This window comes from Natator depressus, chromosome 1 (genome assembly GCF_965152275.1).
Source record: "Natator depressus isolate rNatDep1 chromosome 1, rNatDep2.hap1, whole genome shotgun sequence".
Classification (NCBI taxonomy): domain Eukaryota; kingdom Metazoa; phylum Chordata; order Testudines; family Cheloniidae; genus Natator; species Natator depressus.
Genome location: NC_134234.1, coordinates 155,576,319 through 155,704,675, shown reverse-complemented (window position 1 = coordinate 155,704,675; position 128,357 = coordinate 155,576,319). Strand labels below are relative to the sequence as shown.

The window sequence follows — 128,357 nt, the reverse complement described above, 5'->3', positions numbered from 1 at the left end:
ATCAACGTCTTGTTTGCATTTTTGTTTCTGGCACAATGCTTAATCTTTTTGGGTTGTTTTGGGTGTTTTTTAATTCTTTAACCTTTGAGCAATTGTTCTTGAACTCATGCTTTTCTCCTGTTTTTTTGCATTTTTGGCCCTGGTTCAGCAAAGCGCTTAGGCACATGCTTAAGTGCCATTGACTTGAACAAGACTTCACAAATGCTTAAGCTAAGCACTTACTTATGCACTTTGTTGCAAATAAAGGTCCCTACTCAGCAAAGAATTGGCCTCAATCCAATAGATTTATGCATGTGCCAAAGTCCGTGTTTGTGATCCATGCCAGACAACGGTCTCTGTCCTGCAAAGATTTACGTAAATACTTAACTTCACACATTGTGAACAGATCCATTAAAATCAAGGGGACCACACACACTGCATAAAGATAAACAGATGCCTAAGTCTTTGCAGGATTCAGGTCTTAGTTGCCAAAACCGTTTTACTCCTAAACTCCGCCATTTGCAAGTAGTTGTTTTTAAAGCTTTGTCACTCCAGCTAAAGTCTTATGTTAAAGTGCTTCTAATTGTATTAGTTGATAACAGAATTATACTGGTAAGATATTTAGTGTATTCCAATTTAAGTTTTCCTTCTTAGGAGCTGACATTATTCATTTCATTTTTTTTATTTTTTTGCAATATAAGAGCCCACATGTGAGTCAATGAACGTGTCACAGTCAGGACTAAGAGCCCTCCCTCCCACTGACTGCACTGGTGAATTAGAGCTCTCTGCTACTCACATTGTGTCCTTTTATGGTTCAGAAGTTTAGATTCTTTTGAATTTACACAATCCTTGCAGTTCACTTAACTGATGTGGGATTTTCTTCAGTGTTGTGATATTCTCTTGAAGGAGCTCTTTAGCTCTTTATTTGGGGTCCAGTGGGAGAATCCTCATGTGTAAATCAGAAAAAAACCACTAAAATGCTAGCCAACAAATTAAATGTCCAAGATATCTTGCGGAATAATAAACCCGGTGAAGCATTAATGATGTTTTCTAAGGTGCTAGGAAATTCATTACTTTCTGTGCCAGGAAAAAAATTTGTCGTCATATGGAATTCCCTGGCCATTAAGGCCAAAGGGTTTTGTCTGTAACAGGAATTCTGCCTAAGAACAGCAGGATCAGGCTTCAAATTTCCAAAGGGCCCTCAGTCTAACCTCTAAATATGTGTTCACAGCTTGCATGTGTAAACATTTTCTGGTGCAGATAATTAAATTTGAAGGCCTAACTCCCATACCTAATTTGCCCATGGGCAAAGAATTTGGCCACTTCTCTTTTATAATCAGTCCTAAAAATCCTTGCATTCTGAACAAACAGTGCATTTTGTTAGCTTCTGGTGTGGATACTCATTCACCGGGGGGTGAACAAATCTGGTGACAAATGTGTATAGGAATGCAGAAGTGCAGTAATCAAAGTAGGGTTAGTATCTGAATGTGAAGTGTTTCAGTTTTAAATATTGATTATTTGCAGATTAAAATATTTTTTCATAGCACATATTGAATAAAGATGGATTCTGTATTTCAATTTAAAATGTGGATCGCTTTTTGCCTCTTTTATATCTTAATAAGGAAATTGTCCATTTCCTGCCTGTGAGAGTAGAGAGTAGCCCTTTCTTGCAGGAGTAGTGGAGCTAGTTTATTAAGGAAAACAAACTAGAATCTTTCTTCCAGACACAGTGGCTTTCTCACCTGAAAGTGGAATTAGACACCTTGGAGCAGGATGCAATGACCAATGTGACAATTAGAGAGATGATGTGGGTGAGGTAATAGCTTTTATTAGACCAATTTCTATCTGTGAGAGACATTAAGCCTTCCTCTCCGTCCTGTGTGAAAGCAGGCACTCAGGAAAGGAGACGGGCCCAGCACTTCTTATACTAGTTACCTTAGAGTGCCATTTAAACTCCATGTCTATTATGTTCCATCTGTTCTTGGATTTATAGTCCATATATGTAAACAATGAATATTCCTTTGTCTTCCCTCTTTACTCTGCTCTATCTTTTTTCTCCTTTTCCCTCCTCTCTGTTCCCAGCCCTCTCAAGAATTTCATGGTCTTGATCAACTTCGTGTTTAATGTTGTGTGACTCTCCTAGAGATATAATGGGATTTAAAGCACTTCTGCATGGGGGAAAATGCTAGGAGCTGAAAGCAAGTTTCCAGTTAAGGAAGCTTTGCAAAATTACATCAGAAGAAAGATTTTCATGTGTCTAAAATACTTCTAAAGAAAATATGCAGGGGGACCCTGAAATCTAGTACCTTTTTATGGGGAGGTGAAGGGAAGAGGAGCAAGAGATGAAGAAATTAACAAGTATGAAAAAAAAATTCACTTTGATGTACAAAAAACTGGAAGCCCTGAGGTGGGTTAGAAAACTATAAAGGCCCATATAGTACAGAGCAATTTCAAATGGCTTTGATAAGTGCAGTCTGTAGCTGTGGCACTCCGCCTTACAGAGCTAGAGAGCTACTTCAGCGTCACAGAGATATAGAGCCATAGCAAAATAGATGGAGAGAAATGTTAAGTCCATCTGTCTGGGTGTTTGTAGGCAGACACACACAGGTTTGGCCTCCAGCAGTCCACATACTTGTCACTGCAGTGCAGACATGAAGCTGGTGTCCTGGAATGCAAAATGTATTGGGAGTAATCCCACCTTTGAGAATTCCTGAACCACTTCCTTCTCTGGTGAGGTTCCAAGTGGGACAGCTTCTAAAAACTATTGGCATAGTCCACTATTACTAGAATTAATGTACGTCTTTCTTTATTGGATCAAAAGACTCATCCTAATATTCCCAAAAGGCCACTTCTCATTGGAACCAAGGGAACTAGAAGAGGCTGGTAGCTTTCTGAGCCACCTTCTGGCTCTCTGGACAGGAGGCACAAAAACTTGCCATCTCATGATGGGCCATCAAGACTGCAACCAATCTCTGTAGAGTCTTCTCCCTTCCCATGTGGCCAGCAGAGGGTATGATATGGACAAGCCATAGAACTTCCCTTTGAACTAGTTTCGAGAATAATGTAAGATATCCGAACTCTTTCATTTTTGGATAAATTGGTCCACTCCATAAAACAACTCATTTCTCAACTCAAAATGAGGAAACAAGGTGGCCAGTCTTTCACGAGTTACCACCCTATTTATCATCCATCACTGGTGGTGTGCCTCCCGGAGTTCTTCTCGTTCCCGTTCTGCCACTAGATTAAATTGTTCCCTGATAATGTCTGGTTCCAGGGTAGCAATTGATCCATATAGTAACCTGGTCTCAGAGGCCTTGAAAGTAAAAGCTGCTCCCTTATTTAGATTGTAAACCTTCAGTTTAGGGACTTTCTTTTACTATGTGTTTGTACAGTGCTTAGCACAATGAGGCCCTGATCCTAACTGGAACCTTTAGGCACAACCCAAATGAAAATAATAAAGAATATCTAACCATGCCTTGTAACTGGTTTGGCTGGTCCTTCTTCCTTCCAGCTCTCTTTGCACTTAGCCATCCGAGAGTGCATTGCCTCACATCCTGCTTTTGCTGCTCCGTGCCCATGCCCTGGAGAAACTCTAGCCTCTCTGGAGCACTATGGGATAGCCGCCTACATTTTCCCAGAATGGATTAATACAAACAAGGTAGGTGCAGGCGTACAAACATGGTTGTGATGGCAGTAAAGCTGCTCCAGGGACACAAATTGAACCATGTTGCCTGTAACCAGTGAAGGTGACTATGTCCTTCTCCCACCATGCTAAAACGTGACTTGATAACACAACTTCAGACATTTTAGCCTGCATGTTGTCAGGGCTTTTTGGTCATGCAAAGCTAACTCGATTGAGCTAACCCTATTGGAAAAAACATACCCATTTAGCCAATCAAGCAAGGGTCTAGTAATTTACAAAACCAGGGTTCAAACCTCTAGTGAGGACAAAGGTAAAGGAAGTACAGTAACTCCTCACTTAAAGTTGTCCCAGTTAATGTTGTTTCATTGTTACGTTGCTGATCAATTGAGATCATGCTCGTTTAAAGTTGTGCAATGCACCCTTATAATGTCGTTTGGCAGCCACCTGCTTTGTCCACTGCTTGCAGGAAGAGCAGCCCGGTGGAGCTAAATGGTGGGGGCTTGGAACCAGGGTGGACCAGCAGCCCCCCATCAGCTCCCTTTTCCCCTAAGTTCCCTGTGCCACAGCCTCCCAGCAGGCTACCAATTGCCGGCAGTTCAGCTGTCCCTCCCCGCACTGCCATGTGCTGCTCCTGCCCTCTGCCTTGGAGCTGCTCCCTGGAGCCTCCTGCTTGCTGAGCGTGGGGGGGAGAGGTGGGGAAGGAAAGAGGGGGGCTAATGTGAAAGTGTCCCCCACCCCCCTGCTCCTGCACTCTGCTTACCCCATCTTCCATAGAACAGGGGGAACACACGACAGGGCTCAGGATGGAGGGAGCTTCCTGGCAGCAGCTGCTGTCTCAGCTTGCTGATCAACTTAAAAAGGCAGTGTACTTAGAGTGGTGTCAGCTACTTAAAGGGGCAATGTTCATCTCTCTCTCTCACGCACACACACACACACAGGGTGTGTATCTCTGTCTGCCATGCTGTCTCCCCTCCCTCCATTCATGCTGCCTTGTAGAATGTGAGGCTACATTAACAATGTGTTAACCCTTGAGGGCTCAACCAATTGCTAGTTCACCACCTCAACCAAGCTTCACAATCATCATCGCTGTGTACCAGTATTAAATGGTTTGTTTAAAATTTATTGTGTGTGTATGTATGTATAATACAGTCTTTTGTCTGGTGAAAAAAATTTCCCTGGAACCTAACCTCTCCCCCCCACACACACACACCCTATTTACATTAATTCTTATGGGGAGATTGGATTCGCTTAACATCGTTTCGCTTAAAGTTGCATTTTTCAGGAACATAACTACAATGTTAAGTGAGGAGTTACTGTAACGTAAATCTACTGAAAGTGCCCTGGGAGAAGCACTGTATTAAAACAGATGGAACCTTTAGCTCCTAAGATTTCTTTTCTCATTCCAGTGCTTATATTCCTATATAATACGAGTGGCAAATGTGATGTGCACGCAGGCTTATGGAGAGGCTACAGTGCTTTGAGTTTGGCAACAGAATACAAAGATGAAAGAAACACAGCAGAAATGTAAACTTCTGTACCTCATTACAGTCCATCTTCTAGATAGCCAAATTACTGTAAATACATTCCAGTGTCAGTCTTTCCTTTTTCATCTAATTGAAATAAAATTAGAAAGAATAATAACTCTGGAACTTTGCTTATCAAATCATGAGGGCCTGAATAGAAGCCATAATAGCATTAACCATCCATTGTTTGTGTATACCTCTTGGGATGTAAGTCTCTTTAACTCTGGCAGATGCTGCTGTAAATTCCCTGGAAATACCCATCTCTGTTGCCTGAAAAAGTGGAGTTTTATTTTTAATGGCATTTCACCTTCAAATACTAAAGAGACCACGCGGAAGATTTTTTTGTCTTCAGCTTCCTGCAAGGGGTACGTGTGGCATTTTAAAGAACAAAACAAAAAACTCCTCTTGTGGTGGTTCTTGCATCTCAATAAAGGAATTTCAGATAGGATTCCTCCTTATACTTGTAAAAGTTATTCCATATGCTGAGTGTATATGTCCGAGGTACAAAGACTTTAGAACAATATCGGGGATGTCTAATTTATATTTATGCTGATGTCCTATTAATTCAGACTTTCTCAGTGACCTCTTAATAGATTTAAACTTACGATTCCATTTAGCCATCACCACTCATAGGTTCCTGCAGTGGTCAATACACAGGATTGCTAATGTTAAAAGTGACAAGGAGGGTTGAGGTAATATCTTTTATTGGACCAACTTGTGTTGGTGGAAGAGCTCAAAAGCTTGTCTCTCTCACCAACAGAAGTTGGTCCAATATAAGATATTACCTCACCCATCTTGTCTCTCTAATATCCTGGGACCAACATGGCTACGATGACACTGCAGACATCTATGTTATAAGTGTTGTTCAAAGTCAGATTGACCTAGTATATTACAGAAGTCAATGGACGTTCAGAGTTGTTGGATATTTTCAAACCTGGGTCTGATTTTAGGAAGATCAGTTTTAGTCAAACACAAGTTATTGGGCTCAATACAGAGAGAGCTGGGTGAAATTCTTTGGCCTGTGTTATACAGGATATCAGACCAGATGATCTAATGGTCTCTTCTGTCCTTACAATCCAAGAATTATGATTTCCTTACCTCTGAACTATGACTTTTTCAGCTTTTGGGGGGAGTCTGGTTTTTGGGGGGTGTTTTTAAAACTTTTGAAATAGAAATCACTTGCATTATCTGTCTTCTCTAATTACAGGTGAGACTGTCAAAGTTACTTTATGAATTTAGAAACACATCTCTCCTTAATTTCAATGGGAATTGTGCATCATGCAACTAGGGTGACCAGACAGCAAATGCGAAAAATCGGGATGGGGGTGGGGGGGTAATAGGAACCTATATAAGAAAAAGACCCAAAAATCGGGACTGTCCCTATAAAATTGGGACATCTGGTCACCCTATCTGCAACGCTGAATTAAAATTTTGTGTATCCTCTTGATTGGGGGCTGGTTCAAATGTTTTTATGCTTTACTCTCAAGGGCTGTAGATGTATTATAATATACATTTCTCTTCAGAATTTAATTGCCTATATAGATGTAAAGAATTGAGCATTTCCCCTGTTCATTTCCCTTGTTATGGCTAATTTTCCGGGTGGAGTAATGTTGGAAATATATCTCCCTACAAGCAGAGAATTACTTGCCATTCGGGGAATATTCTATTGCACATGCCCCTCTGTGCCACCGGAGACTAGGCTCTCTTTCTACTGCCGTAAGCTTTTTGTTCATTCAAAGACTATAAACACCACAGCCAAACTTTTCTCAGACATGTTGCATATGAACGGTCTGTCACCTGTTTGAAAACCGTGCTGTGAGAATCTGTAGCAAGCTGTTCCTGAAGCTGTAGATTGCTATATATTCCTTTACCATGTTTTTATTTACTTTCTTCATCTGCCTGTTCCACTTTTTAGGTATAAGCAGGGTAGGGTAGGACTTTTTCCACTGCTTTTACAAAAGGGGCTTAGCCATGTTTCCTTCATTTCCATGAGTGATCCAGAAGCTTACTCCATCTTTAAGGCAACTCTGCACTACAGTGGGCTTATATAGGTTCCTGTGGAAGCACACAATGCTGTATTTGACAGCTTTCTTCTCTGTTTACATAGCACAAGCTTCCCTTGATGGAAAAACATATTGTAATTAAATCGTTGTTGCTGGGGTTTGTTTTTCGTTTCCTTGTATCGCAGTAGTGCCTAGAGGCCAGGGTTCCATTAAGATAGGCACTGTATGCACATGTATGCACACAAAATGAAAACAGTCCCTGCCACAGGAGCATACAGTCTAAGTACATCACTGCTGTAAACGACACAACTCAGATGCATCTTGCAGGTCCAGAAGACTTTTATTTTAAATTCCTGAATGACTTTTGAAATCGTGAATGACCTTGTGTTCACCTGTCCTTGGGTTCACCGGTAAAGAAATATTTTGGTAATCAAATCCATGGGGGGAAATGTAGCATTTAAACAGGGCCATTTTAATGCTTTATTTCCTGTTTTCTTATCATGCTTACTATATTTTCTAATAAAAGGACACCTCAAAGAAAAAATTGAAAGTGAGAATCATTTTGTGTCATTTTCTGTTATCAGAGGCAACGTTCTTTTCCAATTCTGGCAATGTTTATGATGTTTTCCCAACATTAAGTGATGATTATGGTTTTGGATACACCAGAAGACAGGCCTCTTGTGGCATACAAATGAATGCATTTGATGATGTGACGTAAATGCTTCAAAAGCTAGGGCCTGGGCTAGATTCAAGGTTTTAGAGATTGATTTGATTATGACATGATTGTTTTATTTTTTTAATAACATTTTAATTATATTATTTTAACTAGTTTTAGTTACACATGTACAAAAAGAAGATAGGAAATGTCAGGGCTATAGCACTGTTTAGCAATAGAAAACACCACATATGCTATTTGAAGAACACTCGGCCAAGATTTTTTTAAAATGTGTGTCTACATTTAAGCTGCTAAATCAGTATGTATATTTCAAAAATGTGGCCTGTTTTGAAAAGTGCAGAGCACCTAGCAGCTCTCATTAAAAGGTGAATTTATCGGCTAACCCTACAGTGTGTGTGTGTGTGTGTGTGTGTGTGTGTGTGTGTGTGTGTGCGTGCGCATGCGCACACACGAGTGGGACAGGGCACCTGTGCTAGAATTGGGGTATGGACTCAAAATCTTCACTGGGAAAACAGAATTAAAACTGCAGTCTGATAGATTCAGTGAATCTGTTTCAAAATAAGGGAAAGAACAGATGTAGCAAAATGACAAACTGGTATATGAATGCTCCTATTTTCAGTGTTATGATACAAAGAGTCAATTCTTTAAACAGGGAACAAATGGCCAATTTAAAGTACAGTCAACTTTTTTCAAAAGGTTTGGTTTTCTTCTGAATGACCAGCCAAAACATTGATATTAATTCTGCTGTAGAACATGAAAAATTATTTTTGGTCTAACAGTCATCATTTCATTGCATGTGAATGGGATGTGAGGTTTTAATTTAATAAATAAGGCTGATTCTGAATCTATTATTAAATCTCTCTAATTTATATGACAGGTAAGAACTGAACTTTGCAAGTTATCCTGTAACAGAATATGTATACTTGGGTCTTATATGATTAGTTATATGTATTAATACAGCTGGGATTAAAGTTAGCAGCTCACAATTAGAAAGTTCTTTACAACTACTTCCCTGCCTCGCTTTCCTTTGCCCTCAGCTCCACAAGGTTATGCATAATGACGTAATAACAATTTTAAAGTATATCTCAGTGGAGAGAGGGTCAGACCACAGAGAATTTTTATTAAGATTCATATCCTTTTATCTTGAACAGAACAAAGAACTCAGATGATGTAGAGGGATCTATGAGGGTCCTGTGCACTGGGATGAACTACCCTACTTAGGGTTTGGGTTTGGGTTTTGGTTCAGTGCTGAACAGGTTTTTACATTCTTCTTAGTTCTACTAGCTATATTGAAATACCACTGAGTTTCTTTGTACTGGCCTCTCTGTATGAGTGCAAAGCAATTTGGATGGTGAACATAGAATGATCGTTTTATTTTCCTTTCCTTTTTGGTTGGCTGGTTTTTAAAAAAATCTTTGCTGTTATCCAAGTCAAGGTACTTTGAAGTGGGTATTGACTGCAGATTTGAGGAACTATTATTTTGCGGGGGCGGAAGGGGCGGGAATCTCAATCTAAAATCCTAAATGATGGTTAATTCTGAAAGCGGAATTAATTTCTTGCATAGATGAGGAAATCGAATACGCTGGCTAGCTCTCCTCAAAACACCATCTGCACATTACTGTTTGAAATAAGCCTGTGGATAGAAAGGTTATGAATGATGTCATTGTTATCATTAAAAGCAGAGCTCCTGTGTTTGACTAATCAAAATCCTCTTGTAGAACACCAAAATAATCCACTTGTTAGAGCAACACCAACATTTTGTGCCTCTGTAACCTCATAAAGGAATTTATTTTTAAGTACCTATTTGCTCCCAGGGAATATTGTTTAAGAGTTTTAATCCAAACCCTTAAAAGCATTCTAGCAGTTAAAATGAATGCATGGCAGCTTTTATGCTTTCATCTATACACATGTATAAATATCAACAACTAAGTTGGATTTTGTGGTTATCTAAAATTTTCCTAGGCATGACTGAAACTGTGTGCAGCCATGTGAGTCCCAGGATATCGGAGAGAAGGTGAGTGAAGTAATATCTTCTATTGGACCCGAAGAAGAGCTCTTTGTGGCTTGAAAGCTCGTCTCTGTCTCCAACAGGAATTGTCCCAGTAAAAGATATTACCTCACCCACCTTGTCTTTCAGAAGAATGACTGCCTGTAATTTATCATAGTGTTACTCATTTTTGGTATGAGGCAAAAATGTACAGGATCAAACGAGCAGTCAGGAACTGCATGGTTTACAAGCAACTTTTAATATTCTATGACATATGAACCTAATGTCAAGCAAGGCTATCCAAATGATCACATCATGGATTTCAGTCACTTGTCATCCAGCATCAAATTCTGAGTCTGTTTCAAAGTATCGTTCAGGCATCCTAGCTCCCCACTAGATCTTCTATTCTCAGTAGCAATGCTGTGGCTGACAGAGTCCCAGTTTGAATTTGTGGTGGTCAAGGTCAGGATGTTCTCACAGGAAGACCCATGATGATGGATTTGGCTTCTGCAGGGGATTGGATTGAGTCTGGATCTCATCACCTTTCAACTATGATGCTGACTGCAGACCCACTTGATTATGCTGGCAGCCCCTCAAGCAATCTCATATAATGAGAAACCCAGCACAGATGGAATCGATCCACAGCACCTAAGCTAAGTAAGAAATTGACTTCAAAGGAATGAAAAGAGTACTACATTTTAGAGGTAACAATGTATCTTAATCTTACCAGATGGTCTGATAACAGAGTGAGTGTGCTGTAGACATGGCTACAAATAATACTTAGCCAGGAAAATTTTTGTAAATGTAGACCCAAAGATTTACTATTCATGATCTGATGTAACACAGCATATCAGGAATATGCATTTTTATAAAGCCATCACCTTCTTTTGCACTGGACCCCGTGTCTCCAATTAGTGGAGAGTAGTTGATTTAAATGTGAGAGAGTTTTTAAAATGGATCATATATTTGCAGGAATTTGTAAAACACACAAATAAATAAAAACACCAAGACCAGTTCTGAGAAGCAGATCATCAGCAAGAGGCTTCTATGTGAAGAAAACTTTTTAAAAAGGCCAATTTTGCTCACTTTCCTCATGCGCATAATCCCATTGGAATGGGACGTGTGCAGAAAGCAAGAAGAATTTGGATCAAGATCACAGATTTAATTCATGAAAACAAACGGATATATTGTACTTGGTCCTTCCAGCAAAGACAAGGCTCAACTGTCATTGACATCAAAGAAAGCCGAACTTGGTCTCACTGGGACTTGACACAAGGGGGCGTGGGAGTCCCAGGAACTGACCAATTACAAAGGAGGGAGGCTGCAGCTAAGAAAGTGAGTGCATATCAGGAATATCTTGGTTTAAGCATCTAAACTTTGCAAGAGGTAGGAATGGATGAGCTGGTTTTCTCCGAATTTAATAATCTATTGCAATAGCACAGGCTTGAAAATTGACCTCTAAATCAGGTGTTATTGGGTGTCTGTTTGACTTAGAAGAGACTGTGAAAACGAAAGAGGGAAGAGGGGAAACTAATAGGGCAAAGGTGGAAAATGGAGCTGAGAGTGTGGGGTGAAAGGAGCAGAGGAAAAATTCGAATGGAAAAATAAAATAGTGTGAAAGTCTTTTATACAGGCCACCCACTTGTTGTTTGCCTAACTTTGCTATGTATCTGTGTTACCAACTCTCTCAATTGTGTCACTAGTCTTGCAATATTTACTGTCTGACTTCGAGCCTCCGTCACAGAAGTCATGTGGTTGTTACATGAGATTCTCTGCTTTCATTTATAAAACAAAATAAAAAATCTATCCTTCATGCTTGCAAAGAAATGCTTGACAATGTGGCCTGAGGGCAACCTAAAGGCGAAGAAACCTGACGGCAAAGAAAAAGAGCCCAAATTTATTACTTTTTTAAACTCTTTTTTTTTTTTAAGCCAGTCATGATTTTTATTTATTTATTTATTTACTTATTTAGTTTGGTCCCTGTGTCCTGGTTTTTTTGTAAGTTGTAAATTACAAGAAAAGATGGTTAATTAACTCAGGCCAATTTGGGGAACCCAAAAGAGAGTTTGAGAGGCTTACGAAAAATTGAACTCCATGAGGCTCACCTGTCCCTGATTTAGCACTATTTTCATCTGCTTCAGACATCTTTTAGCACTCCACGGAAGCAAGTGAGAAGCCCTCAGTGCTGATCCGACCTGTTGTGGATCTAATTTGATCTTCTTCACTTGCTAAAATATTCTCCCCCTCCGTGTACTGTCATATCAGCGAGTATATCTCCACACATTCTGATATGTTGATTCTCTGACTCTTTGTATTGAAAAAGCATACGTATCTCTGCATGTTAGTGGAAGCAGTGCAGAATCATATGCATACAGAACAAAAATGTGATTGTTATGTATTATAAAGGAATACGTTTTTGTTTCATACAGTGAATTATGTAAGCTAACTTCACCTGTACTGATGTAGCAAACTTCAGGTAGCTGATTCTGATCTCACCTATTGTACGTGTGTGTAAATCAGAAGTAACTTCTCTTTGCTAGGTTTCAGAGTAGCAACCATGTTAGTCTGTATTCGCAAAAAGAAAAGGAGTACTTGTGGCACCTTAGAGACTAACCCATTTATTTGAGCATAAGCTTTCGTGAGCTACGTCGGCTGAATGCATCTGATGAAGTGAGCTGTAGCTCACGAAAGCTTATGCTCAAATAAATGGGTTAGTCTCTAAGATGCCACAAGTACTCCTTTTCTTTTTGCGAATACAGACTAACACAGCTGCTACTCTGAAACCTGTCCTTTTCTTTTCTCTTTGCTAGTTGAATTGTACTGGCGCGAGACAACTGAAAGTGAGATCACAAGCCCTGGAAGTGTCTAACGTGCTGTAAAACAAAGAATTTAGTTTTGTATATCACATCCATTTTAATTTTTTCCAATATGTCTAGACATAGCACACAAAAAAAGTCTGCAAGCAATGGATAATCTTAATAAAAAAAAAATTAAGGAAATTAGTTAAGGAAGTGGATTGGACTGAAAAACTTGAGGATCTAAAGGCAGAGGAGGCCTAGAATTACTTCAAGTCAAAGTTGCAGAAACTATCAGAAGCCTGCATCCCAAGAAAGGGGAAAAAATTCATAGGCAGGAGTTGTAGACCAAGCTGGATGAGCAAGCATCTCAGAGAGGTGATTAAGAAAAAGCAGAAATCCTACAAGGAGTGGAAGATGAGAGGGATTAGCAAGGAAAGCTACCTTATTGAGGTCAGAACATGTAGGGATAAAGTGAGAGAGGCCAAAAGCCATGGAGAGTTGGACCTTGCAAAGGGAATTAAAACCAATAGTAAAAGGTTCTATAGCCGTATAAATAAGAAGAAAACAAAGGAAGAAGAAGTGGGACCACTTTACACTGAGGATGGAGTGGAGGTTAAGGATAATCTAGGCATGGCCCAATATCAAAAAAAATACTTTGCCTCAGTCTTTAATGAAGCTAATGAGGAGCTTAGGGATAATGGTAGGACGACAAATGGGAAGGAGGATATGAAGGTAGATATTACCACATCCAAGGTAGAAGCCAAATTCGAACAGCTTAATGGGACTAAATCGTGGGGCCCGGAAAATCTTCATCCAAGAATATTAAAGGAACTGGCACATGAAATTGCAAGCCCATTGGCAAGAATTTTTAATGAATCTGTAAACTCAGGGGTTGTACCGTATGACTGGAGAATTGCTAACATAGTTCCTATTTTTAAGAAAGATTAAAAAAAGCGATCCGGGTAACTACAGGCCTGTTAGTTTGACATCTGTAGTATGCAAGGTCTTGGAAAAAATTTTGAAGGAGAAAGTAGTTAAGGACATTGAGGTCAGTGGTAATTGGGACAAAATACAACATGGTTTTACAAAAGGTAGATCGTGTCAAACCAACCTGATCTTCTTCTTTGAGAAGGTAACAGATTTTTTAGACAAAGGAAACACAGTGGATCTAATTTACCTCAGTTTCAGTAAGGCATTTGTTATGGTTCCACATGGAGAATTATTAGCTAAATTGGAAAAGATGGGGCTCAATATGAAAATTGAAAGGTGGATAAGGAATTGGTTAAAGGGGAGACTACAATGGGTCACACTGAAAGGTGAACTGTCAGGCTGGAAGGAGGTTACTAGTGGAGTTCCTCAAGGATCGGTTTTGGGACCAATCTTATTTAATCTTTTTATTACTGACCTTGGCACAAAAAGTGGGAATGTGATAATAAAGTTTGCAGATGACACAAAGCTGGGAGGTATTGCCAATCTAGAGAAGGACCAGGATATCATACAGGAAGATCTGGATGACCTTGTAAACTGGAGTAATAGGATGAAATTTAATAGTGAAAAGTGCAAGGTCATGCATTTAGGGATTAGTAACAAGAATTTTTGTTATAAACTGAGGACGCATCACTTGGAAGTAACAGAGGAGGAGAAAGACCTCGGAATATTGGTTGATCACAGGATGACTATGAGCTGCCAATGTGATATGGCTGTGAAAAAAGCTAATGCGGTCTTGGGATGCATCAGGCGAGGTATATCCAGTAGAGCTAAGGAGATGTTAGTACCGTTATACAAGGCACTGGTGAGACCTCATCTGGAATACTGTGTGCAGTTCTGGTGTCCCATGTTTAAGAAGGATGAATTCAAACTGGAACAGGTACAGAGAATGATCTACTAGGCTACTAGGATGATCCGAGGAAAGGAAAACCTGTCCTATGAAAGGAGACTCAAAGAGTTCGGCTTGTTTAGCGTAACCAAAAGAAGGCTGAGAGGAGATATGATTGCTATCTATAAATATATCAGAGGGATAAATACCACGGAGGGAGAAGAATTATTTAAGCGCAGTACTAATGGGGACATAAGAACAAATGGATATAAACTGGCCATCAGGAAGTTTAGACTTGAAATTAGATGAAGGTTTCTAACCATCAGAGGAGTGAAGTTCTGGAACAGCCTTCCAATGGAAGCAGTGGGGTTAAAAGACATATCTAGCTTCAAGACTAAGCTTGATAAGTGTATGGAGATGATATGATGGGATAGCCTAATTTTGGCAATTAATTGATCTTCGACTATTAGCGGTAGATGTGCCCAATGGCCTGTGATGGGATGTTAGATGGGGTGGGATCTGAGTTACTACAGAGAATTCTTTCCTGGGTGTCTGGCTGGTGAGTCTTGCCCACATGCTCAGGGTTTAGCTGATCGCCATATTTGGGATTGGGAAGGAATTTCCCTCCAGGGCAGATTGGCAGAGGCCCTGGGGGTTTTTCACCTTCCTCTGCAGCGTGGGGCACAGGTCACTCGCTGGAGGATTCTCTGCACTTTGCAGTCTTTAAAGCATGATCTGAGGACTTCAATAGCTCAGACATAGGTTAGGGTTTTGTTACAGGAGTGGATGGGTGAGATTGTGTGACCCGCGTTGTGCAGGAGGTCAGACTAGATGATCATAATGGTCCCTTCTGACCTTAAAATCTATGATTCTATGAAATACAAAAGGATGACATAGCTGCAGCAATAATCTTGCCTCTAGATTCTTGTCCCCTTTTGAAATGAATGCAAACCCTGATGGATAAAGGAACTGTGCATAATTCCTTTTGGGGAGGGAAGCAATTATATAGAACTACTGTCCTTATAATTGTTCTGCAAAATGAGCATGTGAGAGAAAAATATATACAATATTACCAAAATAAAACAATATTATCCAAAACATTTAAGACTTCATACATCCAGCATGTCTGAGATTTTTTTTTTTTAATTTTTGACACTATATCAGGTCTGTGGATCCTTTCATCCTGATATAAAAGTCCATTGAATCTTCCATCCCAAGTTCACAATAATGATTTGCCCACAGTATTCCAGAGCCAATATTATTATGAAAATATCAGTGCCTCTTTTCACTCTAAGTATCTCTCAACTTTTGCAGACTCCTTTTATTGTGATATCCAGTCCCTGTATCTGAATTATCTTACTTTCCTGGAGGATATAAAATAATACATGATTTTCCCTAAATAGAACCTGATACTTGTCTGTCTCCTATTTTGAGGCATATACGCTTGCCTAGAGCTCAGCTTCCTTGCCAAGAGGGTCAGCCAGTTTTAGTCTAGTGGACGGACTTTACTTTTCCATTTCTTGGCTATCATCTCTTTGAGTGATCCAGCAGGCGTCTCTAGACACAGTTAATTTTATTTTTTGCCCACCAGTTATTTAAGTTTTCAGCTATGTCTGTAAATTCTTCCATAACCTTGAGAAAATAAGTCCAGACAGATTTTAAGGTTGGGCTTTCCCAGAAACTCTGGATGTGGGAGCCAGTATTCTGACTACAGCCCCAACAGCTCATTAGAACATTTATACTTCTTCTTGTAGAAGAGTGCACAATGTCCGATGTGCAAGATTGTGAGGTGCTCAGATACTGTGGCAAAGAGGGCAATATAAGTAGGAATGGATTGTTGAAGTAAGAGGGGCACAGGATTAATGAAGGAGATCGGTAGAAAAGGGAAAGGAGGGAGAAAGGAGTGTGATAAGCAGGAACAGTGAGACTGTGCTGTTGAAGGGTTACAGTGGTAAGGGAGGTGGGATGAGAGAAGGGGGACAAAAAACAGTGACAACACAACAAATGGGGTGGGAAGTTTGTTGTCATTCTGCAATATTGGAGGCTGCCAGCAGATGGTGCCATGGCTTGGGCACATTAAATTTAAGAAAGAACTTTCTACAGGAACACTCAAAAGAGAGTCAGAAGGAAAACTGCTTAGAGATGAGAAATAGCTAAAGCCAGTTTGTGCCAGGGCCCCTTAATATAACCAGCGTAAGCAGGGTCTGAATGAGCTCTCTGCTGAGATGTAGTGATGAGCTATGGAAGAAAACTTCAGGAGCTGATCTCGTTTGCATGGGCATGCCTACCCTGCCGAGGTGCTCAGCATGATGGGATTGCTTGCCCAAATGATGGCTTTTGCCTGGTGTTGGATCCCCAGTCTTCTTGTTATTGGGGCAGGAGTAATAAAGGGTTGTTGTTCTTGTTGTGTGAATTAAGGGCAGCAAAACTGTGCTTAACATAGCCTGAGTGAGGGATTCATCCTCAACAAAATGACACTTGCTAGGCAGGGGACATGGGTTCCAACTTCCAGTGAGTGGGGAGAGGGTGGGAACAGGTATTTGTACCTGGTGGTGTGGGCCCTAGACAGTATTTGACCCTTCCTCTCTTCCCTGTGTAATAACATAGCTGATTAAGACTCAATTGGGAGTCTTGTTACACACCGCAGAGCTGAAATCACTGATATCTAGGTCTAAGCACTAGACCTGGGTCTCTGATACAAGAGGCTGCCCAGTGTGCACCAGCAATGAGGCTCCCCCACTAACAGCCAGCTGAAATCAGCGAGAGCTGCGTTAAGCAGTGAGACCTGAAGACATCCTGGTGGATTGGTGATCGGGTGGCCGGCAGAGAAGACCAGAGTGGAGCCCTGCAGAGAGGTGTGGTAACGGATTGCAGGGTGGCCAGTGAACAGGAGCAGAGCACCGGTCGGCCAGCAGGGCAGCAGGAGAAGAGGAACAGCAAGCGAGTGCCTCGCAGCGGAGCGAGTAAGGTGCCTTCTTACTCCCCCGCCTCCCTGCACACCTCCACCCAGGTGGGAGGTGAACTGTGCAGAAGCACCTCTCAACTCTGGGTCTGCCCTGACCAAGGGCAACAACAGTGAGTGGGGTGCAGAGAAGGTACAGGACTTTTGGTTGCTGGACTGAAGAACCTGAGGGAGAAGGACACAGCCTAATTTACTTGTCAAGGGTGGTGGGTCTTTTGCTCATGGTTTAGGTTTATGAATCCTGTTTGCGATGTTTTCCCAAATGAATGCTGGGTTACTTCCCTCCTTTTATTAAAAGTTTCTTTGCTACACTCAGACTCTGTGCTTGGGAGAGGGGAAATATTGCCTCTTAGAGGTGCTGGGGGGGGGGGTATAATTGTCCCAGGTCACTGGGGTGGGGACTTGATCTGGTTTCATGTTGTACTGTTGAAAAGGAACTCCTAGATACTGAATCCAGCCCTTGTTGCTGCCAACTCTGACTAGCAGAGTAGAGGCATTAACCTCAGTGTCCTGGCCAACCCCAGCTTCGATTACACACTTTCCTCTTTAGTTTCAGTTGGGTACAGTATTATTAACTTCCTCTCCTAAACTGTTCTCTAGAGCTTCGGTGTGCCATAAAACAGCTGCTGTTTTCCACTTCACTGGTCTTGGTGTGTATTTCAGCTTAAAATTATCAAGTGCTCTGGGATCCTTTTGGGATGACAGATGGTATATTATAGCATGCTTTTATATTAGTGATAATAAGCTCTAAATGCAATAGCATAAACTCTGCTAAATAGTACAAGAGTAGACGTGCTCTACAATAAAATCTTCCACCCACACACCATATCTGAAACCCTCAGCTTTGACCCCAATCTTGCAAACTCTTATTAGTGAGCAGAGTGCTTACCGCAGTGAGTAGTCCCATTGTAGTCAATGTAGTTGATGCGACTACTTGCAGCACTACACCCTCTAGCAAGTATTTGCAAAATTGGGCCCATAGACTTTGCTGGGACTTATCACACAAGAACGTAAGAATGGCCCTACTGGGTCAGACCAAAAGGCACTGCCAGGTCTGCCCCAGAGGGAATGAACAGAATAGATAATCATCAAGTGATCCATCCCCTGTCACTCTCTCCCAGCTTCTGGCAAACAGAGGCTAGGGACACCATCGCTGCCCATCCTGGCTAATAGCCATTGATGGACCTATCCTCCATGAACTTATCCAGTTCTTTTTTGAACACTGTTATGGTCTTGGCCTTCACAACATCCTTTGGCAAGGAGTTCCACAGGTTGACTGTGCGTTGTGTGAAGAAATATTTCCTTTTGTTTTAAACCTGCTGCCTATTAATTTCATTTGGTGACCCCTTGTCCTTGTGTTATGAGAAGTAGTAAACAACAATTCCTTATCTACTTTCTTGACAACAGTCATGATTTTATAGACCTCAATCATATCTCCCCTTAGCCATCTCTTTTCCAAGCTGAAAAGTCCCAGTTTTATTAATTTCTCCTAATATGGAAGCTGTTCTATACCCCTAATCATTTTTGTTGCCCTTTTCTGAACCTTTTCCAATTCCAATATATCTTTTTTGAGATGGGGTGACCACATCTGCACACAATATTCAAGATGTGGGAGTACCATGGATTTATATAGAGGCAACATGATATTTTCTGTACTATTCTCTATCCCTTTCTTAATTATTCTCATCATTCTGTTCACTTTTTTGACTGCCACTGCACCTTGAGTGGATGTTTTCAGAGAACTATCCACAATGACTCCAAGATCTCTTTCTTGAGTGGTAACAGCTAATTTAGACCCCATCATTTTATATGTATAGTTGGGATTATGCTTTCCAATTTGCATTACTTTGCATTTATCAACATTAAATTTCATCTGCCATTTTGTTGCCCAGTCACCCAGTTTTGAGAGATCCTTTTGTAGCTCTTCGCAGTCTGCCTGGGTCTTAACTCTCTTTAGTAATTTTGTATCATCAGCAAATTTTGCCACCTCACTGTTTCCTCCTTTTTCCAGATCATTTATGAATATGTTGAATAGGACTGGTCCCAGAACGGACCCCTGGGAGACACCTCTATTTACCTCTCTTCATTCTGAAAACTGACCATTTACACCTACCCTTTGTTTCCTATCTTTTAACCAGTTACCAATCCATGAGAGCACCTTCCCTTTTATCCCATGGCTGCTTACTTTCCATAAGAGCCTTTGGTGAGGGACCTTGTCAAAGGCTTTCTGAAAATCTAAGTACACTATATCCACTGGATCCCCTTGGTCCACATCCACATGACCCCCTCAAACAATTCTAGTAGATTGTTGAGGCATGATTTCCCATTACTAAAACCATGTTGACTGTTCCTCAATAAATTATGTTCGTCTTTATGTCTGACAATATGGTTCATTATTATAGTTTCAATCAGTACTGAAGTCAGGCTTACAGGCCTGTAATTGCCAGTATCACCTCTGGAGCCCTTTTTAAAAATTGGCGTCACATTAGCTATCCTCCAGTCATCTGGTACAGAAGCTTATGTAAATGATAGGTTACAGACTACAGTTAGTAGTTCTGAAGAAACTCAAATGTGAAATTTCAGAACTCTTGGGTGAATACCATCTGGTCCTGATGACTTATTGCTGTTTAATTTATCAATTTGTTCCAAAACGTCCAATGACACCTCAATCTGGGACAGTTCCTCAGATCTGTCACCTAAAAAGAATGGCTCAGGTTTGGGAATCTCCCTCACATCCTCAGCTGTGAAGACCGATTAAAAGAATTCATTTAGTTTCTCCGTAATGACCTTATAGTCCTTGAGTGCTCCTTTAGCACCTCAATCATCCAGTGGCCCCACTGTTTGTTTAGCAGGCGTCCTGCTTCTGATGTACTTAAAAAAAAAATTGCTATTACTTTTTGAGTCTTTGGCTAACTGTTCCTCAAGTTCTTTTGTGGCCTTCCGAATTGTATTTTTACACTTCATTTGCCCGTGTTTATGCTCCTTTCTATTTTCCTCATTAGGATTTAACTTCCACTTTTTAAAGGATGCCTTTTTGCCTCTCACTGCTTCTTTTACTTTGTTGTTTAGCCACAGTGGCTCCTTTTTGGTTCTCTTACTGTGTTTTTTAATTTGGGGGTATACATTTAAGTTGAGCCTCTATTATGGTGTCTTTAAAAAGTTTCCACACAGCTTGCAGAGATTTCACTTTTGGCACCGAACCTTTTAATTTCTGTTTAGCTAACCTCCTCATTTTTATGTAGTTCCACTTTCTGAAATTAAATGCTACAGTGTTGGGCCACTATGGTGTTTTTCCTGCCACGGGGATATTAAATTTAATTCTATTATGGTCACTATTACCAAGCGGTCCAGCTACATTCACCTCTTGGACCAGATCCTGTGCTCCACTTAGGACTAAATCCTCTGGTGGGTTCCAGGACTAGCTGCTCCAAGAAGCAGTCATTTAAGGTGTCAAGAAACTTTATCTCTGCATCCCATCCTGAGGTGACATGTACCCAGTCAATATGGGGATAATTGAGTTTTTTATGTTAATAGCCTCTCTAATCTGCCTAAGCATTTCACAGTCACAATCACCATCCTGGTCAGGTGGTCGGTAATATATCCCTACCACTGTATTCTTATTATTAGAGCACGGTATTTCTATCCATAGAGAGTCTATGGTACAGTTTGATTCATTTACGATTATTACTTCATTAGATTCTACACTTTCTTTCATATACAATGCCACTCTCCCACCAGCACGACCTGTTCTGTCCTTCCGATATATTTTGTACCCTGGTATTACTGTATCCCATCGATTATGCTCATTCCACCAAGTTTCTGTGATGCCTATTATATCAATATCCTCATTTAATACAAGGCACTCTAGTTCACCCATCTTATTATTTAGACTTCTAGCATTGGTATATCAGCACTTTAAAAACTTGTCTCCTTTCAGCTGTCTGCCATTACACAATGTAATTGAATGGGACTCTTTTTTATTTGACTGTTTCTCATCAGACCTGCCTGTATTTTATCATCTTCCACCCTCTCCTCCTTACTTGGACAGAGAGATTCTCTATTAATAGATCCTCCCTTAAGGGATGTCCGAACCATGTGCTCCTCTGCAGCTGTCAGCTTTCCCCCAGCCCTTAACATTAAAAAGGTCGTAGAGTAGTTTTTAAACTAAGTGCCAGCAATCTGGTTCCATTTTGGTTTAGGTGGAGACCATCCTTCCTATATAGGCTCCCCCTTTCCCAAAAGTTTCCCCAGTTCCTAATAAATCTAAACCCCTCCTCCCTGTACCATCGTCTCAGCCACGCATTGAGACTCTGCAGTTCTGCCTGTCTGTGGAACTGGGAGCATCTCCGAGAATGCTACCATGGAGGTCCTGGACTTCAATTTCTTACGTAGCAGCCTAAATTTGGCCTCCAGGACCTCTCTGCTATCCGTCCCTATGTCATTGGTACCTACGTGTACCACGACCACCGGCTCCTCCCCAGCACTACACATAAGTCTATCTAGATGTCCTGAGAGATCCGCAACTTTGCACCAAAACAACAAGGAGTCCAGTGGCACCTTAAAGACTAACAGATTTATTTGAGCATAAGCTTTCATGGGTAAAAACCCCACTTCTTCAGATGCATGGAGTAAAAGTTACAGATGCAGGCATTATTATATTGACACGTGAAGAGAAGGGAGTTACCTCACAAGTGCAGAACCAGTGCTGACAGGGCCAGTTCGATCAGGGTGGATGTAGTCTACTCCCAACGGTAGATAAGGAGGTGTCAATTCCAGGAGAGGCAAAGCTGCTTCTGTAACTTTGCACCAGGCAGGCAAGTCACCATGTGGTTCTCCCAGTCATTGCAAACCCAGCTATCTATGTTTCTAATGCTCGACTCGCCCATTACTAATACCTGTCTCTTCCTAATAACTGGAGTTCCCTCCCCGGAGAAGTATCCTCAGTGTGAGAGGATACCACAACATCATCTGGAAGGAGGGTCCCAACTATGGGATTGTTTCCCTCTGCTCCAGTTAGATTCTCTCATGTGCAAGAACCCATTAATTGGCATCTGCCAGTCTTTGGTATGCTAGTGAAGTGGTAGTTCTAAAGGACAATGAAATGGTATTCAGGCATTACAGCTTTTAAATGATCATTATGTATTTATTTATGTTACAGTAGCATCTAGGAGCCCTGATCAAGAATCGGGGCCCCATTGTGCTAGGCTTTGGAAAGGGCAAGTATCAATACAGATAGTCAAAGCTCCAGAGAGCTAGCAAACTACAAGGTAGACAGCATACAACATGGAGTGGAGGTGGGGGATTTGGTAACAATACCACAGTTTACCATGAAAGGAGAACTCTCAGAATTTCACTTGCCAAACTAATGCCAGATGGTAGCAATTTGTAAGCATCACAACAGAGGCAGGTTTTAAAGAAGGATTTAAAGGAGCGCTGCACATTTTAACGGGTATTTTTTCCCCCACACAGGGAGGGCTGGCTGGGGGGAACACACAAAGTTGCATAAGGGGGAAGCAGATGGAGGCGGGTATCACTGGTGGAGCAAAGGAGAGGGTTGATGTCTCAGGAAGTGGGTAGATCTGATCAATGGTGGGGGATTAAGTGATGAAGCACCTTCAAGGCCAAGACGAGGGGTTTGTGATGGAACAGGGAGAGCTAGTGGAGAGGGGGACAAAGAGGAGGCTGAGGAGGCCTAAGCAGGGAGCCGGGAAGATGATCCTGGCAGCAGCACTTTGAATGGATTTTGGGCAGGGAGGGGGAAATGTGGCTGGTGCCAATAGTAGAGGTGCCAAAGGATGAGGGCTTGAACAAGCACCTTGGCAACCTGCACAGACAGGCGCAATGATATCTTAGAAATGTTCTGTGATCATTGATTAAGCAGGATGTAATCAGCATCAAATGTGATTGTTTCCAGTGCTGGCTAGGGGGGAAATGGCAAAGGAATAAAAGAAATGGGAGGAGAGAAAGTATTAAGGGCTAGTCTACATGGGAAAGTTGTACTGGTACAAGCTAAGGTGTGAATTTAAGGGGGTTTAAGCTAAACCAAAAAAAACCACTCTTATTTCAGAATAAGAGTATCTACACGGGTGTGTGTGTGTGTGTGTGTGATGCCCAATATAACCATCCCAGTATAATATGTAAAACTTTCCTGTGAAAACAAGCCCTAAAACAGATTTTTGGGGGGTGGAAATCTAGGAGTGAGGGTGGAGAAACTGAGCGGGGAAAAACCCTAAAAAAGAGGTGAGTGAGAAAAATAGATTCAGAGAGAGATAACTGGGGGGGGGGGGGGCGGAGGGGAAGGACAGTCAGAAGAAAATTTTTGAGCTTCAGGGGCAGAGGAAATGAAGCATTAGAATAAATGAAAGAGTTAAAAACTGTGGAAGAGTAAAGCAGTAAGACAAGGCCCTGAGGGGAGCCGGTGAAAGTCAGACCTGAGAGAGGCTTATAGCAGAAGCTCAGAAATTGGGGAAAAGGATGCAGGTGAGGCAGAGGAAGCAAAATGGGAGGCAGAGATACAAAATAGACTAGAAAAATGTGTTTGATTTCTTTTTAATAACCTCCCTGTACTTTAGCCAGAGGGGTGGCTACATGACCTAATCCCAAGAAATATTTTAGCTTCCTGAAACGGTTGGTTCAAATCATGCTAAGACCAGTGTCTGGCCCTTCATGCTTCTGAGGCAGATAATTACATTTCCATTTCCACTGGTCTGTGTGTCTCTTTCAGATGAAGCTTTAAAAACTGCCATCCTGTCTTTCCTGTATAAACACTAGAGAACCCACAGTGCTTTCCGTAAGTACAGGGGTTTCCCCTTGGTGGCTTTGATGAAAGCCTCCTTTGCATCCCCTGCCAGGATTGCTGGCACAGCTCTAGTGCACTGGATGGTTGAACCCAGTGTCACACAGGTCTGAGGTCCGCACTAGAAAATTAAGTTGGCTCAACTATGTTGCTCAGGGGTGTGAAAAATCCACACCCCTGAGCAGCATAGTTAAGCTGACCTAACACCCAGTGCAGACTGTTCTAAATTGATGAAGAATCCTTCCATCAACTGAGCTACCGCCTCTCAAGGAGGTGGATTACCTATGCCGATGGGAGAACCCCTCCTGTCGGCATGTGGAGTGTCCACACTCAAGCACTGCAGTGGTGCCACTGTAGCATTTTAAACGTAGACAAGCCCAAAGTCTTATTCTCAAAATTACTTCTAATTGTCTGGGATAGGAATGCAGTCACATGGATTTAAAACTGGCTGGAGGACAAAACACTGGTAAATGTAAAGTAGGGAATAAGATGCATGAGCAGGGAGCTGGATTAGATGGCTTTAGCGGTTCTTTAATTCTAGATCCACAAGAAAAGGGCAATGGTACATGGCAATCCATCAAGTTGGAAGAGAGATCTATCGGGGTACGAAAGGGATTGGTGTTGGGTCCAGTCACGCTTATCATAGATTCCAAGGCCAAGATGGACCATGGTGGTCCTCTAGTCTGATCTCCTCACATCTTCATTAATGATCATGAAGAGAGAGTAAACAGCATGCTAAGGAAATTCACCAATGATGCCATGTCTGTGTGAAGACTGAGAGAGCCAAAATATGGGCAGGAAATAACAAAACGAGGTTCAGCACTGAAAAATGCAAACTCCCTTACTTTTGTAGTGATAATCAAGATGGGCCATTTCCAGCAGTTGACAAGAACCTGTGAGGAACAGTGTGTGTGTGAGGGGGGAATAAACATGGGGAAATAGTTTTGCTTTGTGTGATGACACATCCACTCCCAGTCTTTATTCAAGCCTAATTTAATGGTGTCCAGTTATCCCTATAAAAGGTTTTTTTTTCTCTCCTGCTGGTAATAGCTCACCTTAACTGATCACTCTCGTTATAGTGTGCATGGTTACACCCATTGTTTCATGTTCTCTGTGTTTATAAAATCGTCCTACTGTATTTTCCACTGCATGCATCCGATGAAGTGGGCTGTAGCCCACGAAAGCTTATGCTCAAATAAATTGGTTAGTCTCTAAGGTGCCACAAGTACTCCTGTTCTTCTTGTGGATACAGACTAACATGGCTGCTACTCTGAAACAATGCAAAACAAGACAGACATTGAGCAGATGGCATTTGGAGTTCACTTAGAATCAAAGAGCAAATGTATTGCTCCCTCCAGTTTTTAGACTGTGTTTTCAAATATGGTACACATTTCCCGGAGTACTTAACATTTCCCTACATTTCTTTTAAATGGAGGAATTGCATTTAGGACATTGGTCAATAGCAACAGCCAGGCTTTGTTTTCTTCAAACTTTATTACTGTAACTCTTTCTTGCCTGTCTTGTGTTCTATGCATTGATAACAAAGGTGGTATATAAATGAAACTGCTTCGTTTTAGCTGGGTCAGTCCCAGCTCTGGCTACATGGTGTTTTTAAAATGGGCTCTGTCCGTGTTCAGTGCAGCCAGGAGTCTGTCACACTTCTTAAGATGTATAGAAAGGCAACTAAAAGGATAGATGTTAATGGATTATTCTGTTTCCATTTCATCATAAAAAAGAGTGACACTGACTGCAATTCAATCTAATGTAGAGGATTCTCCCAGTGATAAGTGGTACTTTGCCTTGTGTGTTGAAAGCAACTAATCAAGCCCTGCTCTCCAGTACAGCATTACGGATTGATTGCCCACAGGCTCCCAGCTCTGAAGTCAAAGGGGGTTGCTATGGGAATCGGGAGGGCACTTGAAGACAGGATCTGAAGCTTGTGTTTCCCTGTCCAAGGCAGCTGAAGTCAGAGAAAAGGGAAACTAAGAAGAGGTGGCACACACACACTGCCACAGCAAAATCCATGCATGTTAGAGGAGGGATCTTCATAGCATGAGACTGTGGTATATAGAAAAGCAAAGACACTAAAGGATCTGGCAGTGGTGGCTCAGCATTGTTTGGCTAATCCCTTTTTCCTGCTATATAGCTGACAGTGAGAAAGTACAGTAAAAGTCCAACTGTAGCAAGATGGGATCCGGCTCCTCAACTTACCGGCCCAAGTGTATTTATTTGGATATTGATGGAAGAATTCAAAAGGTACTTTTCTTATGTTTCACAAACTGGTGTCTCTTTCAGTAAGCAGCAGCAATAATGATGGCAGGCTGTATTTATTTTGTGACCTATAAACTATAAAAGGTTGTTTATATTCAGCTCTGGTATGGATCTTGACTCTTTGTAAAATGCTCTTGAGTTACTTCTGTTTTGCGAATGAGTATAGGGTTTTTTTTAAGTGCAATTAGGACTCTCTGTGCTGCAGGGTCTGTGTGTGTGTGTATTTCTGACTTAATAGTCTTCCAGGGTTGCTCTACAAGAGCAGCCCTTTACGTGTTTGCAAAGTTTTGCATGTGGAAAGGTGCTTTCCTGGTTTTTCACATGATCAATAGTAACTGGAAAAGAAGCTATGTTGCATTATTTTGAGATTGTCTAGCACATGGATATTAACGGTAGGAAGACATTTTAAAATATACTCTAAATGGTGTATAGGAAGCTATTTCATTCGTTATTATAATCTATTGTGTATTTGTATCAGCAGGTAGGGATCCCCAATAACATTGGCAAAGTTCTTCTTCCGTATCATTAAACTTTTATCAAAACTTCAGATATTGTGTGCTCCGTGCTATACAGAACATAGAGGAAGATGCAGTCCCTGCTCTGAGGAATGTTTAGTAACTAAAAAACAGACAGCTCAGAATATGTGAAGTATATTAGACATGCATTTTACACATAAACACCCTACTGTTTCTATTACTAATTTATCCTAGATCATCTTTCAGCCACAAATCAAGTGCCTTATCTTATACAGCAAATAGAAGACACTACGCTATTAAAGAGTGATCTCAGTGTGGCTTGCAAAATTCAAAATAGCCATCTTTTAGGGTTCAAGCCTAAATTATTATTTTACCTAGCTTCAGCTTTTCCTTTGGAAAGAAATAGCATTATGCATTTCCCACATGTTTTAAATGACCTTATGAACATGTAATTTAGGATTAGCTGCCTACAGTCATATCCAAATGTGTTGCCTTTGCCTATGGTCTCTACCCCCCCTCCCCCGCCCCCCACTGCTCTGGTCACCTATAAGACTTAACTAATTCTCCTGCATAAGGCAAGCTCACAGAAACATGCAAATAGAGAATCAGAAATGCAGTCAAAATAAGACCTTGAATAATGAAGAGCTGCACAAGTTTCCCCAGAGCAGAATATTATCACCTCATCATCAGTCTGGGGTCTTTGAGTTGAAGGTGAAATCTCTGTTGCTGTCAGCTCTTCGTCACTAGCAGAAAGGAGCATCCAAACTCTCTTAAACAGGAGGGAGGATTTATGTTTTGCCACGGTTTAGCAGAGCTAGTTGCCTAATAATCCAAGGAAACGACACTTGCAGTGTGAAGTTCCCCAGCACCTTCAAAAATAGAAAAACAAAGGTTTTAATTTTTATTTTAAAAAGATCGAGAGCATTTACATCATATTTACTAAATAATTCTTTTCACTTCCTCCTGCTAAAATTTGAGCATTTCCCAGGATTAGTCTCTGGAGAGTAATTGTATCGTAGAAGAACACACCAGAGGCATGACTGCATGAAATAGCAACGCAAACTCCAGCAATATAAATTTTGCTCAATAAACATTATCTGTTTCTTTTGTCAGATGTGAAATTCCATCTGTGCAATGTTTGGAAGGATTCCTGCAGTAAAAATACAGAGTAAACGCGGGTTCATTCAGGGGTAAGCAGAGCATATCGCAAAGCTTCATGCCTCCTAAGTAAAGACATAATTAGACAAAAGGAATCCATAATCTTCCAAGGAATGCAGTATTTGTGATTTCTAGAGGCAGCTCTTTAACCTAATGCTGAACTACTCCTTACTTGACCCAGTGCGGAAATACGATCATTATAAAATTGTTTGGGCTAAATCCTTTCAGACTCAAAGTCTGACTGAACCGATGAACATTTCAGAGTATTGTAATGGAGGTGGGCATCTCATGATAATTATAATAATAAATACTTTTGCTTTTACATGGCCTGATTCTGACCTCACACCAGTTTTGCACTGGGGTACACCATTGACTTCTATTGAGTTACTCCTCATTTACACGAGTTTAAGTCAGAGGACAATCAGACTTATTGAGTATTATGCCTGAGGATCTGGTATGTAGCACATGACAGTTGAGGATCTGTTAATGAAAACATTCACATTTAATTAAGTATCACGTCCTAGCAGGTAAGGGTACTGTTAGGTAAACTGAGGCACAAAGCAGTTACATAGCCTGCCCAAAGAGACCTGACTCAGTCTAACTGCTAGACCAGGGGTCACAGTATATTGAATTCCTGGTGATCTGCAGAATGAAAGTGTTTGAGACCCCAGCAGTAGAATCATAGTCCAGGAAGGAACCTCGCGAAATCATCTAGTCCAGTCCCCATCAGGGTAATCCGTTGGCGGGCCGCGAAACAGTTTGTTTACATTGACCATCTGCAGGCACGACCGCCCGCAGCTCCCAGTGGCTGCAGGTTGCCCACCACTGATCTAGATCATCCCTGACAGGTGTTTGTCTAACCTGCTCTTACAAATCTCCGTGATGGAGAGTCCACAACCTCCCTTGGCAATTTATTTCAGTGCTTAACCACCCTGACCATTCGGAAGCTTTTTCTAATGTCCAACCTAAACCGCCCTTGCTGCAAGTTAAGCCCATTGCTTCTTGTTCTATCCTCAGCGGTTAAGGAGAACAATTTTTCTCCCTCCACCTTGTAACAACCTTTTATGTACTTGAAAACTGTTATCGTGTCCTCTGTCTTCCTTTCCCCAGACTAAACACACCCAATTTTTTCAATCTTCCCTCATAGGTCATGTGTTCTAGACCTTTAGTCATCTTTGTTGCTCTTCTCTGGATTGTCTCCAATTTGTCCACATCTTCCCTGAAATGTGGCGCCCAGAACTGGACACAATACTCCAGTTGAGGCCTAATCAGCATGGAGTAGAGTGGAAGAATCACTTCTCATTTCTTGCTTACAATACTCCTGCTAATACATCCCAGAATGATGTTTGCTTTTTTTGCAACAGTATTACACTGTTGACTCATATTTAGCTGGGTTTGCAAAGGATTGCAAAGGATTCACTCTGACCCCCAGATCCCTTTCTGCAGTACTCCGGCCAACTTTCACATGCTCTTTATTCATATGAATAGTCCTATATGAGTACCCATAGGATTACAGTTATGCAGTGGCTCTCAACCTTTCCAGACTACTGTATCCCTCTCAGAAATCTGATTTGTTTTGTGTACCCCAGCTTTCACCTCAGTTAAAAATGACTTGCTTACAAAATCAGACAATAAAATACAGAAGTGTCACAGCACACTATTACTGACAAATTGCTTACTTTCTCCTTTTTACCATATAATTATAAAATAAATTAATTGGAATATAAATATTGTATTTACATTTCAGTGTATAGTGTTTATAGAGCAATATAAACAAGTCATTGGCTATGAAATTTTAGTTTGTACTGACTTCGCTAGTGATTTTTATGTAGCCTGTTGTAAACCTAGGCAAATCTCTAGAAGAATTGATGTACCCCCTAGAAGACCTCTGTGTACCCACAGTGATACATGTACCCCTGGTTGAGAACCACTGCAGTTATGCATGGTAATAACTGTCTGCAGGATCAGGGTCATAGTTCTTGATGGTAGACCTCTAAAGACAACAGCCTATGAAAAATAGTGCAGATCATGATTCATGTAATTTGTTTCAACTTACCCTGTGACTCATCACATTTCAGTGAATTCAAGGGAGCTGATAAAATAGTTTCTTGTTAGTTAGTAATGCAGCAAATTAAGCAATGGGCATTCTAAAACACCCTGTCATGTTAAACTATTTGTACAGTACAGTTTAGTGAATATTTTTAGAGTAAAATATGGTTTAAAACAGACTGTTTGGAAATTTGGAAGAGGGGATCAATTATCCATAGTTAATGCTCCTTTCTGCATTCCCTTTAAAAGGTGGTATCTCTATTTAGCTGGTTGGGTATCTTCGGCATATTTCTTAGCGCCTCAAGCATTCCTCCAAATGCTTCAAAGGCATAAGTTTATGGCCACCATCCTTCTGGCCAAAAGGACTGCACTGGATCCACGCTGAGCTCTCATCACTTCCTGTACCAGTCACTACATCACTAAAAAGCGCACAGCTTCTGCTGCACTCCTCCTTCCCAAGGCATTCCTTACCAGGAATCTAGCCTGGAGCTCTCATGTGCCAGTGCTTAATTTATTCCAGGGCTGAGCCCCGGCGCCTCTCGGCTTGGCAGTTCAGAGCCCCAGGACTGTTGGACTTGCCGTGTCAGTTATGAAAGTAAAAAAAAAAAAAAAAGCTTGAACCCCGGCACCTAATTGCTTGAGCCCCGGCACCTCTTTAGTTACAAATTAAGCACTGACCAGTACATATCACTGACCAGTATCGCACCATGTGCCCACCAGAGAATTTCTCTTTACTGAGGGTTCTACCTGGAGATGTTTCTTCCAAACCTCTCAGTTTGTGGATATTAAAAAATAGCAGAGGATAAAAAGTATGTTTGATCATACAGTCGTGTGTCTTGAAATCTCAATATGCAGGATCTTTCTGGTTTCTGAGCTTCATTTCAGAATCACATGCTGTCATTAGAAAAGTAATCACTTACTCTTCATCTGTGTACTGTGTTGAAGTGAATATCCTCAAAATATGCCAGTATTCTTGAGACAAGACTGGCCCATATAGATGTTAGATCTCTGGCCCCAATTGATCTAACATCCACCTCTCTGATACACAGGCAATGTGAAAAGCTAGTGGAGGGTTTAAGTTCTTGGATTGATGTTTCTCTCTCTTCCCCTGCCCCCAACTAGAGTTACACCTGCATAAACCAAGAATCAGGCATAACATTTTGAACAGAACATTTAAAACTTTAGTAGGATAGTAGCAAACACAAAATGAGCATCCTATGTGTTGTATCCTAATCATGCTCCACAGAAACTGAAATCATTTAGACAAGACTACCAATTATAATTATACCCAGCTCTTAGTGTTTTTTAACCAGTAGGTCACAAAGCACTTTAGAAAAGAGGCAAGTATCATTATCCCCATTTTATAGATGGGGAAACTGAGGCACAGAGCGGTGAAGTTACTAGGCCAACTATTAATTAGGTTGGGAAATAAAGGAGAAACAACCTGATATTTTGGATAGGGATGGGCTCAAGTTACACTACTTGTATCTGAATTTCAAACACTCCTAAACTCAGATGGTATTTAGAAGTGAGGTTTTAGATGGGGCTTATCTCTATGTTTGGGAAATATAACTGATAAGACAGGTAGTCTTATCAGTACTTTCTCCGCTTCTCAAGAACATTTGATTACAAAAATAGAAAAGAAAGTTTCTTCTTTCCCAGTGATTTCAACAGAGTAGTATTTAAGTGCTCCTGTTTCACATTGATATAGCCATTTAAGATTGTTGGAGAGGAAAGGATAATCATGATGACAGAAACATCACATCAGACTTCTTATTCAGCAGTTCAAAATTCTTCTGAGAAAACTGTTGTTAAAGCAATTCAGTAACACTTTTCACAGCCTGGACAAGAAACATTACACCATAAAGCATAATCGTATTGTGCCAGCTCCCTACCCTTTCTCTGAGCCGGACACAGGTGTTGGTAGATGTCCTAAGGTAGCATGCACCTGAACATATTTCTCTTTGGTTTGGGCATAGACCCCCTTTGCTTACATGGATCCAGAGGCCCCGAACACAAAGACCCAATTTCACAGACAGGAATTCTGAGACCATTTGTATAAAGGAATATAAGCAAGGGAATGGGTACAGACCGATGGGCTGAAAAGGGATGGGTGACTGAAGGGAATTCAACAGCAACAGTGAAACAATAGGTACCATCCCTCCCCTTTCCGGCCCGCCCCCCACCCCCGCCAAGGTACCCAAAACCATCTCACACACACACACACACACACACACATACACACACGGCCTCAGATCACACCAGTGGTGCACATAAAGCAGAAATGCGCTAGCTTGGTGGAGCGCGCTGCTCGGTGGCTGCTCAGTCTGGACTGCTGACCTGTTGGGGTACCTTGCTCCTTGGCTACTCAGCCTTCACCTGCCCTTGGGACACATGTGAGTCTGAATCCAAAGTGTCCACCACTAGTTGCAGTCTAGCAGTGTTCATCACAGGCCTGTTCCCTGGGCTCACAGACACCCACACCCAGGGCAACACAGTCCTCCTCCCTCTCCACCGAAGCGCTTCTCCCCTCTGTCTCTCCACCTACTCCTCCCAACTGTTCTGGAATCCTCCGACTTCTTGCCCCTATTGGCGATTGATCCACCAAAACTTGGCTGCTTGCACTTAGGCACCATCTGCTGCCTTATTATGATATGTTGTACGACACAAGCTATGCTGCAGTATTATTCTACAGACACTAGTGTTTTATATACTTTTAAAAGGTTGCAAACCCCGTACTGTTTGACAGTGATCCTGCCTATTTTACTGACTGAAAAAATACATCACCTAAGGGCTACTGGTGTCACATCCAAGGGATTGATACTACCATACAAAGGGCTGGAAGCCAAGCACAGGCTTACTTCGAAAGTATTTTTTGCACTACTCAATTAGGAATTTTACCAGGGAAAAAAAATTCAAATGCTTGTTGAAAAATTGGAACGAAATCCAATGATCAACAAAAATTGATAAGGGATAGAATTCTGGACATGTGGACAATGAGATACTCTGAAGCTAAATATAGAACAGAATTTGGGTTAATACACTGTTTCCTACTCATGGTATCCATTTCCCAAAGTGAAATACAAAGTAATTAGTCTCAGCCCTACCAGTTTACAACTATGTGTAATCAGAGCAGTTATTGTATCTTTAATAATCGCTCCTGCTCAGCCTTGAGTATTAAAATGTATTGAGTGGGAATATTGGGCAAGACACGGGTTATTAATCTCTAACCTCTCTGCAAAGTAACATGAGATCTTTGACACACACCAGAGCTGTACAGAAGGGACTAAGATAGAAAGGACATTTGTCTAAAAAAGTTACAGAAATATTAACATTGTGGATATGACCCAAAGCCCAGTCAATAAGCATTAGCGCTGACTCAGTGGCCTATTTCACACTCTTTGCACACTTAATCTAACTATTCTTTCCACTTCAGAAAGTCTCAGTCATCTCATTAGTCACTCTGCTTTCTTTCTTTGCTTCATGTTACCTTCAGAAGCAATCCGAGCATATCCTGTGCTTAAATCAAATGGCTACATGTTGGCTTTGTTGGAGGCTTATTAAAATGATTGTGCAAAATATTAAATGATGACCAGTTTCACTGTCCTTTTTTCTAAGCCTATTGGAAATTCCTCTAAAGACAAGGGGGCAACAGGGACTGAAATGTAGCAAATGTTAACCCTAAAGCAGGGGAAGCAAACTATGTGCAGTTGCTATAATGTTTTTGAGGATTATATTTCTTCCATTGCTGTCTGGCACATGCATGAGGGAGAAGCAGTTAACTGGATTTATATATGGCTGGGGATCTTGAAGTTCGCAATCTGCAAATTCAGACTGAACCCTCTAGCACCCTTTGCCCCACCTTTAGAGTGTTGTTAAAAAAGAACCAGAATAAAAATGACTAAACTGAGCTGGCTCTGATAGTTCAATGAAGAGAACTTTGAGACAGCATTTCTGCAGGGAACTGGACAGGGAAGGAAATAGCTGGTGAAATATAGAGCCTTCTCTCTCAAGGTGGCGAGTTCAAATCCAGTCCAAAATTGTAGTTACCAAAAGTTGCTACAACATGAGGTCTATTTGAAATTAACCTAGTGGCACCAGCCCAGTTCCCAGCAGATAAGAATCCACACAATCATATCACCCTTGCCAGTGAAGTTAACAAAGAATGGCTATATTGCCTCAATCCACCATTAAACCCTAGATGTCAGTTCTCCAGGGCAAGCTGAAGTGTGTTGCTGGGGCAGTGTAGGGCAACCTGAATTGCCCCTGCCTGTGCTATATCTCTTCTATGGGTACGTAGAAGAATTCAGTCAGAGTGCCAGCACCCTTCACTACAGTCACATGATTTTGGTCATTCAAGTGATTGGCACCCAGGTTGGCCAAGCAGCAGTGTGAGTGTCCTCACTGCAAAGCCACAGTGGAATTGCTGCATCCACACTGGTACTGTACTCGTGCCTGTAAGGCCGTAGAACTTCTGGGAGCACGTCCCATAGTTCTTAGTCCTACTCTAAGCTGCGCCGCTCTATGAATTATTATTTTGTGGAAGCGTATATTGGGACAACCTGGGCACCTGTGTGGAAGTGGTCTTAGCCCACCAACTCAGTGAAGTACTTCTTGTTTGGCACTCTCTAGATTTCTGTCCAGGATGGACCTCCGTCCCAATCTGTTGGTAACCATGTCTCCTACTCTGAGATGCTGGCATTAATGCAACTTAAGATGGATACAGGACATCAGACACAACGGAGGGCATTTCAGCAGCTGCTTTTCATCCTGAGAAAACGATGGCAGCAGGGCTTGCTAAGGAGATCATGCAGGCTGCATGGAGATATGGAGCAGTGGAGACAGCTGACGCAGCTTTTAATAGCTGTGGAATCCCAGTAAGCTGATTGGCAATTCTGGAGCAGGACCACAAGCACGGAGCGATGGGACTGCATTATCATGCAGACCTAGGATGACCGTCAGTGGTTCTAGAACTTCTGTATGAGGAAAGATGCCTTTCTGGAGTGTGTGATGAGCTTCCCTTGGCACTCAAGTACTGGGACATGCAGTTGAGAGAGGCCAGAAGTGAGCTGCAGTTGCCATCTGGAAGCAGGTTACCACAGACTGTGACAGGTCAGTGGCTAATCATTTTCCCATTGGCAACTAGGGTGACCAGATGTCCCAATTTTATAAGGAAAGTCCCAATATTCGGGGCTTTGTCTTATATAGACGCCAGTTATCCCCCACCCCCTGTCCTGATTTTTTCACACTTGCTATCTGGTCACCGTAGGTGGCAATGGATGTTTGCAAGCTAATATTGCTGTGGTTCACCCATAGATGGTGAAAATTGCTAATGTCTCTGGAATAAAAGCCGGCTCTGAGTGAATTGGCTTTTCAGACTTTGCTAGGGCTATAAATGGCGCACACACATGCCCAAAGTCCACCCACCCCCCCACAAGTTACACATAATATAAAATAGAAAGGATACTACTAGCTCATTAATCGAGCCCTAAGGCAAAATAACTCACCACCACAGTCTCAGAACAAAGGGCCCAACTCTTTTCCCACTGAGAAATCACCAGGAAAACTCCCATTTACTTCATTGGGAGTAAGAATGTGCAGACAATCACAGAAACAATTGTATATTTGCTGGGAAATGATTGCTTGCTGGCTGACTGCCTTGTTTGAAAAGAGAAGGAAGCCAATCAGAAGAGCTCAGCAACTGACAAAGGAAAAGACCTTTTACAGCATAAAATCATTGGTTTAAAAAAAAACCTAAAGACAACCATTCAAATCTTGCTCTCCTTAGCAAAATGCAACAAGTGATTTATGAATCAGTTTCTATCAAACTTTTAAAAGACCAAGAAAATTAGGAATCTAGCCCATAGTCCACTTAAATATAACCACAAAGGAATATCTTTATTGCCTAACTTTTCACTCTTTCATTATTATCCGGAACTTTTAAAAATTCATCCTGGCTTCATTGAAAGCCTTGTGTTTTCTTTCATGAAACGGGCTGGCTTTCTGACCTTTAGTGCTTCCTGAATATTTTTTTATCTTATCCCACTCTTATCCCAGTTTCTGGTCACTAATAATTGATTTCCAGAATGAGAACCCCGGACACCTGAAATAGCGCTCCCAGCATGTCACAAAAGTTCGTTCTAAGTTCAGCTACAATTGTCATCATCTCCTAAATTATTGCATTTGTCAGTTGTTTGTACAATAATGGGCTTGTGATATTGTGTTGGACAGTTTTAGTAGCTAGAACCTCTGAAAGATGCTGTGTTTTGCTAAGAGCAGGATTTCAGTCGTATCTAAATCTGATTAAAAATATATTTAAAACCTTGATTTACTGCTTTGATTGCAGCTGGACTGTAATAAACTAAGGTCCATCACTGTGGTGATTATCAAAATAGCCATATAGGGTAAATTGATGCCAGTTACTTTCCAAATAACATGTAATAACTGGTAATGATCTGTCTCAGGTTTTTAATGATCTAATTGTTCAATCCTGTACATTTAATCAAGATACCTGAATGAGTGGGGTCCAGGCAGTGAGGAGGAGGATGCTGCAAAGACAAGAGCCAGACCTGAGGAAGAATAGATTAGAACAAGGAGCCTGAGTGGGGCTGCGAGGCTGATGATGGGCGGGGGGAGAGGGAGACTTGGGCAGGCTGGTCAAGGAGACTGGGACTGGATGAATAAAGAGACTGGGATTATGAGCTAGGGAAGGCCATGGGGAGGGAGACATGGATCAGATCAGCAGTTAGGGCAGGAGGGAGACTAAGACTGGGAGCCAGGGAAGGTAATGGGGAGTAAGCCAGTAGGTGGGAGGATACTGGGACTGAGTGGGGGCAGAGTGAAGGAAGTGACCGGGGAAGGGAGAGAGATCTGATGAGGAGCTGGGTGCGGAGGAGAAGTGGGACTGACTGGACAAAGAGAGTGGTTCAAAGAGCTGGGACGCAAGAGAGAACAGTGAAGTTGGATGAGGAGACTGGGAATGTGGGTGGTTGGGGCAACTGGAGGCCAGGGTTGGGGAGAGAGGCAGACTGGATGAGAAGCCAGGAGGGGAGAACTGGGACTGGCTGAGCAAGGAGGTTGGGACTGGGGTGAGAAGCCTGAGGCATGGAGACTGGGAGCTGCCAAGTGAAGAGAATGAGATTGGAAGAAGGAGCTAGGAGTGAGGAAGCAACAGAATTGGAACAGGCTAGAGAAAGGGTCATGCTTGGGGGGGAATAAACAGAAGAATCCATGCCCAGTAGAGCACACTCCCCATTAGAGCCTGGAATGGAAAGCAAGATCCTTGAGTCTCACCATTCCTCTGCTGTCGGCAAATATGTGTGACACCCACTGGCAAAGCGTCCTGTCCCCCCTCTAGTGCTGGTCCACATACAGGAAGACAACCTACTACTGCTATCAGTTACTCGAATAGCAGAGGTCTGTGTGGTGAAAGGAATGAGGCAGGGGATTGCAGGAGGACCACGAGTGTGTCCTTTCTCTTCCTGCAATCCCCTTCCCCACATCTTCTAACTTCTGCAACAAATGAAGCAGCGGTCTGACAGACAACAGTCTTCTTTACAACACAATCATGCTTCATCTCCAGAGCAGGTCTATCCTGTGCACTGAAAGAGGCAGGGGTCCAATGGAAAAAATAGTATGTGATCATGTAATTAAAGACTGTATCATAATGCAAATGCACAAAGGGATGGCATGGAACACCTAATGCCAGCATTTCCTGACTTTTGGAGATTTTTAAACTGACATCTTTTAGGGTTGTCTTTGCAACCTTAATAGTGTTTTTTAACATAATTTTTTGTGTGTAAAAGGATAAAAGGCATTCTTTGGGGGTCAACAGCAGTTGCAAAAATTAATCTCAAGTGGATTCAACTGCGTCTCAAGTAGATTCAACTGCTAACTTAGCAGTACTGCAATAGTGCCATACATTACAGTGGGAAGTTTGGCTTACTTGGAAAATATTACATTCTGTCTAAATTACAGGACCGGATCCTCAGCTGATATAAATCAGTGCAGCACCATTGACTTGAATTAACCAATGCCTATTGACACTGAGGATCTGACCCATTCTATAGATCATGATCCTTCTCTAGATTAATGATAAAGTTTCTTTTGCTGTCATTTCAGATACCATATGCTAGATTTGTAGATAGTTGGGTTAGGATTCCAAAATCCCCTTTCCTGCTCTGCTTTCTCATTGAAAATAAATGAATTAGAAAAGGGGGAAGATAAGAAAGGGAGGAAAGAATTCCAATGCCCAGGGCAAATCAGATATTTCAAAAGCAAGAATGGTCATTTACGTAAAGCCAGTACATGAGGTCCATGTCCAATGGAATTTAACCGTACCTTCTCTTCTTTTTCTTGTTTTTCTTCACTGCTGCTGTTTTGCTTGGAAGGTGGTCTTCAGTAAATACTGCAATTCCAGAGATATTGTTGACCTCTTCTGCATTGCAACTGGGTTACCAAGGTAGGCATCACTTGATACATTTGACAAGGGCTAACACACCTTTCACCTTGGTTCCTTCCCTCTTCAGAACAATTCAGAGGTGGGCCCAAAATGGAACCTCACACCCAACAATCCCTGAGTTTTGGGAAGAGGAGAATATATTTCAAAATCCAGATCTGAACCCAGATTTGAATTTTGCATCTCAGGCATATCTCAAGTTACAGAACGTGAGAATCAGAAATTGGGGTAACAGTAATTCATGCATATTGAATAACAGAAGAGGGCTTTATGCACTATTGGAAGGTGCTCAGATATCACAATATTAGTCTGGTATAAGGAATAGAATAGAAGAGAGGGATGTTTTGAGAAATTGTGCACAGACAAGCCCAGTCAAGGATGCCAGTTTTACATTTGGGGCACTGTCAAATAGAACTATACCAGTCTTGTTCAAGGTTCCTGGTATCCAAACAGAGTACCCACTAGAATTTTGCACAAATGGGACAAACAAACAAAAAATGTCACCGAGTCCCTTGTTCCAGGCCATGTTCTCCTTTAACTGGGTTATTTTTGTGAGGTGGGAGGCGGTCTAAAAATTCCATTAGTTTCCACTCCTGGAGTTTCTTGTTAATTGTTTCATTTGGGATAGAGTTTGGTGTACCTATCCTCCACAAAGAGAATTGGCTGGAGGTTTCACCCATGAATCTGGGGGAATCGGCCAGCAGCCCTTTGCCTATGCGCTGGAGTCCAGTTCCCATTGCTCCCTAGACATCACAGAACCCTCTAAAAGGGGTATGCAGAGAGGAGTATGATGTCCCTTAGATGTACACACCCACAGTACAAAACCCAAGAAAAAACATTAAATCACAGGGTTATTGAGTGTGGTTAACTCTGTGGGCATGTGGAGAATCCTACTGACTATTATTTACATAAAACTCTGGGATGGAATCCAATAAGCTTTGCTGTTTACCCTTGCTATTACCCCTCCTTTGATATTGGAGAGCTCAACAACTGTCATTTGCCTGTGATGTCAAGCACTTCCACTGTCCCTCAGAAAACCTTGTTTAACAATGTAAGCCATTCATGGACAATAACAGGAGGGTTTCAGTTAAACAGGTTAGGTTATGGTTTGTTTTAAATAGGGCCATACAAAGGGCTGCTGAAGTTTCACTAATTTCAAACAAGCTTCTGGTGAGCACAGTTCAGACTATGGTGCCAAAACTAGCAAACTAATATTCAGAAAACACTGCCCTCTTTTCAGTTGCTGTTGGTGTTTTGTTTTTGTTTGTTGTGAAGGAGTTTCTTTAACAATTTCAGAATTCCCTTTTGTAAAAGAAGTGGATAACAACACTGATAATCACTTGTGTAGCTTGGAGGGGGTTGGATTTTGTGTGTATTATCTCAAGGTAAGTATTTTTATTGATTTTTAACTCCGTCAATATATATCTGCCAAGTCAATAAATCATGATACCTCCTCAGTGGAAGTCAGTATCTGATTATTCAACAGCACAGCATATGTGATTTTATAGGGAGCAAAGTTCCCTCTGGGGAAAGACAAGACCACAATTGCATTTTAATCACAAATGTCTCTTGTGGTTATACTGTAGAGAACATAGCCATTAAGGACCTAATTCTCTACTGCCTGGCCCCTGGTGTAGTCATCTACACCAGTGCAAAGTGGGTGAGATACAGTAGCTACTCAAAATGGGAGTGTTTTAAGCCCACTTAGCCAGTTATACCTGTGCAATGCAAGGTCTGAGGCAGCGCAGAATCAGGACCCTCACTTTCTAGGTTAAATAAACCTCTTTGATTTGTGTCTTTCAGGAACACAACTATCTCACTTTTGACAATTGATAATTGCATGGTATCCATCGATCCAACAATGCCAGCAAACTCAGAGAGGTAAGCCTGAGGAGGACGCGATATTGTAAAATAGCGTCAAGCCCAGGGAAAAGGGTTTGCTTAGCCATAAACACCTTTCCTGTGCAATGTGGCAGGAGAGCCTGTGCAGTGGGAGATAGCTGTCAGCAGAAGTTGGGCGCAAGATTATAACACTAATGCCTCTTTGGTTTGTAATTTTACCTGCTATTAAAGTAGGCAGAGCTATCTGAGGAAAAACTACTGCGCATAAGTATTTCAAGCAGAACATCTGTTTACAACCCACTATGTTTACTCCAAAGGCTCTCAGCTCCCTTAATTCACAGTCTTTTTTATTTCTCTGTTAGAACTTAGGCATGTCATTATTTGGAAACGGGGGGGTCCCGGCTTTTATGAGGTGCTGCTCCAAGCCCAACTGCTCTGAACCCCATTTATTTTTGTTCCCTGGCTTCTCAGAGCTTGCTCTGCCTTGCTATTTTTTTTACTGTGGCCACTCTCATTATTATTTATTTATTTGTATTACCACAGTGCCTAGGCCCCCACCCCAGTCGTGGGCCAGGACCCCAGTATGCTAGGCACTGTACAAACAGAACAAAAAGTCTGTCCCTGCCCCAAGGAACTTTCTTCTTCCCAGTGGCTGTTTCCTTGACACCTCTATTTCCAAGCTAACCTGACTCTCCCCAAAGGGGAGAGATTTCTGCTGTGCTTGTAGTCTGACCCTGGTGTCTGCTGGTGGCACTAATGCAGCCTGAACAAGTCCTTGACTACCAGTGCAGTGGCAAATTTGAAGGTGATAAATTCATAGAAAGTGCATGTTCTTTATTTCCATGGGTAAATTTTCAACCCACAAATTTCAAGCTGGCTCAGAATGCATTCAGATACTTCCTCCCACTCTTCATGGCATGTACACCAGTCCCAGACAGAAAACACAAAGTGTTTTATCAGTGTCATTGTAACCAGCCCTCTTTGATATTTTGCAGTACTCCGTATAAAGTGAGACCTGTGGCCACTGGACAGTTATCAGGTAAAACGCCTTTATTTTAGTCATATTTACTAAAACGCCTTTGACTGAGCTGGTAGTTTGGGATTAAAATAATCTGGAAAATGTATTACTTGTACGTTCTCTAGCTATACTGCAAAAAAAAAAAATTGATCTGACATGGCTGCAGCTACGCCATAATCAAGAACTGTGTAAAATATTTAACTCCCAAGTAAAAAGTGGTTAAATTCAAGTTGGAGACACATCTGTGAACATGTAGCATGGAATTTTCAAAAGGACTCACCACTGGTCTAACTCCACTCCCACTGAGGTCAATGCTAAAAGTCTCAGGGTATGTCTACACAGCAACTAGACACCCGTGGTTGGCCTGTGCCAGCCCCTCTGGTTCAGGCTGTGGGGCTGTTTCTTTGCTGTGTAGATGTCTGGGCTCAGGCTGGAGCCTGGGATCTAGGACCCTGCAAGGTAGAAAAATCAGAAGTGTACAGAGCAATGAAACAGCCCTGCAGCCCAAGCCCTGTGAGCCCTAGTCAGCTGGCACAGGCCAGCCACGGGTGTCTAGTTGCTGTGTAGACATACCGTTCCCACTGAGATCAGTAAGGGTAAGGCCGTTGCTGATCACTTTTGAAAGTGTTTTGTAGTGTTTTGTTTTGTTTTTTACCTCTGCAAACATCTCCTCAAAGTTGGGCACAACATTTGTACCCTAGTAGCACTAACAGGCTGAGGAAAGGGTGTCGTTCCTTCAAACATTTACTGGGCGCAGGTTCAGTAGCTCTAAATAAATGCGACATGACTGAAGAAGCTCTGGGTGGACAACAACATTGCATATACCATGTGTGCTTTCAGGGGCCTGTTCTCCAAAGCAGCTAAAGGAACAGAAATGGCACTTTCACTTCAGTCCGATCTGCTTCACGTTTTCTCTCTGCTTTTGAGCAACATGCTTAGGCCAGCAGTTCCCAGATTTTGGTGTGGCGAGCACAGGAGGTTCACAAGCACATTTTTGTGTTCAGCAGGGAGCCAGCTAGTCATGTGGTAGTGACTGCTTCTGTCTACCTGGTTCTAGAGCAGTGGTTCTCAAGCTGTGGGTCTCCAGGGCTGACGTTAGACTTGCTGGCCAAAGCCCAAACCCCACCACCCAGGACCAAAGCCGAACCCAAGGGCTTCAGCCCCGGGTGGCGGGGCTTAGGTTACAGGCCCCCAGCATGGGGCTGAAGCCCTGGGGCTTCGGCTTTGTTTCCCCCCGCTCGAGGTGGTGGGGGTCAGGTGTGCTCAGGCTACAGTCCCCACTCCTGGGGGTATGTAGTAATTTTTGTTGTCAGAAGGGGGTCATGGTGCAATTAAGTTTGAGAACCCCTGTTCTAGAGGGATGCTGGCTTTGCACTGCAAAGAAGTGTGCAGAGGCCTGTAAAGGCAGCTAGAAACAAGGAAGAATAGCCTGGCCCTAGCTGCATCTGCTAGCTTCCATTGGAAGAGGAATGTCCAGAGGAAAAGGAAATGAGGCAGCCTGGTAATATGTCCAGGGGAGGGCCAAGCAATTGGGAAGCATGTCAGGAGAGAGGGAACAAGTGACAGAGAAGCATGTGCAGGGGAGCAGGACAAGGGAAAGGAATAGAATGGATTGGAAAGGGGAAAGGATTTTATGACAGTAAAGAGACTTCACATAGCAGTGACTGCTGAAGACTGAGGAAGGCTATCCAAATGAGAGGAGAGGGGTCCATGTGATAGCAAATGGGAAGGGAGCCAGCCCGAGAGATATTCTTCTTATTAAAATGTGCTCCACACTGTAAAAGTGTCAGAACTCTTGGCCTAGGAGCTAAATACCTGCATTATCGAGTGAGAAGGAAAGGGGTTTTAGGAGGTGTGCCCTTCGTTAAATTCCGACTAGTATCATTGTTTGCTTGCCTCATCTACAAAAAGGGACAGATCCTCATTTGGTATGCGTAAGTGTGGCTCTGCAGTCGAGCTACACTGATTTACACTGGCTGAGAATCTGACCCAATGGCTCCAGGTAATTTGGCTTTATTTACATGAAGCTCACTTTGTATTTTCCAAGAGCACATTTGCCTTTTCACACTTTCTGATAGTCCTGTTTTTTTGGTCAGCTGAGGGTGGGGGGAGGGGAGAATGCTTTTTGCAGGGTACGGCTCATCATTTTCATACTGTCTGTGGCTTCTTGCTTCATTTTACGAAGCAGGGATTCCCAAAGATCTAAGCTGAAAAGGACTGCAAATTCCTGGTGGTTTAGTAGCCAAAGCAGGCAAACATTTTCTGTTTTGGAAAAAGGGAAGCAAGTTGGACTGTATGCAAGGGAATGAATGTTTCTTTCGTTTCTGTTTCTCATTTACATTGGTTGCCATTAATTTTAAACATTCCTGACCTTTTTCAGGGGATAAAAAGAACTGAGAGTGGCAAAGTGTTCTTTTCTGTAAAAATGCTCAGTTCTAGTTCTTTCTTTTTAAACAAACCTGACTTCATGAAAGGAGGGTGCAACCACATTCTGCTTTCAAAGGCAACTAGCTGTTAGTCAGATAGATGCCAAAAAAGAGTCACAGCAGTTTCCACAAGGGGTGTAGCTAGCACTATTCTTTTCACTGCTCTCTGACACAGCTGGAAAACAGTGAAGTATGGGTAAATGGAGCAAAGAGGAGCATGAAAGATGAGATTGGAAAGTTTGACCCTTGGAAAGGAATATAAGCAGCAGCTTCACTACAGTGAGGCCTGGTCTACGCTACAAAGTTAGGTCGACGTAAGCCATTTTGCATTGACCTAGTTGTACATGTGTCTACCCTTAAATTTGTCTCCCACCAATGTAAGCGCCCCGTTACAGCAACGCAGTTACACGCGCCTCCCCAAGCAGCATTGAGCCATGGTTGATGTACAGAGGTCAATGCTGTGTAAGCAAAGACACTGAGTTACCTGTGTTGACCCTAGCAGTCCTCCAGCAGCTGTCCCACAATCCCTACATTGACCACTCTGGTCTCAGTTGTGAACTCCACTGGCCAGGAGTCACAGAGACCAGAAGGCCCCTCCTTCCTTTTAATGCCCCATGAATTTTTAAAATGCCTGTTCCTGATTGCCCAGCCTGGTGAGCACACCTGGAAGCTCTCCACTGTTGTGAACAACTGCCCAACAGACCATGCTGGCTACATGCTCCAGATGAGCTCCAGCTTGGCATAGACAGGAGATACTGGATCTCCTAGGCCTGTGGCGAGAAGAGGCTGTGCAAGCACAGCTATGGACCCACCATAGAAAGGTGGCCATCTATGAGCAGATTACATGGGGGTTGCAGGAGAAGGTGTATGACAGAGACCAGCAGCAGGGCCGCATGAAAGCAAAGGGCATGTCAGGCATACCTGAAGGCCAGGGAGGCCAACAGTGATCCACAGGCCTGCTGTTTTCACAAAGAACTGCATGCCATACTTAGAGGAGAACCCACCACCGTGGATACCTCCAGGGAGCCTGAGCCACAGTTCCCTGACCTGAACAGCAAGGAGGAGGAGGAAGATGGGAGACAAGCGACCAGGGGAGGGGTCCAGCTATGCCATTAGCCAGGACCTGTTTGAGACTCCAATGCATCTAGTCAGTCCTGGCAATCAAGAATGAGTGAGCCCAATGGAAGGGAAGGATCTTGGGGTAAGTGTGTAAATTTATTTCCCATTACAGTGGTGGCACTCCCAACTTAACAGGACACATTTATCGATTTTGCATTATTTTACTTCTACTAGAAGAGGTAGCAGTACAAAAAAGAGAAGTAGTGTTGTTATATGCTTTTCATTCCCCTGTAGAGTTAGGCAAGGTGGGTACCATGAGGAGAAATTTGTTTATGTCCACAGGGATGTCCCTTGAATCCTTCTGAGAGATCTCGATGAAACTTTCATAGAGGTATTTGCAGTCCTTTCCAGAAGGTTTCTAGGGATGGCAGCCTTATTTCTTCCTCTGCGGTAGGACACTTTCCCATGCCAGTCAGCGGTAACTTCAGCAGGCCATTGCAGTACACAGGCTAGCAGCATACAGGCCTAGGCAAGTTTGGGTCACCAGCAGCAGCTGTGATCTCTGTGCCTTTGTTACCCTCAGGAATGAGATATCAGCTAAAATCACCACAGTCTGTGGAAAATGGTGCCAGTATTCAGTGCCACTGCCCTAGTTTCATGCAACTGAGCAATTCCTGCCTCATTTCCCTCACCCCTAGCAAGACTTATTCACCACAGCTGGTGCTGAGTGGTGCCGTATACAAGCACTCCAAAGCAGAAGTGTCAATAGGCATGGCCTGTTTAAAACTTTGGGGGAGCGAGGGAAGTGAGTTCTGAACCTTAACTTTTGCTTTCTGTTGTGATTATACTGTCAAGGGTACCTCTGCGTTTTATCTGTAACTGCTGAAGTTGCAGCCTTGAAGGGGTTCCCCCTTCACACCGGCAGAATACCTGAGCCAGATAAGGAGGAGAAAGAAGAGGACTTGAGACAACATGTTCAGTGAGATCCTGCAAGATAGTGCTACATGAGAATGGGAGCAGAGGGCCTGGAAGGTGAACATTGCAGACAGCCTGGAGAAGGAGAGTGTGGAGAGGAGAAAGACCCAGGGTTCCCAGCAGGAAAAGGAGAGAGAGATGCATCAGGACATAATGGGGCTTTTCTTGCAGCAAACACAGATGCTACAGGCTCTTGTGGATCTACGGGTTCAACAATCCTGGGGTCTCCTCCCTTTGCAGTCCATGGCAAACTCCATTACAGCACTTCCCTGCAGCCACCCATCAACATTCCACATGGCACCAGGGTCCACAGCCCTACCACACAAGGGGACATTAAGGACCACCACTGCTTCACTGACCTTATGAAAGCCACGGTAGCTGTATGTGTAGCACAAATGGATATGAATATTCTTTCCCCTTGATACATTTTGTTCTATTAATTTATTAAAGTTTTGAGTGTATTTGCTTCTAAATTGCACAGATTTTTCTCTGCACTGGTTTTGTTACTGAATAAAATTCAGTTATTTGGAACGTCTTCATCAGTTCATAACATATGTTGCAGAGTGCCTAGCAGTTCTGAAAGCACCCACTTACTTGTTCCTGCATAGTGTGACACAACTCACAGGATCAGTAACAAACCCACACAGTATAATAATCATAAATGTACAGCAAGCAGCACAAAATTAATAGGTACATTGACTGTTACATGCATAGATGTACACCAAGCACCATACAATTCCTAACAGGCCCCCTCACAGCAGGGCCAGGTAGACACACCACACCACACCCTATTACTGTGGCTCACTGATAAAGTGCTTTTCAAAGCCTCCCTGAGCCATATAGCTCCTTGAGATCTTCTAATAGCCCTTGTGTCTGGCTGTTTAAACTCAGCAGACAGCTGCTTCACCCTCCACTCCAGCAGCAACTTTTCCCCCTTTGCTTCACAGCTATAATGCAGGGCACAGCAGGCAGCTATAACTATTGGGATGTTTTTCTCACTGAAATCCAATCTTGTGAATAAACAACACCAGCGACCCCTCAATCTACCAAAAGCACATTCAGCTGTCATTCTGCACCTGCTGAGCCAGTGGTTGTGCATCAATACAAGCACTCCTGGTGATTATCGCAAAGCGCCAATGCCAGGAGACGAGTGTGCACGCACAAGCGTATATAACTGCAGCAGCTTTACTCTGACATAACTTGCATCAACCAAAGTTTGTACTGTAGACATAGCGTAAAGGTGTGATGCACAGGTGTACTGGTAAGAGGCCAGTCTTTGTCCTGGCCATAGTCACATGGGTCAGGACTGCGGAAGATTACCCCAGTCACATGATAGGGGCATCCTCCGTTAACTCCAGTGAGTACTGTTATATCACAAGTAGCTTCGATTTCTGCAATGTGAAGACAGCGGTCTCATTCCGGAAGTTAAAATGGTCTTAGGACTCACAGATTCATGACAGTAGTGTTTTGCAACAACTAAAGTTCAAGCACTTCTTAATACGATAGATGCGAGTTAAATTATGCTGAAGATCAAATCCTACAGAATTCCAACCCTTAAGGAAAACAATAAAACTAAATTCCTCTCTAGCATTTTCTTTCTGAGGCCTCTGTCATCACTTAGATGCACCGAATTCACCTCTGAGCTTTTCCTAGCGCCACTGTCACTAGCTCAGTCAGACAAGTCCTTGGGAAAAGTATAACAAAGTAACCTCATGACCAAATTTGGACTGCATATTGAAATGCAAAGAGATCGGTAGCCTCTTTGTCTTATCAACTGAGATGATATCTAGACAAACGCACAGGGCAATTAATGCCTTTACCACTTCTTTCTACAGAGCCTCAGCATTAGGAACAGTTACCAGTGCATTTCATATTGTGTTGGCCAGACAAAGAGCGAAGAATGCATCTCTGCCTCCAACTTCAGTTGCCCTTTATTTTCCTTGTCAATTAGCTTGTTATCAACCACTCATATGGAAGAAAGCCCATGATTCTTCCCCAGAGATACCAGCATGAATTGGAAGAGTTGGATCTACACAAATTAATGTAGCTGCCTGGTAGGAGACCTGTGTGCAGATCTGTTTATATACCCGCCTTGCTGATTGATGAGCCCATTGATGATATATAAGTGAGACCCACAGATTTTTTTGAATGGTTATATATAGCCTATTGTACCTATTCGTTATTTGTGAAATGACAGAAAGTTGTCACCAATGCCTGAATCTACATATATGATGATCTATTTTCATTTAGGAGCCAAGATAACTCTTAAAACTTATGCAAGAGTGTCATATGGCTCATTCTAAACAATGTCTTCAGGGAAAAGGTCCCCATCCTGCAAAGCTGTTCCCTACATAACTTATTCACACAAGTAGCTCGTGGGCTGGACTCTGATCTCGGGTACGCCAGTGTAAATCCAACAGCAGCTACTGTAACTTGCAAAGAGAGTACTCACCTGAGTAAGGGTTTGCAAGTTTCAGCCCTAATTAACTTGTGGAGCAATCTTAGATGATGAACTGCAATGGATTTGGGGTCAGAATTAGAGCTGACTACAAAACAAGAATTCCGTTTCATGAAAAATTTCAAGGTTTCAGAATTTGTTTTTGTTCTGCAGTGGAACAAAACCCTGACCTTTAAAAAATTTTCAGGGAGGCAGAGCAAGAGACCCTTAGCAAGAGCAAGAGACTAGCCTAGTGGTTAGGGCCCTCTCCTGGGATGTAGGAGATGCAGGTTTAAGCCTGTCCTCTGCCTGAGCTCTCTGGTGCTGTGATTATTAATTATTTCTGCAAAGTCCAACAGGAGAATTTGAGACTGACTCTATAGTCCAGTGGGTAGGGCACTTAGCTGGAATGTGGGAGGCATCTCTGCCTGCTTCAGAATGGGCACTTGAACCTGGGTCTACCACATCCCAGGTGAGGGCCCTAATCAAATGACTATTGTGCGGAGGGTCTCTTTTGTTCCCAGAAATTCCAGCTTAGACCTCAGCAACATTTCCATCCAGATTTCCATGGAAAGCTTTGGTTTTGATGAATCAGCATTTTCCAATAAAAACACATTTTGTCAAAAAATTCCTAACCAGCTCTAGTTGTGCCCATTTCTAAGGCTTTTGTTCTTCTGATCTTTTACATTTGGAAGGGCTATCATCCTCATCAAAACAAAATGCTTAGAGATAAATCCTGACTGCGAGCTGGACAGAGGCACAAGCTCGGGTAGGTGTGTTGAGGATGGGACCATGGGGCAGAAATTATCCAGCCTGATTCTGGTCCTTAGGCTGAGATTATCACAGGCCTTGCTTGGCCACCTAGGGAAGTGTGAGGTAAGCCACAACCTCCCCCGCCCCACCACCTGCTTTGACCTGCTCAAAATGCAATTCTGACTGTTTTTCAGGGGAACAGGACCAAATTGCCTGCTACTCCCCGCTCCCCGTGAGCAAGTCAGTGGGAAGTGGTAAGATCCCTGCTTCTGCCTCCCCATATTTGTAGGCTGCAATAGCTGTCTGGGGCCAGAGGTGAAGCAGGGGAGGGATTGTAACTCTGGCCATTCTAAAGAAGGCACCGAGGGGTTATGGGATATGAGGCCACCTGTTTTAGTGTGTGTGTAACCTACTCAGCCCAGCATATACCTGTCCTACTCTAAATTTCTCCTGATTCTGGCAGGAAAAATCTGTGCATGGCAGCAGTCTGGCACAGTAGACTTGACAAAGAAAGTGCTTTTACAGCATTGGTATGCACCTGTTTTCTGGCCAAACCTGAAGACTGCTGGAATTTGGCCTTTAAAGAAAAAGGGCAAACTCCTCCTCTCTGATCCTATATTGCAGAGCTCATATCCAGGCTGTGGAAGCACTGCTGAATACCATGCCCTCATTTGGGGATCAGAGTAACAGCTGTGTTAGTCTGTGTTCGCAAAAAGAAAAGGAGGACTTGTGGCACCTTAGAGACTAACCAATTTATTTGAGCATAAGCTTTCGTGAGCTACAGCTCACTTCATTGGATGCATCCAATGAAGTGAGCTGTAGCTCACGAAAGCTTATGCTCAAATAAATTGGTTAGTCTCTAAGGTGCCACAAGTCCTCCTTTTCATTTGGGGATGAATTTCCATTGTCGTCATACAAGAAACCTTGCCGAGAGCTCCACACAGAGCAAGTGCAGAATAGGTAACAGATAGCTGCAGAAAGAGTTGAATTTGGCCTGTAAACTGTGCAGCATTATTTTACTGCAATATCATTGGTGGGTGTAAACCTTCTGATTTTCACTTGAAAAATGTTGGGGAGCAAAACTGAAGTCCTTTGCAAATTATGCAAAAACTCTTGTCTTGTAAAACCATATCCACTTTTGTAAATGTGAATTTCAGAATGAAGGTGACAATCACGTTGCATGTTTGCGTTCCAGTAGGAGCTAGAGGCCCTAATGAGGCCTGGGACACCATTGTGCTATGCACTGTGCATACATGTAAGGTCAGATTGTGATATCCTGGTGCACATTAAGTTACACAAGGAGTTGCAGTGAAATCAATGAGATTACTGATGGCATAAGGCAGTATTCAGCATGAGAGGGAGATTGCAATCTGGCCCATAGTAAGAGCCATTCCCTGCCCAAAAGAGCTAAATAGATACAACAGACAGAAGATAGGAGAATGGGAAGATTATTATTATCCTCATTTTACAGATGGGAAATTGAGGCACAGAAGTGCAGATCCTCAAAGGTTTTTAGGCACCTAACTCCCATTGATTTCAATGGGAGCTACGGTCCTAAATGCCTTTGAGGATCTGAGCCAGAGAGATTAAATGGTGTATGCATAATTCTCTTTTTTTTTTTTTTTTTCAATAAGCAATTATATCATTCTTGATTAAAATGGTGAAAAGAAATGGTGCTTTGTCTCTTTAAGATGAGAGGAACTACCATTGTTAGTCATATATATTTACTGCACTCTAGGGTTGTAAAAACATACATTTTTGTTTTGAAAGTCATTTATTACATCCATAAACATCACATTGCAGTTGATTGTTCCCTGGATTAGAATGTCCTGGTACTTAGTGAGTTTTGACAGGCGGAAGGAGTGAAAGTAGAACATCTAGTTTTGTTACTGGGTTGGTTTTTAAAAGCAACTTGTCACTCTCTTGTATGCTACAGCCATTGAGACAGATCTGAGAGGCATTGAATTCAGGGTACACAGGTTTCTGTGTTTATTCTTACTGCTGGACTCGTAGCATTCCAGGCATTGTATACGGTAAGCAGAGATGAAGCTTTCCTGGTATTTTAAATAAGAAGTATTATTTGTTTTGTTTCAGCTCTTTGATTTTCAACAGCAGTTTTAAAACCCTTTCTGAGGTAACTGAAAACTATTCCCTGTAACGGAACAAATCTTTTTATTTGCTCTTCGGGTCACTGAACCCGGGAATCGAATAAAATAAAAACACAACAGAGCATGAATTAGATCCTAGACTTTCAGATTACTGTGTGCTTGTCCCATTTTAGAGTCATAATCATGTAATAATCAAATCATTTGGAAAATAAAAGCACATGTTCCTGAGAAGTATTACTGATATCTCTCATAATTAACTGTAATATTTTGAAGAGTAGCCTAGTGATAATGGATGCTCTCAAAGGAAACAGAAGCTGTTTTAAAGAAATATATTTTATATGTTGGGTATCTGTTTCTTACATGTGTATACAACTGATTCTTTTCCAAAACGTATTTTGCATTATGTATGTTACATTCATGATACATTTTGGTATATCAGAAAAGTACAAGAGGCAGCTGTTAGAAATGACAATATGTTGTTTATGCTTAAGGTATAAATCTGTGTGTGCCAATATATTAAAAATATATTTAAAACATATGCGAGAATATCAAATGTTTAGCTTGCATTTCCAGAAGAGAGTGAGAGAAATATAGCATATTGCTACTCGACTTCATTTGTGGAGGACAGGGGATTATATTAGCACCATTTTCTCATTTTACTGTTTTAAACCTAACTAAAAGAACCTACTTCTTAAAATCTACTATCTTGTTTAAGAAGCAGTTGCTGTTTCAAACACTAATTGCATGGTCTTGTGGATAATCTCAGCAAAGAGTCTGGGGATTTACTAGATAAAGGAAACCTGAACTACTCTGCTGAGCAAGTTTAATTGACACAGCTGCTGGAGACAGAGAGCTGTCTACACTAGGACCTCCAATGTTGCAAACAACAGTGCAGCTGAACCAGTGCTGGCAATGGTGGGATTTTTACATTTTAATTCCCTACTGTAGACAAGGCTGTAGAGATGGGTTAGGTTTGATTTTCAGGGGAAAGTGCTTGGGAAGTTTGTACTGCAAATGCCAACGCTCTCCCTCTCCTATGGATACTCAGAGGACTCTGTTCTCCAGCGCTGTCAACCTGGCACTTCATATTAGCACTTTATGCACTTACATTTTTTAAAGGTTAGCAACTTTTTTAAGTATACTAAGGATTTTTAAAAGAAAGTCTGTTTTTTTAAAAAATAAATCAATTAATATATTACCATATAATATAAATTTGGTGGTCTGATCCTGCCATCCTTACGCAGGCAAGATTCCCATTACTCTATTAGGCGTTTTTCCTGGGTAGAGACTACTCCTGGGGGAATTCTGCACCACTGCGGACATGCAGAATTCGTGTGCGGTACAGAATATTTTTTTCTCAGCAGAAAATACATTCTGCCAAGAAGTGCTGCAGTTATGCCTTTCACCCTCTAGGAGCCACTGTGTGCCAGAACAGAGAGCAGCCACTCTGGGGTGGGAGCTGCCCCATCGGCAGATAGGGAAGAAAAGAGGCTGTGTTCCTCAAAGTGCCCTGCCCATGGGGCAAGGTCAGGAGGCAAGGGATATGGAGGGATGGAAAGGGTGTGGCACATGGACCTGCTGGGGGTTCAAAGATTGGGGTTCAGAAGGGCCAGTGGGGGGCACAGACTAGGGTGGGGGCTGAATAAGGATGGGGGTACAGGGACACATGGGGCAGAGGGAGGGGGCTGCAGAGACATATGGGGGGGCTGGCTGAGTGGGGATGCAGGGACACATGCGGACAGGGGCAGATGTGCCTGACTGAATGGGAGAGACTAAGGGTCAGCCAGGGTCTGCATGGGGAAGGCTCCCTAACAATCCTTTCCCGCACAAAAAAAACCCTGTTCCATACTTCTCCCACCCATACCCAACAACCCTCCAAGTTCACACCCAGGATCTTCCAAAGCAAGTACTTCCATCTCCCTCAGCTCCTCTGTTACCCTTGGCTCCCCCAAGCCTTTGCACTACTTCTGAGGAGCATAGGAAATACGTTTCTGTATCATAGTTTAAATGAATTATTACTCCGATGTCTGTATTAATATGCCTAGTAATTAATCTATTTGTCAAAAAACCTTTCCTGAATCATTTTTGTTGTCTGTATTCTTACAGACATACTTGCTGACAGGTATTCTGAAATAAATTACCAAAATAATTGAAACTGGCTTGATTATATTGTGTTATTTTGACAAATAAAATATGCAGAATTTAAAAATATTGTGTTCAGAATTTTTTATTTTTTGGCAGAGAATTCCCCCAGGAGTAAGACCTCAGGATTATGCACTTTTCTGCTTTATCCTAAGGATGTTTGTGTAGTACAAAGCAACTTTGCTGTCCTGCTGCATTATCAGTGGTTTAGAACACAGCTCTGTGACTGGGATTTTACTTGGAAATACTGATACTATGATTGGTCCTTGACTGGGGCTGCTGGGCACTATGATAATACAAGGATATTATCTTGTAGCATATTGGTAAAGCAGAATGTAGCCTGTAGCATATTGGTAAAGCAGAATGTACGGACTAGTGAGGTGGTCTCTACTGCAGGTGGGATGCATAGATGTTAATTCTCATTTAAGTCCATGCTTGAATGGGGAAGAAGGCATAAGCCATGTGCACAGAGGTAAAAATTAAAGCGTGAGTAGCAAAATCTAATGTAGAAGTAGGTTATCTCCCAAGCAATGTCAACAACAGATACATCTTCCATGTTTACTTTCTAGATTTACCTCACTTAATCCAAAACTTTGGACACATTTATGTTTAATGTTATTTCAAATGCTCCATCTTACTTTAATTTGCATTCATGCCACAGACTCTTGTCCAGTCAAAGTTATTTCTTTTTCATATATATTTATAGTTTTACTGAATGTCAGTAAATACAGCCTAAAAAACAAACCAAATGCCAGCAAAGGATATCAAAGCCAGTGAGGATCATAACATTTCAGACAAAAGAGTTAAGGGGTACCATTTTTAATAGTACTCCTTTTCTTTTTTCTTTTTACGAATACAGACTAACACGGCTGTTACTCTGAAACCTATAAGTTACTTTTGAAAATGATGCTTAGGTGTGGAAGTCATTTAAATGCTTTAAAATTTTTTACCCAAGATTTCCTTTTAGAATTATAGGCCTGTTCTACTTTAAAATGTCTATTGCTGATTCCTTCTCTATTGGTTACATTACATTTGGATAAATAGCGCAAAACAAAGAGTTTGGGACAGATCCTCAATTGGTGTAAACTGTCATAGGTCCATTGATTTCTATGGAGCTATGACACGTTATATCAGCTGAGGATTGCCCTTAGACATTTATATATTGTGTGTGTGTGTGTGAGTGTACATATAGATGATAGAGGAAAATGATAACTCTGTGAGTGTGATATAGGTGATGGATATAGCTTCTGCAGCTATACTGGGGAGGATATAATCTGGCTGTCGTGTGTCATGCTTCAGGGCATAAGCATAAATAAAAAATCATGTCCCTATAGTATGGCATTTCATAACTAGAGCAGTTACCCACTGTCAGGAATAGAAAGGATACTAGACAAGTTGGATCAAGGGTCTTCCCCAGTATGGTACGTCTTAGTTTTTATTGCAAGAATTATTTACTGGAGATTGTCAAAGCCAAGTATATCCTGAATGTCTTTCATTCTGTCAAACATCAGCGTTCTGGAAAGTTGCTCCTTACTTATCTGTCTTAAGGTTTGCTAACATGCCAACCACTGCAGTACTAAGCATTGTAAAGCCAAGATATAGCATGAACCTTTCCTATGTGTCTAAAGTGTACTTGCTGTAGTTGTCTTGTCATAAAGAACAGTAAAGAGATACAATTCTCTCCTGCAGTAAGCATTAGTCTCAATGTTTGGTGTATTGCTTTTCCTCCCATTGAAGAATTAGCAATGTTTTACTTGTGAACATGGACACCACTTCTGTAGGTTTTAGGCTGTTTTTTAATATGTACAAAATCAAGAAATTTTACTTGCTGTTTTCTAGCTACCTGGTCAAATCACTCAGTGCTGTCTAGGGCAGTGATTCTCAAAGCCGGTCTGCTGCTTGTTCAGGGAAAGCCCCTGGTGGGCCAGACCGGTTTGTTTACCTGCCACGTCCACAGGTTCAGCCAATCATGGCTCCCACTGGCCGCGGTTCGCCGCTCCAGGCCAATGGGAGCTGCGGGAAGGGTGGCCAGCACGTCCCTTGGCCCACGCTGCTTCCTGAACCGCGGCCAGTGGGAGCCACGATTGGCCAAACCTGCGGGCATAGCAGGTAAACAAACTCGTCCGGCCTGCCAGGGGCTTTCCCTGAACAAGCGGCAGACCGGCTTTGAGAACCACTGGTCTAGGGTTGCCAACTTTCTAATGCCCCACCCCTTTGCCCCACCCCTTCCCTGAGGCCCCGCCCCTGCTCATTACATTCCCTCTTGCTCAGTGGCTCACTCTCCTCCACCCTCACTCACTTTCACTGGGCTGGGGCAGGGGATTGGGGTGCGGGAGGCGGTGAGGGCTCTGGCTGGGAGTGCAGGCTGTGGGGTGGGGCCGGGGATGAGGGGTTTGGGGTGAAGGAGAGGGCTCCAGTCTGGGGGTTGGGGTCGAGGGATTTGGAATGTGGGAGGGGGCTCTGGGTTGAGGCAAGGGGTTGGGGTGCAGAAGGGGGTGAGGGCTCCAGCTGGGGGTGCGGGCTTTGGGGTGGGGCCATGGATGAGGGGTTCAGGGAGTGGGAGGGGACTCTGGGCTGGAGAAGGGAGTTGGGGGGCAGGGGGGTGAGGGCTCTGGCAGAAGTGCAGGCTCTGGGGTGGGGCTGGGGATGTGGGGTTTGGGGTGCAGGAGAAGGCTCTGGATTTGGGCGGGCTCAGGGCTGGGGCAGGAGGTTGGGGCTTGGAGTTGGGGTCACGGGCTTACCTCAGGCGTCTCCCAGTCAGTGGCGTAGCAGGGCTAAGGTAGGCTTCCTGCCTGTCCTGGCTCCATGTTGTGCTGAGCCCCAGAAGTGGCCAGCAGATCCAGCTCCTAGGCGGGGGGGCCAGGAGGCTCCATGCGCTGCTCTCACCCGCAGGCACCGCCCCTGCAGCTCCCATTGGCCATGGATCCCAGCCAATGGGATTGTGGAGCTGGTGCTCAGGGCGGGGGCAGCATGCTGAGACCCCTGGCCCTCCCGCCTAGGAGCCGGACCTGCTGGCCACCTCCAGGGCACAGCATGGAGCAAGGACAGGTAGGGACTAGACTGCCTTACCCCGCAGCACCACTGACCGGACTTTTAATGGCCCGGTTGGCAGTGCTGACTGGAGCCGCCAGGGTCCCTTTTCGACCGGGCTTTCCAGTCAAAAACCGGACGCCTGGCAACCCTAGTGCTGTCCTATCATTTATAGCTTGACTTCCTTTTCAATTTCATGTGTTGGGCCCTCTAGAAAATTAAAATGGGATTTGTGCTAAAGCTAATAGAGCAAGTTAATACACAGACTGGCCTTTTTTGTTTGGGGACCTGAATTTTAATCCTAGTTTGGATTACAAAGGAAAATGAATATGGTGGTCTCCTCTCCTCCTGCAGACAAGTTTAAAAACAAAACCACTGCAGAACTGGCAGTCTCTGGGGAAGTAAGTAAAAGTAAGTAAAATGTACCTCATGCAGGTCAGGCATGAGGTACATTTACTGTGTTGTGTGGGAGAAACTTTCACAACATCTGTTTGCACACTACCTGATTTATGATCATGCTACTAGTCTCTAACTTTCATGAGCACTAAATTCACCTGAAATTTTTTAAGTTAAAAACAAACAAACTAGAGGATCTAGTGGTTTCCTAGGTCTCCAGAAAGGTCAAAATTTTATATTTCCTGTAATGCAGTTTATTTCTACATTGTAGTTACTCACAATGGAGGACAGGGAGTAGGCCAATATCTGGAGTGTGTTTTTGCAGGCAATGGGTGAAATGCACTACAGACTCCACAGTCAACCAGCCAGCTCCGACTCTGCAAAATCACCTTATTTAGCAATGGGGTGTTATGCCCTTGTAAAGAAGACACTTCTGATACTATTACCTACCCTAGAATACAACATGGTTATGGAATGACACTTCCTAGATTTAAGAAGTTACTGAACTTTTCTGCTTTTTACAGTCCGTGCCAAAGATAGGACTAAAGCATGATCCCAAGCTGTGCTTTAGCTACATTGAGGCATTAACATGTTGTTACTGGGTTCTTCAGACAGTGTGTTTATAGTGTAAATGCAACCTGTGCGAGCCAGAAAGAGGAAAGTGGGCCAAGATTTTCAAAAGCTATTAGTGATTTTGGGTGCCTCCAGTTTTGGGTGTCCACCCTGAGATACCTGAAAGGGGCCTAATTGTCAGAGGATAGGTGCAGAATTCTTTCTGGAAATCAGATATTTTTCAGATATCTCAAGTTGGGCGTCCAAAATGATCAGCCTCTTTTGAAAACCTTGGCTGTAATCTGTAGCCAGGGGATATGAGACTGTGGTAGAACCAAGGAAGTAGCAAGTCCAGTGGAAGGGGAAAGGTACCATCACTGGCATATCTTCATTCCAAAACGAATGGTTACATTCAAGGCACCAGAATAGCTGCTTTGCTTTATATGTTTCTTTGATGCGGACCCACTGCGAAAACAGGACAGACACGTGGATGGATTTAAGCCGAAAGCTACAAATCTTATTAAACTTTAACACAGGGGAGGGACGCTACCTACAATCACCCCTGCTCATCTATACCAGGCATTTAGTTGGTTCCAGTGCAAGACTTCCAGAGCTCCTACCACATCACTCATAACTCAGTGTAGGTACTGCTCAGCCTACCCCCTGGTACTCCGCTCATTCTGAGTGGCAGCACAATGTACCCCCACAAGGGGAACAAAGGGTGCAGCAGAATGGGCACTCTGCCCGTGAGGGCCCTAATGTCTCACTTTGTCCCAAAAACCCAAGGCCCATCACCAAAATCCTAGGTTGGAAACTGTTTGTTTTATCCTTTTAACTGTGCTGGAACCAGCTGCAAATTGTGACAAATCAACAACTCAGTCAAAGTACCCCCGTTAGGTACCAAACGCATTCCTACTTAACCCACTGTGGCTTGAAGGTGCTGCGAAGAAGACAAAAAACTCTCTGGTCCTCTGCTACTTGGCCCCTGGGGGAAAAAGAATCTTTCCTGACGCCCCTAATCAGACGATGAGCTAGGTCTGCAGCCTCTGTCAGGCCAGGTTCCCATTCCTAGTTCAGGGTGGGTAGGGTGGGGCTGCAGGAATGAAGTCCAAAGAGGCTCCACATGGCTCCCTATTCCAGGTTAAATCCTGGGAGCTAGGGAATGCTAGCCAATCAGCACCCTTTTCCCCTCCAGCTGGCCAATGAGTGCCAGAGACTCCAAGGGAGAGGTCCTTCAGTGAGTAGCTCCTTACCTCACTGCTGGGACTGTCCCCCTTCACTGATGGCTCCATCAAGTTCCCCTACCTGTTGCAGCGGGTGGGTGGCATTTGCCAGGCCCTAAAGTTGAAGTAATGCATACAGTGTCAGACTTCACTGTCTTCTCTTTCTGTGTCGTGTACTATGTTTTCCCATTGTTTTGTTTTTTAGAGAAAGAGGAATTGTTCCAGAGTGTACTGACACAGGTTGCTGAACAATTCTCAAGGTAAAAACTTTACATCGTTGTTATGAATGCAAAGTTCTATTTCTTTTATTGACCCCGGCTGAGGCTTTCAAAGGGGGCTAAAGAAGTGAGGCACCCAACTTCCATTGGAATTCAAAGGGAGTTGGGCACCTCATGACCTTAGAACTCTTGACAATTCCAGCCTTACTGCCAGACTCAGCCCATACAACTCCCATTGACTGCAACGAGGAGATGCACAAGGCTTAGGCCAAGATGGAATTTGGACGGTATTTGCAGAAGAAAGGAAAGGTTAATTGATTTAATTGTGCTTCCATCATCTTATTGGCCGCAAAAAAAAGTGCTGCTTTGTTTAGTTTTGTAGGCTCAGCATCGGTTTATCAATTTTAATGTGCACATTTTTCTTCCCTCAGATAATAATTCTGAATGTTTTTCGAATGTTTGTTTTATCCTCACTGGCTTCAGTAAGAGGGATCAATTCTGCTACATCTCTGTAAGCCACCAATATGATTGAAAGAAAAAAGAGCTTCAAAGGTGTACAAATACCTGTATGCTGGTCTTGAAGCACTATCAATTTAGTTTTGCTTCCCTAAGGGGCATGATAATAAGTATCTGCTGGAAGATGGGGTGATGACTTCATTTTCTCAGAGCCATAACTATAGCATTCTCTTTTAATTTTCATGGACTCTCCATCGCCTTTGAATGTGCACATATCTTTCTTCAAGGTTGTACATTCAGCACAGATTTTGCTGTTCTTTACTTGCCGTTAAATGTCATTCCTTAGTCCACCCTTTGAAACTGGTGTGTGGTTTCTAGCAGAAAATCTTTTCTTTCTTGTGTATATATAGATATAAATGTATATTTCAGATCTGAATTTGTTTCCCAGGGTGTTTAAAATCAATGAACTGAAAACTGAAGTAGCAAATCACTTGGCAATGCTGGAGAAAAAAGTTGAACGTAAGTGCCTTTTATTTTTTAACACAATTAGGAATTACTATATATAAAATCGACATCTGTTTAATTATAATACAAGGGACTGGTAGCATTGCCTATTATTAAAGTCTCCTGACACTTCTCATTATATCACTCTGTTTTCAGTTACTTATGACTTTTACCAGACTTTAGACATTTGGGCTGAAATTTTCCATGCTGGGTCTTTGCCTGAGGCTGAATTGTTCTGGAAATTTTCAGCCAAAAAAGTTAAGCCATTTCCAAGAAGAAGGCTAGGGGAAAATATGGTGTTTTGTCCATGTTAAAAAAATTCTGGTGACCTTTTCATTGACAGGCTCTAGCGCCCCTATGCTTTGGAGAAGGGACTTGAAAGTTGGGAAGGGAGGTGGTCTTTATGTCAGGATGTCCCTTTTTCTGTCCCTATGAATATTTGCCCAAATTTGGACAAGTAATAAGCCTCTGAAAAATCACAGTTTACACATGCTCAGTAGAGACTGCTTCAATTTTAGCTGCTAAATTCCCCAAATATTCCATCTGTACTGAGCATGCTCCAGTCCAGTGATTAGCAGGATTTTCTGCACAATTGTAGTTCCGAGCTGCCATGGGCCAGAGCAGGGCCAGACATTGAAACTGAGGGCAGACAGCCTGTCTCTCCATGCCCTTCTGCTGCTGATGACAAGGTAGCGTGTAGGAAGAAGCTGCCTAATTTGAATGCAGAGGGGACAAGAGCCTCACCTGCAGGGGAGGCAGAGGGAGCAGATGGTGACAAGGAGCCTGTGGGAAGACTGGGACTGGGGACTGGGACTGGAGGCTGGCCGGGGGAAGAGGGAAACGGAGACTGGAAGTTGAGGGGGGGGACTGAAAGCTAGGGAGGGAAACAGGAGGGGACTGGGAGCCAATAGATTTAGGGGCTGCTGAGAATGGAAGAGAAGGTGGGGGGACTGGGACTGGATGGACAAGGAGACTGGAACTGAGAACCAGGGTAAGGAGATGTGAGAGGAGGGGAGACAGATCTGACAAAGAGCTAGGGTATGGAGGAGAACTGGGAGGGGCCCTGGGATTGAGGGAGAGACTGGTACAGAGAGTCCAAAGAGTTGAGACTTGGAGTCGCTAGGTAAGGAGACTGGGCCTGGGAGGAGAAGCTGGAGGAGTGGAGGCTGGGATGGGAATGAGGAACAAGGGATGGGGAAGAGAGGGCTGGGACAGGGACATGTTGGAGGGGACGGCGTAGAAGGGGTCATGTTTATGGGGGACAGACACTACAATACACTCCCATCCAGAGCCTGACATGGAACGAAGGATTCCTGAGTCTCACCTTTCCTCTGCTGTCAGCAAATATCTGTGAAACCCATTGTCAAAGTGTCCTGTCCCATCCCCCTCTTCTGCTGGTCCACATGGAAGATGACCACATGAAAACCTACTACTGTCAGTTACTCAAGTGGCAGAGTTCTGTGAGGTGGATCTAAAGGTTCCAATTCTGCTAATGACCCATGTTGGTGTCAATAAGTTGCCACATGATGGAATTTCTGTTTTTTCAGTTGGCTTTTTAAAAAACCTAGGAAATTATACACATACAATACTGTGTTAACAGAACAATATAAGGTTGCAAAGTCAAGCACTCAAAAGTTAGGAAATGCCAGAATTAAGGTGGCTTGTGCTACCTTAATTCAGCCCCCTTGTGTGTATGCATGCATTATGATACAGTCCTTAATTACATGATCACATTTAATTTTTTTATTCAGGACCTCTGCCTCATTTAGTACACAGGATAGATCTGCTCTGGAGAGGAATCAGGGCTGTGTAGTAAAAGAAAATGTTGTCCGAGGGACTTCTGCTTTATTTGCTATAGAAGTTGGAAGGTGTGCAGTGAATGAGGCAGGGGACTGCAGGAAGAGGAAGGATAGTTTCATGGTTACAGTAGTTGAATGCTGGCTTGGAGAATTAGATTCTGTCCCTGCCTCTGCCACAGAGATCCTATGAAATGCTGAGCAAGTCACTTAAACCACACTTTTCAAAGGTGGTCACCAATAGTGTGTCCCTCCTTTTCTGGATTCCTGATTTGAGACCTTGGGATCTGGTTTACAGAAGTGCTGAGAATTCAGAGCTGCAACGGCAGTCAGTGGGAGGTGTAAGGTGAACATATAAAGTGGTATAGAATGCTAAGCACTCTGAAAAATGAGGTCCTAGGCATCTCAAATTGGGCACCGAAACTTAGTGGACTGTAATTAAAATTTTTACCCTAATCTTGCTGTGCTTCCATTCTCCATCTGTAAAATGGAGATAATAGGGATTGGGAAGATAAAGTAATGTTTGTGAAGCACTCAGATAACCTAGTGATTAGCGTGAAAACCAATGAGGAAATTAATAATTGTATATTCAGAGCAGGGTTTGAATAGTGTGCAGTAAATCAGGCCTGGGGCCACATATTGAACAATGAAAAGAAAACAAAATATCAAATAGCTGCTCATTAAATGAGCACTGCCCATCCTGTGGACTAAATGAGGAAGAGCGCTTGTGGAAAAAACAGTATGTGATCGTGTAATTGAAGACTGTATGATAATGCATGCACACAAGGGAGCAGAATTAATTCTGGAATTTCCGATCTTTTAATGCTTGACTGTTCAACCTTAATACTGTACTTTTAAAATACGTTGGGTGTGTGGATGTGATATATATATTTATAGTGCTGTTTTCACTTTTATGTGAAGTACAACTCCAAAGGATAAGTGCCTACACTCAATAAAGTGTAGTCCTTTAAAATATAGTCTCATTCCTTGAATTTTTTTAGTACTTTTTAAAAATTAATTAAATGATGATAATGTAGCTAACTTCTTCCATTTTATGTGGTTATGCTGGATATCTGTACAAAGCAGAACCCTTGTTATTCATTTACACTCCCTCCCCTTACAGTCAACCTCTTTCATTAATACATTTACCATATATTAAAGAGAATACCATTGAATACCTTCTTCTCATTGAATACTCTGAACTTCCCATTATTAGCATTAGGTTTTTAAGGTATTTCCAATATATGTGAAAGTATCTCACTTTCTTTTTCCCTTTCTGTACTCTCACACTGGATGAAATCTGGATCTCACTGAAGTCAAAGGGAAAAGCCCCATTAATATCAATGCAGGTTTTCACCTACTGTGGTTCCTATTCTAGCTGCAGCACACACACTGATTCTGAATATGTAATGTAAGTAAAATGTAAAATACTATATTGTCCACACCGATAAATATACTGCATTTATACAATAAACTACATCTATTTCGTGTGACTTCACATAGTTTAGACAACAAAGGCTACCTGTGCTTTTTATTAAAGAGGCAGAGGCTTTAAATTACCTTGGCCGAAACTGGAATTGTAAACACAGAACACCCACGCCTTTCGTCCCCTGTTTCCTGGTTGCAGATTAAAACGCTGCAAGGCTCTATTATTGTTTCTATTCTTCCTTATTGTTTTAACAGTAAAATGATTGTTCTTAGTTACTCTGCAGCAAGAAAGTAAAGTTCAAAGCAGCATTTTTCAATATATAAACTGATCTTTATTTTTTCAGCCTGTGTAGTGCATAAAATAGACCTATGGAAAAGAGGGCAATAGGACACATAAAGCACTGTCATACAGCACAGTTTTGACATGGTCAAGTTCTCATTTATATGCTCCACGGGCATAGGCACATTTAAGACAGAAATTGACAGAACCTTCTGCCACACCGCAGCTGCAGCAATGCCTCTTCACTCTAGGCTAGTACAAGCAGCTTGCCAGAATCCATGGACCAGAGCAGGTGAGGCCAACACTTCTGTGGGTCTCCCCATCAAACGGGTATACAGAGCAGACACCAGAGTGAGTGCTCTATCGAACTATGCCAGCCAGCCAAATGCTTCCTTCTTCCACTGGCTCTCTCCCTGGTGGCTTACTAAACCCCAGTTACAGATGCACTCTGCATGCACAGCCTTTCAGCACAGGCAGGCCAGCTGGAATGGGAGGAGATAAAGAAAGGTTGCTGTCACATGGTTCAGGGTTCAATCCAGACCAGTGCAGGGTTATGTCACCACTGGCCCTGCCACACTGGGTTCCTTACGGAGCTTTGCTGCTGTAGCTTCTAGCCTGGAATGCTCAAAAGCAGCCTACAAGGATGCAGGTCACACCCTGAAGTGTTTGTGTGCTAGACAGCCCTGGTTCAGCAGCTCTGACCCCAGCACCCTGTCTAAAGCCCCACTCTAGCTTCCTCCAGCCTTGTTTCCACAAAACTGTGTGCTCTGCAATATCCATCCTTTCCTGGACAGTTCAGAGAAATGCTAAGGTTTCTGTGTTCTTCTAAAGACACAAAAGCACATCACAGCTTATTAATTTAACTAGGGTAAATGCACTCTTCCATTTAAACACAGCTTTGAGTTGGTTTATAGTTAAAAATAAATCAACTTTGTTAACAACAGGACATAGGTTGAGTGATGCCAAGTAAAAGGAATAAAGTTAGAAAGGGTTACAAGCAAATAAAAGTGAAAACTCATCTAGAAGTTCTAAAACTTAATCTAGCAACGTACAGGCTGTGTTCAAGATGGTTTCTCTCACCAGACATTTTTCTCCCAGCCATGGCTGATTTTCCCTCAGTCAGGACCTTCCACAAAAGTACAAGATGCTGGCTTCCCTTGTCTTCCTAGGTAAAACATCTTTGCCTAAGCAGGTTTCTAACCTATATTCAGTTTCCAGAGACTTCAAACCCCGCCATCTTGGTTGAAGGACCCATTTTTCTCAGCTTGCAAGAGCTCTGGTTTCTTTTGTCTGTTAGTGATGAGTGCCAAAGGTGACTTCTGTCTTTGCTTATATCTTGCAAAGTTCAGTTATTTTGTTTCAAGAGGCAGGATGTCTTCATGCTGGTTCTTCCCTTCCCGTGGGCCTCCCATCCCTCTGTATGTAAATGGGGCTTCAGTTGTTTTGATTCCACCTTGCTTGATTTACATAGGAGACAGGAAAATAGCTACCTTCTTTCCTGTCCAGGGGGGGAGTACCTGTTTCTTCCTGTTTGGCCACAGATTTGTAAAGCATAATATCATAAAATATCCACATTTCCTCATATATTGTAAATATATACATTTCACAATATTAATCACCAGTGTCATTAGCTTTCAGAAAAGACCTTTCTCTATAAACTTTTATAATAAAGTAATATTCTATATAATCAGTTGATTCAATTGCTTATCACTTGAGGTTCAGCCCTCCTGTCTTTATAGACAAGTAAACCTTTACAATGTGTTCTTTGAAAAGTAAAACCCGGACCCAGCTTCTCTCTCCTGGGGCATAGACACCATCCTATCTCCTCCCCCATTTTTCGGCTCGATAGCCTTGATTACCTAATATGTAACAATGGACTTTCACTGTCTGCTTGAAGACCTGTCTGGTCAGAGAATCAAATATGTATTCCTTTTTCGGAGGCAGACTGTGCTTATGCATTACTTACCAAACACCTGGTATTGACCAATGGGAAATCTTGGTAAGTGATCATAATAAGTGGCGCCATTGTCTCCATCAGGGTATCAAAGTCTATGACAGAAACTGGCTCCTACAGCTTGAAGAGAAAAGAGCCCATAGGAAGCAAGCAGCTCCCAATCAAGATACATACATTTTCAATAACTGCCAAACATCATGCAAATCTCGGATTGGACTATTCAGACACATGAGACATTGCAAACCATCTACAACGTAGGCTACAATTCCCACCATCTCTCGCAGACGAAAGGATGCCAACACACACCAAACACATGTCAAGAATATAATTCTAGCACATACTCATGAGTTTTTGTCCGCACTCTTTGCATACACCTTGACAGAATATTAACGATCAGTGAGTTATTAGTTTTCCGGTGACGTATTGCATGATACCTTTTAGATACAAATTATAACCATAGTGAGTTAGGGCACACTGAATTGGTTGGGTCAGCTGAAACTCATTACCTGATACCAGCAAGTCCCTTTCCCTCTGGCACTGGGATGCTTTTAGGGTCACAGTTGCAAACTGTCTTATTTCAGCTACATGGTGAAATAAGTTATGTATCTGCAGTACATGGGGCTTGGTAGTTGGATTTGGGAAGCCAGCATTCACAGAGCTGACAAATTTTCCCCAAACAAGGCTCCTCCTTAAACTGGGTTTCACTACTGATAGAAATAACAACAGATGTGGCTATCCAGGGCTATTTCTGCCTGAATGGATCAGATCGCATCTCCAATAGCCAGTGCTTGTGAAGAGGTGCTCCTTTTTTCCTGTCTACGAGTGCACACATCTGCTCAGAATTTGACCTCAAGATCTTGCAACTGTGCCAAGTATGCAACATTTTGAAATAATTCCAGGTCTTCGTGTTTTAAATGTATAAGTGCAATGAGCTGGATCCTGAACTCCTTACTTAGGCAAACTCCCACTGAGTTCAATAAGAGTTATGATCCAGTGCAGAATTCAGGATTTGCCTTTTTAAACTACAGGGTCTTTTAAAAATGTATTTGTTGCTGCAAATTAATGTAAAGGGCCTTGATCTGTGTGCATAAACAAGGCAGTTTATCATATATAAGTAGTGTGAAGCAAATAACGCTTTTTTCAGCTGCTTCCTTTGCTCTTGACTTCTACAATGGAGACCAGGTGCTGGCATACAAGGGATGTGAAAAGTATAAATAGGTGCCAAGTGGACACCTACAGGGTGTAACTGACTGAAGTATGTAAGGCCTTGTCTACACAGGAAAAGTTTCTCAATATAATCCAATGTATTTATACTTGGGCAACCCTCATTGGGACACTCTTATTCTGGTATAAGAGTGACTTTTCCTTTTCTTACATTGCTTGGGAAGGGTTTACAGCTAAACCCCCTCCCGCCCAAAAAAGCCATTTTTATGCTGAAATAAAAGTGGGGAGAAATATCTCTAAAACGATACCTGTAAAACTTCCCCGTGTAGATAAACGTGTAGTTAAGACAGCAAAGCATCCTGCAGTAGAATAAATGGCCTTAAACGAGGGGTGTAACAAGGGTGCAACTGTGAATCCCAAAGGAGCATGACTCAGGGTGCACCTGAACAAAATACACAACCACATTGTGCCAGGAGGAAGAAAAATGACCCTTTTGTCAATGTCCTGCTCCCCGGCTCAAAGATCTATGACGTCACAGTAGTTATTAGATAGGTCAGCAACCATAGCTGAAATTCATTATCTGAAAAGGACACCTAAAGGAATGACATCTAAGGCCATGAGTGAGCTCAAACCACTTTATCTATCTATCTTTCATTGGTGCATCGTTGATGGCATTACATTTAATGACCACAAAGTATTTCACAAATGTAAAGTGAGGGCAGAATCTGGCCCTGCCTCTCAATTTAAACTGCTGTTACATGTGATTGTACAATGCTAACAACATTAATTTCATGACCACAAATTAATTTCATGACCGTTTCCGGCCTGCCCAAAAGCTATGTAAGGAAGGAGAAGAACACTTAATTTTTTTTAATTTTAAAAACACCCTTTTAAAAAATAATTATATTAGTTTTCTTTTCCCGTGTTGATGGTGAGCAGGTTTGAGGAAAGTTGAAGCGCAACTGTGACCGGAGTCCCAGGGGAGCCAACTGAGGTCACTCAATTAGGGTGAACTGCAAAGAATGGGGCAGACAAACCCCAAAGCTGGTGAATATTCCAATACTTACTTTACCGAGCCAACACAAAACAGCTTCTATAATACCTCACTGGTTGCCCAGAAGCCGACAACACAGTTCCCTTATAGTAACCCAGCCTCAGGCCTCCACCCAGATACCCACGTCAAATATGATGAGGATTACTGAAAATCTTATTCATCATATAAAAACGTTCTACCAATCCCAAAGGATCGGACACATGACCTCCCAAGTTAATGAATATTCCAGATCTTACCCAGATACATGCTTACAGCCAATTCTTATTAAATAAACTAAAATTTATTTAAAAAGAAAAGAGAGAGAGAGTATTGGTTAAAAGATCAGTATACATACAGACATGAGTACAATTCTTGAGATTCAGATTCATAGCAGAGATGGTGAGCTTTGTAGTTGCAAAGAGTTCTTTCAGAAGTAGTTCACAGGTTATAATCCAGTTTATATTCAGGGCTGTCCAGTCAGAACTGGGATCTCAGTCCTTATGGGTTAGGCTTCTCCTGCAGATCTGAAATAAAACCGATTGGGACCCAAATATCTTCATATAGTTTCAGGACTTCTTTTAACAGCTCGGAATCCTTAGGCGAACAATAGGCACTCATGTGGACTTTGAAGTGGACCCAGTTCCTAAGCATCCCCGGTAATTATGAATACAGCGATATCGTATGTTTACAGTTCATTTAAATGTTAAGATGTCCTTTTGATCTCTGAATTAACAGAATACACATAGACAGGGACTGTTTGATTACATTGTTGACCTCTACCAGTATATATGTAAAAACACAAAACCACAAACATTATCTCCCCTTATGTTGTTAAGGGTTGAATTTGAGTCATTTATCCTGCCAGATGCTTAACTCTTTCTGGTCATGCATCACAGAGGTCATCATACCAGTGTATGAGACAGGAAGTGCAACTGACTACCAACAAAGCAGTAAAATTGAGCATACACCAAGTGCTGTCAAAAGCACACCAAACAAACACTGAATAAATAAACCTTTTTTCTCTCATCCCTTTCAGCTCTAATCATCTTAAGGGTTACTCCTAAAAATATTAAGTACAAAATGTTCCGATGGAAATGTGCTTTCCAAGTCCCTTTCGTCAAACATGAATTATTTTCAGAACCCTCTCCTTTTCCTCTTCTCATATGTAATAATCTGGATTGAGCTTGTGTATCCCTTGTGTTTTTCCCCTTCCCATACCCAAAAGCAATAACTGTAGATACTAGCAATTAGATGAAATCTGAGTTCTCCGCTGATCTACAGGGTTATGTCCGTCCCAAGCAATTTTTCATCACTTGCATGTTATGCTATGGGTGGGTAGGATGATGACTATTTTAAGAGAGAGTGAATGAATACTGATCCAACAGTTAAAAGTTCCCTTGAGTTTCCTGCACATCAGCTTGTCTACGTAAGCAGTGAGTACAGTAAACCAATGAGCTGTGGCATGATCACACTGTGAATGATATGCGCTTAATAAATGGATTGGTATTATGTCCTTGAGTATGTTGGTAGCCTGAGAGTGAGAAGGGAGGGAGATCCACGCATTGGACCTGGGTGAGGCTCTCAAGGCTGCAGGGACTGAAACAAGCTGCAACATAAACACAGACTCTCTGCCTTGTGGCACTTATAATACATAGAGATGAGAGTATAGTATTTCCTGTGCTGTATGCAACAATGACCCTGGATTGCACAACAATTTATCCGCAAGGAATCATGACATATTTTAGGTAATTAACTGAAATAAAATGATTTCTAAGCACCAAGACATTTTTAAAATGTCTATTTTTGGTTTCTCTGTATCCAGGCATGCCTCTCAAAGTCTCTTATTGCTCCTGGGGGGAACTTTTTAAATTAAAACCTTTTATCTTAATGAAGAATTTGAATTCTAGCAGGACACTTTTGTGACTGTACAGTCTGGCAATCTTATCACATTACTGGAGCAGTTCTTTGCCAACTAATTCCTTTGATTAGTGTTCTAAGGAAGAGGGGGTGAAAAAGGTAACAGAGCAGTAGACTGTTGCTAACTACTCTGAAAAGATTAGATGTTATAGCCATTTTGTGAATTAAAACACGAGGTAATTTCAAAAATTGGCAACAGAAAACTCCTAAGGATTTTAAAGCTACATGGTGTCAGTAACTCCTGCACGTATGGGAACTGGTGCAGCATGTAAGAACCTGTTGACTCACTGGATAACCCCACTGTTACAACCCTTTTGAAATTCTGCACAATTAATGAAATAAGATCCTTCATGTTTCTCCATGGTAACACCCCTGTTGTTTTGCTTTGTTGACAGTGGAAGGACTGAAAGTAGTAGAGATCGAGAAATGCAAGAGTGACATTAAAAAGATGAGGGAGGAAATGGCAGCAAGAAGCACCAGGTAAGTTCTGCTTTAGTTACCATTGGGGAAAAGAAAAATCCAGCTGGATTTCTGTATTCAAACTCTGGTGAAGTAATTCCATTGAATTTAGTCATTCTGGTTTTTTAAACACAGAAGCAAATCAGCAGCTCAGTGCTGTGCAGGGCATTGGCTTCATTTGCAAAGACTGTGGTTTCATTTAAGAATTTATGGAAATTCAGTAGTTAAAAAAGCTTGTTCCAGATGACTGAAAGAAAAATCTTCTTGCAGACAGAGATTAATGTCTTGTTTTTTCTGTGTTCAGCCATCCAGTCATAGGAATTTTGCACCACGTTTTATGCAGAGAGAGAAACTTCTGTCAAAGAAAACATTTATTTTGTAAGAGGCTAGTGTTCTAATTAGCTCCACTAAGATTTAAAATCGAAGTTGGGAAAATATCACATAAATACATAAAAGTTCTTCTAATTATGATCTCACACTTCTACAGAATTGACTTCCAGTTTCAACTAGCAATGAGGGATTTCCTTCTAAATTCAAGGAGTCACCCTACCGATCAGCTATTACCAAGTTTAGACTTGCTGTAATTAAAACAACAGCAGAGGGAATTGTATCTTGTTGTGATACACTGCATCAGCTGGAGTGTTGGACCTTTATGTCTCCAAAATACATCATTAAGATAAACATATCGGCAACTAAGAGATTATTAACACTGCTGGTACGGATATTAAGGAGAAATACACCAGGCAATTCAGACTCTTGCTAAAAAGGGTATCTCCTAAGCGAAGTTAACTGTGTGTGTTGTCTTGAAAGCCTTTCACTTTTGTTCTATATTTAGTCCTTTATTTTAGTCCTATATTTTTGGTCCTTAAGCAGACAAATCTTTCACTGAAGTAGATGGGAGATTTGTTCAAATATAATAATTTGGTTTTATAATTTTATGATTATCCAGATGAATGTGATGCAAGAGTTCAAAAAACACATTTATATTAGATACGGTCTTAGAGCCAAATTCTGCTCTGTCATTCTGGTGTAAATCTGGAGTAACACATTAACCTCAATGGAACTGCTCCAGATTTACAGCAAGCAGCGTGACAGACACAGATTTGCCTGCCGGCTACATAGTCACTTGTTAAGGCATCTGAGGGAATTTCATTAGCATGGCTAGGAATGAATTTGGCAGCAAAATCAATAGGATCAATAGGAAAATTGAAAGGTGGATAAGGAATTGGTTAAAGGGGAGACTACAACGGGTCCTACTGAAAGGTGAACTGTCAGGCTGGAGGGAGGTTACCAGTGGAGTTCCTCAAGGATCGGTTTTGGGACCAATCTTATTTAATCTTTTTATTACTGACCTTGGCACAAAAAGTGGGAGTGTGCTAATAAAGTTTGCGGATGATACAAAGCTGGGAGGTATTGCCAATTTAGAGAAGGACAGGGATATCCTACAGGAGGATCTGGATGACCTTGTAAACTGGAGTAATAGTAATAGGATGAAATTTAATAGTGAGAAGTGTAAGGTCATGCATTTAGGGATTAATAACAAGAATTTGAGTTATAAGCTAGGGACGCATCAATTAGAAGTAACGGAGGAGGAAAAGGACCTTGGAGTATTGGCTGATCATATGATGACTATGAGCTGCCAATGTAATGTGGCCGTGAAAAAAGCTAATGCAGTCTTAGGATGCATCAGGAGAGGTATTTCCAGTAGGGATAAGGAGGTTTTAGTACCGTTATACAAGGCACTGGTGAGACCTCATCTGGAATACTGTGTGCCGTTCTGGTCTCCCATGTTTAAGAAGGATGAATTCAAACTGGAACAGGTACAGAGAAGGGCTACTAGGATGATCCGAGGAATGGAAAACTTGTCTTATGAAAGGAGACTCAAGGAGCTTGGCTTGTTTAGCCTAACTAAAAGAAGGTTGAGGGGAGATATGATTGCTCTCTATAAATATATCAGAGGGATAAATACTGGAGAGGGAGAGGAATTATTTAAGCTCAGTACCAATGTGGACACAAGAACAAATGGATATAAACTGGCCACCAGGAAATTTAGACTAGAAATTAGATGAAGGTTTCTAACCATCAGAGGAGTGAAGTTTTGGAATAGCCTTCCAAGGGAAGCAGTGGGGGCAAAAGATCTATCTGGCTTAAGATGAAACTCGATGAGTTTATGGAGGAGATGGTATGATGGGATAACATGGTTTTGGTAATTAAATATTCATGGTAAATAGGCCCAATGGCCTGTGATAGGATATTAGATGGGGTGGGATCCGAGTTACTCAGGAAAGAATTTTCTGTCGTATCTGGCTGATGAATCTTGCCCATATGCTCAGGGTTTAGCTGATCGCCATATTTGGGGTCGGGAAGGAATTTTCCTCCAGGGCAGATTGGAAGAGGCCCTGGAGGTTTTTCGCCTTCCTCTGTAGCATGGGGCATGGGTCACTTGCTGGAGGATTCTCTGCTCCTTGAAGTCTTTAAACTACGGTTTGAGGACTTCAATAGCACAGATATAGGTGTGAGGTTTTTTGCAGGAGTGGTGGTTGAAATTCTGTGGCCTGCGCTGTGCAGGAGGTCAGACTAGATGATCATAATGGTCCCTTCTGACCTAAATATCTATGAATCTATGAAAAAAAATTTGTGTTCTAATATATGTTAGATTCAATTTGCATATGGGGGGGGCAGGAGAGGCGGTTTGATTCCTGACTTTTTGTAGAGTATGTGAGTGTGTGCATGCAGGCATGCAGAGAGAGACAGAACAAAAAATTATGTTAATGCTACCTTAAGGTTGCACAGTGAATATCACACCAAAATTAGGAAATGCAAAACTTATTGTTCTAACCTCAGTCTTGACTCGTTTGTGCTGCACATCCTGTTGTTTTGTGGTCTATATTTTGTAATATGAGCAGCAATAGAGTAAGCTGTCCATTTAACCAGAAAATCAGAAATAGAAAATACTACATACATTCAATGTAGTCAAGTTAACATTGCTGTGGGACCGAAATGTTGTCTTTTTGTGGTTTTAACTGGGCAGTCATAAGGCTGATTTAACACAGGTTTTTTGCATTTAAGTAAGTAGGCTTTAAAAGAAAGAATGAACTTGCTTGTGCTTAATAATGTGACGATTTAAATGCACCCAATTGGAATGTGGAGTTCACACCTCCTTGAAGTCGGTGGTGCACCAGAGAGGTGAGATCCCATCTTTGCTGTTGCGGTTGTTCTGCAAGGCTGCAGATCTGTAACAGCTGCATCTTTGCAATAGAAAAAGATAGAAATTTGGGGCCTGCCTCACCATGGCAAAAGTCCAGTTTTATGTTGATGTGATGCCGTTGAAATCAATGTGTTAAAGAGTATGAAAGGTGAAAAAAATAAAATCAAATTGTTTTTTTTCATTTACTGCTGATTGATGGTGGTTGGTCAAGGCACCCTGGTTCCCCTAAGGTCAGAGGGACCTGTGCCAGCAGGGGCCACTGTTCAGAGGTAGTGGTAACTATAGTCAGCGACTGTTGGTCTTCTTGAGTTCTTTTTGGCCAATCTTGGGCTAACCCCAGTTGATTCTTTTCTCTCCCTTTATTCCCAGCGAGGTGTAAGGAGCAGCTTTAATTACCTAGTTACTGTCAAATCACAGTTACATTTAACCTTGAAGCCCTCTGCTTCAAAAGCATGGGCTCCTGGCCAATTCACTACACTGTTATCCCCATTTTACAGATGAGGAAGACGAGGTTGAGAGACAATCTGACAGGATCATGTAGTAAATCTGGGTATGTCTACACAGCAAAGAAAAAAACCGTGGCTGGTCCATGCAGGGCTAGGGCTGCAGTACTGGTTCATTGCTGTATTGACTGCTGGGCTCTGGCTGGAGCCCGGGATCTAGGACCCTCCCACCTCTCAGGGTTCTAGAGCCAGACCACAGCCCGAGCCCGGAAGCCTCTGCAGCGATGAAACAGCCCCGCAGCCTGAGCCCTGCAAGCCTAAATTGGCTGGCACGGGGCAGCCACGGGTTTTTCTTTGCAGTGTAGACATACCCCCAGTGGCAGGGCCAGGATTAGAATCCAGGTCTCCTGATTCTCCATCGTGTACTTTAATCACAAGATCATCCTTCCGACCATAATACTTACTTAACTTACATGAGTATTACGAGACTTGATGAGTGGAGTTGACCACTTTGACATCTTCAGGAGAAAAACACTGTAAAAGTGAAAAATTAATTATTTGTATTAATTAATTGCTTTTACTTTAATTGAGACCACTTACATCTCAGATTCTCCATTAAACGTATGGCTGCAGCAAGGAATCCCACAAACACACATACTCCCTCTCCCACATCATCAAGGTAAAAGAAAAGTATCAGCTTACTCATTCTTATTTTTAGACGGAAGACTGAGGTCCAAGCCGAATGACCTAAAAGCGTGCATAATAAGCCACCCACTGTAGTCATCAGCCTAAACAGATGGCTCTTGCATCAGCAGCTGGACCTGAGCTGGACCAGAATATAATCAAAGATCCCAGTGAATTGCTTTGGTTTTCTAAAGCAAGGAAAGTCTGCTCCTTGTGTGGCATTGTCCTGAAGAAGGACCCCCACTGAAGTTGTTGAGTAATTACAAGTAGCTACCAGTTTCCCTAGCAACCATGGCTCAGCTGGAGCAATGACATGAAGGAGTGTTGACTCAGTGCAAGAGGAGCTTCATCCTTGAGTTGCTAAGCAAACAAGCCCTCCCCACGGCATGAGGGGTCTAAAAAAGACATCCAAGAGCAACGTAGTGGTTTTCTTTGCACTTCATCCAGCCTTCGTACCACAGTATTTCATTCACTACACAGTTTATTAAAATGTATATAGACATAGTCATATTTTAATGGTATAGAATAGAATAGTAATGCTCAACGTATATGTTCTTAAAATGCCCCTCCTGGAGTGTCATCACATACAGTTAGAAGCACATCAGCTTCTTCAAAGAAGAGGAGCAAAGCTCCCTTCCCCTTACCCACACACTAAGGGTCAGATTGTTAATGCAGGCCCCTATTTTTTGCACCTGCAGCTTGTAGAGGCTAATAACATGAGGATGCTTGTGGGGTATAATTTAGGTAATGCATATACGTAAGTGCTTGATTATGTCCTGGCATTGGTGCAAGTTACAGCAACATGAAGGCTGCTCCATGCTGCTCTGCCCTCCCCCCAATAGCTACTTTCAGCCAGGTGCAGGGATGGTGGGACCGCACCACCTTTTCTCCTATCATACCCCTAGCACAGGGGCTTGGAGGAGTGTGGCTTATGAGCCATTAATGTGCCTGTCCTCCACCTGGGGATTCCCCCTACACTAGACAGGAGAAACTGGTTAATCTGAGTTTACAGAGTTTAGTACCCCCTCAAACTGCACAAATCAGCTGTGGGCTAGTGATGAATCCGGCCTAGAGATTCCCATTTCTATAGCAGGCTCTGATAATGAGGAAGGCCGTTCTTGTGGTTAATGCATTGGACTGCATCTCAAGAGATGTGGGGTCAGCTCCATGTTCTGCCATAGGCTTTCTCTGTGACCCTGGGCAAGTCACTTAAGGTTAGATCCACAAGGGGATTTAGGCACCTAACTGCTACTTCAGGTGCTTAAGGCCAAAATTTAGATCCTCAAAACCCGCACTCGGCTACTGCTTAACCCTGTAGGTACCTCAGTTTCCGAGGTGCCTAAAAATCTGGCAGCAGGCATGGGCACAGCTGCTGAAGTTCTGACACGTCACTCACACTTAAACTCTGATGGGATCTTCAAACCAGGTGTTTCCCACTATCTCGCCTGTGGAGCCTAACCTTGTAGGTGTGCTCAGATGGAGCCTTGGAGCAGGCCTACCATAGAATCATAAAATCATAGAAGATTAGGGTTGGAAGAGACCTCAGGAGGTCATCTAGTCTAATCCCCTGCTCAAAGCAGGACCAACCCCAACTAAATCATCCCAGCCAGGGCTTTGTCAAGCACTGAGCACCCCTGGGGCCTGGAGGAAGCCAGCACCTGTGGGAGCAGGATCACAGTTGTGAATTCCAAATGGATATAGGTACCAACCTCTGGGCCAGAGTTAGGCGCCTAAGTCCCTGAGAGGGGTAGGGCCGAGGCCAAATCCCTCTCCTTGGTATTTCCTATTGGCTAGCTTAGGCCACTCCCTATTCAAGGTGCTGGCTTTTGTAGATCCCATTTCTGGGCACCTAACTCTCCTCATGCATTGTATAGGGAGCCTGAGCATCTGACTTGGAGCTGTGGGCTCAAGTGGGAGGCAGAGCACCTGAAGTTAGGAGATGCAATGCTAAGCCTAAATCCCCTTTGTGGATCTAGCCATTGGTTTCTCTGCACCTCAGCACCCTGCCTGTAAAACTGGAATAATAGTTCCTTTCTTCTGTACTTAGTCCGTCTTGTGTATTTAGATTGTAAATTCTTTGGAGCAAGGACTGTCTTATTCAGTGTTCATACAATGCCATCACCATGGAGTCCCAATCTCAGCTGGGACCTCTAGGAGCTACTACAATACAAAGAGTAATACTATTAATGTTCATGAACTGATTGATTTCTTAGGACTGTTTTGGACAATCTCTGACCTCACCAGTGATACTGCTAATGCATAAAGCCCTTGTTAGTATTCAGTACTGATCACCATCAACCAAAAGCCAAAATTGCTTTGCAAAGAATACAAAATACAGCAACAGAGATGATAGCAAACATCAAAGTTACAAGGAAGAAGTTAGAGGATTGGGATATTCACACTGGAATAGAGGAAACGTTGTGACATAATAGAAATTTCCAAAATTATGAAAGGAAGAAACAAAGTTGATAGGTTGTTTTGATTTTGTTGGGTTTTGGTTTTTTAGTTTTTTGGATTTGGGTTTTTTTTAGTTTTCTTTGTTTTTTGCTTTTTGTTTTACTATTGAGTGTTTTTAAAATAAAAAGGGATAATCTAAACATTAGGAATCTAGGAGTGAAAGCTAAACTCAAGCAGAACTATTTTACATAAAAGATAATAAAGATATTGAATCGGTTGAATTGAAAGGTTTTTCGCCTTCCTCTGCAGCGTGGGGCACGGGTCATTTGCTGGAGGATTCTCTGCACCTTGAAGTCTTTAAACCACGATTTGAGGACTTCAATAGCTCAGACATAGGTCAGGGGTTTGTTACAGGAGTGGGTGGATGAGATTCTGTGGCCTGCGTTGTGCAGGAGGTCAGACTAGACGATCATAATGGTCCCTTCTTAAAGATCTTAAAGTCTATGATTCTATTAAAGATGATTAAATTAAAGAGTATGAATGAATTTCAGATACACCTACATTTGTTTCCAGAGAGTTTCTTAGTTATTATGGTGGCCTCAATTATATATTGCCTCATACAGAGGCAAGAATGACTTGGCCCTGATTCTTTCTTATGATTAGAGAAAATGAGATTGTTAGGTGAGATTGGGAAGCTGTGTAACTCTAAGGATATGTCCACACTGCATTGTAAAGCCAGGTCTGTGGGACCTTCGCTTGTGGGTTTGGTGTTTCCAAACCTACACTTCAGCTTCCGCACTGCGTTGTAAACCTGGGTTTACATCCATGTGGCACCACACAGGTCTTCTGACTTGGGTCTGCAGCTTGAGCTTCATCCACGTTGCAAAATCACAGGGCTTGGACCTCAGTCACAGCAGAACTTGGGCTCGGAGCCACCCCCTAGCTGGTCCTAAGATCCAGGTCCTGAGTGCTCGCTGACCTGAGTTAAACTGATTTGTGTGTGAATGGAAGTGGGGCTTGGGCTCAAACCTGAGTTAGTACCCAGGCTTAAGATGCAGTGTAGACATACCCTCTATGTGACCACATACCAAGATATTTTATTATATTCAGTGCTACTCAAGAGAATGCACCTGCTGTTGTCCCAATGCTGAGTGCTGAATTTTTCATTTGCAGGACCAGCTGTCCCTGTAAGTACAGCTTCTTAGATGAAAACAAGAAGCTGGCACCCCGAAGGGACGTACCATCCTATCCAAAGGTACCAAAAGATGTACTTTGTTATCAGGATGTTAATTAAAAGAGCATGCCTTCCTATGAGAAGCTGGAATACAATGCATGACTTCACATCACTCTATAGCTTAATTGTTTAGATCAGTGATTCCCAAACTTTTTCCCATCAAGGACCCTTTGGCATCTGACTAGCTAACTGTCCGGGACCCCTTTCATATCCTGTACTATTGGAACAACCCCACCAGTGTGGGAACACCCCTGCCAGCGTGACCTGTCACGCACAGTCTGCGAAGGCCACACTGTGCTGAGGATGTCATTTTGAGAACAAAATGGCATCCTCCATGCAGCAAAAATACCACAATGCTGCTTCAGCATGTTCCGGCCCTGGCTTAAGGGTGGGACTCCCATGTGACCCACAGAAAATCCCCCAGAGTCCGGGGACACCACTTTGGGAACCACTGGTGTAGATCAAGGGCCTAATCCAAAAACCCTGGAAGCCAATAGAAAGACTCCCATTGATTTCAATGGGTTTGAAATCCGACCCTCAATATTTGGAATCTCATTAAAGCTGAAAATGTTACTGAATTCCTGAAATTTGTCGAACATTTCGTGTTCTGTTTTATCTAATGATACTTAGTCTGCAGGCTCAGAACAAGATTTATTATAGTCTAGAACTTTATTCCCTATTCTGTAATGGCGCCTCTACTTTTTTACCTCTCAGTGAATTATTTTTCAGTTAAAGTAATTTATGTAGTCCTGGCATCTGTCTCTTGAAAATAGATTTAATGAGCTGTAAAATGTCATTTCCATTTTGGCTTTGCTTAAATTTATGTGTGTTGTTGACACTACTAACACATGCTTTCTCAAACTGCTCTACATTCCTTTGTTCCATGATACGGAAACTATACCTTAACCTTTTACCCACTGCTAGAATGCTTGGCTTCTGAGATTAACTATTACTGTAGAGAGTTGCACTAACTGAACACAGTGGTAAACTGTTGTTCCTTTCTGCCTCGAGCCCAAGGCTTTTAATGGCTCGGTTTTAGGAGAAGTTCAGGTTTTGTTTGCTCTGTGTGTGACATTCGTTATGGCTTTAAATACTGGTGCGTGACCTCAGGCATGTTAGGAGGTGGCAGTTCACTTGAAAAAGATTTGGTAATTACAATGCTGTTATTAATGAATACATCAGTATTGCTAATTTACAGCTGTCTAGCAAAACTCTATACTACAAATAAAGTATAATGCAAATGCAAGATTACTTCCTTCCAGAGATGAAGAATTAATCCTCAAATGTAATTCTTGCTTGAATTAAATAACAATGGAGTGGCGCAGATCATTTCATTTATATTCTCAGTATATATACCAAAACTAATTATAGCCAATTATGGTAAGTGGACCAATTAAGATACTAGATTTATGTATTCCAAGAATATTTTGATCATGTTGTCTCAAAAACACGGTTCAATAGTGGTTAGATACCTTCAACATCTTCTAACACTCTAGAATTTTTTACAAATTGCCAGCCAACAAGTAACAGCCCAGAACACTGGGGGCCAATGCTTAAAGTGCTGTGAAAAAGTGTGGGGGGGGAGAGGTCTGTCATCCTCTCCACATCTGCCCATCTCCTGCCCACAAACTCCAAATCAATCCTGTCTCCCCAGCCCCACCACCACGACCACCAGCTCGGAGCTGCTGGTCTCTTTCTACTCCCTCCTCCCCTTCCCCTTCTGTGAGAACGGTGTCAGCTCCTGAGGGGAGGGAGAAAGAGCCTTACCTGTTTCCTGCAGCAGCTCTGCTTGGCTGCACTTCCCCAGGATGCGGGCAAGCAGGAAAAGCAAGCAATCAGAGGGGCTTTTCCCCCAGGGGTACTAAAAATGTGTACCCTAGGTGACCCAGCTTGCTTTTTAGAAATGTTATTTCCAGGGTCTGTGTTCTGTGCCAGCCCAGCACACTTTAAGTCCTGCAGGAGGCTGAGTTGGATTTTGTTTTGGAGCTCTGAGTACACAATAAACACATGCATAAACTTTGCTGCCTGGCACCTGATTGAAGTGTGGGAACACTTGAGAAAAACAACTGTTCAAAATAACAATATAAATCACCTGCAGTTAAATATTTCATTCCCCAAAATATGAAGAATTTAAGATTAAAACCAACAAGAGACAATGCATTTTACCCAGCCACGGCTGAGGCACTAAATTTTGGAAAACGAATTAATGGCATGCTGGAGAACTTCTGATGAGGGCAGAACGCAGCTCCCACAAAGACATGAGGGGAACTCAGTACTGTAGTAGTTAATAATAGACTCTGTCTTTTTGTCTACAGTACATGCTGTCTCAAGAGACCATAGAAGCACTTCGGAAACCAACGTTTGATGTCTGGCTGTGGGAGCCCAATGAGGTAATGAGGCAATGAGTAAACAAGTTGTTGGTACTTGTGGCTTATCCCATGACCGCACTGAGACGGTCAGGAAAGCCGTCTTTAGTATCTAGCAATGGAAGCCTAACGAAGGCAATGCAGAACAAAGACCTGGCCTACACTCAGGAATACCCTCTGTTCATCAACTGGCCACCGGAAGTCAATGAGACCACATGGGCGCTGACCCCAAAGTGTAGAAACGAATATGCAAGGAGTTGCACTGCCTGACTCATCATGCTTTACCCCACATACAAGTAGGGGTGCGCCTCGTTCACTCTGTCGAACAAACCCCTGTGTAACCCTTCTGCCCGTCAGAGTTGGCAGCAACAAGGGCCGGGTTCAATATCTAGGGGATCCATTCCAATAACACAATGCAAACCGGCTCGAGCCCCCACCCAGTGATCTGGGACAAATATATACCAACCCCGCTGGGTGCCTCCAAGAGGCAATACTTCCACTCTCGCAAGCACATAGTCTGAGTGTAGCAAAAAGCCTTTTAATAACAGAGAGAAACGATGTGGCATTATGTTGGGGAAACACCACCAACAGGATTCATAACACAACCCATGAGCAAAAAAAACCACCCCAAGCAAATTGGGACATGCCCCTTTCCCTTTGGTTCTTGAGTCCAGCAACCCCAAATCACCCAAAGTCCCAAAAGTCCAATGACCCAAAAGTCTCTGCCCCTGGTCAGGGCAGCCCCAGAGTTCAAAAGTTTATCTGCGGAGCTTTACCTCCCAACCTGGGTGGAGATGGGACGCGGGTAAGAGGCACCTTACATGATCTGAAGCTGACCGCCCCACAGCTCCATAGGCCTTCGCTCCGCTCCGCCAGCCGCCCCACGAACTCCTTCGCTCAGCTCCGCTCCGCTCCACGGCCCACCAACAGCTCCCGCCGTCCCACGAACTGCTCCACCAGCCGGTCCACAAGGCACTCCAGCCGTCCCGCAAACTGCTCCACAATATATCTTCAGGCTCCCCCACTACTTAACACAACGCTCAGTGATTTCAGCTCTTAGGCGAATTCAGCTTGTAGTAGGGGAGCCTCAGTGCTGGTGCACTGTTAGCCCAAAGTGAGCTCAGCAGCCTGTAACTAGACTTCTAATGAAATCAAAATTAGCTCTGATATTCCACAGTGGAGAGAGGAGGAAGTGCAATTAGCATGTAAGACCCTCACCAAGGGGCCCATGCCACCAAATATTAATACTTGTCCCCAGCCTCTCTCAATTCACAGAGTTTTGGAACCCATGACCCTTGCCTAGCGAGTGCCACTTAGTTGATGGTGAGTGCTTCCATCATAACAAAAGGCCAAGTACAGTAGCTATCTCCAGGTAAAAACACCCCCTTTTAAGCAGTGAAGGCATAGCCTCAGTGCAGAGAAGGGCATGCAGATGTAAGCAGTGTCAGGATGAGCTCCACCCTGACATCTGGTGGTGAGGTGTGGCAAGTTGTGGAAAAGAACTTCAGGGGCTGATCTCATTTGCATAGGCACACCCACCCCGCCTAGAATGAGGCCATAGCTGCCCAAATGGTCACTTTGGCTGCTGTGGGATCCCCAGTGTCTCTGTTATTGGGGCAGGAAGAATAAATTGTTATTACCCTGATTATGGGAACTGGGCTGGAGCTTGAGCTCTGGGACCCTCCCACCTCGCAAGGTCCTAAAGCCTGGGCTCATGCCCGAGCCCAAATGTCTATACCGCAATTAAACAGCCCCTGAGCCTGAGCCCCGTGAACCCAAGTGAACTGGCACTGGGCAGCCATAAGCATCTAATTGCAGTGTAGACATTATCCTTAGAGATCAGCAACTGAGGGGGTACACCAATTGCTGGATCAGTGCTATTCCCAAAGGTACACAAGGCCAAAAATATCCACTCGAGAAAGTTTTGTTTTTTCCTTTTCAGATCCCCTTACCTAATATATATTTTCATGACTCCTCAGCTTTTAAGTTGAAATTTGCTGTTTTAAACATAGAATTGGTGGATCCAGGTAATATGCCTGAAATCTAATTCTTTACTGAGTGAATCATTCTGGAGTGCAATAATTTTTGTTCCCTAAAGGTGCCAAATAGATTGTCCTTATTATAGAACTCCTTGTTTATTTCTTCATAGTCCAAATATTGGTAATGTCATTCAAGGACAAGTGCAACAAAGTTAATGCCAGCCTGTGTTCTTTCATGCCCTCTAGTATGAGTCTATCCCTGTTCAGCAAAGCACTTAAGCACATGCTTAACTTTAAGTGACCAATCCCTTGAAATCAATGACACTACTTTCCTGCACAATATTAAACAAGTATTTAGGTGCTTTGCTGAATCAGGGTCTGGGGGCAGACATTGATTTGTATGCTCCTGTACAGGGATGTTGGTGTGCAATACATTCAGAGGAGATGCAAATCTAAGTGCACAGCATATTATTATTATTTATTAATCATCATCATCTGTGTTATGGAAGCTCCCAGGGGGCCCATTGTGCCAACTACTGTAGAAACACAAAGGAAAAGGATGCCCCTTTTGTGGAAAGTTATAATGTGAAACAAGATTCAACAAATGGATGTAACAAATGATAGCCCGGAAAGGGAGAAGAAGGACGTAACTAGATCAGTACAATAGCAACAACAAAAAAGGAGAGAGAATGGAGTTGCAAACTAGCAGCACAAATCCATCTTCAAAGAAGTGTTATGCGAACAGGAGCCATTCTGCTTCAGAATCGCTAGATGAACATATTCCATGATGAAGCAAATTTCCAAAGATTAAAAAAATCCCAACATAAATAATGACAGGTTTCAGAGTAGCAGCCGTGTTAGTCTGTATTCATGAAAAGAACAGGAGGACTTGTGGCACCTTAGAGACTAACCAATTTATTTGAGCATGAGCTTTCATGAGCTACAGTATCCGATGAAGTGAGCTGTAGCTCACGAGAGCTTATACTCAGATAAATTGGTTAGTCTCTAAGGTGCCACAAGTACTCCTTTTCTTTTAACATGAATAATGTTCTTCATTCAGTTTCTTTGTTAACATACTTCCAGTTGGTAGGAGTAACAGCAGGACTTTTATGTGGGTTCAGAGTTCAGTCTCCTGTTGGTTGTTAGAATATATAGCCATGCACATTCACATGGAAGGTAACAGCATTTTCACCACACACTTCTTGCCAGTTTGAGGGAGATTCTTTATGGTTATTTTTTTTCCAGGCACCTGTAGTTAAGCATCAAAGTCATTTACTTGTCAGGCAAAATGACTTACCCACCATCTTAAAGATATCTAGCCTGTGGTGTTTTTACTGCCCTAAGAATTACAACGTGCCAGGTGGATCATAAAAATGTTGGCAGATTGTTTAGCAGACCATTAATAAAGAGTAGGACTAGGGAAAAAAGCATTATCCATGGATTTTTGTACACTGAGGCACAGTATTTTAACAGCGTAACTCATTCATTGTAATGAGATCCATTACATTGTGGCATGCACACTGATAGCATGAGGGTATGGAGATTAGGAACATACCATATGCGGGACTTAGGCTCAAAAACAATCACACAAACCACTGTGGGTACAATACCATATGGTAATGTCTGTTGACATTTTTACCCTTTTGACTCTGTTTTGTGTTTACATGAATCATTTCAATTATGTTAACGCTTACTTAACAGTAAGTGGTGGTTTATGTGGCTGATTTTGAGCAAGTGGGTTGTAAATCACCATGCTAGAGTGTAACCAGTGCGTAAGGCAATAACGTAATAGTTTGGTCTACAGTATTTCATCAACCCACCTGGAGAATCTCTTGCTCCCTGAGGAATATATGACAATATAATCATATTTTGTCCACTGGGGCTAAAACCTAGCCTTCTCTTATGCAGTAGTAACTTGGGTGTTAGCCCCTTGTTCCCTTCTAAAGCAGCTTACCTGATCAGTCCTGAGGACTGTCGAGCTATATGCAGAAGGAGGACAAAGAAACGAGGTGACCATTTTCTGTTTGGATTTATGGAGCTGCTCAGGAGATAGGGCACACTCATATATTGACTTCCTGCCCCACTTTCTCCTCACACTGAGTATCTCTGTGAATTTGTTGTCCCATCTCTCCCCAGACAGGGCTAGCAGACTATCAGAAGTTATTGCAGCCATGGGGCTTCAAATACCTCACCAGGAGCTTCCCCATGGAGATTGAGAGGAACCAGAATGGCTCCTCGCTCCAAGCCTTTAATGGGTGCCCGTGTCTTTGTAGAGGGGTACCATGCTGCATATATATTTTAAACCCATGTTATTCCTTACATCCTTGAACTGGTCCATAAAGGTCAGTACCTTTTTCAAATCCCTTCTCAAAAGCCACCTCTTCCACAGTGCTTACAATGTATCTGCCAGCAGATGATGCCTAAGCTCAGCCCTGAAGGGAAAGGAAGGAAAGAAGCTTACCATATACCTGTACATTAACAAATCATATGTGAAAATTGTATATATTTTCAGTGTTGCCAACCCCAAATGTTCAAAAATCATAAGGCCCTCCCAAATCAAGAGATTTTTAAATTAATAAATGGGGGGTGGGGGGGGGGTTCTTTTCCTTCTGGCTTAACTCCCCTCTCCAAGATTCTCATGTTTTGTCCTGATTCCAGGAGCTGGAGCTTTAAGAAAAACTCCAAATATTGTGAGACTCACAATAAATCACAAAGAGTAGTCAACACTGTATTTTAGCGTTTCCTTCTCCCCCACCTTTTGTCTGCCACTTGTCTTCTTTGATCCCAATCCTGCAAGATATTCCTTGCTGGCAAACCACTGTGCCCAATGACTTCAATGGGGCTCTGTGCCAGCATCAGTGTGTCCCTTCTGCTCCCACCTTCACCCCCATTTACCAGCTAGCAGAATCAGGGCGTTAGACTGTAAACTCTGCAGGACAAGGTGTGTGTCTACATCTGTGTTTGTACAGTGCCTTGTACAGTGGAGCTCTGATCCATATTTGGCCTACGGGTGCTATCATAATATGAGTAATTGAACATAAATAATGTGCCAGCTTTTCAAAAGTACTCAGCATCCAGCAGCTCCTCGAGGGAGCTTGTCATTAACCTTAATGGGAGCTACTGGGTGTACATTTGCAAAACTGGCCACTTCATTTAGGTGCCTTAATTGAAGCTGAGCACTTGAAAATCTGGCCCAATTATATAACCTGTAAATTGGCAAATTTGTTAGGCAGGGGTGTGGACAGGTTGTGTAGCATCTCCATAATGTCATCATCCAGGGCAAAAATGTGACAGACAGACATAAAATATAGAATAGATGTGCAGTATTTATAAATTAAAATTTTTCTGTCTGTACTAAAAGTTTGAATTTTCTGAATTTTGTGTCTGCAGAATGTTAACCCTATTGTTGTCATTTTGCATTATATTTCCCTTATTTTAATATTATTCATACAAAATAGAAAAAGAAATATAAGAAAAAAATGGAGGAGATCCTTTACTGAACCAAAACATTTAATTTGCCAAGATCCAAATATACGCCTGCTGGATAATTGCACTAGATGCAGTTCAATCATTAAGGAAAATGAAGCTCAGCAAATGTGAAGTCTGCTGCTTGTTTCATTAGCAAAGAGTGAAGTGGAATGCAGGTGAAGTTGAATAAATGGAACTTTATTAAACCTTGTGCCCTGCTCTGTCCATGTGGCTGATTAGCTTCCAACCAACCTCCCTGCATTGTCTGTTCTGGTGTCTCATCTAAAACAGGCCCTCCTGGGCACATGGGCCCTCTGACTCCAGTTCCACTGATAATGATCCCCTGCTTTCAATTTCTTAAGAACATAAGAACGGCCATACTGGGTCAGACCAAACGTCCATCTAGCCCAGTATCCTGTCTTCCAGCCGTGGCCAATGCCAGGTGCCCCAGAGGGAATGAACAGAACAGGTAATCCTCAAGTGATCCATCCCCTGTCGCCCGTTCCCAGCTTCTGGCAAACTATCCTGGCTAATGGCCATTGATGGGCCTATCCTTCATTAACTTATCTAGTTCTTTTTTTAACCCTGTTATAGTCTTGACCTTCACAACATCCTTTCATCTTCACATAAAATGTTCTACCTTGTTAACTAAAATCCTAGCATGGATGCAGTCATATTGATGATTTATAGTGGTATAGCTATACCAGTATGGGAAGGGAAATAAGCTGCACTGGCATTTTGTACCATTGTAACTGCATGCACACGAGCAGTTGTACAGGTATAACTGTTTTGGTAATAAATCACAACCCTAACTGACAAAATTATACCAGTACAACTTTTCAGTGTAGAACAGGCCTAAATCTTTGTTTCAGTAACAGGGTTTGTTTTGTTTGTTTGTTTTTTAATGTATCAAACAATATGTTCTGGCCTTGGGTACCAGGGAACCAAGCATGATACTGTAAAGCAAAATTGTGATGGTATTATCTGAGTACCCATCAGTCTTCTGAGATTTTGCTTGCAGTTTTGTGGGAAAACCTTTTAAATTCACATTTGAATGACCCAAAGCCAGCCGTAATGGAATTCTACTAAACATGATATTAAATTAAATATGAGCTGACAAACATAGGAAATTTCACTAAGGGAAGAAATTTTTCTGGGATGCTATGAGTGCCCAAAAAATAGGGGTTTAAAATTCAAATATCTCCTAGGGCATATTTATAACACTATTTCAATGTTACTATAATTGAGATGCAAAAACTGGGTCAGCCACTCTTAAACCAAGACCTAAGTAGCATATAAATAAGTTATTTTCTATAATATTTCCAGACACAACAAAATCTAGACTTGGAATGGCATAGCTGAGCTAGTTGTGTTCTGTTCTGAAAACACGAATGAATGTCATATGTTGTTGTCTTAAACAATGTTTTGCCTTTGTGTTTTGGTATTCATAGATTCATAGATACACAGTTATGGGAGGGAATATGCACAAACCTGCTCTAATTTTGTAATTTTACAGTCTGTTTTTTTGTCTGTTTAGTCTATTGAGGATACTTGATTTTTAAAAAATTCCAGGAAGTCACACATGAATTAGATGTGCCCAGTTCTCTAGACTGCACTCTGCCTCCAGCCACTCTTATCTTCTGCTGTCGTATTTCTATGCACTTGAGTCCTAATACAATGTCCATTGAAGTCAATGAAAAGGCCACCATTGACTTCAACGGGGCTTTGAATCAGGCCCATAAACCGATTCCATTAGCAAAATCAAATTACTTCTTCAAGAGGTGATATAGTTTTGATTTTCATGAGCAATGATCACTGTGACGCTCTGGGATGAATTAGGGCCCAATCCAAAACATATTGAAATCAACAGAAGTTTTTATTTTGTCTTCAGTGGGCTTTGGATCAGGTCCTTAGTGAACTTGTTTTGATCTTGCAATCTTTGAACAGCTTTGTTTCATGATTAACAATAGGGCTCCATTAGACATCAGTGCTTGTAATGTGAAGATTTACATTACATTGTACTTTGTGCTTTATAAACAACAGTGATTAAAACAATATCCTGTCTATTCATCATTACAGATGCTGAGTTGTTTGGAACATATGTACCATGATCTCGGATTGGTTAAAGGCTTTAATATCAACCCCATCACGCTGAAGAGGTGGTTGGTAAGTATTTCTTTAAAATTCCCAGTATTTGTGATTTTTAAAATGCAGCCCCAAATCCTGCAAACACTTCCTCATGACATTAACTTTATTCAGATGAGTAATCCCACTAACGGCAGTGAAACTACTCACATCTTTAAAGTTAAGCACCTGTGCCAATGTTTGCATGATCAGGGTCACAGATGACATGTTTTGGCATAGGTCTGTATTTGTTTACTTAAATCTTGATTCTGAGCTTTCTGTGGGCTCACTACGGCCAAATTTATTCCTAGAGTAACTCAATTGTTAACATGGAAAAAACAGGTTAACACAGGGTGCTTTAAGGCTAGATACGACGTACAGTGTTTAATATTAATGATCTGAAAAGGGAAGCGAGTAGTGAGGTGGCAAAATTTGCAGATGAGACAAAGTTATATAGATTAGTCGGGACTGGGTAGACTGAAGAACTTCAGAGAAACCTAAATAAATGAGTTGGCAAATGAAATTCAGTGTCAATAAATTCAAAGTAATACACACTGGAGGCAAAAAATTAGGCAACTAGTACACCTTAAAAGGTTCTAAATTAGATGTGTCACCTTAGAAAAATGTCCTGGGTGTTATTGCAGACAGCTCAATGAAGACCTCTGCAAAATGTGCTGCTGTGGTCAAAAAAGCTAACAAGACATTAGAATTCCTAAGGATTGGGATGGAGAATAACACAGAAAATAGTATGATGCCGTTATGTGAATCAATGATGTGACCTCATTTGGAATACCTTGTGTCGTACTGGTCACTATATCTCAAAAAGGATATTGCAGAATTAGAGAGGTTTCAGAGAAGGGCCACCAGAATGATTAGGGTAATGGAAAAACTCACATGAATTAAAATTGGGATTGGTTTGCTTAGAAAGGAGATGAATAAGAGGGATCTTGATAAAAGAATATAAAATAATGAATAATATAGAGAATGTAGATCAGGAATGTCAGTTCTCCCTGTCTTGAAACACAAGAACAAAGAGACATTCAATGAAATTAAAAGGTGGTAAATTCAAAATAGAAAATGCAATGCACAATTAGACTCTGGAACTCAGTGCCACAGGAAGGTGTTGAGACCAAGAATTTAATAAGATTAGACACTTATATAGATATCAAGAATACCCAGAGTTATCATGATAAATGCTAATAATTCTTTTTGGAAGAGACATTAAATCTCATGTTTCAGGGCTTAACCCAATCTCTAACTATTATAGATGAGGTAGACCTAATGTGGTGGGGGGACAGATTATCCCACATTTCCCTGTGGGGTTCTTACATTTTCCTCTGAAGCATCTGGTACTGGCCATGTCAAAAACAGGAGCTTGGACTAGATGGACGTTGGGTTTGATCCAGTATCAGTGGTGCTTGAACAGTTTTTGGAGTGGGGGTGATGAGCTGCACCCCTCTTTCCCCTGTCTGCACCCCTCACCGCCCCCTAGAGCTGGGGCCGAGAGCAGGGCCATGGCTCCAGGAGGTGGGGACACGGACAGAGGTAAGGCAGCAGAGGCTGGGGCCACAGCTAGGGGCAGGGTGGGGGCAGGGCCGGTGGCCGGAACCCCACATGCGGGGCTGGTGGCCAGGACCCTGGGCTGGCAGCAGCCCCCACACTCCTACTTCCCACGCCTATGTCCAGTATGGCATTGTCTGTGTTCCTATATTATACATTGGTTTAGCCTGAAATTACTAGTACTGGACATGATGTGACTCACAATACTTCTGTGTGTAGGTTGTTAGACTGTTTTTCATAAACATGGCATGTCTCTGCACTTCTATGCACAGCAGAAAATGTACTGTCTTTTAAGTGTATGTCACCTAGCATGTTGCTCTGCAGGATTATATCATTTTTGTCTGGTGGATGCAATGAAAACTATTTGATTGCTCTTTCTCTGGCCAAAAGTAGCAAATGTCAGTAAAATGGCACTTGCTACAAAAATGATTCAAGGACTGGAAAACATGCTTCACTGTGAGAGACTTAAGGAGATGAATTTAGTTATCTCACTGGTAAAAAAAATCAAGAGGTGACTTGAGTGTTATCTCTAAGAATCTAAACAGGGAGAAGATTTCTGGTAGTAGGTGGGTCTTTAAACTATTAGAGAAAAACATAACAAGATCCTGTGGCTGAAAGGTGAAGCTCGAAGTTCAAACTGGAAATAAGGTGCAGATTTTTAAGAGTGAGGGTATTTAACCGTTGGAACAACTTTCCTAGGAATGTGGTAGATCCTCCATCACTTGGAATCTTTAAGTCAGGATTGGCTGTCTTTTTAAAAGATACGCTCTTGTTCAACCACAAATTGGGCAAAATTCAGGAATTATGGGGTGACATTCTATGGCCTGTGTGGTACAGGAGGTCAGACTAGATTATCACGATGGTCCCTTTTGACATTAAAAACTATGAATCTGTGCCACCTACAATATGTGTAGAGATGCGTTCACATCAGTTCAAATTTCCCTGAGTAATTCAATGTGCTACCATTAATAGTTAATACAATCTCATTCTGAACCATGTGTGCGGCTCCTTATTTATTCTATAAAAATCTGAGTGTTACAAAAATTACTTAGCAAATATTGGCTTTGCAAAAAGGGATGATAAAAAGAGACCCACAGTCCCTAATTCCAGGTGGTGATATTTCCCCAAAGCCTATAGTGTGCTTAGGGTTGAACTCAGGTGGACGAGAAAGAGCTACCTCACTTTACTTGAACGTTTCCTTTCTCAGTCCCACATTTACCTGCCTTAAAAATACCACCGAGAAACTGAGGAACAGGATGACTAATGCAACCAAATATTTTTAATAGCTCAGCATGCAGGGCTGATACAGCTTCCGAATCAGGAATCACATTTAGTGTTCTGACTTCCACTGATTGATGCATGCATTACAATCATATTACCTTGCACAATGAATGTGTATGACCCACATTTCAGTGCAGAAGTTGTATGAGATGATGTTTATAACATTTGAGGAGATCATCAACATAGAATTTTTAAAGTTACTTTCAAAAGTCCTTCTCTACTGAAATAGAAGCCAAACAATACAGGCCTGGTTTTTCAGAAGTGCTGAGCTTTCGTAGCTCCCATTGACTCCAGCTGGAGGTTTGGGATGCTTAGAACATCAAGCCCAAGAACAAGAAGCTTGATCCTGCAGGGCGCGGAGGACTCTGGTCCTGATCCGGCAATGCACTTAGGCTCAGTTTAACTTTAAGAATGTATGTAATCCCACATATGGCAATGGGGCTAGTTCCATGCTTAAAGTTAAGCACGTGCTGGAGGCCAGAGTGCTGAGCACCTTATAAAATCAAGCCCTAAGTGTGTGGAGCTCAGTAGTGCTGGGGAAGATTGGCTGTCTGATAAGATGTCTTCAGTGTATATTTGTAAATTAAATAACTATTACATTTTTGCCTTTGAAGACCTCAAGAGTTGACATTCAAATTATGTCAGAAATGAGTTTTGTGGCCTCTGTATATTCCTAAATGGGCCTTTGTCCCCAGCACAGTTTGGCAGACTTGGTGGTGTCTGCTGAGGAGATATGCAAGACCAGAGCACATGTTGTGCATCAGGACTGGCAAATCTTGCTATTGCCTGCCTATACTACTGGGTGAGGCAGATAGCAAAGAGAGGGACTACTGACAATCCCTGGCCTCATATTGCTATCCCTCGTATGGCTGGGGAAGGAATGCCCCCTGGTACTTTTCAGTGACTCCACTGGATGGTTCACAGATTCTGTTAATAAAATCTTCATAGGGAGCCATATCTAGTTCTCCTCAGCCAGAAGGAGGAGGGTGGTGTTGCAGGGCTGCATGTTGTGATTTTTGAAGGGGCAAAAGTGGAGAATGATGTGGGATCCATATGTCTCATATGGCGACGTGCAGTGCCTTGAGGGAGAGCGGGAAGTGCATGGACTCAGATCTTTCCATTCAGAAACGTCTCTACAGTCCTTAACTGGTTTACTCCTTCTTTTTGTAGCTGAGTATTCATGACAATTACAGAAACAACCCATTCCATAATTTCCGGCACTGCTTCTGTGTGACTCAGATGATGTACAGTATGATCTCACTCTGCAATCTCCAGGTGTGTCTCTAGTTTGTCCACATACCTATCTGTATTTCTGCTTCTATCACCAGACAAATATTCATCCACTAAGAGTCATAAAACCCAGGACATTTTCCTTCCAAAAAGGACCATCATTTTGTTTGTACATGACAAGGAGTAATGGTCTCAAGTTGCAGTGGGGGAGGTTTAGGTTGGATATTAGGAAAAACTTTTTCACTAGGAGGGTGGTGAAACACTGGAATGCGTTACCTAGGGAGGTGGTAGAATCTCCTTCCTTGGAAGTTTTTAAGGTCAGGCTTGACAAAGCCTTGGCTGGGATGATTTGATTGGGGATTGGTCCTGCTTTGAGCAGGGGGTTGGACTAGATGACCTCCTGAGGTCCCTTCCAACCCTGATATTCTATGATTCTATGATTCTATGACTCATTAATTTATTGAAAGCAAACAAGAAAACTTTAGGAAACCTAATTATAATTAGTTATAGTGGAAAGAAAGGCTGCTCAATGGTTGGGGAACTAGCCTAGGGCTTGGGATACCTGGGTTCAAGTTCATGTTCTGCCACAGATTTCCTGTCTGACCTTGAGCAAGTCACTTACCCTCTCTATGCCTCAGTTCTCCACCTGTAAGATGGAGATAATAGCACTGCCCTACCTCAAAGGGGTGTTGTGAAGATAAATACATTAAGATTGTGAGATGCTCAAATATGACAGTAATGGGGCTATGTAAGTACCTAAGATAGGTAGGATGGGTCTCAAAAGTTTAGATAAGTATCCATAAGCACAAGAACTTTACCAGAAATGACCTAAAGTTCTGGAAACTCTCAAACTTGGATAATCCGCTGCTTGCTCCCTCCTTATGAAACAACTCCCTCAAAAAGCCCCAGCTCCTCTATCTTTGCTGATCAATGCTCCTTCCTCTTTGCTGTGCTTCAGGGGAAGAGGACTTCTCCACTCCTCCAGTGTGGTACTCTCTTCAGTGGAAAGCCATGCAGCAGCCCTCCCCTCTCTCTCTCCCTTTCTCCAGAAGCAGCAGCTGAGGACAGGACCCAGTAGTGTCTCCGCTGAGTGCTCCTTCACACTCCACTCATTCTGGCTCTTCCCCAGTACTTGGGTCCCAGACTACACCATCACCTTCTGAAGCCCCTGAGCCAATTAAACCATGTGCCTGCCTGTGCTCCAGCAGGGCATTCTGGGGAGCATGTATCAGGGGAACTCTAGACTCTCTGGAAGGTTGACAAGAGCTGCAGCAGCAATGGCTAGTACAGAGGCTAAACTGCCACCCAAGGAAGGAAGGAGTTTTACAGTCTTCCTCAAAAGAGGATCTGCCACTGTAGATAAGTGGTTGGGCTGGTCATGGGACATAGTGAAGAGACTTATCGAACAGATCCAGCCATGAAAAGGAGGTTGTGTTTTGTTCTGAAATAAAAAATGTTTCCAGTGGGTTCTTATTTTACCCCAATTGGTTCATCTATGTCTAATTATAATGAGAACCTATTGCCCTGGATTATATGAAAAGTCATTATTTAAATCACGGAATAAAATGCTCAGTCATTTCAGAGACTCTTTCATTTAGTCATCTAGGCCTGAATCAGCAAAGCGCTTAAGCATTAGCTTAACATTAGGAAAATGACAGAGTAATCCCATGGAGACAAGGGGTAGTCCAAGATGCTGCACCCCTATAGCTCTCACTAACTTCTTTGGGATTTGTGAGTACTCAACACCTCTGAAAATCCACAAAATAGCTGGCTGACTGGCATGCCCCATGGAATTAATTAAGCTTTAGTTATAATACAATAGAATCCTACAAATAGGAAGACTAGAAAACATCTCCTTCTATCATCCTGTCAAAGATATCAGTGATCCAGAGACGTAGTAAAATTCCAGATTTCCAGACGGTAGTTGTAACTGAAGTATATCTGACCTTCAACAGCCCAAGGGCTGGCCTCTTTGATTTTAATCTCAAATTTAGGTCTCCCTGTTTAAATTGACCAAGAAGTAGAAAGAACCATCATTCAAGCTAAAGTTGTCTCTTCCTTGTCACTACTTCCCCAGAAGACCCCCAAATCAGACTGCAGCTCAAAGAAAGAGCGCTTATTAAAGCTGGAAGAACCATTCACAATGTATTAATTTAACCCTTTCTCTGGATGCAGGTAGTCTGACATTTGTATGAATTTGGGGCCGGTCAAAATCCCAGTGAAGTGACTTTCATGGTCTATGAATTGGGACTTCATTCACTATATAAAAGATTTCAGCAAATGTTTTCTGCAAACTAGATTCAGCTTACGGGTTGTTCACGAACCGCTCACTCAAAATATTGCTTTGCATGTTCTATGTTCACGATCCATATTTATTCTGTATGGTCACCTTAGCCAGGTGTATTTTTCCCTCACTGGATGACCTAACATTTCTAAACTGCTTTCACTTCCACACAAAACAAATTTAATTTCATCACAAACCACATTTTGTTCCATGGTAAAATGAATCCCAGGTACTGGCAAGAATTTGTGTTCTTGTGGATATACATATGAGCAAAACCGCTTCCACGAATATTCATCCTGTTTGGAAGTTGCTGAAATGTTTGTGAAAAATTTTCCTCACTCTCTTCCCATCTCTAGTTAGTGTGAAAGATAATAGTATGTAAATTGTCTTCCAACCCTCACTCAGCTAGTGTAGACACTGGAATGATTTCTAAAGGCCTGAGTATTAACATCTCTGCGCTTTAAAACATAATATGAATATGAATAACTCTCAGACAAAATTCTACTGGCCTCCTCCAAACTGCTTCTATTTAATGCGTCAAAGCCGAATCTGAGTCATTTGTTGCTGCAGTGAACAGTGAAATCTTCTTTCTTATCTGCAGTAAATTTAATTAATGAATAATGATTAATTTTACCCAGGTGACTTGTTTTTCTGAAATGTGAATGTGTTGGGGGGAAAAAGTATAGAAATTGTAAGACACTACATTATTATGTTTTTCTTTTGCAGGAGAAATTTCCCCAAATTGATATCTTAATTCTGATGACTGCTGCAGTTTGCCATGATTTGGATCATCCAGGATATAACAACACGTATGTGTGCCCTTTATTTTTTGTTCCTTTCAAATATATCTGGAAAACAATGCAGATCAGCATTTTCTTCTCATGTCCAGAGCAGAGAGTAGGGCAGCTGAGTAGGAATCTACCCACAATGCTCTGCTATTATGGTCAAACACTGACAAGGACAGAGCCACCACTGGTTAGGTTATATGCAACGCTAGCCATTAGCTTACTCAGTCCTGAGCTGAGGCTGCTAACTGTGCTAAACTCTGAAAGGAAAATGGCTCCCTCTTCAATTTTCTCATAAAACTTAGTATTTTCCATTAAAGGAAATTGGCAGCTAGAAAACATTCTCAGGTCAAATTCTTTTGTTAATTATCCTATGTACTAGAAGAATGGTCATATGGTTGAGGCTCAATTACACGTGAAGAGTTTATGGTTCTTTTCCCAGCTCTGCCAAAGACCTTAAACAAAGCACTTAACCACTGTCTATCTCCATTTGCCCATCTATACAATGGAGATCACAACAGCTAGATGGCAGGGGTCATCTAAAGGTTACTTCATAAATGTCTGTAAAGCATGGTGTGAGCCTCAGATGGAAGGTGCTAGAAGTGCTAAGCATTATTGCTTCTGTGAACTACATATAAACTCTAATTTACTTGTATTCAGCTATTAAATAAGGGCCTGATCCAATTTGCATTGAGCTCCATGAGCATCTTTCCACTGACTTTACTGGGAGTTAGTGGGAGTCAAGCCTGTGAGCTAAAAAGAAGAAGAGTCCCCTCTATCCTTCCCCCATATGTTTTTAAGTTATAGAAATTCAGTAATAACAAGTAAATAATGAGAGTCTTTGAAACGATGTGGAAGTATGATCATTTTCTCAAAAAATATTTGGATTTAATATTAACTGTTGCAATAATTTATTATTAATTAATTAGGTATTCACAACAATATACATAAAAATAACCAATGTCTAATGTGTAATGTATGTTTTTAAGTATGGGGTGTAGGCAACGTGTGAGACCTCACTATTTTCCTTCACATCAGCTACCAGATTAATGCCCGAACAGAGCTTGCCGTGCGCTACAATGACATCTCCCCACTGGAGAACCATCACTGTGCTGTGGCTTTCCAGATCATTGCCCAGCCAGAATGCAACATTTTCTCCAATGCTACCCAGGAACAATTCAAACAGATAAGACAGGTATGAATGTTGATCCAGAAGGGAGGTATGACATGCAAACCGCTCTTGAAGTTTCAGTGTGCACAAATCTACCTTCTGAACAGTCCAACAGAATAATTCCATCAAGAGGTTAGAACTGAATAATCTCAAACTTGAAGTAACACAGAGAGATTCCTGGGCTGTTTCTCTAGCAACTCTCGTTGGACAGTTGAGCTGACCTTCATTGGGTACCAATGAGCAAAGTTTGACTCTTAAACTTATACTCTTCTGTGTAGAAACTTACATTATGAAAAGAGTTGTTAGGATGTGACTGTAACTAGGCCAACTTGCTCATATGGTAACAACTTAACCATTAGGAGAACATTTTGCTTAACTTAAACAGGGAGTTCAAACTGGAGACAATTTGTAAAGACATAAACAAATATTCACCTCCTACACATTTTATCATCTTTTTTTCCCCCATTTTTCATCAGTATTAAAAATATTTGTGTTTGCACAAAAGCTTCAACCTGTGGAGCCCATCTCTTTTTCTGTTGAGTGAGGCAATGAAGTCATAAGAATAAATTCACAATATTTTCCGTGACAACAAACTAAGATGTAATTCGCATAGCATTATGGGCCAAATTCCGCCCTCAGATTCATGGATGCAACTCTCCCATCCATTTTAAATGAAAATGCAGAAATGCAAAACTGCCATTGACTTCTGTGGGACCAAGCTTGGGCCTCAGCATGTAGAACTGAGCTTTTAGTTTATTTCTTTGTGCACTTTGCATTCATACTAAAAATCAAACAAAGCTCAGAACAAGAAGCAGTAGTTTCTCCAGCATATAATTATACAAAACCAATTACATAGTTAGTCATTCTCTTATGTCACTGTGAATTCTTTAAATTAATGGTCTACTTTGTCAAGTGGCCTCAAGTATGAAAGTTCCTCTTTCAATGGTGCTGATGTGATACATCTGTTCTTCTTGTCTGTGTTCTATCATAAGGTATTTGTGTTAATTTAAGCACATTTCTTTACACAGCAATAGCTGTGCCTTGTGAGACGTTAAATCAATGTATTATTATGTTTGTTTTGATAGGGGATAATTACATTAATCCTGGCAACAGACATGGCAAGACATGCAGAAATACTGGACTCTTTCAAAGAAAAAATGGATAATTTTGATTACTCAAATGAGGAACATGTCACCTGTGTAAGGAGATTACGTGTTTATCATTTTTCAGTGCCTACCATGGTTCGTAGTGATACTGCTACATTCTAAACTTTGGTTTTGGCCTAATCATGCAAGATGTTGAGTAGAAGTAGTCAGAATTTTTCTGTCAAAATGGGTTTTTTCAACAGGAAATGCAGTTTCTGCAAACTTGAAATTTTCTGTGTGGGGAAAAGATTTTGACAAGAAAAAAATCCAAATGAAATAGTTTGTTTTGGGTTGGATCAATTTGAATTGAATACTTGGATAGCTCCCCTCAGTGTAGCATATAAGTGCCTCCAACACCCCTGTGAGGTAGAGAAGTACTTCTTTTACAGCTGGAGAAGTGAGACCCAGAGAGACTAAGTGACTTGCCCCAGGTCTCACAGGAAATCCTTGGCAGAGCAGGGTATTGGCCGAGCTCTCCCTAATCCCAGCCTAGCTACCTAACTATGGAACCATCCTTCCTACCCTTTTTGGGTGTCACTGTGAGTGGGTACCAAATACTGCAGGGAAATGTGTGCCTAAAAACAACCGTTTGCACTGTAACGTTAAAAGAAACGTCAAAGTATTTCTGTAGATTTTTATAAAAGCTTTTTCCCCAAAAAACAATGAGAAGTCTGGGGTCACTTGAGACAAAGAAAGTCTAGATTCCTCTTTCAGATTTTGAAATCCTAGAGTCATCTGAGCAAGAAATAATTACTGTATCTGTCTGGATATAAATTCTTAGTTTCATTCTAGTCTCCATTACATCCATCATAACAATAGTTTGCTCTAGCCCTAATCTAATTCCCATTGAACTCAGTGGGAATCTTTCCACTGGCATTAATGAGGGTGGGATCAGGCCCCTATAGTGCCTTCCCTCCAGGAATGTCAAAGCCCTTTACAATCATTCATGGATTAAGCCTCATAAGCCTCCCATGGAGTAGGTAACCATTATCCCCCTTTCACAGAAAGGAAAACTGAGACACAGAGGGGTTAAGTGACTTGCCACAGATCATACAGGAAATATGTGGCAGGCAGAACCAGGAATCAAATCTCTCTAGATAGGAGGAAGAGAAACCAGATCAGTCTTGTGCCTTAGCCACAAAACTATCCTTCTTGTCTGAGATCATTTCCCTCTGCCTCTCTAAAAATGAAGGACTCATGGCTTCTATGGCTTCTGTAAAGGCAAAGAGGCAGGCTTCTATATTACCAGAGTGTTAAAGTATTTTTCCTTCTTCAGTTGAAGATGGTACTGATAAAATGTTGTGATATCTCAAATGAAGTCCGCCCGATGGAAGTAGCGGAACCATGGGTAGACTGCTTATTAGAGGAGTATTTTATGCAGGTAAGAATGAGAGACAGATACACAATCATCATCATCATAACAGTAATTCCTATTTTAACTATAGCTGACAGCTGACTGGTAATACTGTATGACAATCCAGTGCCACAAGGATGAGGAGGTTTCTTTTGCATAAGGTGACAGAAGTGTGGCATAAGACAGTATGTTCAGAATAAAAGTTACTGTAATTGACTGCAATTTGTAAGATAAATGACAGTAATGTAGAAATGCTAATGTCATTGGACTGCAGCTTGTTCTCACTAATAGGGCTCTCTTGTGAGTTTATTTGGCATGTAAACCCTTGTCAAGCCAAAAGGGCAAGAATTGTGAGTATAGAAAAAGTCAATTAAATGTGCAGTATTAAATGGTCCAAGTTTAAATTATATCCGTGATGATTTGAAATGCCCGAGGCTGCATAGGATGAACATTTGCTTTAAAAATGAAAACATTCTGATTATTTCCAAAGGACACCATCAACTTCATTAGTCCTGAAACGTCAGCTTATGCTCCCAAAACAGTTGCTTCTTTCTGGATTCCCATCCCTCTCTAATGTGGCTTCTTGTAGTATAAAGCAACATTAAAACTAACAGCAATCCTCTGCTCTCTCCTACCCAAGCCAAGCTGTCTGTGAAGTAGCTGGCAGCATGCAAAGCTTTATCGCGATTGGAGGAACAAGATGCCAGAGTTTTCTTCTTTCTATTTTTTTTTAACATTTTCCCTGTGCTGAAGGAATCAATTTGACAAAGAAATGACATTAGACGTATCCAAAAGGGAAGGCTTGACAATAGGGAATCTTAATGACAATTAGCTCATTGTCTCTGCAATATTTTTATGCAAAATAAAATGATCTGTCTCTGCACTTTATTGTGTTCCTCACCCTAATATCTGACACAAGGTACTACTGTACACACATTATTAAAGCAAGTCTGACAGATGAGAGTAAATTCTGAAGTTAAAAGGGTGTCAATTTTGGGAGTATTCTGTGCCCTTCTTACTAACTATGCACTTATAGGACAGTCTAATCACTGTAGACCAATTTAAGTCAATGGAGCTACGCTGATTTATACTAGCTAAGGATCCAGCCCATTATTTGTAAAGATCTTTCCAAAGTTTGACACTCAGAGATACATCCCTCCCTGAATCTATATGTACTAGGAGCCACTTGATAGACTAGAAACACTCAACCATTTTTGATCATGGTTGGCTAGTTGCAGCTTAATACCCAAAAGAATAATTCTCCAGAGGAGAAAGAAGTCAAGGACCCTTTCCCTCCTATGTAGAATGGCTAAGGGCTAGATTCTGCTACCTTGTCTCACACTGAGTAGTGCTTTACTCCACAAGAAGTCCCATGGATTTTGGGACTTGTATGCCTCTGAGTATCTCCCTCTTACGGTATGTCTATACTGTAGCAGGGAGCAAGTGCAACCCATGCCTGCTTGGTGTGGCACTCTGTCCTCCTCTAGTGGCAGCTAGAGATTGATGAGTCTGGTACAGCCTGGGCTAAGAGGCATGTCTTTTAGCTCATGCAGTAGAGGCTCATGCATTAAGCTCCAGAGGTCCCAGGTTTGATCCTGGCCGACAACGACTGGGGTCTGTTGGTGTTACACAAGCATCTTAAGTCAGGCAGGCAGACTTGTGCTAGTGCGCGTACGCTAAATATAGCTGTGTGGACATTGCACTAGCAGAGGCTTGAGCTAGCCACCTGAGCTCAAGCCCACCCTGCCTCCTGGGTTCGAGGTGATCCGATAGCCTCCTCCAATGCCGAAACAGCCACACAGCTATTTTTAGCACTCTAGCTCGAGTCCCACTAGTGTGAATCAGTCTACATGGGCTGTGAGGCTCGCTCCTGACTGCATACATACCCTTATGGCCTTGTTATAATCTGATACTTTTCTGTACATGCAGCATTTGTGAAAAACCAAAAGAAACAACAATACAAAGGTTATTAAAACAATAAGAGTCAGCTTCTAAAATGTATGACACACAGTTTCCCTTTCATTTGCTGTTGTCACATACACCATTGAGGCATGTGTATAGGATATCAGTGATCTAGTTACTGGTTTGCAAACAGTTTGTGTTTTGCTGCCCTCACAGTCTCCCTGTTGATAATAATCTTTGTGAACTATTGAATCTGTCCTAGAGTGACCGAGAAAAGTCTGAGGGACTTCCAGTGGCACCTTTCATGGACCGAGATAAAGTGACCAAACCAACAGCACAGATCGGGTTCCTTAAGTTTGTCCTGATCCCAATGTTTGAAACAGTAACGAAGGTACGTTATTAAGGTTCTAAGATGCCTGCAGGAGCTGAGAACAATTCAGCTTTTGTTTTGATAAACATTTAGTCAGCCAGTGACACCTCCTCTCACTCCATTTTTATCATTTACAGGTAAATAAATATTTAAAGAAATGGTAGTTTGACTTTTCTCACTTTTGTTTAGCTTTTTCCAGAAGTTGACGAAGTGATGCTCCAACCTCTTTGGGAATCCAGGGACCACTACGAGGAATTAAAACAACTAGATGATGCTATGAAAGAGGCAAGCTATACATACCTAGAACTGGGTGACATATTTCAGTCAAATCTTAAATTTGCTCAAAAATTCAATGAGAAGTGACCAAAACTGTTTGTGAATATGGGTTGAATTCAGCAAATAGTTTTCACTGAATAATTTTTTTTTAAGTTGAAAAAGTCTAAACGGTTTATTTTGGCTTTTTAAAGGCAAAATGTTTTGACTTTTCATGTCAAAACAACATTTCTTTTTGAAATCTAGCTCCATTTGTTCAAATTTTTATTTAAAAGGGTAAAAACACCTGAAAACGTAACAAAATGAAAAAAATTGTTGCACTCAAATTACATATTTTGCTCAAGCCAAAGTGATTTTTTTCAGTCTTTTTGTTTCATCAAGAAAAAACAAACAAAAAAATCCGTTTCAATTCCAAACAAACTGATTTTGTGGATTTGAACTGAAAAATCGATTATTCTCTCAGCTCTGTACATACGCTCTGGGTGGTACTAAGAAGTGAAACAGACAGTTCAAGTTCTTCAGTTTGATGATATTTATTGCTTTTGATTATATCTATGGTCACTTTTTCTTCCTATATATTTGTAAAGCACCAGGCATACCTATGCCACAAGATCATTAATAATAATAATAAACAGAAAGAGCAAGAGAAGCAGCCAGGATACCTAACCACAGAAAAGAAAACGGCAAAAAAATTCTGGGTGCACAGAATGAGTCATTCAAAAGAGCCTGCCGAGATATCACCAGATGTCACTGGCATTACACCAGGAATTGCTCTTTCTCTCTCTTATACTGCACACACACGTGCACAAACACACATACCATACAATACAATTAAACAGACGGCCACATTAATTCATTTTATGGCCCAGGTTAAACTATCTATCAATGGTATTTACCAGATGTCTCTCCCGTTGGCATGTAAGACCTCGGAGAGCTTTGATGATATCTATAACCAGGCGTCAGGACTTTCGGCTCTCTCTGACCTGGGCCAAGCAGGGGAATCACAGCACTGGGCAAGCAGGGGAATCACAGTGCTGTCGTGCTTGGTCCTGCTCCCATTGAAGTCAATGACAGAGCTGCCATTGACTTCAGTGATACAGAATGACGCCCTTAGTGCTCAGACTGTGACCTCTGCTCCTGAGTCCTCTCCCTCTGAGGTCAGAGTTTAGGTTTCTTTTCCTCTTGTCATGATGCCCAACAGCAGGTAACCCCAAATTCACTACATCCAAATCCAGTTACCTTACATAAAAGCAGAGTTTATGGGCACAGGAGAGAAAACAGAAAAATCCGAAAATAAATTAGGATTGTGAATAAGCTCATCTAGGTGGATGCTCTGATAAAAGCACTGATCGAGGGGCACAAAGCTGGCATTACAAAGTATGGAAATAGGAGTACTTGTGGCACCTTAGAAACTTAACAAATTTATTTGAGCATAAGCTTTCGTGAGCTACAGCTCACTTCATCGGATGCATGCAGTGGAAAATACAGTGGGGAGGTTTATATACACAGAGAACATGAAACAATGGGTGTTACCATACACACTGTAACGAGAGTGATCAGGTAAGATGAAGTGAGCTGTAGCTCACGAAAGCTTATGCTCAAATAAATGTGTTAGTCTCTAAGGTGCCACAAGTCCTCCTTTTCTCTTTGCGAATACAGACTAACACGGCTGCTACTCTGAAACAGGTAAGGTGAACTATTACCAGCAGGAGAGCCGGTGGCGGGGGGAACCTTTTGTAGTGATAATCAAGGTTGGCCATTTCCAGCAGTTAACAAGAACGTCTGAGGAACAGCGTGGGGGGGAGGGGGGAAATAAACATGGGGAAATAGTTTTACTTTGTGTAGTGACCCATCCACTCCCAGTCTTTATTCAAGCCTAAGTTAATTGTATCCAGTTTGCAAATTAATTCCAATTCAGCAGTCTCTCATTGGAGTCTGTTTCTGAAATTTTTTTGTTGAAGAATTGCCACTTTTAGGTCTGTAATCGAGTGACCAAAGAGATTGAAGTGTTCTCCAACTGGTTTTTAAATGTTATAATTCTTGACGTCTGATTTGTGTCCATTTATTCTTTTACGTAGAGACTGTCCAGTTTGGCCAATGTACATGGCAGAGGGGCATTGCTTGCACATGATGGCATATATTGGTACATTGGTAGACGTGCAGGTGAACGAGCCTCTGATAGTGTGGCTGATGTGATTAGGCCCTATGATGGTGTCCCCTGAATAGATATGTGGACACAGTTGGCAACGGGCTTTGTTGCAAGGATAGATTCCTGGGTTAGTGGTTCTGTTGTGTGGTGTGTGGTTGCTGGTGAGTATTTGCTTCAGGTTGGGGGGCTGTGTGTAAGCAAGGACTGGCCTGTCTCCCAAGATCTGTGAGAGTGATGGGACATCCTTCAGGATAGGTTGTAGATCCTTGATGATGCGTGGGAGTGCATGGGTCATTACACAAAGTAAAACTATTTCCCCATGTTTATTTCCCTCCCCCGCCCCGCGCGTCCCCCCCTCCCCTCCCGCTGTTCCTCAGACGTTCTTGTTAACTGCTGGAAATGGCCCACCTTGATTATCACTAGGAAAGGTTCCCCCCTTCCCCCCCCCCCTCGCTCTCCTGCTGGTAATAGCTCACCTTACCTGATCACTCTTGTTACAGTGTGTATGGTAACACCCATTGTTTCATGTTCTCTGTGTATATAAAATCTCCCCACTGTATTTTCTACTGCATGCATCTGATGAAGTGAGCTGTAGCTCACGAAAGCTTATGCTCTTAATAAATTGGTTAATCTCTAAGGTGCCACAAGTCCTCCTTTTCTTTTTTTTAGGAAGGACAGTTCCTTCTCCAAGGAGCTCAGATTCTAATTCTGATTAAGAGTGGAGAGGAACAGAACACAGGCCTTGTGGGGAGAGTTATATAAGGGCAAATAAAATCTTGTGGAAATTCTCAAGTCTACAACAGAAACATGAAACATTCCTTAAAGAAACTAAAAATAAGTTCAAGGTAATAGTGGGGGCTTTGAGAAGCTTTGAGAAGTTTCAAGCTGAAGTGAATTTCTGTACCTGAAATGTAAAGCTGTCAAAAACAGAGTTTCTATGGAAACTGATAGAGCTTTAATTACAGTATATCGGCACAAGGAGTGCTGGTATAATGAGAACTGTGTAAACTCAGAAATGCCATCAAACAAATAGCAGGTAGCGAACAATCTCAGAAATTAAGTCAACAGATAATGAGAAATACTGAGGTGCACTTTCTCCAGTCAAGTACCATAGTTATTTTGGATGCTATGGGGCCCGTGATGCACCAGATTGGTGTATACTATTGCATTAGAGATTCAGCTGATATCTTATTGAGGATTAGTGATCAGCTAGCTGTAGCAGTCTGTCTGGGATGTGCCAGTGGTGATATTTGTTCTGTTTTGCTCTTTATTCTAGTTGCAAAAGAAGAAAAGTGCAAGTTTTACAACTGAGAGCACACAGAAGTGAAAAGAAAAACACTCTTAGCTACACAAAAGTCACAAGGTGAGTGAGTTTGTTTTTAAAATATTTTAAAAGTAGACACACATGGACAGAAGATGGTGCAGCTCAACTGACTTCAGTGAACCTGTCCCTTCTTGTGCCCCTAGAGAATTTGGCTGGGAGTCCATCCACATAAGATGAAGTTTTAGCAACCACCCTTTTCTGGAAAATGATTCACAGAAGTCAACAACAACAAAAAAAAAGTCTTTCTGATTCATGCACTAAATACCTGTAGGCAGCCATATGACAATTACAGCATAATCTAACTAATCTTTGTATCCTAATATTTATGAGTCAGTGGGTGTAGCATGCTGCACATGCTTTGTTTAGAATCATAGAATATCAGGGTTGGAAGGGACCTCAGGATGTCATCTAGTCCAACCCCCTGCTCAAAGCAGGACCAATCCCCAACTAAATCATCCCATCCAGGCCTTTGTCAAGCCTGACCTTAAAAACCTCTAAGGAAGGAGATTCCACCACCTCCCTAGGTAACGCATTCCAGTGCTTCACTACCCTCCTAGTGAAAAAGGTTTTCCTAATATCCAACTTAAACCTCCCCCACTGCAACTTGAGACCATTACTCCTCGTTCTGTCATCAGCTACTACTGAGAACAGTCTAGATCCATCCTCTTTGGAACCCCCTTTCAGGTAGTTGAAAGCAGCTATCAAATCCCCCCTCATTCTTCTCTTCCGCAGACTAAACAATCCCAGTTCCCTCAGCCTCTCCTCATAAGTCATGTGTTCCAGTCCCCTAATCATTTTTGTTGCCCTCCGCTGGACTCTTTCCAATTTTTCCACATCCTTCTTGTAGTGTGGGGCCCAAAACTGGACACAGTACTCCAGATGAGGCCTCACCAATGTCGAATAGAGGGGAGTGATCACGTCCTTCTATCTGCTGGCAATGCCCCTTCGTATACATCCCAAAATGCCATTGGCCTTCTTGGCAACAAGGGCACACTGCTGACTCATATGCAGCTTCTCGTCCACTGTAACCCCTAGGTCCTTTTCTGCAGAACTGCTGCTGAGCCATTCGGTCCCTAGTCTGTAGCGGTGCATGGGGTTCTTCCGTCTTAAGTGCAGGACTCTGCACTTGTCCTTGTTGAACCTCATCAGATTTCTTTTGGCCCAATCCTCTAATTTGTCTAGGTCCCTCTGTATCCTATCCCTACCCTCCAGCGTATCTACCTCTCCTCCCAGTTTAGTGTCATCTGCAAACTTGCTGAGGGTGCAATCCACACCACCTTCCAGATCATTTATGAAGATATTGAACAAAACCGGCCCAAGGACCGACCCTTGGGGCACTCCACTTGATACCGGCTGCCAACTAGACATGGAGCCATTGATCACTACCCGTTGAGCCCGACAATCTAGCCAACTTTCTATCCACCTTATAGTCCATTCATCCAGCCCATACTTCTTTAACTTGCTGGCAAGAATACTGTGGGAGACCATGTCAAAAGCTTTGCTAAAGTCAAGGAACAACACGTCCACCGCTTTTCCCTCATCCACAGAGCCAGTTATCTCATCATAGAAAGCAATTAGATTAGTCAGGCATGACTTGCCCTTGGTGAATCCATGCTGACTGTTCCTGATCACTTTCCTCTCCTCTAAGTGCTTCAGAATTGATTCCTGGAGGACCTGCTCCATGATTTTTCTAGGGACTGAGGTGAGGCTGACTGGCCTGTAGTTCCCAGGATCCTCCTTCTTCCCCCCCTTTTTTTTTCTGCCCTGCCTGTCCTTCCTGAACAGTTTATATCCATCCATGACAGTACTCCAGTCATGTGAGTTATCCCACCAAGTCTCTATTCCAATCACATCATAATTCCTTGACTGTGCCAGGACTTCCAGTTCTCCCTGCTTGTTTCCCAGGCTTCTTGCATTTGTGTATAGGCACTTGAGATAACTCGCTGATCGTCCCTCTTTCTCAGTATGAGGCAGGAGCCCTGCCCTCTCGCGCGCTCCTGCTTCCTCCTGGTATCCCACGTCCCCACTTACCTGAGGGCTTTGGTCTCCTTCTCCCGGTGAACCTAGTTTAAACCCTCCTCACTAGGTTAGCCAGCCTGCTTGCGAAGATGCTCTTCCCTCTCTTCGTTAGGTGGAGCCCGTCTCTGCCTAGCACTCCTCCTTCTTGGAACACCATCCCATGGTCAAAGAATCCAAAGCCTTCTCTCCGACACCACCTGCGTAGCCATTCGTTGACTTCCACAATTCGACGGTCTCTACCCAGACCTTTTCCTTCCACGGGGAGGATGGACAAGAAGACCACTTGCGCCTCAAACTCCTTTATCCTTCTTCCCAGAGCCACGTAGTCCGCAGTGATCCGCTCAAGGTCATTCTTGGCAGTATCATTGGTGCCCACGTGGAGAAGCAGGAAGGGGTAGCGATCCGAGGGCTTGATGAGTCTCGGCAGTCTCTCCGTCACATCGTGAATCCTAGCTCCTGGCAAGCAGCAGACTTCTCAGTTTACCTAGCAATATTCCAGAGATTATGACCTAACAGTGTATTTGTCTATATAATCTTCTGAATTGTATTATGTTTAGTTGACATTTAATATATTTGCTCTGAATTTCCTTTCTGTACCAGAACAGAATTGTTGAGACCTTAAAGGTCTGTTGTGTTTGTTCACGGAGTGGACTGATGCAGCTAAGTATCATGGGATCCTTCAGCCCAGAGGAAAGATGGTAGAAAGCTGCCGAGACCACGTCAAGAACGTATTTTCTAAGAACTGTTGCTATCTTCATGGACACAAAAAAAGGAAACTTTGATGTATAGAATTTTTTTATTTTTCAACTGCTCTTCTAAATAATATATTCTTATACAAACCTGGGTGCTGTAATTATTTCCTTTCATAGATGTGTATATAAAGAACTGCTCCTGTTCCCAAAGAAAAATGTTTTCATATGTACATGGAGGAAAAGAATGAGTGTTGGACCTTTTAGAGGAGCCATTTTATAAACATTTGTGTGTGGTATAGTGTGTGTCATAACAGTAAGAACAGAAAAATGCTTTATTATTCATGTATGGTTATGTAAATATTAGGAGCCAAATCCTGCCACAGGACACTAACCCTCACATGAAGAAAAGGAGGACTTGTGGCACCTTAGAGACTAACAAATTTATTTGAGCATAAGCTTTCGCGAGCTACAGCTCACTTCATCGGATGCATGCAGTGGAAAATACAGTGGGGAGATTTATATACACCGAGAACGTGAAACAATGGGTGTTACCATACACACTGTAAGGAGAGTGATCAGGTAGGTTAGCTATTACCAGCAGGAGAGCCGGGGGGGGGGGAGGGCGAACCTTTTGTAGGGATAATCAAAGGAAAGGGAGAAAAAAGTTTGACTCTGGTGGTCTAGGGGTGTTGATATGCACTGACATGTGGGAGAGGCAGGTTTATTTACTAGGCCTAGTCCCTCCCGCCCCTGCCAGCTTACGGAGGGCCAGATTGTGATTGATCCCTGTGCAAGAGCACAAGGGGGGGAGGAGGAGGAGGGGTAAGGAACCGTTGTTTCTTGTGCCCCCACTGCAGGAGTTAGCCGCAATCTTAGTCCTGGAGCAACCCTGAGTGCAGGAACTGGTCCCTGCTAGCACCGGCTGGGACACTAGCTGCCAGAGTTGGCCAGCTGCACAGCAGAGTCCCCCCGCTGGGCGGTATCCATGGGTGTGCTCTGTCTGTGTGACAGCTGCCCTCTTGGCTGACACATGGGGAACTGGACAGGAAATGTCCAAAGCTAAAAACATGAGCTGCTACAGCTTGCGCTAAACAGCCAAAGCTCTGTAGTTAGGGACTGCAACAGCTCCTATCCTCTGTATTTCGACACAGAGGGGCAGAAGTAGCCCGTGTTCACCCACGGTTACATCTGCACACAAGGGAATTCCGAGCAGCATGCACAGTAGTGCCAGTGCTCCCGCCATTCCACCCCCAAGGAAGGTTCATGGCTAGTAGCCACAACAGAGCCTGGAACGGGCTTCCACACGTATTACCGAGGGCAGAATTTGGCCCTTGGTTTTTAAATCTTCACATGACAGAAGCGTAAGAAGTATTGCACTGTAGCTTTCACATAGGTATGTTTTTAATCAGACTCTTGTGGTGGAAGAAAACAGGCTGCCTTTTCTGTGCTTTGTCTCCTAGGTTATTCTGTGGTTGCACTATAAATATGCAGAGTAGCACATAAGGAAGGCATGGTGCCCACGAATGCTCGTGTTTCTCTTTGAAGGGCACACACACTGAAGCCATATGTCTGCAAGCTCCAAAGCTGCATGTGAAGTCTTAGCTCATTTTAAAAAGAAAGAAGAAGGTGGGTGGCTAGTCCTTCTTCCTCGTGACACAGGCAACACTTTGGGAATCTCAGGCTTTCCTTTCTAGGAGCACCAAGTGACTAACACTCGCTCTTTTCAGCATTGAATAATAATCCTTACATCCTTTTTGTACAGTGCTCTGGCATTTCAAAGCCTTTATTCTCCTCTAGTTTGTGTTTGTTAATTCTCAGCTTCACATTGTTTCTCACGTGGTGGATATCCCAGTATTATAATCTGCTCTCCAGACCTCCACAGGCTGGGCAGCTCCTTGAAATCTTTGCCCTCTTCCTGCTTGGCTGCCCCAGTGGCAGAACTGCAGTGGGTAGTGCTGACTTTTTCTGTTGTAAATTGCATGGTAGCCAGAACCAAAGCCTGGATTTTAACACCCTGACAAGGAAAGGTTCTAAACCCAGATTCAGATGCAAGTTATACAAATACCTTCATAATACAATGATCCAAATACACCTGAACTCTGTGATGTTTGAGAATTGAATCTGAATTTTGCAGCTACCTGTCTCTAGTAAATATTATACTCCAGAGTTCATGATCAACCAGATTCATTTTGCTGTGGAGTTCCTGGTTTCTTTTCACAAGGGAGTCAAATTTACCATCTCCAGTTAAGTGGATTTCCTCCACAAATCAGCACCCATAGCAGATGTGCTGTGTAGTAATTACAAACAATTGCTTTAGGATATACCAAGTTCAATGAGAGCATTACATGAGAAAATCTCTGGTAATAAGACCACCTCACCCCACTCATAATAAAGATTTTTGAGTGTTTATTATTATGTTGTTACCTCGTAGGTTTAATTTCAACTGAAAGGCTCTTCAGCAAACCAAAGCTCTGACTCTCCAAGCATTTGCTTAACTTTACACACATGATAGTCTCATAGACATTAATGGAACTCCACACCTGCATAAAGTTAAGCATGTGCATAAGCGTGTTCAGGATCAGGGCTCATCATGAGCTTGAGCCTTCTCCCATTGAAATCAATGAGAGTTTTGTAATTGACTTCAGTGGTACCAAGCTAATTCCCCATCATGTTTAAGGGTAGCCTGAAATCTCTGATTTACTTCTGAAGGGAGATTACTATAAAGGACACTGATGCAACCCTTCTGGCTTTAATGGAGGTGCATCAGTCTTACTGAGGAGAATTTGGCTCTTGCGTACTCAAGCATATGCTAATACCTGTCAGGCTCTTGTAACATATACTGCAGTTTACTAAAGGAACATGCAAAGTGCAAGCAGCTGTTTAGACAAAATGAAAACAAGACCCCTTGTTTTATTAACCAGCTACTGATATATTTTGCCCCCTCTGTATTTGTAGTGTTTTCCAAGCAGTCCCTGTCCAATTTATGTTTAAACATGGGGATTGGAAGGCATCCTCTCTTAATTCTAGGTTTCACCGGTCTTTCCATAATATTGGATATTGTGATTTATATGTAAATGAATGGATTTGATAAATCCTGGCAATCAGCCCTTTCAATTGTCGTGCATTTTCAGTCTGACATTTGAAATCTATACTTGGCATAAAAATGGAGCTTTTGGAGACATCCAAACAGGCATCTGAAGTGTGATTAAATCATTTTTTTCTAACCCAGTCAAGTATATATCTATTAATGTTATATTGTAATATTATTTTTGACTCTGTGATATGTGCCTTACAAAATGTTACCCTCTCTGCTCTTCATATCCTTTGAGCATCATTATTATCCTGAATGCATTCCAGCCCGGTATTTTTATCCTTAGAATCACAGGCAAATACAAAAGAGTTTATATCTGTTCCATATTTTTGGCTTGGGAAACCAAGCTAGGGCTCTGTTTTGTTTTTAAATAGAGCGATGTCCCCCGAGTCCTGTACACACTTCACTCTTGCGCAGAGCATTTCTAATCAGATCAAAGTAAGGTCATATATCATAACTACGTAGCTGGGAAAGAGACAGCTTTAAAAACTTGACTACTCCACAGCAGCCAATTTTAAAGGAAAGTTTAGTGCATGTTAAATACATGGACTATGTAATGTCAAATAAATATCTGTACGTGGAAATTGTTAATAACAGAGTTGCCTCTGCAGTGTAATAATAATAGCATCTGTTCCCTATGGCAGTGAAGCACAATACTGGTACTGAGGATGAACCCATCATGAAAAGAAATGTCAGACAGTATTTAATTTTCCCTTTTACATCATGGGCTATTGTTCCAACCTGCCTCTCTGCTCCAGAAACATTGGAAGCTAGAGAAAGTCTTTGTGCCTGAGTTGTAATATTAAAAATTCATACACTTTTTATTACAATCCTAATCTCATTGTTTTGTTATAATAATTATAATACTTAATAAATAATAAAAAATAATAAAAGATTTCAGGAGAAATACACTAATTCTGGAACAAATTTTCCACAGAGTTGGGCAAAATCTTCCCTACCTTGCTTATACCCCATGTCATCTCATTGACTTCACTGGAGTTGGATGGGGGTGGGGGGTAAGATGGGGCAGAATGAAGCTAGCTCCCACTGATTCCCTGGTGTAACATTAGAGGCACTTAACACAAGGCTGGCGGGAGACTGCAAGAATTATACACCTCTGATCCTGGGGTCCTTGTGAGCAGACTGGTCCTCGAAATAAACACTAGTTTCTAGAGGCCCCCAGGGGCTGTCTGTGCAGCTGGGAATCGGGCAGGAATAAGGTAACCTTGGCCATGCCATGTACCCCCTCCCCCACTGTCCCCCCATTCTCTGGCCACGTCCAGAAAGGGTGGCATACAAGGCTCTGTATCACCTAAAGATTCCCCGGTGCATGGGGAATACTCCAGTGTCTAGATCTGCTGGGTAGGGCTGTTTTTTGCTGGCAAAGTCTTCTCCACATGCTGGCGAATCAAGGCCTGCTGTGTTTAAAACATTGTTAATGTTTTCCCAGGCAACAAAAAAGTGGGTGGGAAGGTCTGTTCTCAATCCCACAGGAAAGCGCAGAGTAAAAGTTAGTGACTGGGCTCTGCAGGACTGCGCTAGAAAGCAGGCAACAAGTGCACCTATCACAGGAGAAAGGCCAACAGCCATAAACATGTGCCCTCCCCTTCCTTAAAATATAGTTACATTCATAACATTCCTCTGCACCCCTCATTTAACAAAAATAAAAAGCATACCCAGAACCTTCAAAAATCAGAGCTGCAAAAGCGTCAGTATAGCTTCCTGTCACATTGCATTCTGCCCCTACTAAACTGAATGCAAGAAACGGGGGTTGGCATGTGGTGCAGTTATGCACAGGAGTCTGACGTACATTCTCACCTCACTGTCTTTCCCAGTGGTGTTGTTGGCATGGGAGTGAAATTCTTCCCAGCTAGTATCCAATAAGTGTCACGTGCTTAGGGCTCAATTGTTCTGGTAAGTCAAAGTCCTGATCCTCTACCCCAGGGGAGCTGTGGGACGGAGACCCAGCCACACAGGAACAGTGGATGATGCACCGTCCCTTCAGCATGCTCAAGTCACCTTGTCCAGTCAGCTCAGCAGGCCAGTACACTGGGAGTGAAGGCAGGAGACCATGCTCCCATCTCCTCCTGGCATTTCTGGGATGTCTTGTGACTCCAGGGTCAGACCCTATACTTCCCTAGCATCTTGTCCTCATTGAGTACCCCAGGTGAGTTATATGTTCTGTGAAAATATATTCCCTTTGCTGCCTTTCAGTTTCATTGATTGGCCCCTCATTCTTGTAGCATGATGAAGGGTAAACAGCAATGCCTGGTTTACCATTTTTATGCCCGTTGGTATCTTGTCTAACCTATGTCATGCCTTGTTTTATTTGTGTTCCTTCTAATTATATACACTCACATTAATATTAATAATATTTATACATACATGATATGATATATTAATACATTAATGTATGTATATATCCTATTTATAATTAAGAATAGCCTGCTAATCCTATTACATATCTTGAAAAAAATATATAAAGTTTGAGTGAAAAGGCGTAATCCCTAGATGGGAGGCTTGAGGTTCTAGTTGGGGGCTGGACAGTTTATATTTCCAGCTGGACCTGTGATGCTTGTACTGGCATGTGTACAGGCCTCACACACACACTTGCTATCTGTAGATGTTTTTATAATGCTGAACTTTCTCTGTTACAAGGGAAACTTAGAATCGGGAGGGTCTGGCAAATATGAACTGATTCTGTCTCAGCCAAAGCTCGCTATAATTCTTCTTTTGAGGAAAAATCTTTCCCTTCCAAATTTTGTTGCTCCATGTTCCCTGCCCTGTATGATAGACGGCAGATCTTCCCCAGAGGGGAGCTGCTAAATAGTAGGAATTTGGAATAGCTATATTTCTTTCTCGAGGAAATCAATTTGCTGTCAGACCATCAGTGGTAATTCTGCTATTAAGATAGCTGGGGCATTTCTGCAGTCAGCAAAAATAAAATCAAAGTAAAATATATGTACTCTAGTCTGTGTGCTCAGAGCACAGCTGCTAACAACAGAATACTTTCCCAGGCAACCAGTCCATATGGGGTCAGCTGCTCCAGCCATATTGCTCCACACTGTAGTGCTCATTCCAGCAGAGACCTGCAAAGCCTGCCAGCCACAGCAGCGGAGTGAGGGGTGCTTTCAAAGTGCCCTTAACTAATGCTGAGCCAAGGTGCCCTGTTAGACACACATCCTCCATCTGACAGGCTGACCCACTGCAAACCACAGTTTTTGGGCTCTGGATAGTTCACAACCAGGCACACTGGCCAACTGTTCATCTGCTGTAAGCCTGCCTAACATTTCCTGATTGGACTTAGCTACCATTAGCTAGAGAGCAGTTTAAAAAGTCCCACATGATGAAAAGTGACGTGGGGATACATAATAAATGCCCGATGGCCCAAGTTCAGGTCACTCTGGCTGGAGTGCTCAGCAGGTATCACTAAGCTGAACAGCAGTCACTAGAAGGGTTCTAAGCACATGCAAATAAATTGCCAAGTCAATGCAGCGGGAAAGCCGCTAACATTTCCCTTTCCCATCTTGGGTCTTAAACTGGTTTTGCTCATTCCAATGTTTCCAATTCTTTTGTGGTGTTTTGCAACAAATTTCCAGCTGGCTGTGGAAAGAGTTCAATCTGCTTTTCAAATCAGCAGGCTGACAATCTAGTCTAGTGGCAGTGTTTGGATCCTGCTATCGTTAGCGCTGGCGGGTCTATCCGCCTTTCCATTGTCAAAAGCCTTGTAGTTGGGGCTTTATAACTCAGGCTGTGGAAAGGATCATTTAAGGTTGCAATTCTTTCTTAAAATTAAATTTTGAATGCAATTAACCTGAAACCCTTCGCGTTAATCGCTTTTTAAAAAAATCAAATTTCTCTCCTACACAGCCCCCCTCACTCCTTACTTCCCATCCATTCGTTTCTCCTGCTCACTCCTTGTGCACTCCTTGTTCAACCTATCTCACACACGTAGGCTTTGCCATCTCCATAGCTGCAATTCTTCACCATTGCAGCTCTGCCGGCACTAGGAATGGTGGAAGCTGTTGTGTCAGCAAGACTCGGGCATTTTTATTTCTGTGTCATCTGACCCTGATCAGCTGATACATGCTGCTTCCCCTTTTGGTTATCTGATCTTTTTGGCTGCTTATTGCTAATCAGGCTTATTCTACTGGACTCTGTGGTTCTAGACTGATGTTTGGAAATTTCACCAAAGTGTCCTCGCCAAGTGAAAGAAACCTTTGACACTGAAGAAGAGGTAAGGAAAAAAAGGTCTGGAGGTGGCCCCACTAAGGATGAGTGGTAAAAAGAGCATGCACGAAAGGGTCCTCTCCGACCAGGGCTATTGTAGGCAGAGCTGTGGGCCTCTGGATGCACAAGAAACATCTGATGACTGAGGTCCAGATTTGTAAAGGTGTTTAGATGTTGCAGCACTCAACATTGCAACACCTAACTGATGTACATGCCTAAATCACATTTTCAAAAGGGATTTAGGCACTTATGAGCCAAAATGCCCCGGACAGTCAGTACATAAATCCATTTTGAAAACGAGATTGAGACTTCGAAATCACTGCCACGCTGAGCATCTCAATGCCAAAATGCCTTTGAAAATCTGGGCCTGAGAGTTTGGTCTTGCTCCCACTGAAGTCAACGGCAAAACTCCCATTAACTTCCAGAGTGTAGGATCAAGCCTCTGAGGAACAAGGTTTAACAATTATAAGGTAACAGTCCTCAAGGGATATCGTTATTTGTTTAGCACAGTTCAATTACTGTAAACTGGCATGTACACTTACCGTATAGTGCTACTGAACTAACAAATAAAAATCTAGTAGCCAGGAAAGTGGTGACTAACAGCTTTGGCTTGAACAGGGCATAGCATGAGCAGCTGTTGTGCAAGCTTTCCCACACAGCTCTGCCTATGCTCCTTAATCTCACCCAATGCCCCTCTGCTACTCAAGTCCTAAACCTACCAATTTAATTCCCATGTAAATGGGTCCTGCTGACTTCCAGTGACACGAGCAACTTTCTGGGGCAGCTGTCCATGGATCCTGCCTTGATGAGCTCGTCCACTGTACCACCTTTAGAGTTGTGGTTCTTACACTACCAACATTTTCTTGCGCTGGCTCACAACAGATGTCGCTGTGGCTGCCTCTCTTGGGCTGTTGACAAGCTCAGGAAGCCCAACAGGACGGTTAGACTAATAAGGGGGAGGGCAGCAGAGTTAAGACTTTTATAAATTAATGGGAAAAAATCAGCAGCGGTCCCATGAGAACGAGCTACGTCTATTCCCCTCAGAGTGCTCTGCACTGAGGCTGCCTCTAGATCTGGCTCTACGGGCCTGATTTTCAGAGGAGCTGAGTTGAAGTCAGTAGGAGCTGAGGGTACTCAGCACCTCTGAAAATTGTGTCTATATTATCACCTAGTAAGATTTGCTCAGGATGGCTAAATGGGGTCCTGATCGTGCAAACCCTCCATGTTCAGAACTCCCATTGCTTTCAGTCGGAGTTCAGCTCACAGAAGACTGGCAAGATCTGGCCTCTGATCTCTGAGCCATTTGTTCAGCTCAGTGGGAAGGAATGGCTCATTCTTCACTTCCTGAAGGAGGCTCAGGAAGTTGCAACAGTCAGCATCAAGGTTCAGCTGAAGTTGCAACAGTCTTTTCCCGAAGCCAAGGCGATAACTACTTTGTATTTTGTGTTAAGACCTCGCGGTGATGAAGTGTGTATTGCTGTGCGCTGACAGGTATTTATACAGCATGTTCCAGTTAAGACTGACCACGTAAAACTAATCTCTGATTTAATTTTCTCCCAATGATTTACAATTCTCTGTTTATTGTGTCATCCTTCACACACATACTTTGCCCTTATACAGCCCTTTCCATCTCCGGATCTCAGAGGGCTCTACAAACATTCAGTAAAACTCACAATACCCTGTGAGTTAGGGAAAGATTATCCCCTCTCTTTTACAGACTGGTAAACTGATGCACAGAAATATTAAGGGACTTCCCCAAAGCAGCATAGCCATTCAAATACCAGGAATAGAAGCCAGGAGCCTTAGCTCTCCATTCCTTGCTCTAGCCATTATAGAGGATACTTGACCCTGACAATCCTCATCAATCTTCTCTCTTCTTAATCCTCTTCTCTCCTTAGGCCCATGGTTTCCTTTTGATTCTACTCATGTAGTCCCTTAACTAGCCACCAGAGCTAAGAGGATCATGGCGACTCTGCAACCTTTTGCTCAGATCTCCCCCATGGGGGTAGCTTCAGTGTTAGGCCCGCCCATTCAGGTTGCTAGAACAATTATTACCGTGGTGTATAAGGTTAACCAAGGTGGAGAAACAGTGCTAGATAAGAGCACCTTTATGAGCGTACATGCTTTGTACCTGCTCCATGAGGCAATGAGAGTCCAATGTAACCCATCCAGAGCTAGAGAAATAAGTTTCTAGAGCATATAAGACAAAAAGTCTAAAACACTAAGTACCTGCCAGAGGGTCATTAGGTTTATAGGCACATGTTGTAAATTAAAATATTACTTCTTCCAGGCTGTTTTTAAGGACTTTGTGCTTCCTAGTCATAGTTGTTACTCCCTATACAGTAAGGGGCAGATCCTCAGTGGGTATAGGCCCAGCTCTGTTGTCTTCAATGCATATAAACTGATTTATGTTTGCTGACGATCAGGCCCGTTGATTTTTTTTTCAAGATAATTCATTTGACTAAATGAAAAGCTTTTCTTTTTTTTAAATATTTCTCTCCCCATTTCCCCCCATCTCCTCCTTTTTCAGTGGCCAAATGGAAAAAGGACAAAGGGGAGACAAAAAATTGTTGGTTAAAAAAAACCATGAAAAATGAAGGAAACAAACAAAAAGAGTTGTTCCTTTTTTTTAAATAACAGGTACAGAAGCTGTGCAAGCTCCCACATGCTGCCCCTTCATTCTGCCATAACTGACACATAAGCAGCTCTACTGGGTGTGAAAGGCTATTTTGTTCACCATGCCTATTCAGTCTGGTCCTCTCAGCTGAGACGGTCAAACAAGGTGACAATTGTGTGGTGAGGATATTTTTTGTGATACGGACCTGTGTTCATGTTAGGATTTGAACCAAGCTCACCAGCTCAATTTAACATATAAACTGACAGTGCCGAGTTGTTTTGAACAAATGTAGCAGAGTTTCAGATAAGTTAGGGTTTGCCTTCACAGCTTTTGTCAAGGAAGGAATCTGAAAGTGGGACTGGATTGAGGGAGAACCCCCTTTGCAGCATACATTTTAGTAAGCTGAAAAGTTCAGGCATTCCCCCTTGTTTATTCTTTTGCACTTTATGCAACCAGTCAGTTTATTTCTTAATCACTTAATTAATCCTTTAATTTTGTGGAAGAAATGTTGCATCCTCAAATAATGCCCCCCTCCATTTTGCACCTTCAGTGAATTGTAGGCATTTGTATATCTGCACTGAGTCCCTTTACAGCAATCAGGCCCAGTGTATGTCCTAGACCTAAATTCATGCAAATAAAGTAAATGCTACAAACACATTAAAAATGTATTAAAATTTGATTAAAATAAATTCTATTTTATTCCTTTCCCCAATTGTTGTTGTACCAAACAACAATCATCAAAGGAGACCTCAATGAGCTTACTTTTTTCCTTCTTCTTCTTTTATAAATTAAGTTAAATATATTATTCACAATGTAATAAGCTTATAACACCTCCGAACTTATCTCTGGGACAAAGGTCTTTTCTCATCCCTGGTTGTTAAAGTTTAACTGGAGAGATAGTAGTTATCTTTGAAGACATATTGCACAGGGAGGGGAATTCTGTGGAATGACTTGTAAGAGGAATTCAGCATTTGCCGAGTAAGAATGGACTTTACAGGCTGTAAAGCGAATAACAACCGACTGCACATTGTTACAAAAAAGGGAGAATTCTTCATAGCGTTACAGGAGATGATTCACGCTCCATGTTGCGGAGGTCAAGTTCTAAGCCTGTGTGTTAGAAGAAGCTTGCCTGCTGTATTAATTTGACCCCTGTGTCATTTTAGGGTTCTGTAAAATGTAAAACTATCACCAATAAAAACAACACAGAAATTAGCCCACTTGGTTGCAAAGACAGACTTTGCAGGATGAACTGATGCAATGTAGTCTTCCTGAGACAACAGACAGAAACCTAAAGAGTGGGTGACTTGGCCCAATTCATTTCAGTTCATTACATTGGCTCTGAAGCCTAATGGTAATGTTATAAATGTCAACAATGATAACTGTTTAACTGGTGATTATTTTAACAGAAACACCCATCTAACGTGCTTAGCTCCGTGGCGCCATCTTTTCTGTCCCAGTCTCTCAGGCCAAGATCCTCAAAGGTATTTAGGCACCTAACTCCCACTGAAGTTTGGCACCTAAAAAACCTTGAGCATCTGAGCCTTAGTGCCAGTGCCTTCCTTCTGACTCAGTCCCCATCAAGAGGCTTGAGCGGGGAGAGATAAATCAACTACGGCTGGACTTCCCCACTCCCTGTTCAGAAGAAGGGAAAGAATAAAAATAACATTTTTCTCCTGTACTTCTGCCCCTCTTCCCCCGTCAGAAATGTCATTATCTGTTTCTGAGTCACTGATAACTCAGAATAAATTGATCTTGAATGTTTATAGATCAGTGTCCTGACATATAAAGCACAAGATCCGGTATTAGTTGGTGCCTGGTATCGACCACCAACTAACCCTAGGGAACAGGATGACTGATTTCTATACTTGGTACTTTAAAAGGATCAGTTTCACAAAGCTGCAAACAATTATGGGCAGAGTCAGCTGAGAGGAAGAATTTAATTAGAAAAATGTGAATCATAATTAGAAATCATTTAAGAGCATCTTACTAGATGCCCAAAAATCCACAATCCCACAACTGAGGAAGAAGGCTATGCTGGTTAAAAAAACAACTTGGTTTAGAAGGAAAGTGAAGGCAGTTATTAAAAAAATAACAAAATAATATATAATAAATGGAAGAAAGGGGAAGTTGAGAGTAATGAATATAAATCAGAAGTTAGAAATTATAGAAAATTGACAAGGGAAGCAAAGGAACATCAGGAGACATCTATGGCTGGCAGAGTTAAGGACAATAAGAAGAGGGTTTTTTTTTTAAAAAAAATTACAACAAAAAGAATCCTGACAATGATATTTGTCCATTACTAGTTGGAAATGATATAAGTACCAGTAATAATGCAGAAAAGGCAGAAGCGATCAATAAATATTTCTGTTGTGTATTTGGAGGGGAAACAGATTATATAGTCGCATCATATGGTGATGATAATGCTTTTTCCATGCCATTAATATCACTAGAGGATGTTACAGAACAGCTACTAAAGTTGAACTTTTTAAAATCAGAGGGTCCAGATAATTTGCATCCAGGAGCTTTAGAACAGCTGGCTGAGCAGCTCGCTGGACCATTAATGTTTTTTTTTTCAATAAGTATTGGAACACTGGGGAAGTTCCAGAAGACTGGAAGAAAGCTAATGTTATGCCAATTTTTAAAAGGGGTAAATGGGATGATCCATATAATTACTGGCCTGTCAGCCAGATATCGCTCTCAGGCAAGGAGCAGCTGTTATGGGACTCAATTCATAAAGAATTAAAGGAAGATAATTTAATTAATGCAAATCAACATGGGTTTACAGAAAATAGTTCCTGTCAAACTAACTTGATATATTTTTTGATGAGATTACAAATTTGGTTGATAAAGGTAATAGCATTGCATTAATATACTTGGACTTCTATAAGGCATTTGACTTGGTACGGCATGACACTTCAATTAAAAAATGATAATGATATAGAATTAACATGGCACACATTAAATGGATTAAAAACTGGCTCACTCACAGGTGTCAAATTGTAATTGTAAATGGAAAATTGTCATTGAGTGGCTGCATTTCCAGTCGGATCCACAGGGATCGGTTCTTGGCCCTAAGCTCTTTAACATGCTTCTCAGTGACCTGGAAGAAAACATAAAATCATCACTGATAAAGTTTGCAGATGACTCAAAGATTTGGGTAGTGGTAAATAATGAAGATGGCAGGTTACTGACACAATGCGATCTGGATTGCTTTGTAAACTGGGTACAAGCAAACAATGTGCATTTTAATTCGGCTAAATGTAAATGTATACAGCTAGGAGCAAGGAATGTAGGCCATTTTTATAGGGTCAGGGACTCTATCCTGAGAAGCAGTGACTCTGACAAAGATTTCAGGGTTTTGGTGGATAATCAGTTGAACATGAGTTCCCAGTGACTCTGTGGCCAAAAGGGCTAATGCAATCCTGGGATGCATAAACAGGGGAATCTCAAGTAGGAGTAGAGAGATTATTTTACTTCTGTATTTGGCACTGTGCAACCTCTGCTGGAATACTGTGTCTGTTCTGGAGCCCACAACTCAAGAAGGAGGTTGATAAATTGGAGAGGGTTCAGAGAAGAGCCACGAGAATGATTAAAGGATTAGAAAAATGTCTTATAGTGAGAGATTCAAGAAGCTCAGTCTATTTAGCTTAACAAAGAGTAGGTTAAGCTCTGGTCATCTGTCATGTGCAACCAGTCTCTGAAGACTTGATCACATTCTATAAATATCTACATGAAACACAAATATGTAATAATGGGCTCTTCAATCTAGCCGAGAAAGGTATAACATGTTCCAATGGCTGGAAGTTGAAGCTAGACAAATTCAGCCTGGATATAAGGCATAAATTTTTGACAATGAGGATAATTAACCACTGGAACAATTTACCATGGGTTGTGGTGGTTTCTTCATCACTGACAATTTTTAAATCAAGATTGGCTGTTTTCCTAAAAGCTATTCTCAATTAATTACTTTGGGGAAGTTCTGTGCCTGTGTTACACAGGAGGTCAGACTGGATTATTACAATTGTCCCTTCTGGCCTTGGAATCTGTGAATCCCTGAAGTCTGCTGGCGCAGCTGTCTCTGAATCACCGTGAGGAGCAGCTGTCTCTGAATCACCTCCCTTTTAAATGCTCCACCTGTCAGTGCTCTAAGAGAGGTGGAGGAGAAGAAAAGTATTCATTATGGTAGAGCCACCACAGAGTCTGGGCAGCTCTCCATTGAAGATTTCCCACTGGAGTCTGCACTGAGGTGAGATTGGGGAGGAGAACTCTTCCTTGGCCCCTTTTGGGTAGTTAGCACCCACAGGATGATAGTAGGATGTAGTGCTGGTGTGCCTAGAGGGATTATACCCAGAAGCTTCTTGCACCTTCTCACTTGAGCACCCACTCAGAGCCCACTGTACAACAAGTATAGTAACTATGTAAAGGCCACATTCTACCCTCAGTCTTTGTGCAAAGTTCCCATTGACATCAGTGAGTTCTGGTGTTCTGGGAGTCATAGCATATGCTAAACTTGTAGCCATGGTGCTAGCCCCCTCTTCAAAATGAAATATGGACCTCCCGTAGAATGTGTCTGATGCCCCTGCCCTGCAATTTGTCACACCGCGGATACTAAAGCCCTACGGAACTAAGGTGACCTGCTGGGCAAGGTCAAAAGAGCCTACACCGTCTACATGCTGCCGTGTAGGTGGCGGAGGCCTGTTTCCCACAGCTGTGCGCCAGGAAAGGGAGGTGTGAGTGAGTCATGCCCATGCACTCTGTAACTTGCAGTAATGTTGCAATTGGATATCAGCTTTCTGAAGTGTTACTGTGTGTCCAAATGGAAGTTTGTGCAGCCGTACATACCCCTCCCTGTTCAGAATTAATTGAGTCCCTTGTAGACAGGGAGTGAAAGGAAATTGGTGTCAGTCACTGAGCATTGCATCTTAAACCTAGCAACCAAAAGAGTAAAAGTAAGGAACATATTGCACCTAATTAAGGAACAGATGCTAATAGAAAGGAACCAATCCAGAAAACCAGAAGCAGTTGGTCACTCTAACTCTTGGCTAAATGCTATTTTGAAGTCACAATATAGCATCTGAGAAATACTCTTGACTGTTAAATTTGCATCCAAACTTTTTGCCTTTAAAAATTCATTCTCCAAGTTTAAAGAACTTTAGATGTTTCAGTTAGCGTGGAACAGAAGAGAAGGAAAAGAAAACATATAACTGGCAAACTTGCTTGTTCCCTCTGCCAATGCTGCTTGCTACAAAAGGATTCCAATTAAATATTCAGCGTATACAAAGCAGCAGATATTTAGTCCTGATAGAAATACATGCTGTTTTAGGCAATGTGGTGACTATACTGTGTATTTTTCTATCTTCAGAGGTGGTAATGTCTTTTTCTGTTCATACATAGATCATCCTACTTGTGTAGGCCCCCATCCATTTCCAAAGTAAGCCGCAATACTGCAACAAATTTGAAAGCCTCTCATCTTCTCCAATTTTTCATCTTTTCAAGGTTCTTTTATTCTCTGTTACACAGCACCAGAGGATCCTTTTTACCAAATTACATGAATAAATGCATTCAATTTTATGTAAAAGCAGCACCTATTAGCAAGCAAAATACAGGGCCCTACAATTCTTTTTATGCCTGTTACTCACTGTTTAAAATGTCATGGAAAAGTGATATTTAGGTATCTTACTTCTCTCATGAATACAAGGGACTAATAGCTTGCAAAGGACCTATGCTTATATAAGAAGTCCAGTGCATTAACTAGGTCATTATGTTATCTAACAAAGGACATTGAAATCCGTATTGGCTATCATTTACATCCAGTTACCTCACGCCCCTTACTACACAGCTACTGTGTTCAACAATTATCCGTGAACAGCAAGAGAAGGAAGCAGCACAAAACTTTCATAGTCCCCGGTTCAGAATATCTTGGGTTGCGGGTTTCTTAATTTTTTGTCACCAAATAGGGATGACCTTCATGGGACTGGATTATGTTTACAATAAAGAGCTTTTGCAGGCATTTGACAATCACAAAAGCTATTTATCACCTCATATACTCCCCTGCAAGAATATTTTCTCAGAGATAATGACATGTCATCAGTCATTAGAATTCAATTATTAGTGGTTTTCCAGTCACAGCTTTCCTCAAAAACATGCAAGATTTAAACACTATTATAATCATAACTACCGCATGTGGGGCCCGGTGTTTAAATCCTTGGATCCAAGCCTGACATCCATTTTGGTGTTGGGATGAATCCCAATCTAGATGAGGCCTATTTTCTGAATCCAACTCAGATTCAGATGAAGATGGCAACAATTTCACTAAAATGGCTGATTGTAGCAGATTACCACTATCTTGAACTCAAACGTCACAGGCCCAAGCCTCTAACTCTAGCCTAAAATTATTCTAGAGCCAAACACTGTCTCTTTGGCCTATCTCTAATATGAACTCTCCTACAGTATTTACCTACATAAACATATAGAATGGTAGCGTTTCACTAGAAGCCTATTACAGTATTTTGGAATATAGCTAGCCTTGCCCAGGAACAATTGCACTTCATCTAGAAGGCAGAGGCTCTGAAGGTAAAAGTAACTATCTTAGACTGTATATACGAAATGGATTTGTCTTGGACCGCAAGTGGAAATTCCAATAGGCTTCATTAGAACTCCTCAGCAGGTATCTTGATTTTTACTTGTCTCTACCTTTCTAGTGAAGGAACAGTATTATTATATATATTTATGGTAACACCCAAGGTCCTCAATGAGGACTGGAGATGGGGGGGAGGGGAGAGGGGTTGTTTTGTTAGGCACTGTGAAAACATACAGAGAAACACAGTCCCCACCCCAAAGAGCTCGCAGCTTCACTGGACATGGCATGCAAATAAGTTCAACAAACAATAGAGGGAGAGAGAGGACAAGAGCTACAGTAAAAGATTACATAGTTTCCTGACTAGGCACGCATCTTGATAATGCTGAATTGGTAAATTTGTTTTTCTGCCTCCATTCTTAATACAAATTATGCCTGTTTTCGTTTAGATGTGGAGAGAAGGGGTTGTGTGGTCTTTGTTTATTTGGTGACTGTCATGAAGGAGAGAGGTGGTGGTAGTTACAGGAACTGATCATTTAAGGAACCCTAGACTACAAGACCTATTGCATTCCTCCAAAACTTAGTTGCCAGTTGGAACCAATTGAAATTTTTCACCTGGAATTTCCACTAGGGTCTGGCTCAGTTTTTGGCAACGATGGTCACAGCATGTTCCATCTCCAGCGGTTGCAGGAGCAGTTGCCTGCCTAATATTGCAGTCTGCAGCACTGACCAGATTAAACAACTGATGGAGCTGCTTTCTGGTCGGTGGAGCTCAGCTCAATAATGTAGCAGACATCTTGGCATGTATTGGTTGTTTGCTGCTCAAAGGAGCAAAACCTCTACTCCAAATATCCCCATTGGATCCAGCATGAATTTTGTGCCTTGAACTTACCTATTTTCAAGAACACTTTTAATAATGTTTTGTACTGAATTTTATAGGATCATTACAAGGGCAATCTCTAAGCTTTTTATTGCCATGCTCTGTTCAATTAGCCACACAGAGAACACTGAACTAATAATGAAACAGAACAAAGTACAGTGAAGTGAAAATGTAGTTCCTTTATTCCACCCAACAAAGGATCCTCCTGTAGCTTGCCTGTAAGCGTGGGTGTAACTAACTAGACAATGAGCAGATGACCTAGAAATCAATGGTTACTATACAAATAGCAATGAGGATGAGAGAGCCAGAACTGTATTATAACAGGGCCATGCCTTTGTCAGGTCTCTTCAATTGTAAGGTAAGGGCTCATTAAAGTACAGCCCTCAGCTGGGGGTGATGCAGGTATTCACTGCTCCAGCAGGAGCTCCAGGAAGGCTGCGGCCAGATTTTTCCCTTCCCTGCACAGCTCCTGGGATTGATGGAAAATGGCTGGTACCTACTCAGTTCTGGGACTAAACTAGCCACCAGTACAGGTTAGAAGTTGTACCTGGGGCTGCCCATGACCAGAGGTGCTGGAACGAGGGGTGCAGGGGATGCAGAAGCACCCTCTGGCTTGAAGTGGTTTCCATTATAGATAGGTTTACAGTTCAGTTCAATGGCTCTCAGCTCTCAATTATACAGATTGTTCCAGCACCCCGCCCATGGCCCTTAAGAGCCTTCTGCAGCTGGGTAACAGCCGTGGCATAGAAACAAATCAGTCCCATTTCTGCCTGCCTTAGAATGTGCTCAGCACTGAGGGCTTCAGGGTAGGGTTGGGAGCTGGGGTGCAGAGCTGATGAATGTTAGGCTGAGGAATCCTACTGTCAGGAATATCTTCCTGAGGGGATTTTCTAGCTGGCACAAAGAGGCTGCAGTGCAGAGACAAATACCTCCCATTGTGTCTCACTGACTCACAAGAGAGACTGTGTGATCACAGCATCCCTTAAGGGGGTGTAGTGTATGCGCCCATCCTCATCCAGCCATAGCACTGACTTCTCCTTGCCTGTTTTGAGTAGCTAGCACCGGCCTTTCTGCTCAGGAGAGCACAAGAATTGCAGTAACAGCCATCCCCTTGAATCCTATTCAGGGGCTGGCTGCAATCTACCCTTTTGCCTTTGTTACTTTAACTCTCCCATCGGTATCCTGTTATATAGGGAACTCAGCTCACTTCTTCGTGAATAAGACAGGTGGCTGGGTCACAAAAATATCCCAGAGTAATTGGCAGGCTGGCTGACAGTTTCTGCAGAAGGCCTGAGGATTGAATAGGTATGGAGAATTAAATACCTTCTCAGCTCAGGAGTGAGAGAGCAGGTGGAAGCTTACACTGCTGCTGACTGCATTCTGTTTGTCTTATAGGCAGAGAACTTCATTTACTGCTTCCATTTCAGATCCCACAGCTTTCTTGAGCACTGTTTTTTAACAGAGAGCTTCACTGTGACAGAAATTTAGAGCTGAAGCCAACAACCTTTACTCATGCGAGTAATATTTACTTAAGTAAATCCTGTTGACTTCACCTGCACTGGAGAAGGAACAAACTCATGAATGAGGTTTGCAGAGCTGATTCCTCTTTCCTTGCAACAAATGGCTGATTTCTTCATTTCTCATCTTTCACTGAGTCATTGTCTTGTCCATGTGCTCCATAATTGGCTTCTAATTACTTATGTCATATAATAAAAATATCTCCAGAGTGAGACCCTGGCATACTCTGAAGTGCTGCTCCATATACTTCTCAGAAAACAACACTGATACATGATTTAAAATAGCTTAAAGCTTGGTTTAGCTGATCTCAAGACTCTCCATGCAGACCTTTCAAAGTGGAGTGCAGCTATGAAGGCTGATTCATGTTTTGCCATGACTGCCAGCTAAATGATATACCTGTCTCATCAGTGACATTTTCAGTGAAATGAGGATTTGGGTGGGAGGGGTTGGTCATGATATAAGAAATTGATTGTTGCTCATTTTGCTAATGAGTATATATTTTATGGGGGGGGCAGCAATATTGATTATGATTTTATTAGATATTTTTAACATTGTAGAGTTTATATTAGCGCAAAGATTATTGTAATAGGGAATGAATTATTTTTCTTTTATTTAAAGGTATAGGTTATGGACTGGAGCTTTGTATTATGGTTTTGATTTAGCTTTGTTTTGGGTTTTTGTAATTAATTGTAGTATAAATGGCTGTTTTATTTTTGGATAGGTTGAGGCTGGGGCTTGAGCTAAAACTTGTTTTAATTGGCTTAATGCTTTTTGTTTTGTTTATTTATTCTAAGTTTGTGTAGTGGGGTTGAGGGTTTTTTTTAAAAGTTTCTAATAAAATGTTGGAAAGATTATTTTTAGAAATGATTTGAGAGTGATTATATTTGTGGGAGCTGGGAGTTATGGGAACTTTTTTTTTTTTATTTTAAGTCTGTTTATTTGTGAGCATAATTGGTTTTTTGAGGGGCTATCTTAAATTTGGGGGGGGGGTTGGATTTTTCTGTAATTTTTGTAATTTTGTTTAGGATTTTTAAATTTGTTTGGGTATAAATTAAAATATTTACGTAGGAGATTATATTGTTTTAGGAATTTTATTTTATATTTACATGGGCGTGATAAATAATAGCGGTATTAAGTTTGTAGGTATTTTGGTAAAACGTAGTTGGGGTGGTTTGAAAAGGGAAAGTAAATTTATAATTGTTTTGATGTAAAGGGATAGTAAAGAAAGTACTGGTTAAATTGCAAATAGAAATTATTGTGGTTTTTATAATGGATGTTTTTTTAATATATGGATTTTTTTGTTTTGGGGGGTTGTTTTTTGTTTTAGGATAGTTGTCTGAAAAGATTGATATAAATTAGTTTTGTTTCTTAATGGACAAAATACCATCACTTCGATTAAAATTAGCATTCTGTATAAAACAGCTTTTCTAGAAAGTTGAGAAACGTCTAATTTGAAGGTATGGATACTATGGGAAACAGGACCAGTTAAAGTCAGTTTTGATCTCTAAATAAGTTAGAAACTTTCTTTACTGAATAGCTGGCCAACCATGTATATTCCATAGCTCTCCCAGTCTTTAAAGCTTTCTGGTTAGTGATCTGAGTTAAGATCTGGATTATTTGCAATTGGTATCATTGGCAAGGGAAAAGAACTCCTCTTATCCTGTGTCTACACTACAGAGTTAAGTCAACTTCAGTTATGCTCTGCAAGGACACCAGAGTGAGAGCTGCCCTCACTGTGGAAAAGCAAGTGGCAATTGCTGTGTGGAAGCTGGCAACTCCAGACTGCTACTAGTCAGTCGCAAATCATTTTGGAGTTGGAAAGTCCACCATGGGGGTTGCAGTGATGCAAGTGTGCAGGGCCATTAATCGCTTCCTGCTATTAATGTGCAGGAAATAACTGATGGCCACCAGTTCATCGGGGTTGAGTCTGCTGGCTTCTGCCTCCAGTCCCCCCAAAGTATCCACATGGCTCTTGGCGGTGGAGGTGGGGTTGCCGCCGAGCATAGTGTGCAGCTCCTTATAGAAGCGGCATGTCTTCAGCGCTGCACCAGAACTATGGTTGTCCTCCCTTGCCTTCTGGTACCCCCGCCTCATCTCCTTGACTTTAGCACTACACTGCTGTGCATCCCTTTCGCGCCCCTTCTCCTGCAAGCCACTAGCAATCAGCCTGTAGGTATCGAAATTCCTAAGGCTGGTGCGAAGCTGCAACTGCACAGCTTCCTCTCCTCATATACTTG

At 42.2% G+C, this 128,357-nt stretch overlaps 1 protein-coding gene across 1 annotated transcript; it reads left to right on the top strand.

Annotated features, from left to right (window-relative positions):
* The first annotated feature begins 26,070 nt into the window (after positions 1–26,070).
* Positions 26,071–107,826, top strand: PDE9A (phosphodiesterase 9A). Its single transcript, XM_074969494.1, has 19 exons — positions 26,071–26,439; positions 38,528–38,598; positions 40,399–40,476; positions 41,433–41,476; positions 58,762–58,816; positions 59,679–59,749; positions 69,702–69,786; positions 77,671–77,752; positions 80,047–80,121; positions 87,624–87,710; positions 91,680–91,784; positions 94,750–94,832; positions 95,847–96,003; positions 97,065–97,178; positions 98,401–98,505; positions 100,643–100,771; positions 100,940–101,035; positions 104,449–104,535; positions 107,116–107,826. The coding sequence occupies exons 1-18, from the start codon at positions 26,371–26,373 to the stop codon at positions 104,497–104,499; spliced, it is 1,557 nt and encodes a 518-aa protein (XP_074825595.1). The 5' UTR covers positions 26,071–26,370; the 3' UTR covers positions 104,500–104,535; positions 107,116–107,826.
* The last annotated feature ends 20,531 nt before the right edge of the window (positions 107,827–128,357 follow it).

Excerpts from the sequence above, each read along its gene's own strand:
- PDE9A (XM_074969494.1), top strand. The coding sequence starts at position 26,371 with ATGGGATCCGGCTCCTCAACTTACCGGCCCAAGTGTATTTATTTGGAT. Across the intron at positions 98,506-100,642 it reads TAGAGGAGTATTTTATGCAG|AGTGACCGAGAAAAGTCTGA; the intron begins GTAAGAATGAGA and ends AATCTGTCCTAG. Across the intron at positions 101,036-104,448 it reads TAGATGATGCTATGAAAGAG|TTGCAAAAGAAGAAAAGTGC; the intron begins GCAAGCTATACA and ends TCTTTATTCTAG.